The sequence below is a fragment of the Actinia tenebrosa genome, unplaced genomic scaffold (assembly GCF_029948245.1).
Source record: "Actinia tenebrosa isolate PJP-AT-01 unplaced genomic scaffold, QUT_ActTen_1.0 PGA_scaffold14__42_contigs__length_11649687, whole genome shotgun sequence".
In the NCBI taxonomy this organism is placed as follows: domain Eukaryota; kingdom Metazoa; phylum Cnidaria; class Anthozoa; order Actiniaria; family Actiniidae; genus Actinia; species Actinia tenebrosa.
The window spans coordinates 7,200,503-7,323,532 of NW_028292574.1; the positions used below are offsets into that span (position 1 = coordinate 7,200,503).

Below are 123,030 nucleotides of genomic sequence, written 5' to 3' on the forward strand. Positions count from 1 at the left end.
AAGAGGAATCCTTTATCAATCCTGGGTACCTCATTGGCGCGTTGGGAGTCATCATAGCAGCAGGCAGCCTTTACTTACAATGGCGGGCAACGAAGCCAAAAGTAGAACCCGTGCATGTGCCGCCAACATATCACGCACCCGTGCAGGAGCCCCCTAAGAGAAGCAAAATACCCGTGATGGAGTAATAACCTTCTCGCTTTGTAATATAATGTCAACCGCGTTATTGAAAACTGTTGAAGAAGCAGCTATTATTACTTCCATCGTTGCGGGTATTGGTTGGGTAGGTAAGAAAGTGCTCAAAGAAGACTTTACTGAAGACCCAAGCAAGAGCTTCGCTAACTTTGCTAAGATGACCGCTGCCGTAGGCGGGGCTATCATGGTAAAGGATTACCTACGGAAGGAAAAGTACCTGCCTACGGTGTAATATATATGGCTAGCGTGGTCGTAGGTGGAGTCATTGCAGCTTTAGCATTCACTGGAGCTAATTATGGTGGTCAATATTTGGATAGATTAGTTAGAGGCGACAAAAGCGGAGATTTGGCCGCCGAAAGGAAGAGACACGACTTAGCGCTGGAGAAATATCAGCGAGACGTGGCGGCTTGGAATGAAAAAAGACAAGCTTACAGGGATTGGTTGGATAAGAACTACCAAGACAAGATGCAGGCAGACAAGAACTTCGAAAATACAGACTACGCCTTTAAACTTTATGCGCAGGCGCACCCCGCGGCATTAACGGGGTTAAGAAAGCCTCAGTTTAAGAATTACTATCAGCCTTCTAAGAAACAAAAAGATAGTGAGCTGGTCTTCGTAGGAATCGCAGGGCTGGCAGGAGGCGTAGCTTTGGCGTATCTGCTCTGAGCTGCGCTCAGATCACTAGAAGGGGACTTGTCCCCTGTAATATATGATCGTCTTTTTGGAAAGCGACAAGAATGACTTTACCACTTATCTGAATCCCCCCATCAAAGCCCATAAGGTTAGGCTGGTTAGTTGTTCTTTGTACAATTCTTGGTATAATTTAGTCAATGCCTTGGTCACTGAGCATAAAGGCGGCGGCAATTATCAAGGCGTAATGCTACCCGATGGACATTACACGCCAATCACCCTTGCTAAGGAGCTCGCCAAGCGCGGTTATACTCTCACCACGGGATTGCCGCACGAAATGACCCTCAAACATAATATGCCAAACTATTCAGTAACTTTTGGAAAGTCTGACCCATTGGGATCTTTATTATGTGCCTCGGGCAAGACAATTACCGACACAGCCATACCCGTGAAATGGAAAGTCGCATCCTCTTACGAAGTCTATTGCGATTTAGTCCATAGTTACAACAATGGAGAAAAGTCTTCTCTTATGTCCAAGTTTCTACCCAAAGGTAATCCATTTGACCCAGTAGAATACACTCCCATTTCTTTGAGCTATGACTTGTCTCATTTGGTAGAAAGCATAACTTAAAAGGATTTACTATGGGCCCGAAGGCTATTGGAAAGGAGCGTCGGCCATCAAGAAACTCGCGACCGCGGCCAGGGTATCAGAAGAAACGGCTAAGAACTGGCTAAGAAAACAAACCCTCTGGCAGGTTTATCTTCCCGTGCCCAAGTACATTCCCAGGCCCAGCTTTACCGTAAATACCCCCAATGAAGTTCATCAGGCGGATTTGCTTTTCTTACCGCACGATAAGGTGAGAAAAAAGACCTATAGGTACGCTTTGACCGTAGTTGATATCGCAAGCAGATACAAAGACGCTGAACCCATAACCAGCAAGGATTCTGGGGAAGTCGCAGAAGCCCTAGGTAGGATTTATAAGCGCGTCTTGAAATGGCCTAAGCTGCTGCAAGTGGATGCGGGGACGGAGTTCATGGGCGTGGTTACTAAGACCCTGAAAGACCACAGCACTAAGATTAGGAGAGCCGAAGCTGAGTACCACAGGGGTCAGAGCATCGTCGAAAGATTCAATAAGACCCTGGCCGAGCGTCTCTTTGGGTACCAGTATTGGAAAGAGCTGGAAGATCCCTCCAAACGCAACAGGGAATGGACTCAGAGGCTTCCCCAGGTCGTCGCGGCTTTGAACAACGAGGCGGCCAGGGCTACGGGAATAAAACCCAGGGATGCCATAAAAAAGAAACACGTGGAACACAAGTCCTTCGTCAGAAGTTCGAGGGCGGTCTTCCCCCAGGAAAAAAGATTAGGCGATGTCACGGTTCGATATCTCTATGAGCCGGGTGAATTAGAAGGAGGATCCAAAAGAGCTACGGATCCTAATTGGTCTTTGGAAACTTACCAGATCCGAAGTGCGATAGCTAAGAAGGGTCAGCCCATCTTGTATTATCTTCATGATGGTCCCACTCGTGGGTTCGTCAAAGAAGAACTGCTTATCGTGTGATGTCCGAATGCTATCGTATGGATACCATCATCACACATCCATCGCTTACCATCAAATGCAGACAGTGACACCTTCTCCTGTGTAACGTTGTGTATTTGATGTCCGTAGCTGCGCAGGCTGTTCATTTTATGTCGCTGTTCCTTACGCGTACGCAGGACCTTTAAGTAGGAATCGTGGGTTATGTCCTTCTTAACCACGTATTTTTTTACGCCTTTAGCTTTCTTTTCTACACCGTCCAGCTTTAGCACGCTGTACATCTTTGGTTTCAGCCCCACGTATTCCACGATGGGTTTTCCTTTCATCTCATCTTTCATTTTACCGATTACTTTCTTGTTTTTAGGGGAGTAAAGAAAGTGGTCGCGTGGGTAATCGCTGGTGTCGTATTCATCGATGTCGGGAACACAGTCTTCGTAAATGTCTTCCGTCTGCACCTCTAGTATCAAGGAATCGGTGTCGGTGTATAACAGGCGGCACTTATCACCGTATTTCGGTTTTAGCTTGTCGTAGTAAAACTCATACATGAGAAGCTTTGATAGGTCTAACACTGTAAACCCCGTGTATACGGGTTTATTCAGGAATAGATTCGCTTTCTTCATGTGAATCACGTAGAAGTTTAACATTTCTACGTGTCTAACGAATCCAGGCTGTGACACGTATGCTTCTGCTTCCTCTCTGGTGCTGGCTATCTTTATGCTTACGCGCTTGCGGATGTTCTCCATTGTCTTACCAAATACGCTATTGTTCATTAGTTTAAACAGGTTCTTTTCGAAGTCATTCTTTGCCTGCGTACGCTTTTGTGTGTTAAAGTCAATGTAGGAGCGCATCCATGGTTCCTGCGTGAACTTCAAAACGCGATGGATCTTCTTCACGCGTAAGCCGTGGCGCACATAGAACTGCAGGTTGCGGTAATGCACCACGTACTTTCGCTTGTCCATCAGGTTCATCGTTAGCTTCCTGTACGGTTTGTAGCCAGGGCACATTTCCCTCTGCAGCGGACTCAGCTGCTTAAATGGTATTTCTATTGCTTCTGGTGCTAATGGGAACTCATCGTGCGCGTCGTGCAAGTGCTCTGGGTATTCCAAATCAACCTCCAGCACGTAACCTTTGTCGTCTTCTTTACCTACGTTTAGGTAAAACTCTATGGGCTTTATGTTGTCCCATTCGAAGTCGCGTACAGGTAAGTACTGCGACATTGCCCAACCGTAGAGGTTGTTTGCGTCTAAGTAGAAGATGTATGTGGTTGGTTTCTCCGGGTTGTACTCCACCGTGGGATTGTTCGCTTTTGCGTATCGTCTGCTGGGTCCGCAAATACCGCCGCGGATACCGTCTTCCATAAAGCGGTACATGTCGTATTCCGTTAGGAGATCCAGTTGCGCGTTTGTCTTCTTTAGAAGCGCACTCCAACTAAGCCCAGGAGCCGTGTAGAAGTTCGCTGGATCCAACCCGTAGTATTCCATTGCCATCTTTCGAAAGCTTTGGAAAACATCTGCGAGCAGCACTACGTCTGAACGTAGGTAGATGTCGTGGTATTCTCCCATATTCTCACAGGAGTACTTTTCCCACACATCTAACGCATGCTGGTACTCCTCGTCCTTTATACCGGACTCGTTTAGGGTGCTGTAGAATCTCTCTTTGGGTGGTAGGGGTTCTTCGAATCGCTCCCAGGAATCCATGTATTCGTATGGGTAGACTCCTTTCCTTTCCGCGCCGTATTGACTGGAAATGGGGAACTCCGTGTTGTATTTAACCAAGTTTGCTAAGGAGTCCGCCATGAACTGCTGCGAGTCTAAGAACTTCAGCTTGCCCACAGTTACGGACATGTACCTTTCTTTGTTGTTGGGTATGCACTTTACTTCGGAGCCGTCTGTTCCTTGTAAAAGTAAGTGACTGTCGTAACCCCTTAAATTGTGAAAGAATACGGGTATTTCCATTTCTGGGTCTACTTTGAAGTTTATATTGCATTTCCAATGAGCCGCTCCTCTGTATTTACCCGTGATGTGGCAGTGATCTCTAACCTTATCCACATAGAAATCCTCAACGAATGCTTTATGACAATGAGTGCAGTGGGTGGAAAGCTTGTTGGGCTTTTCCCCCTTCCTTGCATACCTGCCACATTTGAAATGAGCTTCTCCTAGATACTTTCCATCTTCGTCCCACGCTTTCTTGGCCCGTCTTCCAAACTGGAGAAGCGTATGTTGGCAAATGTGGCATTTCTTTGCCTTGGTAAAAGCCTCCTGGTTCTCTTTGGTAAATACCATCTTCTTTGGGCGTCTTAATTGTTCTCTTATCTCTTCCTCCTCTTCTCGCAATGCTTCTAGAAACTCATTAGCTGCGTTCTTACCTCGGTAAATTACAGGAGGGTCGGCCTTACCATCTGATCTGACTACTATGTAACCAAAGGAGCAGATCTCGTGTAATCCCACCTTATTCGTGGCACCACTTTTCTGCTCTTCCTTAGTTATCAACGCTTCAAAGTCTGCATATATCACGTAAGGCACCTGCATCTGCTTTTGATGGTCTGAGTACGCTAGGTTCTTATCTGTGGGCATCTGGATCCGTTGCGCCACTTCTTCGACTCCGCGACATATTTCGTCGTGATCTTTTAGAGCTTTAACGCTGGTAAAGGATAACAAACAACAGTCGCAGAAGTATTTCTTGCCTTTGTGTTTGGTGTGTCTGTAAAATAGTCTGCTAACATGTTTGACCCACGAATAATGTCCGCCGTGGTAGAAAAGGTGTATTCGTTCTCCTTTACTCTTTGACAGCACTAGTGGCACTATCGTTTGGTCTCTGACTCCGTAAACGTTAATGGCTAGGTCATTTTCCTGCTCGAATATCGGTATGTCTGTCAGCTGCATTGGGAACTCCACGCCGTCCCACTCCAAATCGTCTGTTGGGTACTTGCTTGGTCTACATGGATCCTTATCTACTGGATACAGTGCGGATCGTATTGCCCACATAAAGCAGCGGTTGTCGTCATTCTTTACGTTAACGATTGCCTTCTTCCTTTCTACCCACACCGGCAGGGGCACGTAACTTCCTCCTCGTATTGGCACGTACCTTGCCATGCTAACCTCCATACCTTCTACCTCATCCACTGTCCAACCTGATCCTTCTTTCGTGTAGTTAGACAGCGACTCCATTATTGCTTCTAAGGCTTCGCTGAGTGACCTATCCAGATTCGTGGACTCTAATATAACCAGTGACTTTGATCGCAACATTGCTGTCGTCGTTACCTCATCTTTTGATAAACTTACTTCTACCATTATACTCGCTTTCAGGGCTCCTAATTCTTCTATACCTTTTCGAAGCGTTCTCTTGACCTTCCTTTCTGACTGACGCCAAAACTGTCTAACGTCAATCTCACCGTTACCGGGTATTGACACCGTTTCGAAATTGCTTTGGGATTCCATCTATATAATAGGAAATATCTTATACCTAATTCCAGACCCTTTTCAGATCGTCGTAGTCATACTCACAATCCTGACAATGCCAAAACAATTTAACCTTAGTCTCAAACTTCTTACCACATCCACAATCATAGCTGCTCATACATTTCGTCTTCATCTTCAAATGCTTCTTCAAGTCCACTTCTTTCTTAAAAGTTCTCTTACATTCTTCGCACTCCATATATAGACTAACATATTTAACTACATAAACACGGGATGCGGGTAATCGCGGTACGAATCGAGGAATTCACTTTAGACGGGTAATCCTCCGGTGGTCGTTGCGCTGGAACCCCCATCCCCTATACTACTATTGCAATGTAAGACAAACTAACCAAGGAGAATGGCAGACGAAGACGAGAAAGCCACAAGAAAGCGAAGAAGACGAAGTAAAGGTTCTCAAACTGACGCTGACGAAGACATGTCACAATCGCCTGCATGCTGCTACCAAGAGATGTTAGAAAAGATCAACGAAAAGCTGGATTTAGCTTTAGCAGCAGCACATGAAATAGAACATCTAAAGGAAAAAATGAATGCCTTAACGACAAAGAATCAAGACCTGGAAAAAAGTCTCCAATTCGCACACGAGGAAATTGCTGACCTGAAAGTCGAATTTAAAAACATAGCCGAAATCACCTCCATGCGGGATCAAGATGTTAATCAACTAATAGAAGACGTACGAGAAGAGAAGAGTCGTGGAGTAAAGTTGGAGAGCCATTCACGAAGAAACAATTTAAGATTCTTTAACATTCCCGAGTCAGCAAGCGAAACCTATGAAGATGCTGAGAAAGCACTTAGGAAATTCAAAGAGAAAGACCTGAAAGAAGGTATCAATCTCGCAAGTCAAGTCAGTTTGGAAAGAGTCCATCGATTAGGAAAAGGAAAAGACCATTTGAAGCCAAGGCCTCTTATAGCCAAGTTCACCTTCTTTAAAGAAAAAGAAAAGGTACGAAGTATGGCCAGAAATTTGAAAGGTACAGCTTTTGGAATCTCAGAAGACTTCGCCCCTGAAATTTTAGAGGTAAGAAAGAGCCTAATGCCGCTGTTGAAGAACGCTCACAAGGAAAATAAGAAAGCTTATCTAAAGTACGACCAATTGTTCATTGACGGTAATCTGTATGATGGACATGAAGCTTACAGACCTTACATCTTAGAACGTCGATAGGTTTAATATCACATAATTAATCTTATAACCATTTGTAATGATATAATATAAGTAGTCTGTCCTACTCCAACATTTGCCTGCCACACTAGTCAGCCCTCTGTTGTCATTTCAATCAAATATTTTTGGTCTTAGAACCGTGTCTTATTTAAGCTTTTTGATGTTTATTAGTATTTTTCTTTCGATTTTCTTTTGCCGTTTTTCTTTTTGTCCTAGTAATCTTGTGCTTATTAATTTGCACTGTTTTTCTGCGAAAAGATGCTCAAAACAATTAATTTGTTCAGATCGCAAATTGTTTAACTTAAGCTTGAACTTTGCTCAAAATTTGCATTTCCAAAAAGGAGGTCCTTTTGTTAACAAAAATTTCCCTCATGAGCTCTAAAGCGAATTTAAATCCCTTTCAGGTAAAATGCATTTCTTTAAACGTAAGGGGACTAGGTAATACAATAAAAAGGAAGAACATTTTTGCTTGGTTGCGTAAACAAAATGTCCAATTAGTTCTCCTTCAGAAAACTTATAGCTCTAAGAATGAAGAACAAATTTGGAGAAACGAATGGGGAGGTCGTGTTTATTTCAGTCATGGAACAAAACATAGTAGAGGAACAATGATTCTTTTTCATCCTTCTTGTGATATTGTTGTTAAAAACAATATCGAAGATGAAAACGGTAGATTTATAATCTTAGAAACTGACATTGAAGAAAATCCAACCATTATCGCAAATATATATAGTCCCAACAACTTAAGTAAGCAAAAGCAATTCTTTGGTGAATTGCATGATCAAATAGAAAGATATTTTGGTGAAAGTATTATAATTGGCGGTGATTTCAATTGTGCATTAACATCATTAGATAAAGAAGGCGGTCTACCGGTTATACAAAAACAAGCTGCTATAGAAAGCATCCACACGTTAATAGATCACGCTCAACTGACGGACATTTGGAGAGATTTGAATGCTAGCAAGAAACAATTTACGTGGAGAGATAAATCAGCAAAAATTCAGTGTAGGCTTGATTACTTCTTGGTGTCGAAAAAAAATATACACACAATAGTTACATATCGTACGCTCCGGAATGTTACCATTGCGCAGTTTTCATTGAACTTAAAACCGAACATTTTAAAAATAAAAGAGGACCAGGTTTCTGGAAATTTAATAACTCGCTCTTAGTTGATGAAATACATACCGAGAACCTACGCAAGAATATTCCAATCTGGAAGAATAAATACAAAGATTTAGAGGATAAATGCCTGTTTTGGGATTTGATTAAAATGGAGATCAGAGCCTTTTCGTTAAGCTATTCAATTAGGAAGGCAAAAGCTAAAAAATGCCAGGAAAAAAATTATTTCGAGAAGATAAATGAGCTTACGAACACTCTATCAACAGCAAAATCAGAGGAAAAAAGGCGGAGACGATTGCAGATATTAATGATACCAAAATGAAATTAAAAGCTCTTCTGGATGAAAAAACCCAAGGATCAATTGTCAGAAGTAAAGTTCGCTGGTACGAACAGGGCGAAAAAAATAATAAGTATTTTTATGGTTTAGAGAAAGGAAATGCTTCTAGAAAGCATATTACAAAATTACACATTTCAGATGAAAAGATTACCGAAAGTCCGGAAGAAATTCTTTTGGAACAAAGGCGGTTTTACGAAAAACTTTATCAATCGTACGTATCATGTTCCGACGAATCTTTAAATAATGAATTTCTTTCACCCTCCAACCTAAAAACGCTCAATGAAAATCAGACACGTGCATGTGGAGGTCATCTGACCAAAAAGGAATGTCTTAATGCACTTTTAAAATTTTTTGAAAAACAAAACTCCCGGAAAGGATGGTTTATCTGCAGAATTTTACCGCTTTTTTTGGCAGGAGTTGGGTGAAATTAGAAGTTAACATTGTGGAATGTCCGAGATCGTTGTTGTCGACCGATATTGAATTACTTCTAGCGGGGTGAGCTCTTTAGGTACACCTCACTTTAAAAAACGTTTTCTCCAAAATTTGGATAGGACGAGCTGTAGAAATGTCCCTGCCATCTAGATAAAGCTCTGGTCTATTGATGTAGGAAGTTTAAAGAAAAAACTTGGAGCCGTTTTGAAGGAAACGGTGATAATGTGATTTTTAGCAAAACTCTAATATTTGAGGTTTACAACGACAATTAGTAAAAAAAACATTTATTCAATGAGTTTTTATGATTTGATGCTGATTTTTCGTAAGGCTCATCCGCAATACTTGGAAATAGGTATGTGAAAATTTCAAGGTAATCCATTCAATGGTAATGTTTCTACAGCGCGATGTCTTATATGCTTCAAATTTTGGATCGCATTTTCAAGCGGCGTCATAACTTTTTTTCTGCCCAAGACTTTCCATCCAAATTTATACACAGGCTGCAATAGTACTAGATGATAAGATTCTGAAAATCCTGGGGATGAGGAGAAAAAAGCCAAAAACTAAAATTAGCACTGTTTGATTTTCGGCCGTAATTGGCTAAACATTTAAAAAATCTTAAAATAAAATACACTGTTAGAATCTAGGATAATCCAAGCACATTATATGAAAAATCCAGTTAAATTGACGCATATGTTTTGCGATGCGAGCGAGAAAAAAATTGTCCAAAATTCGCTCTGAATTAGTTTGGTTCCACCTTAATCGCTTGGGTTAAAACGTTTTACAGTGACATCTCAAGTTGTGTGATAAACAACGGATATGCTTCAGATTTTTTCTCTTTAAAGCGTGGTGTTCGACAAGGTCTTCCCCTGTCCGGCCCACTTTTCGTGCTTGCTGTTGAGATGTTAGCATATGCTATTAATAATAACTCTGAAATTAAAGGTATCAACATTAGGGGCAATGAAATTAAACTTACGCAATACGCCGATGATATAACATGTTTTATGGAAAATGAAGAATCTATACAAAATCTCCTGAAGCTATTAGAAAGCTTTAAGACCATTTCGGGATTGGAAATAAATATCAATAAAACCGAAGCGATGTGGATCGGCTTGGATAAGGGCAAAACGTCTCATCTCTTCGGGTTGAATTGGACCTCGGAACCCATTCTAGCTCTCGGTATTTATTTTACGTATAACAACGAGCTAAGCAATCAATAAAATTTTTATGAAAAATTTAAAAAACTAAAGAGCTCCCTCTATGTTTGGAAAAAACGTAATCTATCCCTTTATGGTAGAATTAATATTGTTAAAACGTTAGGGTTGTCAAAACTTATTTATAACGCGTCCATTCTACCGGTCCCAAATAACTTTGCTACGGAAGTAGATAAGATCACGTTTAATTTCATTTCATAAACCATTTCTTTGATTTATGGCATGTAGCAAAAAGTAAGTAAATAAATTTATTAAGTAGGTTTTTTCACACACAGAATGGTTGGATAAACCCATATTAAGGCACTGTAATCTGGGAAAGCCAAAATAAATATAAACTGGAATGTTAAAAGTTATCCACATGCAATGCCATGTTTACAGTTAATATTTTCTTCATTTTATAGAAATTTAGAAGTTAAGCAAGGAAAAAACATGTGAGATAATTGGACGATGGTCAAAAGCATGCGTAAGGCATTTCTACTGGTCAGTTATTTCTACGAAGGAACTACTAGGTGAAGTGAAACTTGCAAAGTTTCAAGCTTTTTTCTGCCATGTGGTTAATAAACACAAGGACCTTCCAAACAAATTATTTAATGCCTGCCATCATGGTCCAGTCATTCAAGAAAAAGTTTGAATGACCAGAGGTAATGAAAATATTGCTATTCATTGTTATTCTTTAAAAGTTATCTCAAGAAATAATTTTAAGTTTATACCTATTTCAGGTTCAGAGGCATATGAAAAACTAGTTGAGGCATTAAGTAAGACTGCTCTAATTAAAGCGATCAAGAAAACATCATCAAATGGACAGACAAGTTGCCTAGAAGGCTATCATTCTGTAATAAAACCATTTTGCACCAAAAATGCTAGCCTTCTCTTATCTTGGAATGCTTAGCAGGTAGGAACAACAAATATGTGTAATACACAATAGTTAGCTTGTAATGGTGTTTTAACAAAAAAACATCCAACAAGTAAAATAATATAGTACATACATGAAACATACTGAGAAATGATACACAAGCCATAAAACATCACATAGTAAATACTTTAATTAACAAGTAGAGCTCATCCTAGTCTTCATCTGTCATGTCCTTAGAAAAAGAAAAGGAAACAATTTAGTTAGTGACAATAATAAGAAAGTAATAACTCATATCATTATCATATCATCATTATTGTATTAACTCAAGCTCTGTTTGCATAACAGAACCATTTTAGCAGCACTTCATTTCAATTATAATTTGAGTAGTGTATTAAGCATGGAATTAGCCCCTTTTCTCGGCCCCCTTTTCTCGGCCCCCACTGACGTCACCAGTGGCTAGGATCCTAAGGCGGAAGTCGATCTGATTGGTCGATACGATCAGCAGGAAATGACGCGAAAGTTTATTTGCATCGCGCCTGAACGTGACGATTCTGATTGGTGGATACGATAATCAGGAAATGACGTGAAAGTTTATTTGCACTGCGCCTGACCCGTTCGCCGTCCTGATTGGTCTCGAACTGATAGGAAATGACGTCAATGTCATAACATTTTCGTAGATTATCGAAATGGCGGGAGCGAGTGTTAAGAAAATTATCATTTTGATAGCTTCTACGCTAAAAGGCGGGAATAGAACAGTCAAGACATCGTGACTCGGCAAAAGCTATACAAATATTGGGTGTGAGATGTTTGTGCACGTGTTTTGTGTCAAATGTATAGCCTATGAAGAGGGTGGAGTAGCGATTGCCCAACCCAGCATGTCTAGGCAAGTTTTATTGTTTGTAGAATGAAAAAAGTCTATAAAATTAGACGAGCTTGTGGTGAAGGCGTCCACTTTTCATCCGAGCAAGGTCTTCAACTTGAAAATTTCGAAATGGATCAGTTTACCAATCTACAGGATTTCGAGCAATACTATTTAAACAACGAGATCCCAAGTGATCAAATTCCAGCGGTCGTGGATCGAATGATGGCTTTAATGTTTCCAGATGAGGTAGGCATTATTTTTTTTTGATGTGCTATCTTCTTTGTCGGTTTTTCCATAATATATTTGATTTTACTTCTCAAGCGAATGAGCTCAGTGCAAAAAAACCCTACATTTGAATAACTTTATAAGTCTAAAGACACATTATTTTTTATTTTTACAGAACCGATCTACGACTCAGAGTGGAGGTGGACAGCAAACTGACCAAACCAGCTCCTATCAATGTTCAAAATGCCAGAAAACGTTCACGAATAAAAAGACTTTCAAGCGCCACCAGCGGGAACACGACAAGGAGAAAAGCCACAAGTGTCCACACTGCCTTAAAGGTTTCAAGAGAAATTCAGACCTATCAAAACATCTGAAAACCGTCCACTCGAAGCACAACACGAAAAAAGAATTCAAATGTGGGAAGTGTAATAAGACCTCGGAGAAAAATACCTTCAATGCACACGTAAAAGAACACTCCAATCAAGAAAAGAAGAGAAAGCTGCCAAGCGATGATTCCACAGGTGTGTTGATAAATTTTTGCTGTTTTTAAAACACGCATAATCATTATGTTGCGTTATGTGGGAAGTATAAAAATATTTCAAAGTTGAGCGACTTTTGTAATTATTCACGTTGATAAGCGATTCATTTCTAGTGTGTAAACAATAGCACGAGAAGCTATGCCCAAGTAAAAAGTTAGATAGGAAGACTTAAAGGTGTCTTGTTGCTCCGCAGGAGATGGTTCATTTTATTGTTCAGCTAATAGGATTAGAGTCATAGGAAATAGGAACATGGTAGTCATATGTACAACATCATGTCATCAGTTGATCTGTACAAAATGTTATTGTCAATAAATCTATTGAACAACGAATTTGATATGTGGTTTATGTAAGAGCGCGCAATTCAAAGACTTGTAGTGTCGATGTGGAGCTTGTGGTGAGTATTCGTTTACTCAGCTACTCACTGGCACTCACAAAAGATGTCTTTTCGGCGGGTTGTTTCTCCGTCGTTGGATGAAAAGAAAGCGTATTACTTGCTAAGTACAAACGTATTTGGTCCGATTTCAAAATTTTCGAAATCTGTACTTGCTACAGCATTCCCCGATGAAATCAAGCGGGTTAAGTTGGACAACATCACACTAAAAGATGGCGCTCCATGTAGTCCGAAGTTGTTCGGAAATCGAGCACAAAATGAAGTCGTGGTTTCGACATCCTTCGGAATACTTGGAGGACATCTCAGATCAAGAGACTTGAGCAATCCATTTTTAAAATCGAAAGTGTTCACTGAGTTCATGGACACTATAAATTCCTTCAACTTAGAAGAACGATCAACAAAGCCCTGCACATCAACAATTGATTTAGATAGTCCATTTCCTAATGAAGACCTACTAAAGAACGCCCAAAACCTAGAGCAACGTTTGGTAGATGCGTCGAAAGAAATTACTAGGTTACTAAGAGAGTTAGAGACCTCAAATGCGGCTCTGTTAAAGCTACGCATCAAGTACGAGAAAAGCCCGCCAAAATCCGATACTCTCCCGCCAACAACACCGGCAAGCCTGACTCAACCAGTCAACAAAAAGTTCGTAGTGATCTCCCCGAATGTCGAAGACATAAAAAACAATGAAAACTTACGGCCTCTAAACAAACGCCGATCTATTGCGCAAAGAACGTCGTCTCTGAAACGCGAGATCGACGATGTCTGTGCGAGTCATCGTGAATCTTGGTCCACCATAATCGGCCAGAAGATTTTAAGTGGGGACGAATCCATGATAGGAACGATGGACGAGGTAGTCGATATAGTGACGGAGGCCAAAGGAACAAAAGAAGGTCTGGAATCGATATTTTCAACGGAGAAATGGCTCGACTATTTCAAAGCACTACGTCGTCCTGACTGGGTGCAGTTGTATTTTAAATTATAAGCAAAGCTTCCTGACGACAGTTGGCAGACTTTGCTGAACATCACTCAACTTGGTCGTACTGGGATAAGTCTATAGAGGCCTGTTACAATATTAGCTTACGCAGTTGTAATTAGATACTTAGAGAAGTGATTGTTTGATTAAAGACGCATAACTATTTCCCCACCAACACGAACACGTCTTGAAACATGGTGTCAGAAATAAATTGGAAATAACGCTTCCAAAGTAGCTGAAAAAACCGTCAAGTTCCTACTGCCGAGGCATTGAAGAAGTAATATGTCAAGTAAGGAGGAAGCTTCGACCAGCAGCGGTCCACGAGGACCAATATTCACGTCGCATTTTCCGGTACCAACGCCGATGAATACCAAAGGAGATCAAGTAAACAATTGGGACTTCTTTAAACAACAGTGGGAGGACTACGAAGTCGCAACCGGACTGTACCAGCAAGACCCAAAGATACGACTAGCAACGTTTCGCTCCGTAATGGGGAAGGAATGTCTGCAAATATTCCTTAATCTCAAGTTAAGTGACGAAGAAAAGAACGACGTAAACACATGCTTAAACGCGCTAGAAGCCTACTTCAAACCAAAGCGCAACGTGGTGTACGAACGATATCTGTTCAACAGCTGTACTCAAGGCCCAGAAGAAACCGTAGATGGCTACGTAAATCGCCTTAGAAAATGCGCTTCATCATGTCAGTTTGGTCCGTTAAAGGAAGAGCTTATCAGGGATCGACTCGTTCTTGGTATACGAGAACACGCAACAAAACTACGTCTTTTAAAAGAGGACAGTCTAGATCTCAACAAAGCCCTCAACATTTGCCGCTCAAGTGAATTAGCTAGCAGTCAGTTAAAAGCCATGAGTCTAGTGGATAAGACAAATAACGAAGAAATCAATGAAATACGAGAACGGAAGCCTAAATCTCCAAGCAAGCCAAGTGACAAGTACAACAACAGACGTTCCCACAGAACGCCAAGCGAGGACAGTAAACGAACTACAAGTCGACGAACGAGCAGTTACAAGTGCTACCGCTGTGGTGGTTCTCAGAAACACAAGTTAGAAGACTGCCCCGCCTATGGCCGTGAATGCAAAACGTGCAAGAAACAAAACCATTTCGCGTCTGTGTGTAAATCGAGGTCAAGCAATGTCAAAGCGATGACAGCTGAATCAGGAGAATCAGAAGAAGGAGAATACTCATCCGACGAATTCACGTTGAAGATTGAAGAAGTTGGTTCGGTGAAAACGAAGGGCAAGCAGCTTTTTGCAAAGCTTGAGTTTATGAACACCAATTCCAGTTATAAAACGGATTTGGACTGCCAACTAGACACAGGAGCGACCTGTAACGTAATCAGCCACAAGGATGTAGCAATCATCAACCAAGACGGTAATCCGACAGCTCAAGCAAAGCAATGTCAAACTACGATTGTTTGATGGATCAGTCATGGAAACATTAGGTGAAGTGACACTTAAGGTCAACGAAAAACATTGCTTCAAATTTCAGGTTGTCAACGGAAACCACAAACCAATTTTATCAGCCGAGACATGCCAACAATTAGATCTAATCAAGTTAAACATCGATCATCAAGTCCACGCGGTTCAAGAAACCGGAACTCTGCCCCTAACTAAAGAAAGTATCTTAAAAGATTTTCGAGACGTCTTCGAAGGATTGGGAAACATTGGTAACGCTACAATCGCAGTTGACCCAGATGTCACGCCAGTTCAACACGCGCCTAGAAGAATCGCAGTTACGCTTCGCCAGGAAGTCAAAACAAAGTTAGCTGAACTCGAGAAAAGGAAAATCATCGTCAAAGAGACAGAACCCACCGAATGGATCAGCAGCATGGTCGTTGTAGCCAAACCTGGAAAGATACGAATCTGTTTGGATCCCAAAGATCTAAACAAAGCGATCAAACGACCCAAATACCAAATGCCTACGATGGACGAGATGCTACCCAGACTCGGCAAGGCCAAAGTCTTCACAACGTTAGACGCAAAGGATGGGTTCTACCAAATCGGTTTGGACGAAGCTAGCAGTAAGCTTACAACCTTTTGGACCCCATTTGGCCGTTACAGATATCTACGCATGCCTTTTGGCGTCAGCTCAGCCCCAGAGGAATTCGAAAGCACCCTACACGAGCGACTGGGAGACCTAGAAGGCGTGGAAGTGCTCCGCGACGATATGTTAGTGGTCGGTTACGGTGACACATTAGCAGAAGCCAACAAAAACCATGACGAAAATCTGCTACGTCTGCTCAAGAGAGCAAGACAGATCAACTTAAAGCTGAACAGCAAGAAGCTCATCATGCGGAGAAAAGAAGTGAAGTTCATGGGACACATCTTGTCATCCACCGGACTCAAGCCAGATCCAGATAAGGTCAAAGCAGTGACCGAAATGCCAAAGCCTACCAACAAGCAAGAGACACTCAGCCTACTAGGCTTTGTAAATTATCTCTCCAAGTTTCTCCCTCGACTATCAGAAGTCGCACTGCCTCTTCGTGAACTAATCACAAAGAATGCAAGATTTGTGTGGTCACGCCAGCACGACAAAGCCTTCTCAGAAGTTAAACAACTCGTGATTGCGCATCCAGTACTCAAGTACTATGACATGAGCGAAGAAGTCACTATCCAATGTGATGCTAGTGAGAAAGGCCTCGGAGCAAACTTGCTTCAAAACGGCCAACCAGTAGCGTTTGCATCCCGAACTCTCACACCAGTTGAGCAACGCTACGCACAAATCGAAAAAGAATGTCTTGCAATCCAATCATCTTCGCTTGTGCAAAGTTCAGCCAGTACATCACACGGAGAGAGCTGATAACAGTAGAATCAGACCACAAACCTTTGCAAGCGATCTTCAAGAAATCCTTGTTAGCAGCACCCAGCAGGCTACAGAGGATGATATTACGCCTACAGCGATACAACCTGAACGTAACTTACAAGCCAGGACAACAAATGTACGTGGCAGATCACCTCTCACGAGCCTTCCTCGCAGACCAAGGAGAACCTGGAGACGAGTTCCAAGTGTTTGCGCTAGAACTAGAAGGAATCAACCCCCTCGACAATGTAAAGGTCACAAGTGAAAGGTTAGCGCAACTACAAAAAGCCACAGAGCAAGACCCTACAATGCAGTCACTTAAGAATACTATACTAATAGGATGGCCTGACGTACGTGACAAAGTACCAGTAGCTATCAGAGACTACTGGCATTTCCGAGAGGAACTGACACTCCACAACGGCATCTTATTCAAGAATCAACGCATCATCATACCTCGAGCCCTCAGATCTGAAGTAGTCGCGAGGTTACACTCAAGTCATCAAGGAATCGAGGCGTGTGCAAGGAAAGCACGAGATTGCGTTTACTGGCCAGCAATGAACCACGACATCGAAAATGCAGTAAAGGCTTGTCATGTGTGCTCAGAATATCAACCAAGTAACCCCAGCATGCCAATGCAGTCGCACGAAATACCCGACAGACCTTGGAGCAGACTAGGCACAGATCTTTTCACGCTGCAGAACAGAGACTATATAGTCTTGGTAAATTACTACTCAGACTACATAGAAATAAGTCCTCTGAAAGATACAACCTCAGCATCCATTACCAAGTTTCTGAAGGAACAGTTCAGTCGACATGGGATACCCGATGTGCTGGTATCCGACAACGGGCCTCAATACGTCAGCAACGAGTTTGCTGAATTTGCAAGAGACTGGGAGTTCAAGCATGTCACCTCATCGCCATACCACCCAAAGTCAAATGGAAAGGCGGAATCAGCAGTGAAAGTAGCCAAGAGCCTGCTCAAGAAAGCCATGCAAGACCGTAAAGATCCGTGGTTAGCCTTGCTAGATTATCGGAATACCCCCACTCAAGGAATGCAGAGCAGCCCAGTACAGCGCTTGATGTCTAGGAGAACAAAGACACTAGTCCCCATAGCAACTAACCTTCTGTATCCCAAAGTAGCGGAAGGTGTGACAACCAAAATCCACCTTAAGCGCCAGAAAGCCAAAAGTCACTACGACAGACATGTAAAGGTCCTACCAGACCTAGAAATAGGCCAAGAGGTAAGAGTAGCGCCAAACCAGAGAGGCAAGCCCTGGGAAGTAGGGAACTGTAAAGAGAAACTCTCAGACAGGTCATACCTAGTTGAGTCGAACGGAGAGTTACTTCGCCGAAACAGACAGCTTTTAAAGCCCGTCGACGAAGCACCGAAAGAACCAGCTAGTGACACACAAGCATCACCAGAGGCAGACAGTGCAAGGACACCTCAAGTTCTACCTGCGTCAGAACCCGCGGTCAATCCACCTGTACTGCGAAGAAGTCAGAGAGTGGTTAAGAAACCTGATCGGTTTACTTGACTACCGAACATTTATAGGACATTGATTTTGTTACAGTTGAACTTTAATATCCATATAATCATTTCGTAGTTTAGTCAGCCATTTTGTTTGGTCATTTATTTTTTTAAATCTTTAAAATCTTTCTATATCATCCCAGCCATGTATTTCAAACATTATAAAAGGGGAGATGTTACAATATTAGCTTACGCAGTTGTAATTAGATACTTAGAGAAGTGATTGTTTGATTAAAGACGCATAACTATTTCCCCACCAACACGAACACGTCTTGAAACAAGGCCGATCTTTGTTTACGTATTTTCCTCATTAGCATAAAAAATAATTTAAAGCTACAAGCAAACCGAGAAATCGAAAGAGAATGTCTTATTAATTTTGTAACTACTGAAAATTTTAGAGTAATATGTTCAATATTTTGGGAGTAAAATATTTTTGAAAGCGGTATGATTTACAAAGAAATGTATGGTTGTGTGGCAAGTGTTGCCCGTATTTTCGTTTTCAATGCTCCTTTTTTTCCTTGCACCAACCTTTTTCTGTATTTATTTATATGCCCAACTCACGTACACCATTAACTCCTCTAAGTTATGCAAGTCCCTAACTCAAATTCATAAATGCTTAAAAAACATTCTACTTTTAATTCTTCAAAAAAAAAAAAAAAAAAAAAAAGAATCAAGGACTAGGATCATGAATATTTATACTCTCATATCACTGATTAATATTAATACAATTTATTTGATAATTCATTTCTAGAATTCAAAAGATACTCCAGTTATTTTGACAAAAAGTCAAATAAAGGCAGTCAGAAGTTTGATCTTCAGTGTAATCAAAGATACAATGGGAATCAAGAGAAATGAGGAAACTGAAAAACAAGCTTATGAGGTTGACTTGAAATCAACGATTATATTGGGCCATAAGAGAGCAGCGCCTTTTAAAGCAAGACAGTGATGATATGGAGTTCAATATAAAGATTGATGGAAGATCTCTAGGAGGTAATACAATATGCTTATATGACAATTAATTATACATTATTAGTTTAAAAACATGAGTCTGATTCAATTCTGGCTCGATCAGGTCATATGTGAACTGAGTTTATTCGATGTGTTGTTCTAAATCTTGTGTTATGAGGGTTTTTCTTAAGGTCCCCCTGTTTTCTTCCCTCCATCAAAATGGTGAGTCGAATGTAGAGTGTATGTAATTAACAGGAGTGTAGTGAGAAGTGAGTGTGGACTGGGCAAAAGCCTTAGTAAGGAGGGGACTGGTTTCCTGTTGGCATCCTCCATCCTGGGCTTTGATCAAAAAGAAAAAGAAAAGATTAAACGTGCAGGTGTGTTATCATTCCCTCACTGGACAAAATTGGAGCCAGCCCAATCTCAACATTTATAGAATTTTCTCTCTAAACTACCTATGATTAATAAAGAATAACTGAATCAACAGGTAGAGATCAAGTTTTGATTGGACTAGTGCCCATAAATGAACATTCAAAAGTTCAAAGCTGCAAATCAGTTTATCCTCTAGTAATTGCGAATTGTGGTGAGACAAGGTTTGTATGAAACAGTTGTTAATAAACTACTATAATAAAAAGAAATTCAGATTCAGTATCAGTTAAAAAACAAATACTTTCATTTTACTGAATTATCAGTGTAACACTTTTATTAACCTTCAATAAATATTTTATGTCATTGTTCGTTGAAGATCACCAAATTGTTTTTATTAATGCAAATTTACATACTGCTCTGACATAATTATAACTTAAATGCATTGTGTGTAAGAACTCCTCCTGATGTCATGATGTCCTAGGTTTTAATTTTTCTTTTTTATTCTTTCTTTATTGAGCAGAGCTGAGATAAGAAAATTGTTGAGACAGATAAATGCTCAGAAAAGAGCTCTTAAAACAAGTGGAATAAATGTTGATGGTAAAGTCTACAATTTAAAATTTACAGGTAAAAGCATCATATTTAACACCAATAAAATAATTATCATATTATTCATATTTACAGACAAAACTTTGGTTTTCATTGTATTTTTTCAATTCTAACAAATGTAAATAATATAAACAATAGTGGATATTATTAATCTATACTACATACCTATCCATTTTTATGATAGCTTTACCTCACTACAACTTTTAGAATTTTCTGCAAATTTTAATCCTTGAACAAGAAGATGATCAAATTGAATTGGCTCTGTACTATATTAGCTAATGACAAAATGAAAGAAATAATTGATGTGTGAAGCATGAATTCTTCATTGGCAAGATCAGTCAGAAAGTATAATTATAAACTTAATCATACAAAATTAGGTCTACCTCTTAATTCACATACAGTAAATTTACTTTTTAGTCACAGCTGATTACAAAGCCCTTTGTCTTCTCATGGTAAGGAAGGGAAGCACAGAAGATGACAGCTTCAAATTGGCTGGAAAAGGATTGGATACTGAGTTTTGTATATATTGTATGGCTGTCAGGGTGAGTTAATATTGTAATTTATAATAAAGAATGTACAATGTAAAACCAATTAGTAAATTATAACCACTCTGAAATGAGTAGAGTAAATGCAAATCAGAAATGATTTGATATAGCATGATTAAAATTTAAATTTTTGCAAATACACATAGCTATACCACCTCTAAAGTACTCTACATATATTCATGAATCAATTAAATTACAGACATTTTTCAGTTGTGTATCAAAAAATGTGCTTCTAGTTATTTGAAATATATTGAATGTAATTAAATAAATACACGTAACTAAACATGTGATCACTGTTAACAGGGTTGTGGATGTCCTATTTCTGATGATGGTGATGCATGTGTTGGATGTTTGAAGGACTGCTTCAACAGAAGCAAAGGAAATGTTGGGAGGTACTTAAAAAGTATATCATTTAAAACTGTACATAGCAATTAATTTTTTATATGTATATTGTTTGGATATCTCAGAGTTATGCCTGAATCAGACCATGATATCAATGAAATGATACAGTCAAATCATGACTGTTTCAAATGTACAGATTTTGAAGGTCAAGTACAGATTTAAATGGTATCCTGTTTTCAATATTTTAGAATTGATGACAAATATGCAACAGTACAATACTGCTTTATTCAGATTAAATGTGAACATGCAAAACTTTGGTAACGGTAATTAGTCATTGAAAGGCACACAAAATGTTCGCAATGTTAATTACTACTTTCATCAAAGAAAAATTCACACTTCAGTAAACTGCCTCTCTGGTTTTTCATAGATTTGTGCGATTTTTTATTTATTTTTTAGCTGGACAGGTTTGAGGGATGACCTGGAATTCATATTGGATGAAGAACTCAGTAATGTTATGTTATGTGCTCTCCATTGTGAGATGCGCAATACTGAGCAGCTCCTAGGATCTGTGGGTCTTTTTGCTCATAGATGCAATGCATTAGACGATCTGAATAATGCTTTGTCGCAGTACGGACCAGAGAGCTTTAAAGAGAAGCGACTGACTGTGAAATTGAGAAAAGGTCAGGAAACAGCAGTGGAAAAAAGCAACATCAAAGTTGCAACCTTCTCAGGTAATATGAAATAAATAGCTGAAAAGCCCACCTCAATGTTTTAGCATTTGCCTGCAGTTGATGATCGTTCCTAATTGTTGTTTTTTTTGTTTTTTGTCATACATGTGTAATAAGTTACATCATCTTTTTCACAATCTGAAGTCAATGCTATTGTTGTCGCAATGACCATGACAGTATATTACTATAGTAGAGTGGTTGTAAATGAGTATGCGTAAATCTATTCCTTTTAACTACTTCATGACTTGTGAATTAAGACAACAACATTGCTTATTTGTTAACATTAACATTAACAATAATTATGAAGTAATAGAATCAACTAGTAGCATAAAATAATTTCCTACATTTCTACATTTTAGGTCCTACAGAGAGATTAATCTTGAAAAACCTGGAAGTAATAATGGAAATTGGTTTGCCGAATGAAAAGATCACTTCATACTATGATAAGACCCCTAATGCTGCAAAGCAAGTTCTTCTCGATGGATACAGCTTTTGCGAATATTTGATAGAAGAGGTACAGTACTTTACACAAACCAACAAGTTAAAATATACATTCAATTTGTAAATGATTGTTTGTTGTTATTGAGCAAAACACACCAAAAATTATATCCAATACTAGAAAAAAGTATTTTCATCTTTAACTGTGACTAAATCAAAAATTAAATAAAACCATTTTATTTACAGCTCAGCACATTTAGCTTTAAAGCTCACAAGAATTACAACATTACTGCCTACGAGACAAACTTAAGTTGGCTATTTACATAACATTTGAGAAATTATATTTGACCAAGCCGAAAGCCAGAAGTCAAATATAATCTCAGATAGTAGCCATGAGCGACTACTATAGGTTTACACCCTGACTATGCCATGCATGCATATGTGCATATTTTCTTTAGAGTATAGGTGACAGACCACTGATCTCTCCTTCTCCTCTATTTTTTGGTAATTACTTTTAGGTATTTAAAAAACAACTAAGCAATGACACATTTGTGAGAGACTACGGCACTCACCAAGAAAGTATAAAAACTGTAAATCTACCAAGTAAGTCTGAACTAAAATGTTTGCAATTCAGCTGGGGAGAGATAAATCTGCTGAGTGTTACCCTAGCTCACTTGTGTAGAGTGCAAACAATATAGCCGTGAAACTTTAGTAATACTAAATAGCACAATTTCATGCAATTTCCATTGTTTTCTATTGTATAATTAGCAATTTTCATCCTGAAATCAAGAAACAAAACATTGAATAAAACTCACTCAAATTGACACACTAATCCCCTTCCACTCTGCAGTCTACATTTTTTGTAATAAATGATATAATATGAAATTAATTGTATTCAGGACTTCGGAAACACTTGGAAAAGAGAATTGAATATTGGCAAGAGCAACAAGCTGAAATTGAAAAGAAATACCTCCAGGCTTTCCCAGATGAAAAAAAAAGACGAGGAAAAAACAAGAAAAAAGATGGAGATCAACACCTGGCATCAATCTATGCATCAGAGGTCCAAAAGAACTTCTACATGATGGTTGGTTTCCTTTTTTAGAATATAAGTGTGTTGTCTACAGTGAGTGGCATGTGACACGTTCAATATTTGTTTTTCTAATGTTCTACCTGTAGTGAAGTAACATAAGACAATTGCCGTGTTGTAAGGCTTTAATCAGCATAAACCTCATGCTTACACGAGTTAAGAGTAGGTCTCTGTAAGACTCAAGCAAAGTGGGAAATGAAATTTTTTGACCACCCTTGAAATTTGGTGTGTGAGTAGGCCTTTATATGGGATTCACAAAAACAACAACAATTTGGTCACCAAATGTATTGTTGCCATGGAAACGGCAAGTGTTTTATGAGACCTTAATTTCCAATTTTTGGAATAAATTAAACCCACTCGAAGGTAAAATTCAATGCTGTGTTTCTCATACATGTTTAACTTAATTTCCTCAAAACTTTCGTCAATTATAAAGTATCTTTTCTAGTTTAGAAAAATACCAATTATTGTTAGTTTGTTATTTTGTACATGAAATATTCGTGCCTTCAAGTAACCGATGTATCAACTGTTTTAGCAACAAGATAAAATGGTCAAAATGTTTTTTGTACGTTCTCCAAAAGTATTGCATTTCTAATATAGAGGCTTGGTGGGAAGTTTTCTGAAACATTGAAGTTACCAAATCGTGCAAAATCTCTGCGGGTACAATCATCTTTAGTCCTTGGATAGTCAAATTATAAGGCCTAAAATTCAAAATGTCCTAAATTCAACCATATCAAAGCTTCGAAAATTAGCACCAAAAAGATGCCAATAAGCTAAACAAGCATTAGAGGTTGAAGGGTAATACCTAAATAACAAAATTCTAGCAAAAAAATAATGTTCAAGTCTGCAAACACGGTAAAAAAAATTTTTTTTCAAAGTAAACAATGGGTTATTTGCAATTTTCGTCATTTTCAACCTACCTTTATCGTTTCATCGTGACTTTTGTGGCGCTCAACTTTCCACATTTTCACAAGGAAATGTTTCTTGGAGACTCAATAAGCATTTAGAGAACTAACCTTGGTCGTAAAGAGCTAAAATCCAAACAATAATTAAGTGGTTCTATAAAGGATTACAACAGAATACACAAGTCATCGAATTCTCGTTCGAAGCAATACAGCATTTATAGTTTCTTCGAGCTTCAAAATTCCTGTATTTCGTGACAGAATTACCTGTAAGCTGTTATTTAACATGAATGCTGAACTTTTGAAGGCTACAAAGTAAAAAAATATGCTTATTTTGAGAATATTTGAAAGAAAGAATTCTTGATCTAAAGTTGTTGTTCTCATTTTCAACCGCTGACCGGAAGTTTGGAAAAATGAATGAGACAGATTTTGTGGTGACCAGACATCTTCAAACATTCGGCCTTAGCAAATGTACTCCCTTAGTCAATGAATCCGATTTATTACTCTGCCGCGCAGGTAAGTATAATTACAGGTATTTCATGTTCAGCCATTTGTTAATGACTTCAATTTGTGTTATGCCATTTATCGACCTTATTCTTTTCTACAATAATTAAAGGGGGACCAGCACGAAAATCATCCAAATTTTAATTCTGCTGAAACCTTTACTGGAATAACCATTACAGGTCTAATAATCACTGGTTAAAGTTTTTTTCTGATATTTGGGTGGGAAGTATTATATTTTACCAATTTTTATAGGGGTCTGTGACGTCATACACTCAACACTAAACATTGCTCCATACATTTCTTTGTATTTTGTAATCAAAATTTCCGCTAGTTTTATACTCAGTCTAACCACAAGTTCGAAAGTTAAGTTTTCAGCGGACCTTTGTGTTTAATAGAAAAAGAGTAAAACATGAAATTATTTACAAAGAAATGTATGGAGCGATGTTTGGTGTTGAGTGTATGACGTCACAGACACCTGTGAACATGAAATACCTGTAATTATACTTACCTGCGCGGCAGAGTAATAAATCGGATTCATTGACTAAGGGAGTACATTTGCTAAGGCCGAATGTTTGAAGATGTCTGGTCACCACAAAATCTGTCTCATTCATTTTTCCAAACTTCCGGTCAGCGGTTGAAAATGAGAACAACAACTTTAGATCAAGAATTCTTTCTTTCAAATATTCTCAAAATAAGCATATTTTTTTACTTTGTAGCCTTCAAAAGTTCAGCATTCATGTTAAATAACAGCTTACAGGTAATTCTGTCACGAAATACAGGAATTTTGAAGCTCGAAGAAACTATAAATGCTGTATTGCTTCGAACGAGAATTCGATGACTTGTGTATTCTGTTGTAATCCTTTATAGAACCACTTAATTATTGTTTGGATTTTAGCTCTTTACGACCAAGGTTAGTTCTCTAAATGCTTATTGAGTCTCCAAGAAACATTTCCTTGTGAAAATGTGGAAAGTTGAGCGCCACAAAAGTCACGATGAAACGATAAAGGTAGGTTGAAAATGACGAAAATTGCAAATAACCCATTGTTTACTTTGAAAAAAATTTTTTTTTACCGTGTTTGCAGACTTGAACATTATTTTTTTGCTAGAATTTTGTTATTTAGGTATTACCCTTCAACCTCTAATGCTTGTTTAGCTTATTGGCATCTTTTTGGTGCTAATTTTCGAAGCTTTGATATGGTTGAATTTAGGACATTTTGAATTTTAGGCCTTATAATTTGACTATCCAAGGACTAAAGATGATTGTACCCGCAGAGATTTTGCACGATTTGGTAACTTCAATGTTTCAGAAAACTTCCCACCAAGCCTCTATATTAGAAATGCAATACTTTTGGAGAACGTACAAAAAACATTTTGACCATTTTATCTTGTTGCTAAAACAGTTGATACATCGGTTACTTGAAGGCACGAATATTTCATGTACAAAATAACAAACTAACAATAATTGGTATTTTTCTAAACTAGAAAAGATACTTTATAATTGACGAAAGTTTTGAGGAAATTAAGTTAAACATGTATGAGAAACACAGCATTGAATTTTACCTTCGAGTGGGTTTAATTTATTCCAAAAATTGGAAATTAAGGTCTCATAAAACACTTGCCGTTTCCATGGCAACAATACATTTGGTGACCAAATTGTTGTTGTTTTTGTGAATCCCATATAAAGGCCTACTCACACACCAAATTTCAAGGGTGGTCAAAAAATTTCATTTCCCACTTTGCTTGAGTCTTACAGAGACCTACTCTTAACTAAACATGGCGGCTTGGAGAGCAAGACCGCTGATCATAAGTGTCAGCGGCGCGACACAGGTATCCCGAAATATATATATCAATAATAACTTTTAACTAAAGTTATTCAAACAATAATTCTGAACAACAGTTGGGTGTCGATTGTCACTACATTCACCCCTTCCTATAAATTTAGTCTATCCACAGGGCGACGTTCCCTCTGTGATCTTCTCAATAGCATGGTTTCTGGTTCTGGAGTTTTATTCGCATCAGGACAACCTCTGTCTTGAGGAAGTTCACTAGGAATCTTGGGTTCAGCAATTGGATCCTGGGTTGAGTTGTGTGGTTCTACGTGTTCCACATCATGACCATAAGGAGCAAGATGTTTGGTTGAGACCGTGGTTTCTCTACCATCAGGATAACGAATGTGAGCATAGTGGGTATTGGCCTGGAGAACATCTGCCTTTTCAACCAAAGGATCAAATTTGCTGTATCGTACATGACGCTTTACATAAACCGGGCCAGGTTCAGCCAACCAAGAAGGAATCGAACTGCCTGAAGACGAACGGCGTGAAAAGTTCATGAAACGTTCGTGGGGAGTCTCATTAGTTGCTGTGCATAGAAGAGAACGGATTGAGTGCAACACATCTGGTAGGACCAGTTGCCACTGTTCTGTCGGAAGATTCTTTGATTTCAGAGACACCGTGATAGACTTCCACACAGTACCATTGTACTTCTCGACTTGACCATTGCATGTGGGATTATAACTGGTAGTACGACTGGTAGCTACACCCTTGCTAGTGAGGAATTCCCGTAGCTCTTTACTCAGAAACGAAGCCCCCCGGTCAGAATGCACATAGGCAGGCATACCAAATAGTGAAAACAATGAGGTGAGGCACTTTATGACGGTTGGAGTGGACACGTCAGGACAAGGGAAAACAAACGGAAATCGAGAATACTCGTCAACAACATTCAGGAAGTATTTGTTCTTGTTGTTGGTAGGCAGTGGTCCTTTAAAGTCAATGTTGATCCGCTCGAAGGGTTGAGTGGCCTTTATAAGATGAGCTGATTCTGGGCGGTGGAATACCGGTTTACATTCACGGCAGATTGAGCAGGTGTTAACCGCCCTCTTAACATCCTCTAGAGAATAAGGCAAGTTTTTGGCACAAATAAAGTGCCAAAATCGAGTGATCCCAGGGTGGCAGAGTGCATCATGAAGCTGGTAGAGAGAATCATTGGCACTGGAGGCACATGTTGCTCGTGAGAAGGTATCAGGTGCAACATTCTCCCTGCCAGGTCGATATACTATGTCAAAACTGTAACAACTCAGTTCCATCCTCCAGCGCATGATTTTGTCGTTTTTAATCTTCCCTTGATGACGCTGATTAAACATGTAAGAAACTGATTTTTGATCAGTTTTCAGGGTGAAGTGAGACCCAGTAAGAAAATGTCTCCAGTGTCTAACTGACTCAACTATTGCCTGCGCCTCTTTCTCTACAGCTGAGTGTTTCAGTTCACTACCTTGAAGTGTGCGTGAGAAAAAGGCTACCGGCCTGCCCTTTTGGTTGAGGGTAGCAGCTATGGCCACATCAGAAGCGTCGGTCTCCACCTCAAATGGGACACTCTCGTCTATGGCGGAGACAGCAGCTTTGGCGATGATACTCTTTATCTCTTCAAATGCTCGTTCTGCCTCAGAGGATAGGGGAAATGATTTGCAGCTTGTAATGGGTTTAATCCTGTCAGAGAAGTTAGGAACCCATTGAGAATAGTAGGAGAAGAGTCCCAGACATCTATTAAGAGACTTTGAGTTTTGTGGCAGAGGAAGCTCTAGTAGTGGCCTTAACCTTTCGGGGTCTGGACTAATACAACCATTTTCGATGACGTACCCCAGTAATGGCAATCGTTGAGTAGAGAAGACGCTTTTGCTGTCGTTGAACTTAAGGTTGGCCTTTTGAGCAGCTTCTTGGAATGCCTTTAAATTGGCATCATGGTCAACTTGGTCTCTTCCACAGATGGTTATGTTGTCGATATATGGAAAAACAGCTTTGAGGTGATTATCTTCAACAAACGTTACCATCTCTCTTTGGAAGCACGCTACGCCATTGGTTACACCGAAAGGAAGCCGAGTGAACTGATAAAGTCCTCCTTTAGCTTCAAAGGCAGTGTAAAGCTTGTCATCTTCTTTTAGGGGTATTTGATGGTATGCACTTTGGAGGTCAAGGGTACTGAAGACCTTGTACTGAGCTATTTCGTTGACTATATCGCTGATCCGTGGCAGGGGAAATGCATCAAGCTGGGTGAATCGATTGATTGTTTGCGAGTAATCAATCGCCAGGCGCTTCTTGTGGTTCTCATCTTTTGTGACAACTACTTGGGCCCGCCAAGGGGACTGGCTTGGCTCAATAATGCCTTCCTTAAGCAGCCGATCTACTTCATGGCCAATGAAGGTCAGGTCATCCTTGCTGTATCGCCGAGACCTCGTAGCGATCGGATGGCAGTCAGCCGTGAGGTTTGCAAATGGCGATGGTGGCTCAATGTTCAGTGTGGTGAGACTGCATACAGACAGCGGTGGTTTTGTCCCACCATACTTGAACGTGACACTATCATGTTGAGACTGGAAATCGAGTCCTAAAATCAGATCCGAGCATAGTCCTGGCATAATTGACAGACGAAAGTCCTTATAAGTTTGTCCTTGGTATTTAATAGTTACAGAACAAGAGCCCTGGGTCTTTGTGCTTAACGAGGACGTTGCCATGGAGACCTGGCTGATCGCAGGGTTAACAGAGATAGCTGCTACTTCAACTAGGCTTGGATGTATGTAGCTCTCACTGCTACCACTATCGAAGAGTGCTTGCACTCTCCAGTCCTTGTTGACAACAACAGTAGCAGTTGACCTTTTAAGAGCTGGAGGAGTTCCTACAGTGGCAAGAGTAGGTGACCAGAGAGCAGCTGAAACTTCGCTGGGTTTAGAGGCTTTTCCTCGACAGGCTTTAGCAAAGTGTCCCTTCTTTTGGCATTTATTGCAAGTTGCATCTCTAGCCGGACACTTAGAACGAGGGTGTCTAGAATTTCCACAGAAGAAACACGTTGGATCAGTCGCTGCGAGTGTGGAACCTGACTGAGGGGAGTCGACTTGAGTTGGATTCTGAGGGACTATTTCTGGTGCTGCTGCTACAGCAGTGACAGGTTGAGGGGCAAAGTAACTTTCTGAGCTGCGCATAGCAGAGTCAAGTGCCCTGGCTTGGTCAAACATGGTTTTCAAATCCAAGGTTTTGTTTTCTAGCAACCTTTGACGGATCTGGTTAAAATGCAATCCCGAAATGAAGGCATCCCGTATGTATTCCTCACAATACTTGGTAGCGTTGACTGGTTGGAAGTTACATTCCTTGCTGAGAGTTTTCAGAGCCTGTAGATACTCGTCCAGGCTTTCACCCGTCTGCTGACGTCTAGTAGCCAGTAGGTGTCTCGCGTAGATTTCGTTGGTCGGTTTAACATAAATATTCTGAAGAGTTTCGATCGCAGACTCGTAGTCGGTACATTCTTCCACATATTCGAACACTGTAGGCGAGATAAAATTGGTAAGAACTCTAAATTTATCGAGGCCTTCTTCAGTCAAAACAGCGAGAAAGTTTTCGAAAGTTCGACGCCAGTGAATCCACGATTTTGATGCTCCAGCCGAGCTTGGATCTGCATGGAATCTCTCAGGCCGTAGAACTTTATCCATGGTTTATGCTGATTAAATTGTAGTGAAGTAACATAAGACAATTGCCGTGTTGTAAGGCTTTAATCAGCATTAACCTCATGCTTACACGAGTCAACTAAACATGGCGGCTTGGAGAGCAAGACCGCTGATCATAAGTGTCAGCGGCGCGACACAGGTATCCCGAAATATATATATCAATAATAACTTTTAACTAAAGTTATTCAAACAATAATTCTGAACAACAGTTGGGTGTCGATTGTCACTACACTACCAATATATTATTATTAATTTTCTACCAATGAATTATTATTGAATTTGATAAATGCTATAAATTATTTTTCACTATCATTAGGTATTTCTCAAGTGGAGAGACATAATAGAAACTGTTACAATATTAGCTTACGCAGTTGTAATTAGATACTTAGAGAAGTGATTGTTTGATTAAAGACGCATAACTATTTCCCCACCAACACGAACACGTCTTGAAACATGGTGTCAGAAATAAATTGGAAATAACGCTTCCAAAGTAGCTGAAAAAACCGTCAAGTTCCTACTGCCGAGGCATTGAAGAAGTAATATGTCAAGTAAGGAGGAAGCTTCGACCAGCAGCGGTCCACGAGGACCAATATTCACGTCGCATTTTCCGGTACCAACGCCGATGAATACCAAAGGAGATCAAGTAAACAATTGGGACTTCTTTAAACAACAGTGGGAGGACTACGAAGTCGCAACCGGACTGTACCAGCAAGACCCAAAGATACGACTAGCAACGTTTCGCTCTGTAATGGGGAAGGAATGTCTGCAAATATTCCTTAATCTCAAGTTAAGTGACGAAGAAAAGAACGACGTAAACACATGCTTAAACGCGCTAGAAGCCTACTTCAAACCAAAGCGCAACGTGGTGTACGAACGATATCTGTTCAACAGCTGTACTCAAGGCCCAGAAGAAACCGTAGATGGCTACGTAAATCGCCTTAGAAAATGCGCTTCATCATGTCAGTTTGGTCCGTTAACGGAAGAGCTTATCAGGGATCGACTCGTTCTTGGTATACGAGAACACGCAACAAAACTACGTCTTTTAAAAGAGGACAGTCTAGATCTCAACAAAGCCCTCAACATTTGCCGCTCAAGTGAATTAGCTAGCAGTCAGTTAAAAGCCATGAGTCTAGTGGATAAGACAAACAACGAAGAAATCAATGAAATACGAGAACGGAAGCCTAAATCTCCAAGCAAGCCAAGTGACAAGTACAACAACAGACGTTCCCACAGAACGCCAAGCGAGGACAGTAAACGAACTACAAGTCGACGAACGAGCAGTTGCAAGTGCTACCGCTGTGGTGGTTCTCAGAAACACAAGTTAGAAGACTGCCCCGCCTATGGCCGTGAATGCAAAACGTGCAAGAAACAAAACCATTTCGCGTCTGTGTGTAAATCGAGGTCAAGCAATGTCAAAGCGATGACAGCTGAATCAGGAGAATCAGAAGAAGGAGAATACTCATCCGACGAATTCACGTTGAAGATTGAAGAAGTTGGTTCGGTGAAAACGAAGGGCAAGCAGCTTTTTGCAAAGCTTGAGTTTATGAACACCAATTCCAGTTATAAAACGGATTTGGACTGCCAACTAGACACAGGAGCGACCTGTAACGTAATCAGCCACAAGGATGTAGCAATCATCAACCAAGACGGTAATCCGACGCTCAAGCAAAGCAATGTCAAACTACGATTGTTTGATGGATCAGTCATGGAAACATTAGGTGAAGTGACACTTAAGGTCAACGAAAAACATTGCTTCAAATTTCAGGTTGTCAACGGAAACCACAAACCAATTTTATCAGCCGAGACATGCCAACAATTAGATCTAATCAAGTTAAACATCGATCATCAAGTCCACGCGGTTCAAGAAACCGGAACTCTGCCCCTAACTAAAGAAAGTATCTTAAAAGATTTTCGAGACGTCTTCGAAGGATTGGGAAACATTGGTAACGCTACAATCGCAGTTGACCCAGATGTCACGCCAGTTCAACACGCGCCTAGAAGAATCGCAGTTACGCTTCGCCAGGAAGTCAAAACAAAGTTAGCTGAACTCGAGAAAAGGAAAATCATCGTCAAAGAGACAGAACCCACCGAATGGATCAGCAGCATGGTCGTTGTAGCCAAACCTGGAAAGATACGAATCTGTTTGGATCCCAAAGATCTAAACAAAGCGATCAAACGACCCAAATACCAAATGCCTACGATGGACGAGATGCTACCCAGACTCGGCAAGGCCAAAGTCTTCACAACGTTAGACGCAAAGGATGGGTTCTACCAAATCGGTTTGGACGAAGCTAGCAGTAAGCTTACAACCTTTTGGACCCCATTTGGCCGTTACAGATATCTACGCATGCCTTTTGGCGTCAGCTCAGCCCCAGAGGAATTCGAAAGCACCCTACACGAGCGACTGGGAGACCTAGAAGGCGTGGAAGTGCTCCGCGACGATATGTTAGTGGTCGGTTACGGTGACACATTAGCAGAAGCCAACAAAAACCATGACGAAAATCTGCTACGTCTGCTCAAGAGAGCAAGACAGATCAACTTAAAGCTGAACAGCAAGAAGCTCATCATGCGGAGAAAAGAAGTGAAGTTCATGGGACACATCTTGTCATCCACCGGACTCAAGCCAGATCCAGATAAGGTCAAAGCAGTGACCGAAATGCCAAAGCCTACCAACAAGCAAGAGACACTCAGCCTACTAGGCTTTGTAAATTATCTCTCCAAGTTTCTCCCTCGACTATCAGAAGTCGCACTGCCTCTTCGTGAACTAACCACAAAGAATGCAAGATTTGTGTGGTCACGCCAGCACGACAAAGCCTTCTCAGAAGTTAAACAACTCGTGATTGCGCATCCAGTACTCAAGTACTATGACATGAGCGAAGAAGTCACTATCCAATGTGATGCTAGTGAGAAAGGCCTCGGAGCAAACTTGCTTCAAAACGGCCAACCAGTAGCGTTTGCATCCCGAACTCTCACACCAGTTGAGCAACGCTACGCACAAATCGAAAAAGAATGTCTTGCAATCCAATCATCTTCGCTTGTGCAAAGTTCAGCCAGTACATCACACGGAGAGAGCTGATAACAGTAGAATCAGACCACAAACCTTTGCAAGCGATCTTCAAGAAATCCTTGTTAGCAGCACCCAGCAGGCTACAGAGGATGATATTACGCCTACAGCGATACAACCTGAACGTAACTTACAAGCCAGGACAACAAATGTACGTGGCAGATCACCTCTCACGAGCCTTCCTCGCAGACCAAGGAGAACCTGGAGACGAGTTCCAAGTGTTTGCGCTAGAACTAGAAGGAATCAACCCCCTCGACAATGTAAAGGTCACAAGTGAAAGGTTAGCGCAACTACAAAAAGCCACAGAGCAAGACCCTACAATGCAGTCACTTAAGAATACTATACTAATAGGATGGCCTGACGTACGTGACAAAGTACCAGTAGCTATCAGAGACTACTGGCATTTCCGAGAGGAACTGACACTCCACAACGGCATCTTATTCAAGAATCAACGCATCATCATACCTCGAGCCCTCAGATCTGAAGTAGTCGCGAGGTTACACTCAAGTCATCAAGGAATCGAGGCGTGTGCAAGGAAAGCACGAGATTGCGTTTACTGGCCAGCAATGAACCACGACATCGAAAATGCAGTAAAGGCTTGTCATGTGTGCTCAGAATATCAACCAAGTAACCCCAGCATGCCAATGCAGTCGCACGAAATACCCGACAGACCTTGGAGCAGACTAGGCACAGATCTTTTCACGCTGCAGAACAGAGACTATATAGTCTTGGTAAATTACTACTCAGACTACATAGAAATAAGTCCTCTGAAAGATACAACCTCAGCATCCATTACCAAGTTTCTGAAGGAACAGTTCAGTCGACATGGGATACCCGATGTGCTGGTATCCGACAACGGGCCTCAATACGTCAGCAACGAGTTTGCTGAATTTGCAAGAGACTGGGAGTTCAAGCATGTCACCTCATCGCCATACCACCCAAAGTCAAATGGAAAGGCGGAATCAGCAGTGAAAGTAGCCAAGAGCCTGCTCAAGAAAGCCATGCAAGACCGTAAAGATCCGTGGTTAGCCTTGCTAGATTATCGGAATACCCCCACTCAAGGAATGCAGAGCAGCCCAGTACAGCGCTTGATGTCTAGGAGAACAAAGGACACTAGTCCCCATAGCAACTAACCTTCTGTATCCCAAAGTAGCGGAAGGTGTGACAACCAAAATCCACCTTAAGCGCCAGAAAGCCAAAAGTCACTACGACAGACATGTAAAGGTCCTACCAGACCTAGAAATAGGCCAAGAGGTAAGAGTAGCGCCAAACCAGAGAGGCAAGCCCTGGGAAGTAGGGAACTGTAAAGAGAAACTCTCAGACAGGTCATACCTAGTTGAGTCGAACGGAGAGTTACTTCGCCGAAACAGACAGCTTTTAAAGCCCGTCGACGAAGCACCGAAAGAACCAGCTAGTGACACACAAGCATCACCAGAGGCAGACAGTGCAAGGACACCTCAAGTTCTACCTGCGTCAGAACCCGCGGTCAATCCACCTGTACTGCGAAGAAGTCAGAGAGTGGTTAAGAAACCTGATCGGTTTACTTGACTACCGAACATTTATAGGACACTGATTTTGTTACAGTTGAACTTTAATATCCACACAATCATTTCGTAGTTTAGTCAGCCATTTTGTTTGGTCATTTATTTTTTAAATCTTTAAAATCTTTCTATATCATCCCAGCCATGTATTTCAAACATTATAAAAGGGGAGATGTTACAATATTAGCTTACGCAGTTGTAATTAGATACTTAGAGAAGTGATTGTTTGATTAAAGACGCATAACTATTTCCCCACCAACACGAACACGTCTTGAAACAGAAACAATAAGGGATCGCGTGTTTAAAGTAGAAGAAGGAGAAGAAGAAGAAATTGATATATATGACATGGAGGTAAGGACAATGAAATATTGTATCATTGACTCTTTTTCCTTAGCTCATTAGTATATCATCTTTGCAGCTATCACATTACATATGCAAAGCAAAATGAGTCCTAATCTAATAAGTATGCACTTGAGAAAGCTTGATTTCTGTTAAACACGAAGGGTGTGAATGCACTTTAATTGGCCCTGGATTGTGTTCTCATTTGTACATCATTCTGTGCCTACACACACATTATAACTAAACAAAAAAATCCAACTTTAACATTGTAAAACCAATATTGCCATGCAAAAAAGAAAAAGAAAAATTCCACATAAAACAGATATGACTTATAATTTTTTCAGGCAAAAGAATGGGGTTTTCTATTAAGAGAGATGTTTGGAGACAGACTGGGCACTGGAGACTATGGACATCTGACCATAGAGCACACTGGCATGCTGTTTAGACGTTTTCGCTCCTTTTCTAAGTACTCCAACCAAGGTTTTGAGGCTTTACACAGACTTCAAAGACAAGTCTATACCCGTGCGACTAACCATGATGCAAAGCTTCCAGGAAAATCATGTAAGTATATATATTAGTAATGTATGTTTTCAATGTTGGTGTCATGACAATAGAGTTAAGTTCAGACTCTAATGACTAAGCCTCTGTCTATGTGTAACAATGAACAAACCTTATTATGTATCTCTGTCCAGTGCACAAAGACATGGCCCAAGAATCATTTTCCACAAAAACATATACAGCTTTGTGAAATTGTAGGGTTTCTGAACATGTTATCATTATTTTATCATTGCTGTTTCTTTGTTAAGATATTTCAAAAAAGGCTCATACTGGGAAATCCCAGTTACCTTATGTAGATATCACATGATATATTAATGTTGACAATATTGCATCATTTAAGTGCCCTAATTCTATTGCATCTTTCAAGTATTGTGAGACATTATTATGGAGTGAACAGGTTGTAAAAAATATATAGAACTTTTCACTGTACAAAATAGCCCTACATTTTATATGTTGTAGTATAATGAATATCTTGCATTTTTTTTCTTTTTACAGTGGAAGATATCCTTATTCACCACTATGCCGAAAAGCTATTGTTCTTCAGGCTGTGTGTCACCAATGCTATTGAATGTCACAATGAAGGTTAGTATTACAAAATCTTAATTATAGAGAGGTGATCATTAATTTGTTTCTCATGAATATATCTCATGTCACCTGCATGATTAAGCCCCTACATAGTATCCTTCTCAAAATTCTATTTGACACAAGATGATGCTTATTCTAGATGGTTGTTACAAAATCCATTCTTGTGATTTATGGATACCAGTATTTCATGTATATAGGAAATAAATAAATAATAGAAACAAGAACGTCAAATATCAGAGGTTCATACAGTAGATACTTAAACCCATCTAAAAACGAAAACATTATACTGGTTTATTTATAGTTTACTTATATGTTAAGCAACCCCTAAAACCTTTTTTTGTGTTTGTTTGCTCCAAACAGGAAAACCTTTTCACTTTCGAGGTTGTGGCTGGAAAAAGAACATATGTCCTATGCTAAATGATGATATTAGATGGTTACACCTAATGAAAGATCTTTCAGCTAGCATTATGGGGGATGATTATCTTCAATATTATTTTGATAAAAATAGTGGTGTTAAAATTGTTGAAGATATGATACCACACGCCATTTACAACCATGAAGAATGGGAAGCAGAATATGGTCTCAAAATGAAAAAACATCACTGCATGACAATTGGCAATGAAAGTAAAGAACCTCCAGTCAAAAAAAGGAAATCAAAGAAATGTTTATTCAGCAGTGACAACGATGGCACACAAGATACCAAGACAGACACCAGCCCTAAAGTGATTCCATCAAAACCTAATGGTTTCCAACTTGATTCTCCAGTTAACTCCTTATCATCCAATAGAAACCTGAAGCTATGTCAGTCCAATATGATGGCAACCCGGTGTCAGCTAGCTAATATTATTTTACCCCCTTCAAAACGTATTGGTAACAATGACATTGAAATCATACTTTGTCCTGCTACTGTTCCATATTCTGATCCATATTCTATAACATGTATTCCATCCAAGACATCACTTGAATACAGTGAGAAGTTAATAGCAGATCTCCACAAATCAAACACAGCCAATATCCAAGGAATATCATTTAGAACCATTGGCACTTTTCATCCTGACCATCTTTCAGTCTTTCACAAGTTTCACCAAGTGCAAGAGATTTCAAATGATGTGTCATTTGAAGTGCAGTGGCTAAATATTGATGATGGGCTAGATAAAGAAGACATCATCAAGTTATCTTCAGCACTATGGGATAATAAGCCTTCAAAAGTCATCATAGCAATTACTCTGGCATATACTCTGGCAATTGACACGACTTCATTTGCAAGTCTTGTCGGAGAGAGATACCTGGACAACATGACAATTGATGTTTGTCTCAATAAGTACATGTGGGAATTGAAAGGCCAGAACTCAGCACTAGCTACACTAGTAGTTCCAACTCTAGTATGGACATGGGAATCTGCTAATAACCATCAACATCTCAAAACTCAGATTGAATCTTGCATCACTCATTGTCAAATTTCCACAACACACAATCTTCAGATAATCATACCTGTATACATGGCATCATTAAAACACTGGGGGATAGTCTATGTGGATTTTAGTCAAAGGCAAATGCACTTTGATGATGGCTTGAGAAAGAATATTCCCAGAGGTTTACAAAGGTCATTACAACACATACTAGATGCTTTCCACGAGGTGATTCCTGGAACAAATGCAAAATGGTGGAATAACTCAGCTACATTCAATCGACTAGGAATGCCCAGACAGGATTCAAGGGATGCACTTCAAAACAACCAGGGATCTGGAAGTTGTGGCATAGGTGTAATTTTAGCTGGAAGAGACCTAATGGCAAAGGGTAACAGTGCTATTCACAATTTCACATGGAATTTTGGCCAGAGTAGACTTCTAAGAAAAAACCTTATGCTCAAAATTTTACAATGGTCATGAAAGTCATCTTATTACTGAACTGATTGCATAATATTATGTACTGACAAATGTATTTTTGATCATAAAATATTTCAGTCTATTCCCATCCTAATAAGATTCAAAATTTGAAAATATGTATTGCTGTGCTGTCAATAATTCCATCTGTTCTTAAGGTGGCACGCCCGAGAGCAGTTTAACAGAAGTTACTAGGTGGCACGCCCGTAAATCTGTTAATGGAATTTATTGAGAGCTGGTGAACAAGTCTGAATTGATGAAATCCCATATTAATCAAATCCTTTCGTTTTTCTTTTTCTAACCTATATTTGAAAAGATATAATCGCAAAAACTCCAGTAATAATAATAGTGTGATTAGGCAATCTAAAAACAAGAAGGTTTTTCTTGTGAATGACATTCATGATGTTTGTTATCTTGTATTCATATATGTATGTAAACAATTGAAGTTGCATATATGTAAATATGCAAATAAATAAACTGTTCTCAGATAGACAGACATACAACCAGACAGATAGATAGTACCATATTCTCTAAAATTATTGTTATAAAAATTTTATCACTAATTAATCCATTTATTTTTAACATAAACTTAACAATAATATTAGAGAAAAAGAGAAAAATACGATATCAATTGAAATATAGATTGACCTTAAACACAGGGAAGATAGATAGTATTAGATGGATTGCAAATAAGAGCAAACAGTTTTGTAGTATAATATTAAAGCCTATACAAAATTTAATGGTCAATTTACTTAATTACATATGAACCTTATTGACAAAGAAACGTAAGGTGAGTTTACCAAAAGCAGTTTTGTAAATGGCAGGCCACCACTGCAGCTCAAATTCTCTAGTCGCCCTGCCTTCGCCTTGACATATTGTAAGTGAGCTGCGGACATTTGGTTGTGCTTTTTTAGACTTCATCTCACCGGCCCTTCTCTTGGCCGCCCTTAGTGCCTCACGGGGATCGTCGAGGTCGTAAGGGTCGTTCGTTACCAGTTCTCCAGCATTTGTGTATGCTGCTTTCAGCTGTAGAACCACATCACTTTGTTCATGAAACAGTTCGATGATTGGCTGTTCGTCGAAGAATTTGTATGAGAATCGAAGCGATCGATTGACTATCATAGGCTGTTTTAAATGGCTCATCTTTCTCACAGCATCTGTATAAGGTCCATTTAGCTTCCACAACATGCGATGGAAAAATTCTTCAGGCACTTGGAAGACCTCGACTCGGAACCAGCGGCCTAAAACAATAATAATAAAAAATTGTCTTATTAGTTTTTCAATAGTTTTTCAACGTTTTTTAGGGTGGTCAGGGGAGGGTCGGCATCACTTTTCGCTCCAAACGTTTAGAAATTTACGAAACACAACATTTTGAGTGACGTAAAAGTGACGTATAAGATCACTTACGAGATTCTACATATACAGCGAAAAACTGTTGATAACACAATCAAACATTAGACTGGCTAAAACTCAAGCTGCTATTCTGTTTTTCTTGTTTATGTGTGTGTGCTTACCTCTAGATTTTGGATGGTGTGCACCGTTTACTCTTTCAACTAGGCAAGCTAGCCATCGTAAATAATTCGCCCGTACAACGGCATCGGCAATCTCACAAGCCACCGGGACAGTAACGTCTTTCTTTGAAGAATCAAAGAATCTTGGCGTGTTGCGCAAGCCTTGATTATGTCGCAGATAACAATGTTTCTCCAGAGTTCTAGTTGAGAGAAAATATCTTTCACAGTAGACACATTGACATTGAATTTTAAAAGACATTGTTGTGTTTGCTGTGTCAGCTGTTGAAACCACGAGCAGCTACACGTGCATGCACAGTACTTTAACATCGAAGCTGTCAATCTGTATTACATCGGAAGCTGTCATTTAGAAATTAGGTAATGTGAGACAAGGCTTTGTTTCGATTGACTATTATTCACATAACTGTGCTTTAAAATGGACGAGATTACAAAGACTCAAAAGCGTTACAGTCGCAAACATACAAAGGAAGAGCGCAAAGCGGAAAAACGAAGATACAAAGAAAGACAGAAGCTACTAAAAAAGGCTACTAAACCTGCAAAAATAAACCAAGGTGTACAGACAGAAGCAGTCCAAACTTCAACTTTCACCGCCAGAGGTCATCACATGGTAAACCTGGCCAAGCAAGCCACTATTAGAAAAAACGACCAAGTTCCTAGCACTGCTCAATCTAATAATATTTCGTCAATAACTCGAATAAACAGAGACGATCTCACAACACAAAAACAAGAAGACATCATCGGAAGTGGAAGCTACGGGACATGCTATAAGGCATACTACCGAGGAAACATTCCTGTGGTTATAAAGGAGTTCAAACCATTATTGAGCAAAGCTGAAGTGATTCGTGAAGCTACTGCAATACTAAATATTCAGAAAATAGAACACCACCCATGCCTTCCTCTACTACTTGGTATTAATCTGAACAAAAGCCCCCCTCTTTTAGTGACTCAATTTCATGGGGCTGAAAACGATACTTCACATACTCTCTCTAAAGCCATACGAAGTAAACTACTTAAGTCAAATGAACAGTGGCTCGACATTTTAATACAGCTCGTAAAAGCTGTAGGATTTATCCACACCCGCGGATGGATTCACAACGATCTTAAAGAAAATAACATTGTTTTGCACAAAATAACCGAAATGGAATGGAGACCAATCGTGATTGATTTTGGCAAGAGTGTTAAGGTATTGGAAGCTAAATGTTGCAAGCCTAAAGAGAAGAATTACTACTGGATTGCACCAGAAGTCCTAGAGGGACGCAGTCCACCGTTGCAATTAAGTGACATTTTTTCGTTAGGCTTTATTATTAAATTCGTTTTTAGGAAACTTTTCACTCATAAATTGGCCGACTTCGTATTCGAATCATGCTTGATAAAAGCTCCTCATTTACGTATGACAAGTGCTCAGAAACTAGCTGCAACACTAATAAGTTACAAAAAGGCAAGCAAGTAACTTATTTTAAAAACCGACTATAGACCGACACTAGAGAAAAACGGTTCCGCATGCGTGCATTTTAGCACGTTTTCTAAGAATTTTGAAGAGTTTGAGTGAGAAAATAAATGTTTAGTTTTCTCCAAGTATACTTGTCAGACCAAGTTACGTTATTGACAAACACAATATGAAAGAATTACCCTTAAATTTCAAACATGGACACTAGATTTTGGCACTTTGTGAAGTCCAATTTATCAGGCACGTTTGAAAGTTAAATTTACTGTTTTGACTAATTTGCATACGGATTCAGAGCATATGCTCGTGTAATCTTCCGATCAAATTACAGAAGTTTACAGTGATTTACAAAAATGTATAAACAGCCTATTTATAAATGTCAGTGTGAATACTTGAAAGAGATATAAAACAAATATAAAATTAATATTACGATACGGCGGACGGTTCAATTGTTGTATTAGGCAGAGATAACGGTCAAGATACGAAAAACGGTTCAGTTTACTATCATACGAAATCTACTCGTATGTAAACTATTCTAAATAATCGTGAGTCTGTATATGTTGATATATCTATATTTCAAGTGTGTGTATATTTAAATCCTTAATTTTGATATTAGCAATATTTTCCTTAGTATTAATTGTACGTGGATACGAATAAACACTTATCTATCTTCTGTCTATCCGATCTTTAATTGCATGAAATTTTTTTTTCTTACACTTTTAACGATTTTACGTGAGCACATTCCAAGCACGAATTCTTGGTAGAGCGGTCACACTACAAGCACTTTGTAGTCATGGCGATAATCCTCTTAGCGCAGACCTGCAGCGCAAATGTGACCTCGGCCATATTATCAAACATCTTAATCTCCACGGGATTATAACACCCTTAAGATACGGTTTGACAACTCAATGACAGAAAAGCTGGTCCCCTGGGTGGATTTTTTTCCTTAGCCATAGCTCCTCGTGTCTCGTGTGTAAACATATGATGGATTAGCTGTCTCAAAAAGGAATCAAGTTAAATTAATTTTTGGTCCAGTGAACTCGTGAATAATACACTGAATTTTTTTTTTCGTTTGCTAGGTCCCCAACGCAAGAAAACAAGAACGGCAAGCGAACCTAATCGGCCCAGAACGTTTCCTGTGGCTGAAGATCCTGTGAAAATATCCGATCTTTTACCAGACCAACAAACTACCAACACCGAATACCATCGACACTGGAACAGAATAAGAACGCGATTCTCGCGAGATAACAGATTGACCAACTGGTATAACTATCGCCTTCCTTCACTTAACCCAGACCATCTTATCAGTTATATTCACCAAGTTTTCAGAGATCAGTCCACCGTCTTCAAGCTCAATATATCCTTTGGATATATACTACGAAACACTGTTACCGATGAAGTACAATATCACTATGCATCCAGAAACAATAATAATGTATTTGAAACACCTTTCCAAGTGGTCAACGAAAGCGACCTACAGCCGATTGAAAACGAATTACGAAATCTAGATATCTTAGAATGGGCTCGTCAACAACAACCATCATCCAAGTGGACAGTTGATAGTATCACTAACATCACTTTTTTCCCTACAAACATCCCTCGTCATCCCATTGGCTGTGGTAAATGCCTTCCACATTATATCGTCGAAAACCGCGGTATCGTGCCTCTAGACTGTGAGAAAAAGACTGGTCAGCCCTATTCAGACAACCTATGCTTCTTCCGTGCACTTTCACTTCACAATGGGTGCCATCCAAGAAATTTGGAAAGAGAAGCAAAATGGTATTATCGAAGGTAAGTGAACTTTCTTTACTTTAAACAGCTGTATGAAAAGTTTGCTTAGAATATATGGATGTTTACCTATGTTTTGTATTCAATGTTTAGTCATTTCGACGTTTGTTGTAGTCATATTTGGTTCAATATGCTGTATTTATTTGTATGCAATGTTCTTCATCTAGTCTGTGTCATTTTGTATGTAATAAATTGTACGAGTGTAAAAGACTATTAAGATTATTCTTTTTGATTATTTTCAGGTATCAACAAACCAATCCAGACGATGAGTTCAACGGTGTGACACTGGAAAGCCTGCCTGATCTCGAAACCCTTTTTCAAGTTAATATTAATGTTTATTCCCTGGTAAAGTCCACCTCTCATGATGATGACGAAAACGACGAAAATGAACAAAGAGAGGTCACCGCACAACTCATTCAAAGATCACATCGAAAGCATCCCTCCACGCTCTATCTCAATCTCCACGGGAATCACTTTTCATATATAACAAGTTTTGACACGCGAAAACGTGTCAAATGTGCTGGGCACATTGGATACTTTGAATAGATTAGAAGACTATTTGGGATTTAGTCATTGTAAGACAGAAGAAAGTCCGTGAATTCGGTTTGAATATTTTTTATTACGGTCAAATCGAACCAGCATAAACGAGTCTTGGTCGCAAACCCCAAAGCAAGCCTCCGTCTCTCTGAGAACCAGTGTTATGGTGGCTCCATCGGCTCAAAACCACCTCACAAAACATTATTGAACAGAAGATTCTCCATCTACAGAAAAAGTTTGGTCTCCAAAAAAATTTACCTCAGAATACCCTGCGAGCAGAGTCTCCTTTACCTTCCCCCGAGTGAGAGAAAGGAAAGAAGACCCTTTCCTTTCTCTCACTCGGGGGAAAGGTAAAGGAGACTTTGCTCGCAGGGTAACCTCAGAATGGAAATATTACGAAAAACGTATCTCTTTCCCTACGCTTCTTAGTAAATTTGCCCCCCAAACAATATGGCGTCCGAAACCGTTGAGCAGTTGATCATAGCTAGGAATAGGTAATCATAGCAAGGGAGAGGTGAGGTATAAGTGTGGAATACTTCTATGGGAGACTATACGTATGAGCGACTATATGACATTCTACCATGAAGTACATCCCTTCCAAGGAAAACAAACACTCGATCGATCGATAAAAGTCAATAAAATACAGAAACTGGACGACAAACTCGATGGAGATTCAATGTTTTGGCTGGTTTCAGGTGGTATCAAGATGGTTTCAGGTCGTTTTAGGTGGTTTCAGGTGATTTTAGGTCGTTCCTTGTTTTAGTAAATACCAATAGTACTATTTTAGATCAATGACGCAGTAGAAATTCCTGGCCCGCTCCCATTCAAGCTTACGGCATAAAATACGTTTTTGTCATAAAAATATTCGACTAGAAATAAATATGTTTTGCTAATCAAACCAAATATCATTTTTCTTGTTAATAAAATAATATAAAACTCGTGCGAGTACTATTTTACATCAATGACGTAGTAGAAATTCCTGGCCTGTCCATTTACAATCTTTTGTTTACGTAACTAATTCGAGTTGTATCAAAGAACAAAAATCGCACTTAAAGTTTCTAATTTAGCTCCAGTTTCTAATTATCTGCTTAGAATACTACCAAATTAAGTTTAAAGTAAGTTGGATTAAGGCACTCTTACCACGAAAACCACATATGTTCAACCTCTTTCGCCTCCTCCGTGTCCTGATCTTACAGATCTCAACGTGCATTTTCACCTCGTGTTTCACTAATGTCAATCATGACGAGGTCCACCAATGGCATTCGTAACACTAAATTCCGATCATACCTAACTCACCAAAAACAAATGTACTGTGCCCATAGGCCCAGCACAAAAAATATGAAAGTTTATTCCAAATAGTACTTATGCTCCTGATGTGGCAAGTTTTGGAAAGATGGCTTTATGCTTAACCGACATGAAATCACCTGTAAAGGAAAAGTAAAACACGTCTTTCCCGGCAGCACCTACAAGACAGCCAAGACTGTCTTCGAGCAACTAGAAGATGTTGGAGTTGTTGTACCTGAGAATCTACGTTACTTTCCCTACCGAGCCGCCTTTGACCTGGAGTGTTACTTTCAAGATAACCACGAGCTTAACAATACACATAAATTAACATGGGAGAAAAAACACGAACTGTTAAGTGCTTCTATTTATTCTAACGTTCCAGGATATGATCATCCGTACTGCATTGTTACGGATGGTGACTCTGAAGCCTTAGTTAAACGATTGATGGAGTATCTAAGTGAAATCAGTAATACCAGCTATCATCTATTATTACAAAGTTATGAATCCATATTTGAAGCACTTGATGAAGTAGTGAACGAGTTGACAAATGAAAACTTTTCAGACTCTGGCATGAATGAAGATGATGATGATGATGACAACGGTAACGAGGAATCTAGCCATGGTCATTATATAATAGCCAATTTAAGAGTGAGTGTCTGAGAAAACCGGGCAGGTCGAACGGATGGGGGTCGGCCGATTCTTTTCATACTTCGGCTGCTTTATACATTTGACTAGCTATGTTGAAAATGAATATTATTAGATTTGAAATCCCTTTCGTTCTTGAGATCGACCACCCCCCCTTAAAATGCGACCGGCGGCGACATTAAATTTTTATCTGTCACGGCATCCGAAGATAAACATCACAGTTTCACATTAAACGTGTTGGAAACCGATCCAAACTTCGTATTCTTTTTAATAAAGGACTAAGTTATACCTCCAAGGCCAAAACGAATTAAAAGAAGTCTTTTCAGGAAAATTATGAAGTCAAAAATTTGCATAAAGCAAAATTCGATGATTCTCGCTTCGCTGAAAAAGCCTTTTTTAAAAATCGAGTTTCTCCGGTCGGCGGCGTTTGTTTAAAACAAAACAAAGTTCCCCGTTCTCAGCGTTATTTCTTCTTTCACCCCATGTTTTTAATTTTTTGGGATCTTTAAATGCCTTTGAAATATGAACTATTTTCAGGACCATATTCATCGCTAATTACTCTAAATGAGCATTCGCGTCACGCAATGTCACCTGTTGACAAACTACATTTTAGAAGATTTTTTAGACTTTTTAACTTCCTTTTTTAAGCATTAAATACCTTTTCTAATTCAATCATGTTATAACTTTTGTGTATACAATCATATTTTGAAGTTAAACTCAGTGCGAGTGAATTATTTTGAAAACTTTGATCATTACGCGTGTTAAAAAGCATGCAGTTTGTTGGTTACACCGTCAATTAAAAAGTGTCGCAAGTCTGAATTCGTGTAGTAAATAAATCTAGAGTTCTACATGATGAGTTGCTCTTTCTTAAGCGACGCTTCACTATGTGGTGCTTCTCGTGAAAACAATGAATACACAACAGTTATACCAGTAACATCTTGTACCAATGACTTGAGCAGTCATTTATCGGCACTGGGGATAAGCAAATGGATCGGGCGAAAGAAAGAAACAAATTTAGTTAAAGAAGTCGATGTCCTGTTGAATCGTGCCGGATTGATATTTTGCAGTGAAGAAGAAGTTCTAAAATTAACAGTTTGTCCTAGACATCGTCATCAATTTACTGTCGGATGGGATGGAAGAAAACGGCATTCTTGCTTTCATAGCAAACACGTTGGTAAGCGAAAGAAAGAGGTGAATCCACGTCGCATTAATTTAGAAATGTCGCGAAGTCTTCTAAAGTTCGAAAATCAAATCATTCCTATTGGAGCAGGTAAGTCTTCACTACAAAAATGAAATATTTAGAGACACCGAATTGATGAGAAGGATGCATGCAAGCTGTCACAAAACATATCAATCTGTTTTGGCAATTTGTACGCGTGTGCTTCGGTGGTCTTAAGGCTGAAATATTGAAGAAATAGAAAACGCGCGCGCGTGCTGTGTGCTGTCATAAAGCACGCGGGGTTGACAGAACACGAGAGAAGTGTTAGGAGAAGCACGACGCGCAGCGGAGTGCTTCTCGACACTTCTCGAGTGTTCTGCCAACCCCCAAGTACTTTATGACTGCACACAGCACAGCAAGCAAGTTTTTTATTTCTTTTATAAAATACAAATTACAGTGATAGATTGGAATGACGCAACGGAAAGTGGCTGCCTACTTTTGAACGTTCAAATTGAGCCCACGATGAGCGCGCGCTCGAAAACCGCTGAAAAATCTACAAGATTTTATTGAAGAACCATACGCGTTTTGAGATTCAACAGGGCAAAACCCTCAAATATTGCACGGGACTCTATTTTTTAATAGCTCATTCGAAAAAAACTCCTATAAAACTAGGTTATATCAACATTTTAGAAAAAGTTTAAATCAGTAACACATGAAAAAATAGATTTTTGTAGGGATTTGTGTTCGACTTTATGAGATTTTTTAAGAGCACCGAAACTACAAAATATGACAAATCAATGTATCCCTTTGTTTTTTTTTTGTCGAAACTATCCACGTATTATTGTAAAATGATTGACTAGCCTTCATTCGTGCAATCATTTAGTCTGCAAATAACTATCATCTTATGAATCTTAATTTTTTTCTAATCACTTCCGGTGGCGCAATTTTTACTCCAAAAGCTCGTGCGTAGGCTTCCATTAAATGCTGATTATCTCGAAAACGTGCTCGGGACACCCTATTTTTCTTTCCAGATTTGGAATCAGCATTAAATTTTAATTCGGAAAATCGAAGTTTAAAAAAAAGTTTAAATAAGATTCCAAAAGTAGGCAGTCACCTTAAAGCACGCGCTCCAAATCAATCATAACAGTTATTTTATAAACATAATTAAACATAATTGAATGCTTGTATGTTGATAATGCGTATGTTATCGTTATCGTTATTGTTATTATTGATATTTTATAATGCAAAGACAGCGACCGCGGAGACGATGGGGCTTGGGGGGCGGGGAAGGGTGGGTACTTTATAGCATAATCTACTTCGACATTCAAAATGAAGAACATATCTAATGTAATGATGAGGTATAAAGCTTCTACACTAGGCAAAAAGACGGCAATATATATCATTTCTTTGTACACCGGAGTAAACTTATAATGCAAAAGTATTGTGATTTGTAAACAAAAAATCAAATTTCAATCTTAAATAGATGAGTCAGGCCGTAAAATAAAAACATACCTAACCTATCATGACCATGAATTGTAATGTTAATACATAGAACAAACAGTGGCTGTTATCAAACAACGTTGATGCTATATATATACAAATAATTAACAGCGTTCTTTCTGGCATTCAAGTTATCGTCTAAGCTGCAACAGATTATATCTTCATCTCTTCCAGTTCTTTGTTCAAGCTGTAGAAAGCGTCACTACCAGTTGAAAAGAACTGGAGAACACGAAATGAAAGTAAGTTTAACTATTTATTTATCTGCTTGAAGGATCTCTCATTCCCCGCACGCATGTTTTGATTCAGTCAAATAATTTTCCAATCTCTTACCCAGAGTCCGCGTCACTTACTTTCTGTCTGCGGCGAACGTAACGCAGGCTCTGAGTACAAGATTCGTCAATTTCTCGCAAATGTTCGTGTAAAAGGTATAGACTCTTTTGCTCTAAGGACTCATATAATATCTGATGTCTATAGACTTCAGAAGATCACGAAGAGTCAGTACCTGTTGTAAGCACGAAAGAGGGAGATGAGCACACGAAAGAACCAAGCGATATGCTTGTGGACAGCACCATTCAAGACCTATCAATGCTTTCAATTGAAGATGAAGATCAGGAAGAAGCAAGTATATGGATGGACGAGAAAGAAATTCAGCATCAGAAGAGGGAGCTTTTAAATAATACCTTTGTCCAACTGTCAGACGGTCGCAAAAGTCCGTTGTCATCGATTCTAAACACTTCATGGGAAGAGGTTTCAAATACCCAGAAAAACTATTACGTACGAAAGGCTAAAGAGCTTGTGGAAACTGCATTGTCTGTAATTGCACCTGGACAAGAAGAGCAACTTTGGAATTGTCTGCGGTATACAGACGTAGTTCCAGACAAAGGAAGTCCTAACAACAAAACTACTAACCTTGAAAGAGGTGTAGTTGATACTCTGATTTCAGCTTATGAAGAGGCAGACAACTGGCAAACCAAACGACTGTTTTTATCGCTGTTTGCTAACGATTTTAGTAAAGCAGAACTTGCGCAAATGATACCGGGCATTTCCAAGTGGAGAATCGACAGTGCGCGAAGACATACGCAAGATGTAGGTGTGGGAAAACCTGTAGATAAGAAACCAATTTATCGTACCCGTCTTGATCCCGTGAAAACCGACCACTTTATTGACTTTATATCTAGACCATGCTTCCTCCAAGATGTTGCATACGGGACTCGAAATCTTAAAATGGATTCCGGTGGGCACGCTGTTATTCCTGCAGTTATTAGAACACTGATACCATCAAGGATTATCGCTCAATATAAGTCATATTGTAGTGATATACAATTTGAACCGGCAAGTGAACGAACACTGTTCAGAATCTTAGAAGTATGCTCGGCTTCTATGCAAACTTCGCTGCACGGCCTCGACTACTTGGTAACCGAAGGCGTCCAAGCATTTGAATCACTTGAGTGTATCGTGGAAACTCTTTGGTCATTAGGAAATGTAAGTGAAAGTTGGTACAAAAGGTGCAAGCAACAGTTAAAAGATGGAAGAAGGTACTTAAAATCAGATTTCAAAGTTCATGTTGGCGACAAGGAAAGGAGCGCTGATCACTGCATTGTGTTTTCATTGAGCGATGCCACTGATTCTTCATTTAAGAAAGCATGCAGCCATTATGAACATGAAATCACATGCCACGTCTGTCAAGAAATAGATGATGTTATTGAGGAAATCAATCAGAAGATAACCGAAAATGGCTCATGCACGAATGATGATTCAAATGCACGACTAAAGTTTGAGCATAAACACGCAAAGGAGGCAATTTATTCTTGGAAAGCCCACAATCTACGAACAGTTAATCAAGCGATTGCAAAGCAAGATATTCTTTCTAAGCTGAGTTCTAATAGCTGCCTGATTATTATGGATTGGGCAATGAAATGTTTACCCATGTACTTTAGAGAAACAATGAAGGATTTTTTCGGTAAGAGAGGAATTAGCTGGCACGTAAGTGCAGCGATCCTAAAGCAAGATGGCGATTTCATTGTACAATGCTTTGTTCACATCGTTCAACATAGTTGCACCCAGGACTGGTTTGCAGTCGCTTCTATTATTGAGCATTTATTGGAAACGATTAAGATTGAACAACCACAAATCACGGAAGCTTATCTTCGAACTGACAATGGGGCTTGTTATCATAATGCCCCTTTGATTTTCGCTCTGTCATCTATTGGCACAAGAACAGGAATTGGAATTAGAAGATATGATTTTTCCGCGCCCCAGTCGGGTAAAGATATGTGCGATCGTAAGATTGCGCCGATGAAAGCTCATATTAGGAGATACGTTAATGAAAAGAACAACGTCACCACAGCAAGCGACATGAAGAAGGCGCTGGAATCACATGGTGGGATCAAAGGCTGCAAAGCTGCTGTTGTAGCTATTAACACCGCTAATGAACGTGGCACTGAGCATAAACTTAAAGGAATCAGTAAGCTCAACAACTTCGAGTTTAAAAAGGAAGAAATCCAAATGTGGCGTGCATATGATATTGGCTGCGGCAAGACTGAATCACTTGAAGGAAAACAGACTCAAGGAAGGACTGGTTTGACAGTTATAGAGCCGTTCGGATCTACACCACCTTCATATTTGACATCCAAACGAGTTGCTTCTAAACATACGCCGAAATCTGAAGTTTTTTCTGTCATGTCCCAGGGTGTGTGCTTACCTTTGCTAGCGAGGACGACGCTGAAGCTCATATGGATACAGGAGTTCATAATCTTGTTCCAGAAATAGAAAGTTTTTATGATTCCGTAAGACGAAAATGGGCTCAGAATGTTGGAGAAATGGTTTCCACCACAGGAGAAGTAAATTTTGCAACCACAGACAAAACCGCTACCAATCCATCAACTGCAAACAAATCAGGTCCCAAAGAGAGAGTATCACAAGGATGGGCACTGAAAAGCCAGAAGGCCGGTGCAAAATTCGCAGCTCATGTCAGAGCATATTTGATAGCGAAATTCAATGAAGGCTTGGGGAATGGCCAGGAAGCAAGTCCAGCAAACGTTTCTAGAGAGATGCAGAGGGCAACAGACTCTGAGGGGAAACTACTCTTTACTCCAGAAGATTGGAAAACACAAAGACAAATAGCCAGCTTTTTTTCACGCTTATCAGCACTGCAAAGAAAAAGCGAACATCCGGTGACCGTCGATGAAGAGGAAAACTTAACTGAAGGAGATTACAGAGAATTGGAGGCTAACATCGCCAATGAGGATCTCAGGAATGCCGTCTACAATGCGGTTGATATAGAACACCCAATTACTTTTGAGGGACGCAACATCTGTGAAATGACAAAGAACAACAAGCTTACAAGTTTCAAGACTGCCCAACTTGAAAGTATTTGCAACCTTTATGGTCTGGATGTCGAGAGGTCAAGTCAATCAAGAAATTTAAAACGCCCTTATGTCAACAGCATTACCGTGTTTGTCTCAAGTTGTTCGTGTTTCAAGCGATGACCAGGTACACTTATGTCAATTTTTAATTAAAAGTCTAACGTGCATATCATATCTAAAATGCATAATTCGAATATTTGCCCTCCTTTCTTTACAATTAAAATGGCATTTGAATCGCCAAAAAACGCCACTTCTTTTTCCACTTTGACTTCACTTATAGGTTGCAAATCAGCTTCAAGAAAATAGGAGTCGATCGATGACCAGCGCACAAGTAGCAAGAAGAGAAGGAAGTGATACTGCGTCGTTCGAACTTGCCATTTTCCTTGCTTGTTGTTGTTGTTTTCAACTGAAAGTTTTGGAACCAAAGTGACGCGACAATTGTAAAAAGTCGCCCCACTCTTCAGGACAGAAGTAAGCTATTTTTAAGTAGGCTATTTTAACGACGTTCGTGGGCATTGCTCGCCCGCATCTTTCTGCGCATCGATTTTCAGTCGGTTTTGTGCGCCTGCGCACTTCGTGATGACGTCATTCGAATGTTTGGATGAGCAATTCAAAATAGCGAACAAAGTGAAATATCTCGAAAATTACTTCAGATGCTTCAGATGGACATTTTTCATATTTTTGACTTCCATTTTCTCGCGGTACACATAGAGCGTATCCCGCTCGCTTTAATTTTCTTTCGCAATTCCGTCAAAGTTGTACGGCTTATAAAAACGAAGACGGTCACTCCTCGTTTTTTCTTTTTGTATATTTAAAGTGTATATCTTAAAGTATATTCATACAAAGTTTCATTAAAATGACACCTCAAATTCAATTGCCCGTGAAGCCTAAATTCGGATGTGAATTTTTTCATTTTATCTACTGATAAGCTTATCATTCTTTTTAAGGAAATATTAATCTACCACATTCTGAAGAACAATAAACATTTCGCCGTGTGCACTTTAATTTAGTCACAAAGCTAAATGAATGGATGGATGGATGGATGGATGGATGGATGGATGGATAGATGGATAGATATGGATAGATGGATGAATGGATGGATGAATGAATGTTTTAATGTTGGGCTTTTAGAGAGGCCTTCAGCCGTGCGTGACTGTGTTTACATACGGCTTTGTTTGTTGACAATACGGTCCGCTCGTTCCTTGATTATCGCTAATAAAAAGGAATAAACACTTATACACCCTCATAAAATCGAGAAAAGTTGTACACTTTGTTCAGAATTAAGTTAAAAAGTCTAAAAATCTTCTAAAATGTAGTTTGTCAACAGGTGACATTGCGTGACGCGAATGCTCATTTAGAGTAATTAGCGATGAATATGGTCCTGAAAATAGTTCATATTTCAAAGGCATTTAAAGATCCCAAAAAATTAAAAACATGGGGTGAAAGAAGAAATAACGCTGAGAACGGGGAACTTTGTTTTGTTTTAAACAAACGCCGCCGACCGGAGAAACTCGATTTTTAAAAAAGGCTTTTTCAGCGAAGCGAGAATCATCGAATTTTGCTTTATGCAAATTTTTGACTTCATAATTTTCCTGAAAAGACTTCTTTTAATTCGTTTTGGCCTTGGAGGTATAACTTAGTCCTTTATTAAAAAGAATACGAAGTTTGGATCGGTTTCCAACACGTTTAATGTGAAACTGTGATGTTTATCTTCGGATGCCGTGACAGATAAAAATTTAATGTCGCCGCCGGTCGCATTTTAAGGGGGGGTGGTCGATCTCAAGAACGAAAGGGATTTCAAATCTAATAATATTCATTTTCAACATAGCTAGTCAAATGTATAAAGCAGCCGAAGTATGAAAAGAATCGGCCGACCCCCATCCGTTCGACCTGCCCGGTTTTCTCAGACACTCACTCTTAAAGTCATTATTGGAGGATTACTTGAAAGAACTTCCTGTTCTGGGTTTCAACTCAGGCAGGTACGATATCAACGCTATCAAGAAATACATTTTTACCTACTTGGTCAAAAACAATCCCATTAAGTTCACCGTAAAAAAGAACAATAACTTTATGTGTTTAAAAACAGAAGATTTCAAGCTCCTTGACATTACTAATTATTTAGCTCCTGGATTTAGCTACTCTCAGTTTCTTAGTAAAGCCTACGAGTTCAAGCAAAAGAAAGGATTCTTTCCCTATGAATGGATGACTTCACTTGATAAACTTGATCAACCTCATCTTCCATCTCATCAAGATTTCTATTCGTCATTAACCAGCTCCAATATATCTGAACAAGATTATGATTATTGTCAAAGAGTGTGGGAGGAAGAGCGTATGGAAACATTTAAGGACTTTTTAATCTGGTATAATAATTTAGACGTAGAGCCCTTCCTTGAAGCTGTAGACAAGATGTGCGACTTTTGGAAAGATCGTCATATCGACATGTTTAAAGACGGACTCAGTGTACCTGGCTTAACCATGAAATATCTGTTCTCTACGCTTCCTAATCAGACCTACTTTACGTTGTTTAACCAGAAAGACTGTGATCTATTCTATCTCATGAGAGATAACAATGTCGGGGGACCATCTATCATCTTTCATCGCTACCACGAGAAAGGGAAAACGTTTATCCGTGAACAAGAGATGAAAAGCCGAAGTGAAAGTCCCAAAGTTTGTCAAAATGTAGTTGGCTATGACGCCAACGCACTCTACCTATGGGCCATCATGCAACCCATGCCTACAGGCTGCTACTCAAGACGACTAGCCTCTGATGATTTCAAACCTCAATTTTCTTTAAAGCTGGCAGTAGAGTGGTTAGAGTGGGAATCATACACACGAGGAATGCCCATTCGTCATCAATACAACAACACTGAAAAAAGGCTTGGACAACGAGCACTACCCGTTGATGGTTTCCACGGCCCATCTCAAACTGTGTTTCAATTTCAAGGTAAGTTAATTTCGCTCTATTTTTTAATTATATTTTAAATTTTTAATTTTTAATTTTTTAATTTTTAATTTTTTGTTTTTGTTTTGTACTTGTGCAAAATATGATTTAATCACGTTTTATTCACTCATCCATCCATTCATTTCTTCATCCATTTATCGATTGATTCGTGTATTTATTTCCATATTTGCTCAATAGTTTAGCTATTCACTTTTTATCCATACATTCATTCATTGATTTATTGATTCATTCATTCATCTGGCATTCATTCGTTTACTCATTCATTCATTTACACATCCATTACTTGATTTTTAATTTATGTATTAATTTTATACACTTTATTCACAGGATGTTATTACCACGGTCACAATTGTTACTTTACCAAAGGCAAAACTGAAAACGAACGATGTGGAAAGTCCATGGCTGAGCTTTATGAAACAACAAGAAAGAACAAACAATACCTAGAGGATCTGGGGTACACTGTAGTCGAGAAATGGGAGTGTGACTGGTATCGAGAAAAGAAGAACAACCCAGCAATTCAACAGTTTATTCAAGACAATCTTAGCCGTCCACTAGACAAAAAGTACAGCATGACTGAAGATGAGGTACTCAAACATGTGCGTGATGGAAAGTTGTTTGGTTGCGTGGAGTGCGATATTCACGTTCCAGACCATCTTAGTGAAAAGTTTTCTGAAATGTGCCCCATATTTAAAAACGCTGAAATCAATCGTGATGATATAGGTGATTTCATGAAACAGTTCGCTGAAGAGAGAAATATCATGAACCAACCAAGAAAAAGTTTGATCGGTAGTAATCATGGTACCAAGATACTCCTTGCCACTCCTCTTCTTAAATGGTACCTTGAACATGGACTGGTGGTCACCAAAGTATATCAAGTTATCGAATACACCCCTGAAGCATGCTTCAAGTCATTTGGTGATGCTGTTTCGAACGCTAGAAGGGCAGGTGACGTTGATCCAAGTAAAGCCATCATAGCAGAAACTATGAAATTGGTGAGTAACACTATGCATAATTTATAAAATAATAAAGAAATAAAAAAATAGAGAGAGAGAGAGAGAGAAAAGAAAGGGAAGGGAAAGAGAAAGTAATTCGGTATCACTGAAACTCAATTGTTCTTGTCCATCTCAACAGATTGGTAATTCCAGTTATGGGAAGACAATAACCAACAAAGAGAAGCACAGGGATATACAGTTTTATAGTGAAGAAGAAGCTCCACCTTTGGTGAACACAATGTATTTTAGAGGAATAGAGCAAATAGATGAACAAACATATGAAATACAGTCTTGTAAAAAGAAAATTAAGTTTGATTTGGGTCCACGTAACACTCCACAAAGAGCTTTTCAATTTAGTTGGCGTGAATTGGACATATGAAATTTGGCTGATTTTTGAATTTTCATTTTTTATGATCATGTCAAAATTCGAAAATTATCTCATCAATGTCAATTTTCAATTTTCGAATTCAAAAATTAAAAATCAAAATATATATTTGAAATGACTTTTCGATATTTTGATTTTGTCCTCTGAAAACGAACTTTGGAAAAATATCCTGTAGACAGGGGGGGATGAAGATTAGGCGGACTGAGGGTAGGTGGGTCCACTAACAACAACAACAATAATAAAAAACATAGAGGGAGGGGAGGCACCAAGAACCCACCTACTGACCGGACTTTTACGGCACGAGGTTTCTAGTTCGTAATCGTATCATCCCGGCTTCCACTTTGTAAAAAAAGGCGCGAGATTGAAGTATTGTTACTTGTGTTGATTTGAACGACATGGCTTCAAACAGAAGTGTTTTAGATCCTTATGAACACGAAATCAAACAGCTTATAGAAGATTTTGGATATACGCTTCGTGAAGTTGGAGTGTTTTTAACCGAGAATTATGGATTACAACGACGATGTTCTGAAAGGAATCTACAAGTCTTCTGTTCTTTGAGAGACATTCATCGGCACGACTACGGTAGGATTTCCCGAACTAGCATTGATACCATTGCGAGAGAACTTATTCAGGAAGTAGTAGTATACAAATGAGAGTTCTGCGCCACGGCGCCTATTGTTCTTTTTGCGCCGCCTATTGTTCTCTGGCGCCGGTCTAATTTTCAGGCAAGGGGAGGGGTGGTCTACGATCAACCATCACGGGAAGACCGGTCGATGGTCCGACCAAAGGTTACTACCGGAATCGGGGTGGGATATAAAGATTTCAGGAGTTTTTAGATAAAATTCAAAATCCTTTGTTTCAGCAAGAGGTGATTTTATGAATTAATGAGTGATAGCTTTTGAATCAGTGAGCTCAAGTTTATGGTCTAATTTTCAGGGAAGAGGAGGGGTGGTCTACATTCAACCATCACGGGAAGACCGGTCTATGATCCGGCCAGAAGTTCCTACCGAAATTGGGCGGGATATAATGATTTCGGTTTTTTTTTTTTAGATAAGATTTGAAATCCTTTGTTTCAGCAAGAGATGATTTTATGAATTAATGAGCTATAGTTTTTGAATTAATGAGCCCAAGTTTATGGTGAGGATGATGACATGTTTAATAAGCAGACAAATACGGTCTTTGTCTTGGAAAGGTTTGTTTGAATGAAATCAAATAAACCAGGAAGAAATCTTTTGTTTGAGCAACTGGTGGTTAGGAGTTTATGAATTAATGAGTCTAGTCCTATAGTCTTCTGTTTGGGCCTACTTTTGAAGCCTTTTTGTTAGCATGATGTGTTTAATTAGCAAAGACGTTTAATAAGGGCTGTGATTGGTTTACTTTGAATCTGCGAGTGTTTGGATGACATGTAAGAAGAATTAACTGGTAAATACTTAATTGAAAAGATCTTTTGTTTTGGCAGCAAGTGTGTTTGACATTGGTTTTATGAATAATGAGCTGCGGTTTTGTTGTTGTTTTATCTCCTTTAGTAGGATCTTTGACTGAAATTCACTACATGTAACTGGTAAAGAAAAGTCGCACATATGCTGCCCTTTTTTTTTTTTTTTTACTTAATTTTCTAAGATGGGAAAGCTTTTTCCCGCCAAAAGTTACATCACTCTCTATTCTAAATCGAAATACGTCATCAGGCGTATAAAAGTGGTTGAAGTAGCGAATGAGGTTCATTGAACTCGAGACCACGAACCGCGAAGATGACTTGTTGGATATTCCTGAAGACGAATGGCTGAGGACCGATGCCGAATTCGCCTCTCTTATTTCAAATATAAGCACGGAGAACTTACAACGGGAACAAGAGAACATTCAACTAGAAGCAGCGGGAACGAAAGAATCTTTACAGGACAACCTCCATTGCTGCCCTTTGTGTCCTAAAAAATATAAACACAGAAAAGATCTCAACCGCCATCGAAGACAGAAACACAATTTCATCTGTGGTAGTTGTTCACAGCAGTTCTCGTGTCCAGAAACGTTCGCTGACCACCATAGACTTTGCCAGGGTTGTGCTTCAAGAAGGCCAAACGATGAAGAAGATTCTCCGATGCCTAAAAAGCGTAAAATTCAAAGCGGAGAAGGAAATGTCGAAGAGAATGACCAAGAACCCGTTGAGTCCGCTATTGACGACCACCTAAAAGCATACACAATGAAACCGAACAAAACTGAAAGATATGATCTCTCTCTCACCCTACAAGGAAAACGGAAAACTATTCTTAGAAAACTACAGAAAGAGCTAGAAAAGAAGCAAGGTGTAAAGTGGTTTTTATGCAGTCAAGTTCAAATGACAAAAACCTCCTCGGATTTAGAAGAAGTCACCGCGAGCCCCCACTTTCGAAGCGCCACCATGACCATTCTTAGACCAGACCAGATTGAAAAGCAGTTCGATCAGGCCATAGAAAAAATCAAGAAAAGCTTCTTAGAGTATCAGAGAGAGGGAAGCGGGTGGCGTTTTGATCAAGTATTAAACATAACCTTGAATGTGGCGAGCTACAAACCGTTAAGCGGCTCCAGCTACCTCGAACTGCCCAAGAAACTAAGGGACAAGAAGGCGGTTCTGAACATCAAAAACGACGATCAAAAGTGCTTTCTTTGGTCCATCCTAGCCGCCAAACACCCTGTTGATCGGCGAAACCATCCTCATCGACTACAACACTATCAGCAGTATGAAGAAGAGTTTAAAATGTTGGGGATAGAGTTTCCAGTAAAAGTCAGTCAAGTGGCTAAATTTGAAAAACAGAACCCAAGCACCAGCATTAATGTTGTTGGGTATGGAGACGGAGAACTGTTCCCGCTTCACATCACAGAAGATAAGAAGGTATTTCATGTTAATTTGTTATTATTTTCTGAAGGAGAACAGAGGCATTATTGCCTAGTTAGAAATTTAAGTCGGCTACTAGGTGACTTGACAAAGCACAACGGTCAAGCATATTATTGTAGTTATTGTTTACACGGGTTTGTAAGGGAAGATTTATTACAAGAGCATGAGCTTTTATGCTCAAAACTCGGACCTCAAAAAATCAAATTGCCTTGTGAGGATAATAAGATTTTGAAGTTTAAGGATATACAAAAACAGTTAAGAGCTCCATTTTGTATTTACGCTGATTTCGAGACGTTACTGGCGCCTTGTGATAAAGGTCAGGTAGACTCGAATTCTAGTTATACTTTAAAAACCCAGCATCACCAACCCAGTGGTTTTTGCTATTGTATTGTTTCGGATCTAGAAGAGTACTGTAAACCCCCAGTTCTTTATCGGGGTGAGAATTGTGTGGATAAGTTTTTAGAGTATCTTGTAGAAGAAGAAAAGCGTATTTCAGAAATACTGAAGCATATCGTGCCCATGAATATTACCCCAGAAGAAGAACAGGCTTTTCAAGAGGCGACAACATGTCACATATGTAAGGGAGAACTGGGTGCAGATAAAGTCCGTGACCATGATCATTTAACGGGGGATTTTCGGGGGGCCGCTCACAACGAGTGTAACATAAATTATAAATTTACGGGTAAAATCCCAGTGATTTTTCACAACTCTCGCGGATTTGATTCTCACCTTATTATGCAAGGACTCGGTAAACTCAAGGAACACAAAATCAATTGTATTCCCAATAACACGGAAAAATACATTGCATTCTCTATAGGAAACCTGGAGTTTATCGATTCCCTGCAGTTTATGAATTCGTCTCTTGAAGGGCTTGTTTCTAATCTTGCAAAAGAGGGTCATGACAAGTTTCAAGTGTTAAAGAGATACATTACGAACGATAAAGTTCCGTATTTGCTTAGAAAGGGAGTATACCCTTACGAATATATTGATAGCTTTAGTAGATTCAATGAAAGGGCACTCCCAGCCAAGGAGGCATTTTTTAGTAGTTTAAAAGGAGAGGGAATTAGTGATGAAGATTACACTCACGCGCAGCAAGTTTACCAGGTCTTTCAATGTCAAAGTTTGGGTGACTATCATGATGTATACTTGAAGTCAGATGTGTTACTGCTTGCTGACGTATTTGAAAACTTTAGGAACATCTGCATGCAGTACTATGAGTTAGATCCCTGTCATTTTTACACCAGCCCCGGTCTCTCTTGGCAAGCCTGTTTGAAAATGACAGGGGTAGAGCTCGAACTTCTGACAGACCCAGACATGTTACTTTTCATAGAGAAGGGGATGAGGGGAGGGATAAGTGTCATCTCCAATCGATATGCAAGGGCAAACAACCCTTACATTGAGGGCTATGACTCTCGACAAGATACAAATTATCTTATTTATGTAGATGCTAATGTAACCGGCGGCAAGGCGCTCAGCTATGGATCAGATTGCAAGTGGTTTTGACAAAAGAATTTATTGAAAAATTCACACAACTTTACAATACACAAAATAAAAACGGGAACGAGATTACAGGATATCTCTAATGAAAACAAGAAAAATATTTACAATGAGATAAAATAAATTTGTAGCTTATCTAAATAGCTAAAAAGTTATGAATAAAATACAGTTTTGCTAGATATAACTAGAAACGGAAATACGTAAATTACGTCACAGGTAATTTGAATATTGCATACTGATTAGCAGTGTTTACAATACGCGAGTGAAAATTACTAGGTTGCAAAGTTTAATGTACAAGTCGGTAAACCGTTTAAAATGAACTAAACCAATGGAAAAAGCAATAGGAAAAATTGACTAGAGGTTAACTATGGCTTTAGGTAAGTATTTTAACCTTTGTTTATGACAAACTAAGAATTACACGGTTTACTGAACACGCGGTCGCGACAATGACCTTGAGTGTAGAGTTTAAGTAGCGAACAAATTAAAGGTTGGAAAGAAAAGGTCTTTTATCCCGCAGTTAAGGCTATTTATCGTAGTAAAAAGGTTAAACAAGCGAGTAAGGCGGTAGCGATCCTATAGTAAACGTTTTAAAGAGTTTAAAAGACAAGATACACTCAGCGTGATTACTAAATTACTACTGCGTGAATAACTTTGTACTAAATTACGCGCTAATGCGACTAGCATTACAACAACATGAAACGAATGCTTAACAAATATATAAATAATCTAAGCTATAAAATATAACGACTAGTTAACGATATTAACATAGATTTGTCCTAAATCTATCCTAGGTATAAGTGTAAAAGGCTTCAAAGATTCATACCTTTACATCGTAGAGAATTCCTTGTCTTGATATGTGCAACGTCTTCAAGAACTTTTACTACACTGATTTAAGCTTAGTTTGGGCCTACTTTTATGGGAAAACCTGCATTCTTAAGACCTTACACATCCTACGCAATGTTGCACGCCCTAGGCGCAAACAGGATGTCCCAAACACGAACTTACGTAAACAAGCGCCAAACCTAGGCATGACTCACTGTAATGTAATTACGTACGGAAATTATTTCTTGCTTACGCATTTTCCACGCAAACAGTTAACTAAAGAATTACATTCCTATGTGTACACGAGGCATTCCTAATTAAAAATATAGATTTATGACTAAATAATTACTGTCCGAAATAGTGTCTTTTGACTCTGTCACACTTGCCCCTCCTTTTTGTTTGCTTCGTCCTCGAGCAAATTCAGGAACAATGATGCGCAGGTGGACTCGTCAGTGCTGAAGTGCGGATCTTGGAAGATTATAGAGGTTGCTGTGTTGGCCTGCCGTTGTCCTTGTGGAACGTCGGAGTACAGGTGCAGCCAGTTCTTCCTCAGACGCATCATCACTATCATCATCATCATCAGGTTCAGCTGGTTCTGTCATTGGTTGAAAGGCGATTGTCATTCCTCCAATGTCATCTTCTTCATCTGATGATTCTGGCGATGCAGTACATGTTTGTCTAGACCTGTCAGCTTGCTTGTGTCGTCCTCGTATCTCCAGCATTGGTCTTGGACACACTTGCATTTCTCCTTGACTAACAACTTTATCTCCTCCATGTCCATCAGCTCTTTCAACGACATATGTATTGTTGTCTCTTCGTTCGACGATTTTGTACACTTGGTTGTCCCATTTATCTTGAATCTTGTTTCTTCCTCTGACTTTACGGTTGCGAAGGAGTACTCGCTCTCCAACTTGTAGTGGTTCGGCCAGTGCTCTGCCCTTCTGGTCATGGATCTTCTTTCTGATGGTAGCAGCTTCCTTCAAGTTTTGTGTCACAGTGGTATAAGCTTCTCGTAGACGAGTCTGGTGCTTGGTAATCCATTGCTGGTTGTCTACTGTCACTTGTCTGTCATCATCAGGAAGTAGAATGTCCAAAGGTAGCTTGGCATCTCGACCAAACATCAGGTAAAAGGGTGAGTATCCAGTCGTTGCATGTGGCGTAGCATTATAGGCGTAACATAACTCTTTCAGGTGTTCAGGCCACCTTCTTTTCTTTTCTGCTGGTAGAGTTCTTAGAAGCTCATGTAGTGTACGGTTGAATCTTTCGCACTGCCCATTTCCTTGAGGATGATAGGGGGTTGTCCTTGACTTCTTAATTCCATACACTGCACACAACTCCTTGACTAGTTCTGCCTCAAATGACTTGCCTTGGTCAGAGTGTATTCTTTGGGGGATTCCATACACAAGGAACCATTCTTTAATCAGGGTCTTGACTACGGTTGTAGCTTTCTGATCACGGGTAGGTACAGCAATTGTAAACTTTGTGAACACATCTGTTAACACGAGGACATTTTCTCTTCCATCTGTTGCAGGCTCAAGCAAGGTAAAATCCATCGCTAGCACTTCCAATGGCCTAGTAGCTAGTAGGCTGCCCATCGGCGTCTTGACTGGAAGGTAGGATCCTTTGGCAATGACACATCTTTCACAATTTGAGATCCATTGCTTCACATCTCCTTGCATACCGGGCCACCAACATCTTTTCCTCAAGAGCTGTTCTGTCCTGTCTTGTCCTTGATGTCCACATTGATCGTGCGCACCCTTCAGTACTTGTGATTTCATTGATGTGGGGAGTAGCAGTAACCGAAGCTCACTTCCCTGTCCGACTCCTGTACGGCGGTAGAGAACTCCATGGCTTTCCTCAATCCTGTTCCAGTGACTAAGCAACTTCCTTGTATCCCTTGTCTCTTGTTGGCTTTGCCTTTTACTTGGCCGACGTCCAAGGTTTCGGCAGTGGAGGAGACGACTGATACATGGGTCCTCCTGCTGTAGTCGTTGGATCTCTGTGAGAGGTGTGGTTGGGAATGAGGTTGTTTGCTCCTCCAGCGCACTTGTCTCTGTGTTGCTTATGAACGCTGCTGATACCATCAAATGTTGACGTACCTCTTCTGGTAGGTCTGTAGTATTGGTAGAATAGGCTAGTGTACTTCTTACTTCAACTGTGGTTGGTTCTTCATCTCGGTTGATGCGACTTAGAGCATCTGCATTCTGGTTGTGACGTCCAGGGCGGTACTTGATGGTGAAGTTGAAGTTTGCTAACTCTGCAGCCCACCTCTGCTCCACAGCTTTCAGCTTACTCTTTGACTGTAGGTATGTCAGCGGGTTGTTGTCTGTGTAGACGACAAACTTCGATCCCAGCAGGTACTCCCTGAACTTCTCACATACAGCCCACTTCAAGGCTAGTAGTTCCAGCTTCCTCGATGAGTAGTTCTCCATGTTTCGCTCTCCACCTCTCAGGCCTCGGCTGGCATAAGCGATCACTTTGACTCTTCCGTCCTGTTCTTGGGACAGCACGGCTCCCAATCCTTCGTTGGACGCATCCGTCTCTAGGATGAAGGGCTTGGTGTAGTCCGGGTATGCCAGTACTGGTGCTGAGGTTAGTAGATTCTTTAACTTGTTGAAGCTCTTGTGGCACTCTTCTGTCCACAGTACTCCAATCTGCTTCCGGGTGGTCTTGTTACTTCCTCCGCTCCCGAGCTCAGCAACTAACTTGTGCAGCGGACCTGCCACTTGAGCGAACTTGGGGACAAATCTTCTGTAGTAAGACGCGAAACCAAGGAATGATCGCACATCGCGCACTGTCTGGGGAACTGGCCACTCGTTAACTGCCTTTGTCTTTTCAGGGTCTGTCCCGACACCGTCAGCAGAGACCACGTGCCCCAGGTAGGACACCCCATCTCTGAAGAGTTGACACTTGGCTGGTTCAACCTTTAATCCATGATGCTTCAGCTTACTGAATACCGTTTCCAACCGCTCAAGATGTTCTTCAATGGTGGATGAGAAGACTATGATGTCGTCCAGATAGACCATCAGGGTGCGAAGTATGTCCTCTCGGAAGACTCCTTGCATCAACCTTTGGAAGGTCGCTGGGGCATTCTGTAGTCCAAACGGCATCCGAGTGTACTGAAACAAACCCATGGGCGTTGTGAACGCAGTCTTGTGCTGATCATCAGGATGGACTTCAACTTGATTGTAGGCTGATGCCAGATCTACGGTGGAAAAGTACTTTGCGCCACGCAGTGCCTCCAGTGATTCCTCTATCCTTGGAAGGGGGTACTGATCACGCTTGGTTTTCTGGTTCAGCTTCCGGTAGTCGACGCACATCCTCAAGGCTCCAGACTTCTTTCGTACAAGCACTATTGGGGAGGCATAGTTACTCTCACTTGGACATATCACTCCTTTTTCTAGCAAGTCTTGTAGATGCTGTTGCACCTCCTGGTATTGGTTTGGAGGAATCCTTCTGTAACGCTCTGTGACAGGCACATCATCGTCTGTGTAGATGCGATGATATGTTGTCTTTGTACAGCCAAGGTCCTCCTTACATGAAGCAAACACCTCTTCATTTCTTTCGAACATCTGGAGAGCTTTCTCCCTCTGAAGTTCCGTCCCGGGGAAATGTTCCAGGGTAATCCCGTGAGGGGGTGTCTGTATCCTTTGCCAACGTACTTTGCCCACAGCTTCCCGTTGGGGTGGCATCTGAGGGTCAGCACTAAGGTTACAGCACACTGTCACCATGTTATTCTCGTGTAGGAACTCCAACTGCTCTCCTCTCTTGACCATCTCTCCCTCTCGCACAATTCCAATCCGCGTCCTCGGCTTTAGCCATATGTCCTTTGCCGTCTGGTTGGCAACTCTGACATAGTAACACGTCTTGGTACTATCCACGAGAGTACTGGCCACGGTGAGGTTTCCTTCTACTGGTACACCAAGGGGTTCGATCACAGCATCAGTGCCCCATGATGGGCCTGTGACCAAGATATCAGATTCTGTGAAAGCAGGGACCCAGACTTTGTCTGAGCCGGCTACTTTCACGAACCCAGTTTTACGTTTACTCTTCTTCTCTTCATCTTGCAGGATCTGTTGGTATTGGGGCACCTGCCCAAGAACGTTGGTTCCCAGTAGGCCAGGTACCCTCCTCTGCATTACTGTAGTGGCTGCTGTGTTCTTCGTGATGAAGATGCCGCACCCAGGGACCACCACTCCTCCGATCTCTACTGTAGCGACGATATATCCAATGTAAGGGATGTCCAAACCGTTAGCTCCTCGCAGCTGCAGTAATCTTGTTTCAGGGTGTAGGTCTCCAAGGGTTGGCTGTAGCTTTTCCCTGTAGAACGACTCGGTGATGAGGGTAACCATGGAGCCCGTATCCACTAAGCTTTTCACAGGTACTCCGCCAATCCTCGCCACCACTGTGGGACTTGTCCCGACAAACTTTTCGTTCTGAAAAAGAGAATTAGAGCCACTACAGTTCCTCTCCACGGCGTGGCTCACTGCCGTGGAGAGCTGGAGTTTGACTCCTTCTGTGGTGCTGCTGGTGCCTTGTCTTTCAGGGGCTTTGGGCAGTTCGGCCGAAGATGTCCAAGCTCGTGGCAGTTGTAACATCTCCTCGGACCACGTGGGGGACCTCGTGGTGGTGATGGGCTTGCTAACTTCATGGTAAGTTGGGTTAGCAGCTTCTGCTGCTCATCCAGCAATTTTTGTTGCTGCATGAGCCTCTCCACCAGGGCCTTCTGTCCTGCTGTAAGCTCTTGGATGGCATTTACTTGGTTGCTCTCCACCAACACCTCCTTGGCCGCTGCATGGCGATGTGCTCCTCTATCTGTGTCTTCCGAGCTACGATAGGCCTCTTGCCTCACCTCGTTGAAGGTCTTCTCGGGATGTTCTCTGATATAGCGCTTGAGATCCCTGCGCAACAGGTTGTCACGCAAGTTCTCAACGAATGTGTCTCTGAGGTTCTGGTCCTTGTTTTCCAGGGCTCCTACGTGTACTCTGGTTATGTGCTCCGCCATTGACATCAGGGCATGGGCAAAGTCCTGGATGGGCTCCCTGTCACCTTGTTTTCTGGCGAAAAACCTCTGGAGAAGCTGGGTCTTGGTGAGCTTCTCCCCGAAGACGTCTCTTAGAATCCTGAAGAAGCCATCCGGGTCTGTCCAGTCATCCACAGGCCTTAGTCGAACTTCATCTCGAGCCGCACCTTCTAAGCTATGGTACAGGAAATCCACCGCCTCTTGACCAGTTAACTTCTGGGCAGCCACAGACCTCTGTGCATCCGCTATCCAGTCTTCAAGCACTTTGTCGTCTCTGCCACCAGCATACTTTCTCAGCTTCTTCTCCCTTGGCACTGTCACTTTTACCACTGGTGCAGGAACAGGTTGGGCAGGGGGTCCTCCTTCAGCCTGCATGCCATCCAGCTGTGCCTTGAGTGCAGCCAATTGCTCTGTGAGTGCAGCCACAGCTTCTTCTGCCATGATTTCAGTCTCGTTCCCGTTGGTAAATAATCAGTAACTACTAATGTCAACTTTCTTGCAATCCCGCTTCTGACACCAAAAATGTAACCGGCGGCAAGGCGCTCAGCTATGGATCAGATTGCAAGTGGTTTTGACAAAAGAATTTATTGAAAAATTCACACAACTTTACAATACACAAAAAAAAAAACGGGAACGAGATTACAGGATATCTCTAATGAAAACAAGAAAAATATTTACAATGAGATAAAATAAATTTGTAGCTTATCTAAATAGCTAAAAAGTTATGAATAAAATACAGTTTTGCTAGATATAACTAGAAACGGAAATACGTAAATTACGTCACAGGTAATTTGAATATTGCATACTGATTAGCAGTGTTTACAATACGCGAGTGAAAATTACTAGGTTGCAAAGTTTAATGTACAAGTCGGTAAACCGTTTAAAATGAACTAAACCAATGGAAAAAGCAATAGGAAAAATTGACTAGAGGTTAACTATGGCTTTAGGTAAGTATTTTAACCTTTGTTTATGACAAACTAAGAATTACACGGTTTACTGAACACGCGGTCGCGACAATGACCTTGAGTGTAGAGTTTAAGTAGCGAACAAATTAAAGGTTGGAAAGAAAAGGTCTTTTATCCCGCAGTTAAGGCTATTTATCGTAGTAAAAAGGTTAAACAAGCGAGTAAGGCGGTAGCGATCCTATAGTAAACGTTTTAAAGAGTTTAAAAGACAAGATACACTCAGCGTGATTACTAAATTACTACTGCGTGAATAACTTTGTACTAAATTACGCGCTAATGCGACTAGCATTACAACAACATGAAACGAATGCTTAACAAATATATAAATAATCTAAGCTATAAAATATAACGACCAGTTAACGATATTAACATAGATTTGTCCTAAATCTATCCTAGGTATTCTCGGTTTTCACCCACGTGACTTGGTGCATGACAACGGTTGCTAACCGCCATATTGGTGCACAACATAGTGTAAACAAAAGAGATTCATCACAATCGAGCGACTAAAAGTCAATATTTTCAGCACATTTTCTATAATGGTTCTTTGTTTAATGGTAAATTGTCATACCAGGAGTGTTCGTGATAAGGGAATTTCCCTCTTTCGTGTTCCATCGGTTAGAAAAAGTCAAGGAGAGGAGGCAGAAGAGCTGTCGATTGAACGACGTAGAAAGTGGTTGGCCGCCATTAGTAGGGTTGGGTTATCCGAAGAAATCATCAACAGTGGGAGAATTTGCAGCCGTCACTTCGTTTCTGGAAAACCTGCTGCCAATTGGGATAAGTTTAACGTCGATTGGGTGCCTACATTAAATTTGGGACACAACAAAACAGTAGTAAGTGAGAAAAACTCTGATCTTCAAGCCGCGCGAAGTGAACGTGCAAAAGTGAGAAGGAAGAGACAACAGGAAAGAGCATTGTTCGAGTCAGCTGCAAAGGTAGCGAAACTGGATGAAGAAGGCGCTACAATCGACAATATTTCTTTTGACTCTCCTTCTTTAACTGAGGAAATCAGCCAGATCGCAAATGACCTTCAATCAGCGAGTGATAAATCAAAGTTGCACTGCCAAGATGGCGATTTATTGGACGGGATTACTTCGAAGCTGGAGGAACTTTGTAAGATCACTGACTCTAGCACACAAACAAACGAAGTTAATCCAGAAATGACCGAGTCAAGCACACAAACTGAGGAGTTAGATTATATGTTTTCTCAGCCAAAGAAAGCCCCTTTCGATCGCGAAGATATGCTGGAAGATGGGAAGGTACTATTTTACACTGGATTGCCTTCAGCTACTATTTTACAAGCTGTATATGAACATGTAGCCCCTCATGTGGCAAGAAAGTCGTTGAGCTTAACGAAGTTCCAGGAACTTGTCATGGTCTTGATGAAACTCCGACTTAATGTGCCATACTTGGATCTTGCATACCGTTTTGAAGTGTCTGCACCAACTGTCTCCAGGATATTTTTTACCTGGATAACAATCATGGACATACGACTCTCTCAACTAATATATTGGCCTGAGCGGGATGAACTATGGAGAACAATGCCTCAATGCTTCGAGTTTTCGTTTGGAAAGAAGACAACAGTGATTATTGATTGTTTTGAGGTCTTCATAGAAAGGCCTACCAACCTGCTGGCAAGAGCCCAGACCTTCAGCTCCTACAAACACCACAACACTGTAAAGGTATTAATTGGAATCACTCCACAAGGCACCATTTCCTTTGTATCAAAGGCCTGGGGTGGCAGAACATCTGATAAGCTCCTCACTGAAAACTGTGGTATTTTAAATAAACTTGTGCCTGGTGATCTAGTAATGGCCGACAGGGGATTTACAGTTCATGAAAGTGTGGCATTCAAGAGAGCAGAGCTTGTTATACCAGCGTTTACTAAGGGGAAGAGCCAGCTGGACCCCATCGATGTTGAGAACACCCGAGGAATTGCAAATGTCAGAATTCATGTGGAGAGGGTAATCGGTTTGCTGAGGTGCAAGTACACAATTCTGAAAGGGACACTGAGCACTGACTTTCTCATGAGCAATAAGGAACAGGTACCAGTCATTGATATCATTTTAAGGGTGTGTTCTGGTCTTGTTAACCTTTGTCCACCAATCATTCCATTTGACTAGATTATAAACATACTAATTATTACCAAAATTTAAGAATTTGAATTTATTTATAAAGATAAAAATGAAATACCAGGATATTCTTGTATTCAAAATGTCATAATGTATTGGTGACACAAGAAATATTTTTCTGCTTTGTTCCTGTCAGAGTAGCTATTTTATTTTTGGACATTGCTGATGAAAACTAGTGTATCTTAATTGTTTATTATTAATTCTCAAATTTACTACTATTTTGTTGCATTTAAAGCACAATAGAATATAGTGGTCTTTTGTATCACCTATTTCAAAAAAACAGTTGTCACTGCCAAAGGCAATAGTCGATTCGAAGGTGTAATATATGAAAATAAACGCAAATAATCAAAGCCTTTAAAGTTCTTTCAGGCTACAAACAACACTGGATATCTCAAAACTCATTAAAAAAAAACAAAAAAAAAACAAGTGATTGTTGGAACTATGAATAACCTATCACCTTTCTCCTTTAGCGATGACAACCTTTCTTAAATGAAATAGGTGTATAGATATGTTTTTGTGTAATGAATATTCTAGTGGATCGAAACCAACTGTTATTTGCTAAATAGCTACTATGATTATTAACAACTTTGTATTTCTTTCATGGTATTAATGCATTTGCTCTTCTAAAACAACATTACTGTTTCAAATAAAGAGTAGATGATGGCTAGTGAACACTAGCGTGTTCTAAACACATATTCTAAACTGATGGAAACATTGTAATTTTACCAATTTCCAAACACTGAGCCAGATGTGGGCGCATTTTGGGTATGTCAAATGTAAAGTCTCGTGGGCTGAAACCATAAACCAGACACGTAGCAAATGCTATGGCAAAGATTCCACAGTCACTCCCATTCAGTTGTTGCTGGACTGTTACATTTTCTATGCCTACATAGCTGTCTGCCATTAAACTCTCTACCTGTTCTTCAACCTCTTTGGCAATGATATCATGGTAGAGACTATCATAAAGGTTGACCATGCCTGGTCTACATCCAATAGAGCTTATACAGACCCAGTGCATATGTCCTGTATGTAATATTTGAACAAATTCTGAAGTGACAACATCAAAGTTCCTAATGGGGCCAAGGGTTGTTTTTTGAAAGCTCTCTATCAGAGGATTGACTTTCTGTAGATGTACTTGTGCTTTCTGAATTATTGTACAGTCCAGCCATCCAGTAGGTGAATTAATGATGTCAAAATGACTGTCATTGAGGCTACCAAGGGAAGCCCTCTTGTCTAAAACCCCTTTAGTCACTTGTGTTATTTTGACATCCGATTCATCATCACTGGAATCAATAATTGATGAATAACTAGTAGATACAGCACTAGCATTATTACCAATGATTGTACTTTCCTTTTTGTCCAATTTAGCTGCTTGCATTTGTGGAATACTGTTTTCACATTTTAATTGGCTTGTTGATGCAGCACTAACAGTGTTGGCTTTTGAAGAAGAAGAACAAGTGGTAGGACCAATAGAACTAGATGCAGTTACTTTGGCTGCTTGAGACACCTTGCAATTGCTGCACACCCACGTAGTTTGACTATTGTTAGGCATTCTTTTATAGTCCAGACACTGGAGATGGAAAAACTTTCCATTTTGGCAATTTTCACTGTGACATTTGAGAAGCCTTTCATTCATCATTGGTGATGAGCCACATACACAAATACTGTCCAGTTTCAAAGCTTGATCATTATGTGTGCACTTAGTAGAACTTGGCTTTGATGCTTTTCTTGGCTTTTTGCATTGAAATTCTGCTAGCAAGCGGCAGTTAGGACAGTACCAAACATCAGGGACTGAATCTGATAAATGCAAACATGTCTGGTGAAATTCCTTTATTAGGCACTTTGGGTTACTGCAGTGAATAGTTCTTCCTTGAGAAGGCATTCCACAGTAACAAATACCAGAGGACTTGTTTGCTGGTTTTATTTCAGGTAAGTGCTGTTTTCTTGTATACCATCGAGCAAGAATCTCAGGTAGTATGCATGTCTGCCATACTTTTGTAACTTTGGGAACGATAGCTTCCCAGTGACTTGTTTCTGGGAGAATTCTTTCAATGAAGACTTGAGGTTTGTTTTCGCTGAATGCACACACGACAAAGTCACAAAATTGGCGACCAGTTATAGACAATTGTTGCTGCACTTGGTAATAATACTGGTGCTTTCTCTTTAGTCGAAATATTCCATTCACTTTCTCTAGGCAAGAACTTTTCTTAAGCACATAACTTTCAAAGTCCCAGTTTTCAATAATGTAAGGGCACTTTACTTCTCCACACCCATCACCACAACAGGAGCAGGAACAGAGGAAATCAGGTGTTGCATGCATCCAGGGATGTTGCTTATCAATGAAAACTCCACACTTTATCAGTACAAAATCTTTGTGGTTTGCAGACATGAGATGGTTGTAAGTCTCTATGGCTTTGCCTTCATTTTTGATTCCATGATTGATTGCTTTAGATTGCACACTAAACAACTGTGGATAGCAAATGTTTTTAATAAGTGAGATAGATGGTTGGTCAGGATTTGTATTGGCAACAGAATAACTCATTGAAGCCCCAACACGACCAGCTCTATGTTTAAAAAACGCAGTTCCTTTTGATTGATCCCTTGTTTCCTGTTCTATTAATTCTATCTCGGAATCAGAAAGAGATAGTTCGACTTTGCAGCACTTTTGTAACAGCTCTGGGTAGTTCAGCTTCAGATTCTCATGATTGTAAAGGGATGGTATCGTTAGAACACGCCGACTTTTTAGTACAAATTGATCAGCATAAGGAGCCACTAGAGAAAGAATGACAGGCTTTTTTTGGCTCTCATTTAGTTTTGCAAAGAAGGTTTTCATATCCGTTTCTGTAGGGGTGACATTTGGGACGGACTTCGTTTTCCCTACCGGAGTGCTAGTCGAAGGTTGTACACCATCAATTTTAACGTCTAATTCATCTTTCAACTTTCGAGCTGATTTAAAATTGATGTCTTCAACTTGAGCGTACGGTACTTCGTTTACGTAAGTTGGGAGTAGCCACGTACATTTCACTTCTGTGCAGGCCAACTTTCCATGTATACGATTCCACGCCTCAATATAGAACAGTACGCTCCCTACATGAGAGCAGCACTCTGCTAGACCTGCTTTGCAACCAAGGCAGTGGGCAGATATTATCGTTCCTTCTCCATTAGCGATAATCCAAATTGGTATTGGCGGTTCATTCATTCGCTGCGAATGACGAACTTTTCCTAACACCACGAACTTATTTCCAATGGCTTTTCCTTGAACGCTCGTTATGAAGCCCGATACCATTTGGTTGTAACTCTCTAGACTCTTGAAAGCCTTGAACTGCCTTAAAGTATAGAAGCTGGTTTCCAGCACAAGATAAGAGAGAAGATCGGTGGCTTCGATCGGTGGCAGACATTCTGCATCTAACTTCTCGCCTTGTAAACACGCGGGGTCGACTCCAATACCTTCGATTTCTTTTAAATATCTCGTTCGAATGTGATTTTCAAGCTTTTTGGCGTATTCAGATAAGACAATTGAAGAGGTATCTTCAATTCTTTTCTGTTCTTGGGTTTCGTTTTTTGAAATATCGACGAGTAAATCCTCGGACATCGCATAATTCGAATCAAAACATAAGCGCACGTGTGTGATTTGACATATGCTAATGAGCTTCCTGTGCACCAATATGGCGGACACTAAGTTTTAATCCGCTCGTGACGTCACGTGAAAACCGAGAATAAGTGTAAAAGGCTTCAAAGATTCATACCTTTACATCGTAGAGAATTCCTTGTCTTGATATGTGCAACGTCTTCAAGAACTTTTACTACACTGATTTAAGCTTAGTTTGGGCCTACTTTTATGGGAAAACCTGCATTCTTAAGACCTTACACATCCTACGCAATGTTGCACGCCCTAGGCGCAAACAGGATGTCCCAAACACGAACTTACGTAAACAAGCGCCAAACCTAGGCATGACTCACTGTAATGTAATTACGTACGGAAATTATTTCTTGCTTACGCATTTTCCACGCAAACAGTTAACTAAAGAATTACATTCCTATGTGTACACGAGGCATTCCTAATTAAAAATATAGATTTATGACTAAATAATTACTGTCCGAAATAGTGTCTTTTGACTCTGTCACACTAATAATTTATATGGGTGGGGGATGTCTCAAAGTTTGCCTCGTGAACACTTTGGGTGGCTATCAGAGCAGGAAATTGAGCATTTAGATGTAAGAAATATTAGTGATGATGGAGAGGAAGGATACATTTTAGAAGTGGACCTCGAATACCCCAGTGAGCTTCATGACCTTCATAACGACTATCCTCTTGCCCCCGAGCAAATGAAAGTGTCAACCGATATGCTTTCCCCATATTCACAACAACTTTTCCATGAACTAAAAATGAAGTGTCACACCTCCGTCAACAAACTAGTTCCTAACCTGAATAACAAATCACAATATGTTTTACACTATAGAAATTTGAAGCAGTACCTTTCTCTGGGGATGAAATTAGTGAATGTTCACAAGGTTTTAGGATTTCGCCAAACGCCTTGGTTGAAACCATACATCGACTTCAATACGACAAAGAGGAAGCATGCCATCAATGAATTTGAAAAAGATTTTTTTAAGCTTATGAATAATTCAATTTTTGGCAAAACAATGGAAAATTTACGCAAAAGGGTCAATGTGAAGCTGGTGAATTCCCCCAAGAAATTACAGAAGCTCACAGCCTCGCCCCTGTTTGATTCCTTTCGCATTTTTAATAACGACCTGGCGGCTGTGAATATGAAAAAACCCTCCCTCTTTTTAAATCGTCCCATCTATGTGGGATTCAGTATTTTGGATCTATCTAAGGTGTTAATGTATGACTTTCACTACGATTTTATCAAGAGAAAGTATGGAAACAAAGCAACCCTTTGTTTCACAGACACGGACAGTTTACTGTATGACATTAAGACGGAGGATGTTTATGCGGATATGGGGAAGGCTATCGATTTGTTCGACACTTCAGAATACGCTCCAGACCACCCCTTGCACACCACACGAAATAAAAAAGTGCTTGGTAAGATGAAGGACGAAACTCACGGGGTTCCCATCAAAGAATTTGTGGGTCTACGGTCTAAAATGTATTCTTTTCTCTATAACAAGGCCAGACAAACCGTTGAAAAGAAAACCGCCAAAGGTATTTCTAAAAATGTAACGAAACGAGATATAAGACATGCGCATTACAGAGAATGCTTGTTTACTAGAAAACGCTTTATGGCAAACATGAATAGAATACAGAGCTTTAAACACGAGCTCTATACTGTCAATTTGAACAAAATTGGGTTAAGCCCCTACGATGATAAACGATATATCTTGGACAATGGTATAAGTACATTAGCATATGGTCACGCAAGCATAGCATTGAATAAAATAGAATGAGCTTATGTACAAGCATACGTAGAAGTAAATGTGCGAATTTATGATTAATATATTTATTTATAAATATTTGGGATATTTTAAAATAATAATCAAAAAAAATATGATTAAGAGGAGTAAAAAAAAAATAAGTTGAATAATTAAATCAAAAACATTTAAATAAAAAAATAAAAAAAAGAAAGAAAGAAAAGCATTGTATTATGTATGACCTTGTAAATTCTATGGTTTTATGATAATAAAAACTTTGAATGTACAAAAAGGATCTTATGTATATCTGACTGTTTTCATTCCCAAAGTGCTAAGTGTGAAAAGAGTGCCCCTACTGCCCCTCCCCAGACTTCCAAGAAGTGTTAGATGTGCTTTTCCCCCTTGATTCCGTAAAGTGCCCCTACTGCCCCTTCTGCCCCTCCCTTCTGTTCTAACTTGTATTCTTTATTGTAAGCGATTGATTTAAAGAGGGACGTTTTCGTGAAGTAATCATTTACCATGGTGAAGCGAAAACGAAAAGATTGTCCCATTCCTGGGTGTAGTAAAACCAATTTACTTCAACTCTCTAACCATTTAGCTAGTGTACATTTATTAAATTCTGATGAGCGAAAACCTTGGTTAGAACAAGCGAGAGTGATGAACATAAATCCCATACCACCAAAAGACGATTTAGTCGTCGACCAACTATCGCACAGCATGGATGTTCGATTTAAAAGTCCAACTTCATTAATCGTTTATGGTGCAACGTCTAGTGGGAAAACGAGTTGGACGGAAAAGCTGTTGCGCTGTGTAAATGACGTTTTTAACCAACCTATTCAAAAGATTGTTTATTGCTATGGAGAATTTCAACCTCGTTTTCTCAAAATGGATAACGAGATTCCCAACATTCAGTTTGTAGAGGGATTTCCAGAGGACATCTACAGCCTCTTTGATCAAACCCCAGGTTTGCTGGTCTTAGATGATTTAATGAACGAGAGCATGAAAAACGACGCCATGGTGGAGTTAATCACGCGCGGTTCACACCATCGACATATCAACACCATCACTTTGGTACAAAACCTGTTTCCTCGGGGAAATTTTCAAGGACTATTTCTCTCAATACTCACTACATTGTTGCTTTTAAAAATCCTCGTGACTCTCTTGGAGTTTCCACATTGGCAAAGCAAGCTTTTCCTGGCGAGGTTTCCCGAGTGATGGAGGCTTATGAGGATGCAACCAAACAGCCTTATGGGTATGTGTTGTTTGACCTCCATCCCACCACAGACAATGCATATCGACTTCGAACGTCTATTTTCCCAGGAGAGCAACAAGTGGCTTATGTCAAGCGTATATAATCCACCGCTATCCCAATGGTTATTCATTTGAGGATGTCTCGTCGACTAAGCGAGAACGCAGACTTGTTACGAGTACTGGCTAAATCCAACCCCAAACTAAGACGTGCTATTCTCAAGTGTTGTAATAAAGAATTGATCAAAGCTATCTGCGAAGTGACGCTGAACGTGTTGAAAGGCGTGGTTCCCATTAACGAACAACAGAAAAAGAAACTTAGACGTTACAAGAGAGTATTGCGCACCTTGGTGGATAAAAAAGTACCAGTCAAGGAAAAAAGAGAGCATTTGAATCAGACGGGAGGCAACTTTCTTCCATTCCTCGTACCGCCCGTGTTGTCTGTTCTGGCCAGTTTCCTATCGAAAAAACCATGAAACACAACAGGAAAATGTATTTAGTTCCCGAAGAAGTCATGGCTCTGGTGCAGCAGCGAAACATTATTCAGACGTCACCACTGGTGAAATCCATGAGTTCTCTCAACCAGCAAATGAACCAGTCGCTCACCGATGCAAAGCAGCCCGATGAAATAAAAATCAAGAACCACGAGCAGTTATTTCAACGCTACTTGGGTTTACAAGAGCAGAGAGAAAATCATATCCCTACAGTGAAACTGCAGTCAGAGACGACAGTACCACAGGGCAGTCCACCACCACAGGAATCCCAGCTACCACAAGAACCACAAGAACCCCAAGACCAACCACAACCAACACCCATCTCGGATTCCGAGATATTAGAAACCGTTCCGAAAAAGTTCAAAAGTCAAGCTGAAGGTTTGTTGCGTTGGATCAAAAAAACACCGGAAGCGGTTCAATGGAATGACAAAGGCGAGGTCTCATTGGAGGGTCAACCTCTGCAAGGATCCAGCATTTCAGATCTCATCAACAATTCCCTTAGAAAACGAAAAGGTTTTCAACCCCAAGGAAGAGATGCGTTTACAAAGATACTGGCAAACCTCAACACGCCCGAAGATTTTATAAGAAACGAAGACCGCCGACGACTGATGGGTCTCTTCAAGACTGGAGGAAGACTGCCCCCTAACACACCAGAGGATAGAATGGGCACTTTTCTACCTACCCCACCCTCTACACCCAGAAAAGAACCAATATCCCCCCTTACTAGAAAACGAGGTGCGAGACCGACTTCCTCACGGGGAAGGAGGAACATTGGATGGTTGCCTTATTAAATTTGTATATTGTCCCTGAATAAAGTCAAACAAATAAAGACAGAAAAAGAAAAGATAATTTGTTGTAACAATCTTTTTTTCCTACAAACACCATACATTATCATATATACTTAGAGATTAAAAAAATACACGTTTTCATCATTCCAGAGTTTATTAGAACCAAACAGGTTCACGATGGAATTCATGCTTACACCACGTGCTCGATGCATCAAATAAAAAATAGAATATTCTCCACAAACAGCGGTGTTGAGACTTTGCAGGTCTTTCTTATTACAAATCCAGTTTTGACTATTTCGATTAAGAAAGTTCAAAAAGCGTCTACTATAAAAATGAGGTGGATGTCCATAGCTATCAAAAAACTCTCCTTGTTCTGACGTGGTGAAATAAAAAGCTATCCAATGTTTTCCAGGCTTGGAATCAGGATCGGTGTTGGCGATGAAACCACAGGGGTAGTTGTCAACTTGACGGGGTAAACGGTTTTCAGCAAATACTCCACCAAATTTAGTACTGGTCACACGATCTTTCTCGATAACCTCTTTTATCTGCTTGGTGTTCATCCCGAGTAGTCGAAAGTCACGTGACGAGCGAAGTCAATCTCCACCGTGGATTCAAACTCTCCGTAAACAATCAGGTTCACTGCGTTGGGTAAGCCTGTGCTGAACTGAACCTCCAGAGATACGTTTCCTTTCTGTTTCTGATTCAAATGAGTGGAAGAGCTGCAAAGATCAGGAGTTAAATCAAAGACGAGAATAGCGTAGCCTTGGTTGTAATCCTCTCGCGCGATATCGATTCCAGAATCTGTATAGAGTCGACCTGTCCCTGAGAATAAGGTCTGATAGGCTTCCATAAAATTCCTTTCCCTGGCTTGTGCTAGTTTCAGAGCAATGGGTTTGAAGGGGCGCTGTTCCCCATCAATAGTAAGGCTGATGGACGTGGCTCCATACAATTGAAAATTGTATGGGTTTTTTGTGTAACTTCCATTAAATGCGTCTGAATCGACCATGGCTAGCACCACCCGTTTAGGGACTTGTCCATTGAATAAATCCCCTCTATGAATGGATGGATTTCCTGAGGGTATGGTGTAGGTCTTGCAGTCGGTTCTCTTGACAGGGTAAATGGCATTCACACCTTTCTTCAGCTCGGTCAAGTGTTGCAGTTGGAGGGTGGGGCTTATTTTCACTGCCCGTACCTTTAAATTAGCACTTTGAATGGCAATCTTGTAATTGGGGGAGGTTTCCCCTGACATCAACGCAAAGGCTGCATTATTTGGGTTTAATTTGATGGTGACGTCCACGTGATTTAGAAGAAGACGGTCACTGAACAGCATGTCACAGTGTAGGGGGCCCCACAAGTCCACGATATAACTTTCCTTGGTGAAGGAATAGCGGGTCTGAAGTCCTTTATTCTCTCCCTCGTTGGTGCAATCAGTTTCATCCATGGCTCCTGCCGTGTCTTTGTAATAAAGCCCCGCTGTGAGGTGTGACTTTTTGGCTGAGAAACCATAGTTCAGAAGTGTCTCCAGCATGCTTTTGTAACTATAGGTGCCGGTGGATTGCGTCACTTGGATTCCGTTGAGGAATACATCTATTTGCTTGAACAGACTTTGTAAAAAGTTGTTGACAGGGGCTATTTTTTCATCCGCGGTCAGGTTCCCGCCATTGGCTTTGGTGATTTTCAGCTTGATAAATAGCATAGTTTTTGTTAAGTCCAGATAATTTTCCGACCCCGTTATTTGAAATTCTATAGGTGCTGTAGAAGAAATGGTAGAAATGGGCTGATATTCAATCCACTGACTGTTGTCGATCACAACTTGGGTGGGTGGTATGGTAAATAAATCCAGTTCACTTTTCATGCATGGAGTGGAATGAGGGTGTACAAAGGCCATCTTAACGTCCAAAAATATCCTTATCTTTAAGAGTAATCCTAGCTCTTTTCGCTTTGCCCGTCTGTGGTAGACTGATCTTATTCTGTGAAGCCTTTCTTTTTGAACCTTTTTTACGTCTCGAGCTTCCACTTCCCACTTGAGAGGTGATGTGGTTAAAAGTCTGGTCCTTCATATTCTTTGCCGTCTGTCGTAATCTAGCTTGAGCTGAGTCTTTTAGGTTGTTTCCAGCTAAAACGTCTTTTGCAATATTCACACCTGTATCAAGGGTTGCTTTGCCCAAGGATTGAGCTCCTTTTTGCAAAAAAGGCATAGCACTTCTAGCTAGAGATTGGAAAAACGAACCCAGCCCATAGCCCACTTGTCCATATCCTTTTTGAAAACGCCCACCGTGAAAGACCATCATGTGTCCAGCTCCTCGTTGGTTTTTCATCTTATCGAAAATACGGGGATTGACGAAGTCTAAAGTGTAACGTTATCACCACACGTCCACGTTGAAATGGTACTTTATTTCCCGAGTCGTCGGTTATAAGGACTTCTAAAGTTTCAAATTCTCGCGTAGCTAGCGGCATATATTGGGGGTGCTCATAATCCTTGGTAACGACTTCCCCATCCTTACCGCCTGCAGGGACGATGCGCAAAAGAGGAGCTCTCGCATCTCCCACGACTTGCATATCCAGTACGTCCAAGTAGACAAACAGAGACTGGAGGCCGATATTCAGATCAGACACGTAGGGCGCAGTCGTAGTTTTGGTGAGGATAATTTTATTGCCGAATCCAAGCATCACTCCCAGGTCGTTCTCGAAACTGAGTCTTCTCCCCGCATTCAAAGTCACGGTTACTTTCTGCGATAAATCATCCACAGTAAAAGAAATATCCTTTATTCCATCGTTGGAGAGGACAGTGTCTATTGCGTCGGTGACTTCTTGGATTGACTTATAGTACCCCATTGGAATGATTCCTACTGTCCATACTCCGTCTCCACCATCGTAGTAGAACTTCCGGTTTTCCATCCTAATGTGGAACCACGTGCGAGGGAAGGCAATGGAAGCCAGACCCACTTCCCAATCCCCCACCAAATTCAGACGTTCAGGGAGTTTGACTTTGTATTCCGCAAGAGTGTTATTAGGAAATATAGCCATAGAGCTATTACTGGGCAGAGTAATGTAAAACTGACTAGCCGTCATGGTGGTCCAAGAGAAAATGGACACACAACAGTCGTTTAATAAACTTTATTCAAAATCAGTGCTTGAAACCCAACTGTTATATTTATCTGGGTATCCAAGCCATTTCACAAAGTATTCCTTTTGTTTTCCTTTTTTACGTGTTCTCAAGATCTTTTCTATCTTGTACACTTCTTCATCCCCTCTAGTCTGCACTCTCTGCAATTCCTGTTCATAAAAGGTTCCTTCTAACTTATCTCCATCAAACTCCTTCACCTTATAAACAGGTGGGTTTCGAGGGATTCGCTTAAAAATGGTAAAAATCTCTTCACTCCATTTGGGTAAATACCCCTTTTCAAACAGTTTCTTTGACTTGGAAATTCGTACATGATCTCCCACCTGGAACTTATAGGCCGGTCTCCGCATCACTGTGTCACCATAAAGAGTTCGCCACACTTCACTTTCATTACTCTTACTAACTGACCTTGGAGTTCTCTGGATACTTCGGTGATATGAATTATTGTATGCATTAACAATCTCAGGTAGGACATCTAAGTATTTTAGAGTTCCTCTCCATGTAAAATACCGATACATTCGTTGTTTTAGAGTTCTGTTAAAACGCTCGATGATGCTGGCTTTTGTCTCATTAAACGTATGATAAAATCCAATGTTCCTTTCTTTCAGAAAGGTCTGGAAATTCTTGTTCGTAAACTCACTTCCACGATCGGAGTGAATCCTTTTGGGTTTTCGGCCAGACTCATCTAAGACTTGTTTGAACGCCTTTACTAGAGTTGGGCCAGATTTGTCTTTGATTGGAACCACCCATGCATACTTGGACAAGACATCAATGCAAGTGAGCATAAATCTGTAATGACTATTGTACATCTTAAGCGATTGCATGTCAATCAAATCTATTTCCCATACATCATCAATCGATCCAACGATAACACGATTTCTGCGAAAGTGTTTTTGAACCGGTCGATGGAGGGAATACACACGCTGTCCTTTCAACCATTCTCGAACTTGTTTCTTAGTGATCTTCTTGTTCTTCTTTTTGGCAGCACGGAATAAGGCATCTACGCTTCCGAGACTTCCTCCTTGCTTCAGGTTGTAATACGACTTTTCCAGCAGTTCGTGTTTGTCCATCAATTTGAGAGTTTTCAATCACCACCTTACCACCACAGCAGGCAAGAACACAACGAACTTTTCGGAAAATATCTCGAAAGGTTAAGTTGGGAATAGAGCTCAAGCACCCACAACCCATGTCTTCACCCCTCGAAGTGGAATAATCACTGAATCTTAATAAAAAGAAACTCTGAATTTATTCAATTTGAAATGGCAATTACAAACTCATTAAATATTTCTGACGATAATCCTCGACTATTCTGCCTAACATCACACATATCGTTGACAAAATTTACAATTGGTCTCTCGTATCTATCGGGGAAGGACATATCACTTGCTATCATCATTGCCACGCTAGAGGTCATGCTTGGTAAATTAAAAACAAAAGCCTCCCATTCTGAGGACATTGGCATCTCTACCAGTTTAACAAGATTTGCACAAACATCTCGTATCATGTTTAAATCAATCGTATTCTTGAGGTCTTCAAAGTAAAATGACCATAGCTCATCATCACTGGTCATCATACAGACGTGGTCACGCTGACTGGGCCAGTGTTTTTCACATCCCTCACAGCCTTTGAGTAAAAGTTTCATCATCTCTCTTTGACAAAGTTCTACATAAAGGAACTCGAGAACTTGTTGAATCTTAACTCTTGCAACCGTCTCCACTTCATCACTGACAATCATAACCACCGCATCGTCTACACATGAAATGCTTTGAGCTATGGAACTGCACATCTTGATCTTGTTCGTGGATAAACCAAAGCGGACAGCGATAAGAGTCTCGTACCCAGCAGTAGATCAAAGGGATGATAGAAAGTAGCATGAGCTCCCACCACATGTGAACTGAATGAAGGATTTGAGTGTAGCTGAGGTTTTTATATATTTCTAAACAAAACATGATAGTTGATGAAGTATCAATCAACACTGATCAAACAAGATTTTCAAAGAGACCACCTCATTAATTCATAAACGCGACTTTTCATCTTGATCAAACCACCCGTTGCTCGAACAAAGGATTTTGAATCTTATCTAAAAAACTCCTGAAATCATTATATCCCACCCAATTTCGGTAGAAACCTTTGGCCGGATCATAGACCGGTCTTCCCGTGATGGTTGAATGTAGACCACCCCTCCTCTTCCCTGAAAATTAGACCATAAACTTGAGCTCACTGATTCAAAAGCTATCACTCATTAATTCATAAAATCACCTCTTGCTGAAACAAAGGATTTTGAATTTTATCTAAAAACTCCTGAAATCTTTATATCCCACCCCGATTCCGGTAGTAACCTTTGGTCGGACCATCGACCGGTCTTCCCGTGATGGTTGATCGTAGACCACCCCTCCCCTTGCCTGAAAATTAGACCGGCGCCAGAGAACAATAGGCGGCGCAAAAAGAACAATAGGCGCCGTGGCGCAGAACTCTCATTTGTATACTACTGGAAGTAAGTATAGCATTAAGTAGCTTATTGGATAGGATGTGTGACCTCTGCTATATTTAAAAGGCCTTAATTTACCTCGTTAATGTTGGTCCAACGTATAGAAGGCGAATGTTTACAGGACTTCTTAGAAGTAGAGGTTTTCGAATCGGCGAAAGAGCCGCACGTGGGGCGTTGACTAGAGTAGCACGCGTACTACATAGCGTGGGTTACCTTTATTTATTAATAGGAACGCCTGGGAGCTTTGAATCTGAGTTTGACTTTTCGCTGTTTTGCTTTTGGTCGTTTGACAAATCGCCTGAAAACAAAATGTCGGAGGCCAAACGGAGAAATGTCAAAAGCGAAAGTCTTTCATGACAAAATGCTGGACGATAAAATGTGAACAGCGAAAGACTTGCATGACAAAATGCTGGACGATAAAGTCGCTTGAGACGAAATGTCAAAATGTCTTGTGACAAAATAACAATAGGAAATTGATTTAAAAGACAAACTCACTTTGTAATATGGTCCTAAATCACTTTGACTTTTGAACTTTTGACATTTTTGATTTTGACTTTTTTATGTCCGTTCTCGGCTACCGTAGGTAAAGACTATAAATGTTCGATAAACATTTTAAAAGGAATTTGTCTTGGAGCCTTTTCAATCATTCAGTTGATTGTCAGGCCTTTTTCACATAGTACTTCATGTATATACGAAAAAGTGTATCACTGTATTGATAACAGATCTTTTGGAGTTTGAAGGCAATTTTGATATGTTATCGCATTGGTATTTTTGCTTGAATTTTAATATATCCAGCGTGGCTAGTTATGCGAGAAGAAAATATAAAAAGAGAGCGCAGAAAAAAACTGATATCCAGAATTTTCTGATTTTGATATTCCATCACCTCATGTCTGTTTTTCTAAACTCAGATCAGCATGTTTACAGTATGGTCTGTGGGATCAAGTTAGGGTAGACTGTGGTCGAGAATTCTACCTCGTGTTGTATCAACAGAATACATTAAGTGATCTTAGAACAAACACTACGAGGCAACCATTTCTCCAGACACAATCAAAACAGGTAGGTAAGAAAAGTGAGGGATTATTTCTCATCGAACGGAAAAAATAGAAATAAAAACAAAAACAAAAAAACCACACGCCCCCCCCCCCCCCCCCAAAACCCCGCGGTGAATAACAACTACCCTCCTGTGCCAACACGATAATGGGCTACATATTTTTTCAGAATCATACTGTAGAGAGACTATGGGTCGAAATCAATCACAGGAGCACCTACCCTATAAAAAGGGTACTCGTCGCCATGAAAAATAGAGACATGATAGACATGGAGGACGAATACATTAAGTATTGCATTTCTGAATTTCTATTAGCAACGTGCAGAATTTCAGTACAAAATGCCATTGACGCCTGGAACACGAGGACAATACCAGGTAATCAGATATTTGTTTCACTTGATAAGGGATAAAGTTTTTCTTAATTGCACCGGCACTTTAAAATTTCTAAATTTTTTCATATTAGGTAAAGGGGTTCCTGAAATCCGTTTTCGAGATAATTTCCGTTGCCGCTCACTGTTGCCCAGTCAAGTACCATCTGCAGCTGAAGTAGTAGAGGAATACAGACAAAAGGGAGGTCAAATCAATGAAGAATCTTCCTTTGGTATCGACCCACTCCACGGGGATTGCAACGCAAAATATGCTCGTGACCAACAATTCTTTTTGCGCTATAATTCATACGCAACAGGTGCGCACGCTATCGCTAATCACCGTGAAGATTTTTTTGAAGAATCTACTTTGCATTTTATTGACGTCACTCTTAACGCAACTTGAAAATATCCAACTGGTTGTTATTTCTTATTGCATAATGTAACAGTATGCTAGTTTATAGTATTCTGTGATTCGTATATTCACATAAATAGTATCAGTTTTGTTCTCGCAGTATGCCCTACAATGGACTACATTTCAAAATCTAACCAATGTTTTACGAAAATTAAGATATTTGCTACCAAAAATAACTCAACTGGCTGCATTGATTTAACATATTTGTTTAAGAGGCTGTCTCTGTAAGAACCTCATAACCATTTTGGGTGAAAAAATAGATTTCTTTCAAACTTTGTGTGTGAGTGTGCCCTTCCAAGGTTATTTCCAAAACACATTTTGTTTTTTGTCTCGGCGCTTTTTAGCAAAGTTTCAGGGGGGGTCCCCTTGGGGGCCAAATTAGTGATTTTGACTACTTCTCATTCATGAAATTTGGGCGATGTTTAAAAATTCGTAAATCCATAACAAATCATCACAACACTAAATCCTTCCATATTATAGTAGATATATATCTTATGCAAAGATGAGTAGCCTTAAAGTTAAATATGAACTTATTTATATCTAGATATTTTAATTTTACCGACCATCGATAATCGACTTTGGCCAGTTGGCTAAAATATGGCTTAGGAAAAAAAATCAAAACTCAAAAGTTAGACTTCGTAGGACTATAATATTTGAGTACTGCAGAGATAAAAGGTAGTTTTACAGAAATTAAAATAACATTTTGCGGCCAGCAAGTTTTGAGAAGTGAACAGGTCGACAAACTTTCAGTATTTTTGAGATTTAATGTATTACGTCAAAAAGGTGCAAATAGTTTTGAATGCGATTTATCTTTAAATGTTTATAAATTCACTGTTTAAAGTGGCCTAATATATTTTAAAAACATTTTAACCACACAAATTGTAAAAAATCGGTTTTAGAAAACAGTACTGGAATCGAAAGACTGATATCACAACATGCCTTAACTGTAAGGTAAAATGCTGTATACTGTCATAAAATACAACGATAAGTTCACTCGAAATAGATAATTGTAAATTATTTGCACGATGCACAAACATCAATCGATGAACAAATCACGAGATTATTTGTTCATATTTTGCCTACAACCAAAAAGAAATCCAAATAATCCAGATAAACATGCCTTTGAAAACGAGTCATCATCTCAGATGATGCAGTGCAGTTCGATACAACTGTCATGTTGATACATTCAGGCCCAGAAGTATCCACTTTTAGTCTTCAATTTCGTCCTCAGAGAAGTCTTTGAATATAGTAACATACTAAAACATTATTCTTGTAACTTTATCGAGGATAATAGTTCAAAAAAACTGCCTCGTTATTTTCCTGAGTTCATCTTGTAGTTACTCTTTTCTAGTAATCTAGTAGTGAAAGCCGCTGATCAGCAAAATAGATTCAGCTGTCACACGTGGACCACAGGAAGCCCATTCCTTGTTTATTTATTTTTATCTCGAAGCCAGAACTGCCCAATACCATGTCTATGTTTTGGACAGATCCACCAACCAGTGACATTATTGTCATTAACTTAAAATTTTCCTGACCTGGCCAAGATAAGTTAATACTCTGTCAAGTCTTCTCGTGAAAGATGGTACTTTATAAAATAACTGTTATGAATGTCGCGTTCTGATTGGTTTGGAGCGCGTGCTCCTAACACTTCTCTCGTGTACTGCCAACCCCCGCGTGCTTTATGACAGCACACAGCACGCGCGCACGTTTTCTATTCCTTCATTAGAATATGACCTTGAATATCATCTGTACATTCCCGTAGTTTTACAAAATTTACCTTCCCTCTAAACTCTCCACAATTTTTATCAGCATAAAAACAAACGCTCGCCATATTAAAACTTTTACTATTTTATAGAGCACAGGTCACACGTGGACCACAGGAAGCCCATTCTTTGTTTATTTAATTATATCTCGAAGCCAGAACTGCCCAATACTGTATTTATGTTTTGGACAGATCTAACAACCAGAGACATCATTATTATTAACTTAAAATTTTCCTGACCTGGCCAAGATAAGTTGACACTACTACTCTTCCTGGTAGACCGAGGCAGTTGTGATTTTTTAATCGCCTTCGTAGCGTCTGTTATGTTATCCAGAAGTTAAATTTCAAATCCACCACGTGATGCCAATGTTGTACGACGTGGACAAGTTTTTTACACCACGTGATCAAAATTCAGTCAAGTTTCAATCACGTGGTGTAAAAAACTTGTCCTCGTGGTACAACATTGGCATCACGTGGTCGATTTGAAATGTACTTGCGGATAACATAACCGGCGCTACGAAGGCGATTAAAAAATCACAACTACCTCGGCCTACTGGGAAGAGTAGTATGTCAAGTCTTCTCGTGAAAGATGGTACTTTATAAAATAACTGTTATGAATGTCGCGTTCTGATTGGTTTGGAGCGCGTGCTTTATGAGAGCATATTGCACGCGCGCGCACTTTCCGTTGCGTCATTCCTGTCTATTATTGTAATTTGTTTTTTATAAAAGAAATAAAAAACTTGCTTGTTGTGCTGTTTGCAGTCAAAAAAGCACTAGGTGATTGGCAGAACACGAGAGAAGTATCCAGAAGCACTCCGCTTCGCGTCGTGCTTCTCCTAACACTTCTCTCGTGTTCCGCCAACCCCCGCGTGCTTTATGACAGCACACAGCACGCGCGCACGTTTTCTATTTCTTCATTAGAATATGACCTTGAGTATCATCTGTCCATTCCAGTAGTTTTACAAGATTTACCTTCCCTCTAGACTCTCCAAAATTTTTATCTGCATGAAAACAAACACTCAACATATTCAAACTTTTACTCTTCCGCATTGGTTTGACAGCTGAATCTATTTTGCTGGTCAGCGGCTTTCACTACTAGATTACTAGAAAAGAGTAACTACAAGATGAACTCAGGAAAATAACGAGGCAGTTTTTTTGAACTATTATCCTCGATAAAGTTACAAGAATAATGTTTTAGTATGTTACTATATTCAAAGACTTCTCTGAGGACGAAATTGAAGACTAAAAGTGGATACTTCTGGGCCTGAATGTATCAACATGACAGTTGTATCGAACTGCACTGCATCATCTGAGATGATGACTCGTTTTCAAAGGCATGTTTATCTGGATTATTTGGATTTCTTTTTGGTTGTAGGCAAAATATGAACAAATAATCTCGTGATTTGTTCATCGATTGATGTTTGTGCATCGTGCAAATAATTTACAATTATCTATTTCGAGTGAACTTATCGTTGTATTTTATGACAGTATACAGCATTTTACCTTACAGTTAAGGCATGTTGTGATATCAGTCTTTCGATTCCAGTACTGTTTTCTAAAACCGATTTTTTACAATTTGTGTGGTTAAAATGTTTTTAAAATATATTAGGCCACTTTAAACAGTGAATTTATAAACATTTAAAGATAAATCGCATTCAAAACTATTTGCACCTTTTTGACGTAATACATTAAATCTCAAAAATACTGAAAGTTTGTCGACCTGTTCACTTCTCAAAACTTGCTGGCCGCAAAATGTTATTTTAATTTCTGTAAAACTACCTTTTATCTCTGCAGTACTCAAATATTATAGTCCTACGAAGTCTAACTTTTGAGTTTTGATTTTTTTTCCTAAGCCATATTTTAGCCAACTGGCCAAAGTCGATTATCGATGGTCGGTAAAATTAAAATATCTAGATATAAATAAGTTCATATTTAACTTTAAGGCTACTCATCTTTGCATAAGATATATATCTACTATAATATGGAAGGATTTAGTGTTGTGATGATTTGTTATGGATTTACGAATTTTTAAACATCGCCCAAATTTCATGAATGAGAAGTAGTCAAAATCACTAATTTGGCCCCCAAGGGGACCCCCCCTGAAACTTTGCTAAAAAGCGCCGAGACAAAAAACAAAATGTGTTTTGGAAATAACCTTGGAAGGGCACACTCACACACAAAGTTTGAAAGAAATCTATTTTTTCACCCAAAATGGTTATGAGGTTCTTACAGAGACAGCCTCTTAAGTCTGGAAAAAATGTACATGCAGAAACAATATACATTAACTCAAAGCTAAGCTTAAGTTTGATACTGACTCTTGACTGTGGACGTTTGTATGTACTATAACATTAACGCAACTTTTAGATCACTCTCATGCAACCTGGTCACTGCATTTTCTCAATTACTTCATCGAGCCCGCGGAAAGGGATCACTTTGCTAACCCCTTCGACATTTCTACAAAGGGGACAAGTGTCCTCCTACTCAAACCACCTATTCATGCATTCACAGCAACCGACTATTTGCCCACAGCATTGTGCGAACGCAATTTCCTTCTTTGAGATTCTCTGGCATATTTTACATGTTAGTGTTTTTTTTAGTGACTGCAATAGATCACTCTGATCCCTATTTGTATCATTAGATAACAATGACTTAATATCACAGAGATCTTTCTGAATACTACTCTGACTTTCTTTCACTCCTTCATCAAAATGAAATTCAAAATCCATAAACTTTGCTTCTATCAAACTGTTTGTCTTCGATATGGAGGTCATTAGATCTTTGCACTTCTCATCAACTCCTGTTGTTGCTTCAAGAACATTCTGTACGGTCTCTTCCATTTCTTCACTTGTTAAAGTGGAAGACCTAGTTGTTAAAATAAATCAGAGAGACGACTTAAAATTATATATCTAAATTCACTTATATTTTGTTGTTTTAATCAAGTGTAACTTAAACCCCACCCCAGGGCACCCTAAAATGTGTGTTCGTGTGTCGGGGATGGGGTGGGGCAAAGAATGAAAAATATTGGAAAAAGTGGGAGGGGGGGGGGGGGCTAAGATTGCAAAATATACGAGACTATTATGGAAAAAAGGAAAAACTGGGGACTATAGACCCCCCAGCCCCTCCCTTTGCACGGCCCCTGCACCCTTCTAATAGCTCGTGTTATTTCTTCAAATAAATTACCTCTTTCTCTTTTTTCCGTAACGAGGCGCTTCTCTTTCTTTAGACACGCTGAAATAGCGTGCCGCAGGCACAGCCAAAAACTTCTTTGATGGTATTTTCCAGAAGTCAATACCTATGCAGAAAAGAGATAAGTTTAAATTGTTCAGCAAGGATTATTTAAAAAATTGGGACGCTTTTTACGGCGCTTCTTGTTTTTACAGGCGCGAAATCGTAGAAAGTTTTCTATTAAGACTATCGCGCGTGTGATTGAGAAGCACTAAAACATTGAAATTATATATATTTAATAATTACCTGTTGTGCCTGGACTTGAGACGATTTCAAAACCATTTGCGTCGCAAATAGTATAATCTTCACTAGTATTGTTGTATTCTTTTACTAAATTAGCAATCGCCTCGGGGTTTGCCTAATTGTCGTCGATTTGGATATGCACTGTTCCAGTAACAAATGGCTTTAATGCATCATCAAAGTCTGCTAGCAAATTGCCTTCCTTATTTCATGATTCTTTTTCTCATTTTTTTGACGTAGGGGCGCCGGTATGTGCCGATTTTGGGTTGGTCGTGGGAAGGTAACATAGGCACTGAAAAAGAAAGTGAATTAAAATACACTTTGTAAATTAATTTACGAATTAGTCTGCTTTTACTAGCTTTAATATGAATGAACATCAACGTCTTCACCAAAAACACTTAGACAATGCATTATCGAGTCCTCGAGCGAACCCAACGCTAAGCTACTACAGATCGGGCAGACGTCATTGTAGCGCTGTCGAGTTATCGGTCACGAATAAGAGGGGTGGGGCCACGGGTTGGGATTTGAAGCTGTACCATTTACCCGTCATCAACACAGGAATTCCGAATGAATTGAATAACATTTCGGTGCTAAGAGTACGAACGTTTGCCCGGTCTCTTTCCTCTTCTTACTGTGCACTGGTTTTGGGTGAAATGTTTGAATAATTCTGAAATCTACAACAAAGGCGTCGCCGATCAGTGACGTAAAAACGAAATCATTGGACATTTATTCTCAGATAAGCGGTCTAGGAATTTTAAAGCTGCCAAGTTAACTAGTTCTCGTAAAACTCACATGTTTTAGGTAAATAAGAATGAAGTAGTAATGCCAAGGAGATGTCAGTGTGGCTGATCGGTAAAACAAGGTCACTGGCACGTGCCGCCCTTGAAAATGTCTGTGTTTTCCGATGTCTTGATATTTCACACATCCAACAGCTTTTCCACAAGGGAATGTTACAAATGTTTTAAAATGTGCGATAAAATTTCGAGGAAAATATATCCTCAATGTGATCGTAACTCGTACTCAGGTTAATCTTCAAAATCCTAACAGTCTGTTCATTTCCAGACTACTCGGGTATTAGCATAAAAAGTAAACGTACAGACTTGCAAATTTTAAAAATATCTAGCATACGGCTGATATTTTCGACCTCGATTGCATTCACGAAACTAAATAGATACAGAAAACATTTGCATATAGCTGCTATATCAAAGGTTGCAGATAAGTATAAGACATATGACTACCCACCTGGTGCTCGAAGTCGGTCTGCACTGAGGATTATCAACAGGTGCTTGCATTGAATCTCCATCCACTTTAAAGACTGCGAATTGGTTCATTCGCGCTGTGTCAAAGCCCCCGTTCTCATAAGGAAAGAATACGTTATCGTCGTCATCCATTACATAAATAGTCTCTGGTACGATCTAAATGGGAATACGAGGTGATTACGATGTAGTAAGATATTGTTATGTGATAAGTATCAACATACAAAAGTAGTTACAAAATTACATGTAAGTAGGACAAAAGTAGTTACCTTAAAAAGACTCGACAAACGCGTTCTGTTTACATCACTGTCGCTAATAAGCATATGCCTTTCCTTAAAAAGAAATGTGAATTTTGCACCCGACATCTTTCCAACCAACTTGCACAAGAATGAGAGACTGAAGAATTATTTTTCGATTGCGTTTAGTCTACTAAACTTATGGCAGCGCCACTTGCAACAAAAATCACCAATCACCAAGATAACAGTAAAGCTAGACGGAGATGAACTGATAACAGCATTAGCCAATGAGGTTATCGCGTTCTCACGCTCCATACTAGTCTTCCAAAGTGGCCTAGGTAGTATAGTCGAAGCCGGGATGATACGATTACGAACTAGAAACCCCGTGCCGTAAAAGTCCGGTCAGTAGGTGGGTTCTTGGTGCCTCCCCTCCCTCTATGTTTTTTATTATTGTTGCTGTTGTTAGTGGACCCACCTACCCTCAGTCCGCTTAATCTTCACCCCCCCCCCCCCTGTCTACAGGATATTTTTCCAAAGTTCGTTTTCAGAGGACAAAATCAAAATATCGAAAAGTCATTTCAAATATATATTTTGATTTTTAATTTTTGAATTCGAAAATTGAAAATTGACATTGATGAGATAATTTTCGAATTTTGACATGATCGTAAAAAATGAAAATTCAAAAATCAGGCAAATTTCATATGTCCAATTCACACTAACTAAATTGAAAAGCTCTTTGTGGAGTGTTACACGGACCGATTTGCCAATACAAATTGGTTTCTTTGTATATCAATATGCCAAACTCAGGATGCTACAATTTTATTATGATTGTTTGGATAAATATATTGATAGATGTAATTTTCAATACGCAGAAATGGATACCGATTCAGCTTATATAGCTTTAGCAGGAGAAAGCATAGACCAACTTGTAAAGCCTGAGTTAAAAGTGGATTATTTGAATGATAAATCAAACTGGTTTCCACGAACAGATACCCAGGAACATAGAGCTTACGATAAACGAACTCCAGGTCTCTTCAAAGTAGAATGGGAGGGGGACGGGATTATTGGGTTGTGTTCAAAAACCTTGTATTGCTTTGGTCATAAGGATAAGTTTTCATGTAAAGGTGTCACTAAAAATAATAATTGCATCGATAAAGAGAAATATTTGAATGTTTTGCTCAACAAAGACAGTGATTCAGGTATCAATAGAGGCTTTAGAGTTGTGAGCAATAGTGTCTACACGTATACACAAGTAAGAGATGGTTTCTCGTATTTCTATCCTAAGCGCAAGGTTTTGAGTGATGGTATATCAACCATCCCTTTAGATATTTAATCAACACTTTATCGGATAAGACATTTAATATTGCTTGATCTTTTATATTAGGTGCTTATCAAGAACATATAGACCAAACATGTAGCTGTAAGTATAACACCTTTAGTTACTCATTCAATAAAATATTTTATGAGTGAACACGCGTCTCTATTAAATGTAATAAGAATATATATATATATATATATATATATATATATATATATATATATATATATATATAAGAATATAATAAGACGAAATGCGACTGGCTCATTCCATCGGAGAAAAAGTTATATAAAGCAGTCGATAAATAATTTGGTTCATTTACAACTGAGATGGACACCAGATTGAAACATCCTTTTGGAGCCATTGTCGCTGGACCCACCTGCTGTGAAAAAACGCAGTTCGTTAAACGACTCTTAGAAAATGCTGATGTTATGTTCGATGGGGTTCCTCAGAATATTATATGGTGCTATGGTATGCCCCAACCCGCATATGAAGAAATGATGGTTACCGTGCCAAACATTTCTTTCGTGGAAGGACTACCTCATGATTTGGAAGAGAGCATTGACCCGTGTGTCCGAAATCTCGTAATTATTGACGATTTGATGAATGAAGTGAGCAATGACAAACGACTAACGAATATCTTTACCAAAGGATGTCACCACAAGAACCTTTCGTGCATTTTTATTTTGCAAAATATTTTCCACCAAGGCAAAGAGCTGCGAAACATCAGCCTCAACGCTCATTACATGATCCTCTTCAAGTCTCCAAGAGATAGCAGTCAAATCAACCACTTGGCTAAACAAATGTTTCCTGGTTATGTGAAGTACATGCAAGAAGCCTTTAACGACGCCACAGCCAAGCCCCACGGATACCTGCTTTGTGACCTCAAACCAGAGACTGTGGAAGACTTTCGTCTACGTACGAATATCTTTCCCGAGGAAACACAATATGCGTACGTGAAAAAACTATAAAGCTTCTCGCTTCCTACTCGATAATTTAGTTGATCATGAGTCGACGAGTGAGAAACAACTTCATCATCTAAAGGTGTTGTCTACAAGCAAACCCCATCAAGCTAAAGCCTTGCTCAAAGTTGCTGACTACGATCTCATCAAGAGCGTTTGTGAATGTGTGTATAATATCCTCAAGTCCACTGTACCAGTCACACCAAGTCAGAAGAAGCAACTTCATAGATATAAAAGGCCTTTGTTGTCGTTGGTGGATAAACAAGTTCCTTTGTCACAAAAGAGAAAGGTGTTGGTTCAGAAAGGAGGAAATTTTCTATCTCTTCTCTTACCTCCCTTGCTAAGTGTGCTAGAACATTTTTTTAAATGAATTACTCCAAGAAGATGGTTCTGGTCCCTGAAAAAACTTTGGAAAGGCTCAAACAGCGAGAAAAGATCCAAACCGCACCATTGACGTCAAGACTGAGTAGACTTGATCATGATATGGAGGATGTATTGAAAAGCACAGAGTTATCGGACGAGGAAAAAGTCAAACACTACAGTCAATCACTTCAAAACTACCTCACTTATTACAACCAGAGAAGAGATGAACCCATGAAAATTAAATTTGAAGCTAGTCCAGAACATCAGAAGGAACCACAAGAGGGGGAGGAGAAACTGCCACCACCACCAGCAGCAGCAACGAGATCGGAAGTACAGGATAAAATTGAGCGGGACATTATCAGTGCCTTACCCAAGTCTCTTAAAAACCGCGGCAGGCTGCTCATTGAAAAAATAAGAGAAAACCCAGAAATCATGAAATGGGATAGTCGTGGGCAGCTAGTGTTTGAAGACCGACCTCTTCCAGGCTCCCATGTAGTTGATTTGATAGGAGATTTTATGAGAGAGCGCAAAGGTGTAGATCCAATAGGATGGCAAGTCTTTGCAAGGGGTCTCGCTAAGATGAACGCTCCTGAAGATTTGGTCAGAAATGAACGAAGAAGGGGAGCACTGAGAGAATTCAAATCTCGAATGGGTGATCAAGAAGATCCAAATGTGTGGTTTCCTACCCCTCCGCCTACGAATCCTCCAAGACACCCAAGTCCAAAGCGTAGTCTCTACCGTGAGCTGCCATATCTACCCCTTTCAGATAAAACACCAGGAACTATTAGAAGTGTAAGACCTAGACAGCCCCCGAGACGTTGGCTAACGTTTCGATCTTGATTCGCTGTATGCAAGTGTTGTTTGAAAATGAATAAATAAACGAGTATACTTCATTCACATGCTGTTTATTACTTTTTTCTTTGAAGTTTGATGGGATACATGTTTCTTAAGATGATTATAAGTTCGACTAAAATGCCTAACAATAAATCGATATAAAAAATTGTCGTTTAACCTCTTATTGTTGCTAAAACGACTTACAATAGCTTTCATGCTGACATTTCTGCAGCGGTTGAGTAAATAATACAAACAGTAGTGTCCACACACGTTAGAATCTAGGCTTTGCAAGCATTTCTGGTTGTATCTCCAGTCTATACTGTTGTTCCTCAAGAAATCTTGAAATGTCGGAACGTATTCTTGAGGTCCGAGTCCATAAGAATCAAAAAATTCGCCTTTTTGATCCTTTGTAAAATAAAAGGCACACCAGTGTGACCCAGGCTGGCCTTTCGGGTCGACGTTAGCCACAAAGGCTGCTGGGTATCTCGTATCTGGCTGGGCAATAAGTCTGATGGAAAAACACCTTGAAACTGTGGTCTCGTAAACGGATCCTTTTTCAAAACAGCAGCAATTTGTCTGGTATTCATCTAGCCGCTCCAGTTGTAAGTTACCATTCTATTCGAATCGATCTCAATCATAGAATCGAACTCGGCGTAGATGATGCAGTTGACGGTGCTTGGAAGACCCTCAGCAAACTGAAAACCAATGCGTAGATTTCCTTGCTTTATAGCAGAGATGTGAGGACCGGATGAAAGATCTGGACTCAAGTCAAAAGCATAGATCGTGTAGCCCTTTGGGTACTCTTGCCTGGTGATTTCATTTCCTTGGTCGTGATACAAGGTGTTGGTACCAGAGAACAGACTCATGTACCCCATGAGATACTGTTCTTGTTCGAAATTCAGCTGCAGTGCCTTGAGTGGTTGAGCTTCTCCGTCGACATAGATCCCGACTTGCGTGGCTTTGAAATGTTGGAAATTGAACGGATTCTTGTTATAAGCTCCATTGAAGGCAGCATTTTCGACAAGATACAAAACAATCCGTTTGGGGATTTGTCCTAGAAATACATCATCTGGGGTGAAAGACATGTTGCCGCTGGGAATGGAAAGTACTTTACATTCTACCCTTCGTATGGGATAGAGGGCTGGCGAATGCTGTAAGGCAGCTGCGTGACCAAGGAACGTGTCTGACGTCACTTTCACTTTTCTGATAAACAAACTGGCATGGGAAATAACCACTTTGTAATCAGCTCCAACGACAGCAGACAACAGACAGAAGGCATTTTTACTTCGATTCAATCGTATGCGTATGGTGACTCCGTTCAGTAGTAAGCGATCTTGATAAAATAAATCTGAATGAAGAGGTCCTATCAATTCCACCGTTGAACTGTCTTTGATAAACTTGTATCGGGTATTCAGTCCGGTGTTGTGGCTAGTGGCAACGGGATCCGCGACATCCATCTTTCCAGCAGTGTCTTTGTAAAACAGTTCCGCAGAAAGTTGCGATTTCTTAGCATCAGCACCATAAGTCAATAAAGTGCTGATCATAGCTCGATAGGGGTTGGTGTTGGTGGAATCGGAGATGACTTTTTCGTTTAGACTGACATCGACTTGACTGAACAGGGATTGAAGAAATAGGTTGACCGGTCCAACTTTATCGCTAGCAGAATCTAAATCTCCACCGTTGGCCTTGGTAACCTTAGCTTTAACGTAGATCCATGCTTGTCTCAAATCTGTGTATTCCTCTCCACTTCCTGATACACTGAATTCAATAGGGCCAGAATCGGTAACGTCAGACACAGGAAAGTACTCAACCCATTGTCCCTTTTCAATATTGGTTTGAACATGTGGTACAGCAAAGAGGTCAAGTTCGGACTTGCTGCATTCGTGAAATTTTGACTGTGCGATTAGAAGAAATTGAAGTCTCGCTTCTTAGCTGATGATGTTCTCTGTTTCTTAGCTGGACGTGAAATGGCAGGCTTCCTTTGATTCTTCCTTTTTGTAGTCTTTCTTCCTCCTCCTGTTTGTCCTGGTTTCTGAGTTATCATATCCTTCATCACTGCACGGCCAACTTCTCCTGCTCTTGTTTTTAAGGAATCACTTACATTTTGACCACTCATAACATCGCGAGCCACCCCCAAGCCCCCTTTCAGGGCCTGACGACCAAGAGATTGAGCGCCAGCGCTCACGTGAGGCATAGCCCAACGAAAAAGACCTATAAGCATAGAGCCCAATCCATATCCTCGTTGCACGGGTGCTCCGTGGAAGGCAGCCAGACTCCCTCCTCGTTGTTGGGCCTGGTTAACATAGTAATGTTTGTAATACTCAGCGTTCGAATGTGGCATGGTTAGTTGAAATAAGGAGATGCTCTCTTGAAATGCAACGTCACCAACACTTTTCCGGTTTCAAATGGGACATTATCGCCTGTATCTTGCCTTATATTCACTTCGATGGTCTCGAACTGTTTCCTGCTGACTGGTAGATACTGTGGGGTTAGAAAGGACCTACTAACCCGTTCGCCATCTTTTCCTTCGACAGGGACTATTCGTATCAGAGGAACTTGAGAGTCTCCAACTACCTGTAGTTGCACCACATCACAATAGACGTACAGGTTGTGGAATCCAAGATCCAAGTCTGCTTATCGTTTAGCCGTAGTGGTTTTTGAAATCACATGATCTTCGGAAAATCCCAACATCTTTCCAAAATCCGAGAAGAATACAGAATAGTCATCCCTCACATGGACTGTGACCTTGCGATTGAGCGTTTCATAAGAGAACCATACCTGATCTTTGTACTTAGTCGCCTTGACCAAATTGTTCATCTTGTCGATGATGCTCTTTAAAGAAGAGTAATGACCTTGGGGCACAATAAACACTTCCACATCCAGTGACTTTCCCTTTCGGAAAAAAAATCGATTCCAAAACTCCCCGCGAACGTTATTCCAACTATGGGGGTACTGAATCTCCGTCAAAGCCACTTCCCAATCACCCATCAACGGTATGGGTTGAGGGAGATGAACTCGAAACTCTGCTAGCGTGTTGGATGGGAATACATCCATACTGCTGTTAGAAGGAAGCCATACATAGAATTGTGTGTTCTCCATGACGGTAATAATCTTAGTGAGTGCTTTAGCATTTGGAACAGGTATTTATACTGAGACACACAACAGCGAATTTTGGACAATTACAACTTTATTAGATATTCAGAAAGTTATAGATCTTTTACATCACTAGCTGGGACCCAAGAATTAAACTTATCTGGATACCCTTTCCACTTCTGTAACTGTTCTGTAACGGGTTTTTCCATACAAGGTGTGCCAAACCACCGATTCATTCTTCTTGTTGACCTCCACGGGTTTCATTCGAATACTGCGGTGAAAGCTATTATTGTAAGATTCGAGAAGGTCTGGAAGTACGTCAATGTATCTCCAAGTGTTTTTGAAGGTAAAGTATTTCCACATTTTAGTCTTTAATGTACGGTTCCAGCGCTCTATCACCGAAGCTTTCTTATCACTATGTGTGACAAAAAAGTGGACATCATTTTTCTTGAAATAGTTTTGAACAAGACGATTAAGAAACTCTGTTCCTTTGTCGGTCTGAAACTTCTTGGGAATCCTTCCAGCCTTGAAGATCTTAACTAGACAATCCAATATATCTTTCCCCGACTTGGTCTTTAGAGGAATAGCCCAGGCGTACTTGCTAAATATATCGATGCATGTCAGCAGGTACTTGTATCCATCGTTGTATTTACTTAGAGAACTCAAGTCCACTAAATCAGCTTGGAATTGGGAGTCTATTCCAGATACGATCACTCTATTGGTAGGAAATCTTCGACGAGCAGGTTTATGTAACGTGTACACTTCTTGTCTCTTTAGCCAGTCTCTGATTTGCTTACGATTGATCTTTTTGTATCCCTTTTCTCTTGCGGCACGGAAAACAGCATCCACCCCCGAAAAACTTCCCGCGCTTCGAAGATCGTAGTAGATCTGGTTGAGTGCTTTGTCCATCGCAAAACTCTGAGTTTTTGACTACAATCGTCCCTCCACAACACGCTAAGATGCAGTGTATGCGATTAAATAACCGTTCAATACCGATTTGATAGGATGGCGGAAAACAACCTATGTCTTTACCCCTTGGAGTCAGACACAACAATGATTCTCGATATGAAAACTATAACATTTATTTAATTCTTCATAGCATTTATAAACTCACTGAATAGTTCTGAAGATAGTTCACCAGTATTCTCTTTTGCATCACACATGTCATTTACAAAGTTCACAATCGGTCTGTTATATCTATCGGGAAATGACATATCACTTGCTATCATCATTGCTACACTAGAGTTCATGCTTGGTAGGTTGGAAACAAAGGCTTCCCATTCTGAGGACATATACACATCTACCAGCTTGACAAGATCTACACACACATCTTGCATCATGTTTAAATCGATCACATTTTTAACATCATCAAAGTAAAAAGTCCACAAATCATGATCACTGGTCATCAAACATATATGATCGCGCTGACTTGGCCAATCGTTTTCGCATCCTTCACACTCTTTTGTCAGCTTCTTTATCATTTCTCTCCGGCAGAGTTCGACATAAAAGAACTCAAGGACGTGTCGAATCTTGGCTCTGGCAACCATCTCCACTTTTTCACTAACAATCATAACCACGGCATTGTCGACACAAGAGATACTTTGAGCTATCGTACTGGACATCTTGATGTCGATATTCACCATCAACTTGTTCGTGGATATTCCAAAGTGGACAGCGATAAGAATCCCGCACCAAGCAAAAGATCAGAGGAATAATCGTAAGCAGCATGAGCAGCCACCACATGAGAAATGATTGTTGTAGTCGAGTGCTGGGGTTCTTATATAGTTCTAAACAATTGCTGATGTCATCGGAGAACGCCATTTAATATATGCCTATGATCTTGACGGTGCCTTTGACTTTCTTCTGTAAATCAGGACGTGAGGAGATTGGGTCGCTCCGCAACCATGATTCGAGTCCAATTTTTGTGGTATAGGATAATCTAAATGGTGACATGTTCGCCATAATTTTATCATTTACTACTTTAAGGATCACATTCTTTAGGGCCAAGTCAAAATTGACTTCTATCTTTTCATCTTCCGTTAGCATCAGACACTCGCTGTTACTTGTTTTATCTTTACAGCCACAACACTGATTTTCATCAATTTGGTAGAGCTGTTTACACACTTCAGATGCGTAAGTCAAAATAAGTTGCTTTTCGGCAAATGTGAAGGGGTCCATGATTTTGAGCAAATGATCGAGTGCTCGAATGGATCACGCTTTTTATATCTAATGCCTGTCATTAGTTAGCGCGCAAGGTTTCTGGGGGAGTGTGGAACTCTTTTCAATAGTCAATTAATGAAGAAACAATTTTGTTTGAGGTTTCAAAGAATTTTATTACATAATAAGACAATCACAGTACACAACATAAGGGCTCAAATGTTCAGAGTTCTCAATTTTTTTCAGTCAATTTTTGGTGAAGCAGGAACGCTCTGCGGATATGCTTTTCAGGACTAGTGAAAGTTTCTCCAGTCTTGAGAATCCTGTAGTGGTAGCTGGGGCTTGAAAACATGGAAAAATTGCATGTCGCGAGAAGCAGTTTTCTCACAGTACGCCCACCATCGACTTCAGGGATATAGCAAATTCTTGATTTGGAGTTTTGGAAAAAATCATCCCAAGATATGATATTGGGGTGATTGGTGAACCAAGGGTTGACGATTTGTGATGCCAAGTCACTAGCAAGCTCTTGGAGGTAGATTTTCTTGTCAGATACTGAAAAGGCATGGCTTTTGCCTTGGTTTATTTCCTCCATCAGTTGAATCATTTTTTCACTGTCGTTATTATTGTAAAGTTCGTTGAGGTAGTTTCTCAGGACTGGTCTTAGGCACTCGGGATCTTCTGAACCATGTTTATACTTCATAAAAACATCAAAAGCTTCTAAAAATATTGGCAAGGGAAGTCTGAATCGCATACGACGCAGGGCTTCCTGGAAGGTCGTTAGCCAAAAGAACTTATCTGCTTTCCAGTTTATCAATTCGTAAAAGTTTGGCTTTCGTCCTTGGACTCTTTCTATGTCCATCAACCTGACTTTGTTGCCAAGGTCTTCACAGCATTGATAGAATAAAAATCTGAAAAATGTCTTTAGGTCCCCCATAACCTCAGTTTCAACTCTCTGGTCTTTTTCATCAATGCTTAAGTTTCTCATCTGCTTCACGAGATTCGTAATTGCTTTCCTATCTGTCTTATGCTTGAAGGCTACTGGTTGAAGAACACGACCACTTCTTAGCTTCATGGTTTAGAACTCTTGATCGGTCTAACTTGTGATATCGCAGGGATAAGGAGTAGAGTAGGAATGATGAAGATCGCTTGTTACAACATATAAACACTTGCGCTTCTGACGCAAATCGAAAAAATCGTGACATAATTTCCTATCAGTTCGAGACCAATCAGGACGGCGAACGGGTCAGGCGCAGTGCAAATAAACTTTCACGTCATTTCCTGATTATCGTATCCACCAATCAGAATCGTCACGTTCAGGCGCGATGCAAATAAACTTTCGCGTCAATTCCTGCTGATCGTATCGACCAATCAGATCGACTTCCGCCTTAGGATCCTAGCCACTGGTGACGTCAGTGGGGGCCGAGAAAAGGGGGCCGAGAAAAGGGGTTAATTCCGTGCTTAATACACTACTAATTTGAATCGAGAGTCAAAAATTGATGACCATGGGGAACCTCGCCTACGAGTGCATTATGCAAAGCATTAGTATGGGGAAGCCACAGTAAAGGAAGCGAAAACACCACAGAATTATGGTATGTTCAATTCCATCAGTCATATTTGAACTATTTCTTATGGAAATAATTGCCTATATATCCTGCACCTTTTTCACTGCTAAGGCTGTATTCATTATGTATGCCAGCGGTGGGAGGTGAATTGTTTCCCAATATAGTGTAAAATCCCATGCTTCACTACATCACTATCAGACAGAGAAGAATGTGAGGTCTATCCAGTGTACAAACAAAACATAATTCAGATCCCAATTCACATATTTAATTGATATTCAGCCAAATAAAGCAAATATCACTTGATTTTACAGATTATGTCTGTGACATTTATAAAACGCTAGTGGAAACACCACGAAATGACCTGAAGCAGGTTGAAATAGAGCTTAAAGAAAGTATTCCTGAACCAGTGTGCTCTGCCTTGGATAAAGAGTCACATTCGGATGCTATCACCAAGCATAAGAAGAGAAAGTCAATGGAAATTACAATAGTACCACCTACATGTACAGGTATTTATAGCTACTCTAGGCACTAGTTTCTTATTGAGGGAACAAAATTGATAGAATCACAACAATTTTGTTTTTCTTTAGAACAAGAATTACGGCAAGGATCAGCCAGGGGATCAAATAAAAGAAAAGCACCTACGTGCCTAACATGTGGAGCCCCCAGAAAGGGACATAAGAGAGGACAGTGCCAAACTGACTAGTAGTTTACTCTCTGAAGTTTATTCTTAGTTTTTACTATGTTGTAAGCAATAGTTATCATACTATACCTCTGAATCGTTCTGTTCCTCTTCATCTTGTTCTTCTTCTTGGAAGCCTTTATATTCTCCATCTTCAAAGGGAAATCGAGCTCTAATAGCGTTGTACGCACAGCATGGTAGGGGAAGCTGCTTTGAATTTCCAAGATATTCCCAAACCAGTCGGGTGAACTGCCGATATGATACGGATCTCAGAAACCTATGTGAATCTTATATTTTTTTAAGCATTTAAGAGTAAATCAATCGATTACCGGAGACGTGTACGAAATCATAAATAAATAAACACAAAATTGACTTGATTAGCACTTACTGAGACTTAGTAGCACGTCCTTGTTCATAAAAGGAAGCATAACCCTGATTCTTGCGCGTTCTCAACCCTACAGCAGCGATTTCCAGTACCCACTCATCGAGGCAGCCAGAACTAAAACCAGGGTGAGCGGTGATACACGAAGGAGGCTCTCCAGGACCTTCTTCGACCAACTGATTCAGTTTTTCCTGGCATCGGTCAATATCGGCGCAGCAAAAACACTCCTCCGGCTTCGTGACGAGGTCCAAGGAACAACGAGTACACTTGCACCTACAATGGCAATAGAAACTAAGTTAGTAAGTTTTGAGAATGTAGAATACTATAAATTGCTATCTACAATATGGAAACTTTCTGACATACCATGAGCGAACTTCCACCTCTTCTTCAAAGCGTTTGTTCAACATAGTAAGTTGCTCTTCTTCTTCGGCTACTTCACGTTGATATTGCAGGCTTTCTTCTTGAGTAGCCACCGGCTCAAAGTCTTCAGCACCAGTGGAAGTAAATAATTCTTCTAGGTCTGAGCCAGAACTCTCAGAAACGTTGGAAGAACTCGAAGAATAGCTCTCATCCGCCATGTTATCTACTAAATTTTACTAGTTTACAAGACGCTTGTTGAGTAAGTGGCGTCACAAGAAGAAACCGCTGACGCAAACTTGCGGGCTCGGCAGGCGACAACGAAGCAATGGCGACCAGCGATTTTTCATGAGTTTTAAGTCGAAAATTTAACCGTTTTCTTTCTAAATCGACGAAATTTCCGTGAAATAAGAAAAATCAGGTTATATATCACCACCTGGGTTGAAGAAATTGGCTTTTAAAATTGACCAATTTTCGTACTAGTCCCCCTTTAATCATATGGATAAAGCCCTCAAGCTTGCTTGGGTCAAACGGTTATTAGATGGAAGAGAAGCGGAATGGAAAGTAATACCACATGAAACTCTAATTAGATATGGAGGACTTTTCTTGTTCACGTGCGATTTTGATGTAAAGATGCTAAACATAACCGGTATACCGTTATCGTGGATTGATAAGTTATACACCGTAGTGAAAATAGGAACTGACGTTTCGGACGTTAGTCCTTCGTCGGAGTCAATAGAAAGCCAATGTAGTTTAACTTTCAAATATCAAAACCAAATTCAAAGTTGACATGACCAAATTTAATTATCACGGTAAACGACAAGTAAACTATGATGTATTACAAGTTACCTAAACAACCCTCTTTCCTTTCATTTCAATAGAAACATCTGGTCAAGGTTTAGTTCTGATCTTTCTTTTGCATAGGTCAGGGACAACTGCTTTTTAAGAGTTTATTAATTCAAGATCCTTTCAGAACTCAATTGAGACTACTTGTATTCATAGTTTATGGGATTTTATCCATCGTTTTGAGTGTTTATCACAGCAGTTCACGTCTTTATTTACTTAAAAGCGTTCGTTACTGAATATATCTTATCTATCATGTATTCTGTGAACAATTTTCTAACCGCTTAGTTTAAAAGTTTGAAAAATAAAAGCAAATACATATGTTCATATATTTTTTTTCTGCAGAGAAACCCAAACATCATTCATTTACAAACATATGTTGGCTTCCTGTGTGATTTTCGCGTGATATGAATCGCAGGCAGGTGGTGTCTGAGGAACACAGAGAAGTTAAGTATTTTGCAAATGACTGAATATCGGCGAATATCATCCATTAGCAGATATTCCAAGCCATGTCTACATAATAAATAACCTTGAATTCACAGTATGAATTTTAACTGTAATAGCCTAATATATGAATAATTCAAATTCTTTTTTTTTTTGTTATTGGCCAGACGAAATATGAAAAATCTCCTTGGATAAGGAATTCGGTTCTATCTCGCTGAAAAAAATAAAAATAAAAAAATTTAAAAAAATTAAAAAAAGCAACAGATTTCAGTGAATAATCTTTTGCAAGACTCGAGATAAAGTTGAAGTTTCTTCTCAAAATGAAAAAGGTAAACTTATCTATCTGATCTATCGCTTAGTTTTTATAATATATACCCACAATTACTTATAAACCCAATAGTGTCTAAAGAACAGTTTTAAGGCAGTACAATACATTATTACGATCCCGATCCCTTCAAAAGTGTGTCTCTAACCGGTTTTTCTATAGTCATACTAAACGTTTTTGATTGGCATTTTTACAAACTATGTGAAGTTGGTTGAAGTTAAATAATTCTCACTAGAAATTAGTCTTTGTTGAAGTTGATGCTGCTGTACGAGTATTTCAGATGAATTAATGTTTCTATGGCAACGATACGCAAGAAACATTAAAATCAGCCGGAGCTTGAATATCGAATTGTACACGAATCCGATGAGACCAAGAAAAGCAAATACCAACATGCTAGACTTCTACATTGGGCAAACGAAATTTAAAAGGATCAACAAATAACAAATTCTGTATGTCCAATCATTAGTAACTCGCAAAAATTTTGATTGTGTATCAGTCCAGTTCGGGTGTTTAAATGATTCACTCACTTTTCGCTTGAAACCCAACTTTATAAACGTTTTTATAGGTGTTAAAAATAAATGAATGAAAAAAATGAAAATGAAAACCAAAATCTATTTTAATGTTGAATGAAATTTAAAAAGGATTGCATATTTCGCCAAATATATTTGCCATTTATTTAGCTTTTCCGGCTTGTACGATTAGAGGAAAAAGAGTGCATATTTGTGTTGTTGAGAGACGTGTTCTTATAGAACTCGTAATATAGCGGTGCTCCACAATCCCTGTTGTTTTTAGCTTGGCTTTTCTCCTAAGAAAACATCTTAATTTAGTACAAAGTTTCGCTGCCCTCAAAAGGGTAAAAGGTTGTGCTGTGGGAAATACTGGGTTTTTGCGTTTTAAAGTTTTCGCAACCAATTTTAATGGTGAAAACTCACATCTGTGAACTACTTGTCCTGGTTAGCTTGAAAAACTTTTAATTATTGGAAATTAGTAAACATTTTGACCATGTCGGCCTTCGTCCGGCGCGGCAGTACGATAAATAAAGAGTAATAAATGGAGAGTGCTAAAGAAATCGGCTAGTAAGTCCTAGTATATGAAATATGACAAAGGCTAAGAGGCAATGTCTGTAATAATCAAACTTATATAATCGAAAATCGGTGGCCACGTTGAAAAAATCAATTTTGTTCATAGTTGGTCCGAAGATGTGGAATGCCACCTAGATAAACGTACTGATGTCCACTTTGGATAATTTCATTTTTATTTTGACGAAAACGTGAAAATCGATTTAAGCCGTTGGCGCCCTCATATAAGTCTAAATCGAAGGTGAAAATGGTAGGTCTGAGAAAGGCGCTCGCGTAGAAATGAGGCAAAATTGAGAAGATCTGTTTTTGGAATATGGTAAGCGAAAGATTAATGATTTATTTAAGCTAAGATATAAATAGTGAAACGCGTTCTAATAAGTGGACAGGAACTATTTACAATCTACATTTTTCGACTTCTCAGATATTTAAATTTCACCCTTACAGTTTGCAAAGCGCATTTTCATGTGCACTGGATTTTGGATTTATCCGAAATTCCAGCCATAATACCTTCAAATGTTAAAGTGCCTATCACCCTTCTGACGATATTCTCAGTATTGACTCTACATGGGGTAAGACGTTGAATAACCCGAAAAAATTACATAGTTTGAGTACGGCTTCTTGAAGTTATGAAGGTTTTTCCATGCCATATGCTAATGCTGTGACGTATGAGGAGTAATCATTTAATATACAAAACATTACTGGCACACATATATAAAATTTGGAATGCGTCATTGTTTTTCCCATTGCTCTCATAGAAATTATTGCAAGTTAGTTTTCACATAGAAGCCGGTATTTCGAATTACGAGGAACAACAAATAACAATAAATGACTCCTCATACGTCACAGTATTAGCATATGACAAGGAAAAACCTTTATATCTTCAAGAAGCCGCACTCAAACTATGAATTTTTTTCGGGTTATTTAACTTCTTACCCCATGTAGAATCAATACTGTGAATATTGTCATAAGGGTGATAGGCACTTTAAGCTAAATCAAATGTGAAAATCAGCTTGGGTTTTTCAATGAGCGCTTTTATACGAAACTCTCGAATTCCGAGCGAAATTTGGGTTGTTTGGGCTCGGCATCCGATAAAACCTGTCAGAGGCAGAAATAACTATATCCTTAATATATTATTTCTTGGTGTTCAGTTCTTTTATAAATTGTATTTATTTGCTCTTTTTCGACATAAGTTTAAAATACTGTTACTTATAAATTACTTAAAACAACCATGTAAACACACGCATCGACACGATCTATATGATACTTTACAAGCCCATATATATAATCTTTTGAAACTTTTAAGTCCAATCCTAAGACATTTTTGTTTGAAAAGTATTATAGTTGTCCTTGATAATTTTAAGATTCTATTTTGCTTTGATTACTCTTTTTATAGTTCATATTCATTGTTATAGTTAGGTCTATGCATATTGATATACATATTGATATGTATACATGCTGATATCATTACACATTACAAATTATTATCCTTGTTCTCCTTACCTCGTGTGCGTCACAGCCCGCTGAACTTTAAATGTAAAATTCAAATCCAGAATGCCCCGATACGACCATTTAGTGAAGATTTAAGATGGAGAATGCATTTCAGCGTTTGCTTCATGCCAGAACGTTCGAGGAAACACGTGATATTTCTTTTAGTCTAAATGTCTAAATGCCTTTTTTCGGTGGATAACGTTAATGACATTGACTGTATGTATATTTTTTCATTTATAATTTAACAACAACACCCATTGTAAAAAAAAACACCAAACATTAAGATAGTATGGTATTGCGTTAAGATATATGTATATGAAACACTGTCCACATTTTCGCTTTGACACGAAAAAGTCTGTACGGGCCAAGATTAGGGTTTTTAACACAGTTATAAAAGGAAAAATTATTTTGGTCTCAAATAACATAGCGCATCATAGGTGTTTTCTGCTCTTGAAATCCGGGTATATTTTCCTGTTCTCTCAGACACTGCTCATTATAAGTTTTGAAAGTCGTTTTCCCCAATTGATTTTTAGTGTTTTGAAATAATGAAATGATGCTTTAATACTAGGCCAATATATGATACTGAATTACGTTGATAAAAGTGAAGGAGAAGACTCAACAAAAACAACAATTAATTTATCAACGAAACGTCATCATCAGTGATTGTGACAAATCTCTCTGGATTATAAATCCCTATTTGTACTACTTGTGATGATAAAATATTACAATACAAATAAGGACACAGGTCGAAGTTATCATCAAAATTCTCGTTTGTCGACAATGCCGGAGCTGACATTTTTATCTGAGGAATGAAAGAAACCGCGAAGGCCTAAATTTGATTGGTTGATAAGAACGTAGTCATGGCAACGGTGATATGTTCACATGTGACGGATATGATATCTTCACTAGGAACTTGTAGATGAATTGGATCACCGTAAAAAGCTTTGTGAAACTGACGTTTCGGACGTTAGTCCTTCGTCGGAGTAAGTGATATCTTCACTGAGTAGAATGTACGGGATTTTAGACACCGGATAAATCCTGATATTTCATCTATATCTATATGATAAAGTGCATTGTCATATAATTATTAATAAAATACCTATATTTCTCCTTTTCGAAAAACTGATAATTTCACACGTGAAAATATCGTTACCATGTGTATTTAAGCTATTAGTTTATAAATAAAACAATTTTCACCTTGATCTGGGTTCATTATAATTAGCCTTCATTCACCTTCAACTTGGTTAGCCTAATTCATCACATTTGTCTAGGACTTTCATATTCACCTTGTTCTAGTTTCAATTACCTTCATCTATGTTTATTGGGCTCCACCTGGGTTTATTAGTATTTTTTTCATTCACCTTCATCTGGGTTCAAAAGCCTTCAACCGCCTTCTCCTGTGTTCATTTGCCTTTATTTGGGTTTATTAGCCTTCATCTGGGTTCCATATTAGCCTGCATCCACCTCATCTGGGTTCATTGGCATTCATCTCATGGGTTTATTAGCCCTCATCTGGTCTCATTACCCTTCATCTAGGCTCATTTGCCTTCATCTGGGTTCATCTGGCTTCATTAGCCTTCATCTGAATTCATTAGCCTTCATCTGGCTTCATTAGCCTTCATCTGGCTTCATTTGCCTTCATCTGAATTCATTAGCCTTCATCTGGTTTCATTATCCTTCATCTGGCTTCATTAGCCTTCATCTGGCTTCATTACCTTCATCTGGATTCATTAGCCTTCATCTGGCTTCCTTAGCCTTCATCTGGATTCATTAGCCTTCATCTGGATTCATTAGCCTTCATCTGGATTCATTAGCCTTCATCTGGATTCATTAGCCTTCATCTGGATTCATTAGCCTTCATCTGGTTTCACTCACAGTCACCTTCATCTGGATTGTTTGCCTTCATCAGCTGGGTTCATTTGTTTCCTTCTGTGTTCCTTTGCCTTTATCGGAGGGTTTATTCACCTTAATCTTTGTTCATTTGCCTTCCTTTACCTTCAGTATACTTTTTAATATATGACTTCATTCACATTTATCTGGCTTTATTTTTCCTCCAGCCCCCCCCCCCTAAGGCATAATTAATGTGCATAATGTGCACTAAATGTGCATTAAATATATGTGCACACTTAATTTTTTACAGAGGGAAGCTAAACCATTCTATATCCAAATGAAACCCTAAAAAAACATAGATATTCAAAAAAAAAAACACTTACCATTGTACATCATGAAGGAATATATTTGCATTCAATATAAAACCCAGATTGATTGCAAAACGTGAGTAAGTACTTGGGTGAATGAAACATGCCAGTATAAGGTACAGTAAGCAGAAAAAGGGCTAATGAACCCAGATGAAAGCTAATGAACTCAAATAAACTCAGATGAAGGTGGTTTGAAAGCAGATGAAGATTAATAAAGCCAGATCATAAGGTGGTTTGAACACAGATGAAGATTAATAAAGTCAGATGAAGGTGGTTTGAACACAGATGAAGATTAATAAAGCCAGATGAAGGTGTTTTGAAAGCAGATGAAGATTGATAAAGCCAGATGAAGGTGGTTTGAACACAGATGAAGATTAATAAAGCCAGATGAAGGTGGTTTGAAAGCACATCGGGCAGAATCCTATTGTTCTATGCGACATGTACTTACAGTTGAATGATTTTCAAAGATCGGTATAATTTCACGAATACATTATAGGATATGCATCATTAACTTATTTTCGCTAACACTGATTGGCTAGACCAAACACAAAGACCTGTCAAACGCAAATGATTGACACAGCATTGAACTCCCTTGAGTCATATCAGGGAAAACATTTTGAGTGACATCACTTGAACAGGGAGACTCGTGTTTATATCGCGATCGGCTATAGAAGTCATCACCTCAGTTTGATACAGAAGTCATCATGTCAAACAACAAACAGCAATACTAGAAATCCCAATAACATTCCCAAGAAACGACACAAAAAAGCAATGCTTCTCCGAATAGAGCATTCGAAGAGCAAATCCCACAGCTTGTTCGGCAGAATGCTTTATTCGGGGAAGCATTGAGAAGAGCTATACTCGGACCTTCAGATCGTGCGACCGCCAAGGAAGGATAACTCGTCAAGTTTAAAACTAAACAACGGCTCTTTTAGGAGCCACCACATTATTAAAAGTGATGATCTATGCTGCTGTTATTTAAAACATTGATTTTGAACTAAAAAGGCCATGTAACAAAAGAAATAGAGTATAGAGTTTAATTCTTAGTGACTCTGCTACACCGTCCCGGCAAAGTAAAAACACTTTCTCTTCGTAAGGAGGATTGTCGAATGATTCAAATCCAAACGCTTCAAAATTACCTCTATTGATTTACAGGAGAAAAGTCATCTTATTCGTGTGGTAATGACACACCCCCAGTCTTTATGTTTTGATAAAGAAAGGCTTTACGAATAAGCAACGATAATATCGGCTTTCAAAAATCGAAAGTTATCTTTAAAAAAAAAAGTTATCCAACGGTTTCAGTTGTGTAACTGAGACATGCAATTTGGTTTCTGAGAGTTAAAGTTTCAATGAATGATCAAAGGAATCACTTGTGTTTTTCTTGACAACCGAAATCGAGAAGTAAACTTAAGCGACTTTATTTGGGTGAGAGTTAAAGTTTCAATGAATAATCAAAGGAATCACTTGTTGTGTTTTTTCTTGACAACCGAAGCCTAGAAATAAACATAAACAACCTTATTCGAGTGACGCTTAAAGTTTCAATGAATGATCAAAGGAATCACTTGTTGTGTTTTTCTTGACAACCGAAATCTAGAAGTAAGCTTAAGCGACTTTATTTGTGTGGGAGTTAAAGTTTCAATGAACGATCACTTGTTGTGTTTTTGGACAAACGTAGTGATCAAATGGAAACCAGGCTTCTTCTATCATGTCGTGTGTTTATGTTAATCTGTGTTGTTGTCCTAAGGGGCGGAGCTTTCGGTAGTTCTGATCTTTCTACTGTGAAGCCGCAGAGGCACTAAATATGCAAAAGTCAAGGCTTTCAACATGGGTTATAAAAATGTCATTTTTACCAAAGATGTATTAATCAAATGATAGTAAAATGTATCTACGAAACAAAGTTCAATAATCAAACAAACATTTTCCAATGAAACCTAATTGATATTTTCGAAATTCGAAGAGAATTTAAATCCTGAATATGAACAACCATGTTTCACATACAAATCTTTTCTTAAAAAAGCTTACTAAAAAGCGTATTTTTACATGGAAAAAATTTACAGAAATACTCTTGCTGAAAGCTAGAATTGTTGTTTGGTATTTCAGCAACAAAATCCCGATGAAACCTAATCGATGTATGTTTTAGATTCTTCAAATTAGGGTTTTATTAAGTTGGATTTTGAGTTTTTCCAAGGAAAGTTCTTTGTAGACCCTAATTTGCATCTCATTACACGGTTTGAATTTGGCGCGTATGGTATAGTAATATCCCGGATGATGTCGCCTCATTCTGCCCGATGAGATGAAGATTAATCCAGCGAGGTCGGAAATTAATTTTTCCGAATTTAATTCCAAGGGCTTTCGCCCGGAATAACCTCGTTCCCAAGCACTACAACTTACCTATATTATCTTCTACTGTTTCATTAGTGCCACGCGGTCCACATACTCTCACCAGATGAAGGTGGTTTGAAAGCAGATGAAGATTAATAAAGCCAGATGAAGGTGTTTTGAAAGCAGATGAAGATTAATAAAGCAAGATGAAGGTGGTTTGAACACCGATGAAGATTAATAAAGTCAGATGAAGGTGGTTTGAACACCGATGAAGAATAATAAAGCCAGATGAAGGTGTTTTGAACACAGATGAAGATTAATAAAGCCAGATGAAGGTGGTTTGAAAGCAGATGAAGATTAATAAAGCCAGATGAAGGTGGTTTGAACTGAGATGAAGATTAATAAAGCCAGATGAAGGTGGTTTGAACACAGATGAAGATTAATAAAGCCAGATGAAACGAAGTTGGTTTGAAAGCAGATGTAGATTAATAAAGCCAGATGCAGGCAAATTATCCCGAGATAAAGGTGAATAGAGGCTAATGAACATAGATGAAGGCCAATGAAGCCAGACCAACACAGGTGAAGGTGGATGGAGGTGAATGAAGGCTGATGAGCCCAGGTGAAGGTGAATGAAGGCTGAGGAGACCAGGTGAAGGTGCCGGATGAAGGGCAATTAAACATCATTCGAAAAGAATATGTGAAACCTAGCAGTACTTGGGAAACTGAATATTTGTACTCTGGCTATTGCAAAAAAAAAAACTAAATTTGTCCATAGTTAAAGCCGAAAATGGCGATATCAGTTTGCTGCGAGCAAGGGCACTAGGACACCGAATGTGGTTGGATTTCTATAGGTTTTTTTTTCTTTCGATTATTTGAATTAAATTAACGTTATGCTTGTTTACTTATCTTGTGTCCGTGTTCCTTCTAGTCAGGTCTCTTATGGCAAAATATAGGTCCCATCGTTACAGAAGTGACAAAAGCGCCAAATTTGGCAGAGATGTTCCTTAGGATCCACTAAATAATGTTAGAGGGGGAGCCCAACGCAATTCTCACAATTAAGGGGGATTAAGGGTTTTTTTAAATTTACCTTAATTACGAATTGGGCTACCTGTGGTGGTTTGCAGTTTTCAAGTAAAACAGCTCACAAGAAATGCAGTAGTGACATTTATTGACTGAAACTATTATGCTTACTCATTTCTTCGCATATACATTACATAAGGCTTTTGGATATTTCTTCGCATATACATTACATAAGGCTTTTGGATATATACTAGTTCCCAGTCCCTTCTCGCCAAAGCTTATTGCAATTCACGTTCCCTTTCTCAAATTCGCATTTTGAACCTAAATTACTGCTGTTAGATCGATATATGTTCGCGAAACAAATGTACTTTTAAATAGCGCTAATAGAAATGCCAAGAGATAACTATATTATTTGAATTAAGTTAGGGCTACATAACGGAAACAATGTTCGATCGCTGAAACTCTTCAGATTGTCCCTTAAGCTTGATGCAATTACTTTGTTAGCATTGGCATTTACAAAGGGGGGTACATCCCAAGGAAGCCTTGGCACACTTGCATCTTGTACAGGCACGTTTGCAAGAGCACTTAATCAGTTCACTGCAAGCCTTGGATACTTCGGGAATAGTGATCCATTTCGGAACCCATTTGCCATCAACTTCAAACCACGAGAACTGCCCTGGTGATGGCACACGTGGCTGTGGCTGATTGCTAACTGTCCAGATACCGGCCTGGTAAACGGTGCGCCGGACATGCTGCAAAAGGGCATGGCCTGCAAATAACAACATTGTCGATGTTATTAAGGATTATTTAGAAAGAGATTGATCCTAGTTTCATGGAAAGAGGGTGCAGCGGGTTAGTTCAAACTTGTCATTGCGAGTATGTGTCCTGTTAGCGTCCTGGCCCCCTGACTCTTCCTCTCATAAGTGAATTGGAGACAAATTGTGATAAAGAAAAAAGTAATATTTACCTGTGTAGGCGGGAGCTTGTCCATTGCTCTGCTGTTCTTGCAGAATAGCTCCATCCGGGTTAGGTTGATGTCGGATAAGGGACTGAGCTTATTGTACAGGATTACCGTGTATCTCTCGATCTGTTTGAAGAGGGGCGAGTCTGTCGTAAGCTGCATAAATGGTGTTTTGGCAAGCATTTCGAATGTGGGCGTGACTTTTGGAAATATCTCCCATGCCTGCCAGGCTGACTTCTTCCCTTTCCCAAAGAAGCAGGAGGTGGTATCGCATCCAGTTAATGCGTGGAATACAGGCAGGGAAGTAGATCATGGTTTACCAAGTACAGCACAAATAGAGTTGACGCTGACGAAGCGAAAGTTTCGACCCATACCAAAGGCAAGCCACAGATCAAGTTCCGGCTGGACTTCTCTCAGGTCATGAAATTTTCCCACCAAGATGACTAGGACATCGGTATCCACGGTTCGGACGAGGACAGTTTTCACCTCTTCAACTTGGATGGCGTGAAGGATATGGACCACAACCCTCGTATCTGCCTCCTCGTGAGTACAATCTGTCATAGCGGTTACAGAGCCAATGGAAATCACAGAAGTACCTGGAGAAAAATCATTTCGGTAGTTAACATTTTTTGTGTGATTCCAACATAGGTTATACACATTAGCATGATTGTTACCACTTTTCAATATGTCTTAGTAGAACACTGAGGGGGGGTCGCTTAGCCGAAAGATTTGTTAGTTAATTTCCTTTGTTGTATTACACATACAGCATATTTCGTTTGAGTATCATAGCTGACATATGTGTTGCATGTTACCTGATGTAACGTGGATTGTCTTCGTTTCTGGCCAGTTATGTCCAGCAACCTTCAACGATAGGAACTGAAACAACTCTTGTTTGTTTAACGGGTCACGCAGGAATGAAAACCAGTTGGATGGTAGTTTAGTACCCCCAGCTACTTTCCGTCGAACGCCTTTGCCTCTCTTCTCCCTGGTGGACTCCTTGAGACTATTAGGTACTGTATGTATTTGTCCCAGACAACGTCCACTCTTCTACTTCTCTGGCTGCTTAGGTGGGGGATGAAGACTTTATGGGCGTAATCATCAAAGGTGATCGAACCAGTTACGGGAAGGCAGTGGACCATGACAGCTCCGTCTAGAACGCTGCAGTGAAATTGCGTGGGAGGCTCGGCTGAGTCGATGGAATAATGCACTTGAGGAGTTCCGATTTAGCGCTTGGTAGACGAAGGTTGCCAAATTCTGATAAGGAGGGAGGGAATGGTTGAGCTTCATGGCTGAAGAACTCCTCGAGGTCAGCATTACGGCTCTGCATGGCGATGTACAGTTGTGCAAATAGTGCAACATTATTTTGCAGTGTAGCTATTCTCTTTGTCTGTTTAGATTTGTCTCGCAGGGGTTATTTCTTGAAAAGGGGAATCTTGTTCTTCTTAATGGTGTCGTGAATGGAGGTCTTTCGGTCCTCTATAACTGCCTTGACATATTCCTTATACTTGGTCTGACCAAGGCTGTCGAGGTTCATCACGGCCTTATCTACGTTATCATGTGCACAATCACGGCTATCCAGTGTAACCAACTCGGGGAAGCCATCCAGGAAAGGGTTTCCCATCTTTTTCATGACATCTACTAAATTATTCACCTGCTGCTTGAACGTCTTTTGCGCACTGAGGCCCATTTTTTCGAATTAATTCGAAAAACAACTTAAAATTCAAAGAAAACCTGTTAAACCAAACTTTTATATATATTGCAATATGAAAATAGCAAGATTACGGCCTTTTAAGAGCAAAATACTTACAGGTTTTGTAGGTAAGTCTGGGGCCGCCATCTTGGATTTAGCCAATGGCCGAGTGGGACTGGCCACTAGTGTTTGAAAGAGATGCCGAAAAGTAGCTTGTTTGTTAAGATTTGGGGTTGTAATCGATAGCCATGACAGATAATGCATTCTAATGGGTAGATAGCTGTTTTAAAATTTATTCAAAACGTTTTTACATATTTAATGAATGTATTTAAAATAAGAACAACAGGGAGCCCAATTTGTGAGATTTGAAAAAGTAAATCCTCCGTAATTCCCCTTAAAGGACAATTTACGTTGGGCTCCCCCTCTAACATTGATAGTACTACCATAAGCTACAACTATGCCAAGTTTGGTGCTTTTGTAAGCTCTGTAACGATCAAGACCATAAGAGACCTGACTATTCGCTGTTGTAATGCAGACGTTTTCATTCCAAAGGTCAAACGGTTTGAATAGCCTATGAGCGTTACTTCTTTAACGGCCGTTCCATACTTGACTCCCGTTGCGTGACGACCGACACTAAAAACGGTTGCGAGGGAGACTAGCAACACTAATCTAGATTTGCTCCATTGGGATCCCTGTGTAATAAATGCCTGAGCATGCCATACTTGTGTTCAGCGGGGATCCCCAATCAAGTACTTGTTCAAGAAAGATGGCGCCAGGAACTGTGAAAGGGACTATTCTTGTACTGAATAACTATGACGTTATATTCCCGACAAAATTCAACCTCAGGTTTTCAACATTCTAATAAAGAATTCAGTGTTTCACTTGCAATGCAATATTGTTAGTTGCTTTTCCGACATTGAAGATTTCGATTTCAACTTAGCTGTAATCTCGTCCAACATTCGAGTTCCACGATTGAACATTCGTTAATAGCTTTCCGTGTCTGGACAAAATTTAACACTGATTGTTCTTTTGACATACATCAAGTTCAACATTCAACTTTGAGAACGTTATTTTCTAAACAGTATATTAAAATGAACCATTAGAGTTTCTCGTTCAAGGACTAAGGTTTTAAAGTTTTTAGATACAAACACATAATCTTTTCGTCATTGTTGAATTACAATCCAACATTCAAGTTCTACCATTGAACTTCACGCACGAGTGCGTTTGACCTATGCACAGGCAGCCCAAACAAGGTTACTGTGTATGGTTTATAAGGGAATGTATGGGAGTTATGATAAAGTTACGAAAATAAAACGTTTCACTCAACAGTTTGCCTCAAAACCTGCTTCAGTTGTTGCTTTTACTTTGTTCAGTCTTCTGGCGAAGTTTCAGCGCGATTTGAGGCCGTTTAGTGGGTTTTTTCAAAATCCGCTCTTCTCTACCTAAATAATGGGAAGGCTGAAGACTTAGCACCCGATATCGACTACATCACGCTAGAAAATCCAAAAAAAAAAATCTCTCTCTCCTTGAACCGCAATAAAAATGCAACATCTCAAAGGAACGATAATTTCTCTATTATAACATGTATTCTGAATGCCACCACGCCAAATATGTCCAGAAAAATCCTGGCTTGAAGTCGAATATTTGATTTCTTCTACAGCGTGTGATCGATGGTGTTCAAACAGCCGTTGTAAAGCGTGAGCGGGTCACGTTACATACTGCATTCCCATTATTTAGGTAGAGAAGAGCGGATTTTGAAAAAACCCACTAAACGGCCTCAAATCGCGCTGAAACTTCGCCAGAAGACTGAACAAAGTAAAAGCAACAACTGAAGCAGGTTTTGAGGCAAACTGTTGAGTGAAACGTTTTATTTTCGTAACTTTATCATAACTCCCATACATTCCCTTATAAACCATACACAGTAACCTTGTTTGGGCTGCCTGTGCATAGGTCAAACGCACTCGTGCGTGAAGTTCAATGGTAGAACTTGAATGTTGGATCGTAATCCAACAATGACGAAAAGATTATGTGTTTGTATCTAAAAACTTTAAAACCTTAGTCCTTGAACGAGAAACTCTAATGGTTCATTTTAATATACTGTTTAGAAAATAACGTTCTCAAAGTTGAATGTTGAACTTGATGTATGTCAAAAGAACAATCAGTGTTAAATTTTGTCCAGACACGGAAAGCTATTAACGAATGTTCAATCGCGGAACTCGAATGTTGGACGAGATTACAGCTAAGTTGAAATCGAAATCTTCAATGTCGGAAAAGCAACTAACAATATTGCATTGCAAGTGAAACACTGAATTCTTTATTAGAATGTTGAAAACCTGAGGTTGAATTTTGTCGGGAATATAACGCCATCAGAAATTTAAGGCTACACTTATGTATCTAGGTATGATGAAGGTTAGAACTACAGTATACTCTTAGGAGATCGCAAAATTGTAATGAAAAGCATCAGGGGATTGTCCAGGTTTTTGTGATGAATGTTACCTAACATGTACAAATTTTGTACAAGACCCAAGGGAGCACGTTAAAATTTTGATTGTGTTGGTTTATCTTCGATTTTATCGCACGTATTCTAAGATATAGCAGGCGTTCCTTGTAGTGCTTGTTTACGTGCGCGCGCGCTAGCTGTCCGCGCGCTACACTTCATGGCAGGCGTTCCTTGCTTTAGTCGGACTAGCGAATTTACTCCGAAAACCGACGAATATCTTGCGAGGAGCGGAGCGACGTTTAAAAAAGGAGGGGAGGGAAACTGTAAACCACGTGACCCTTTTCAGCCAATCAAACAATCCAAAATGAAAATATTTTTCGCTCTATGCTGGTAGCAGTATCTACAGAAACGGATTACGTGACAAATTCAAAAAAATGACGTGTAACGTCAAACAGATGAAAACAAACAAAATGGCGTCCTTGAGCGAAGAGCAAAACAAAGTTTTTAATATCGTAGAAAAAGGTTTTAGTGTGTTTTAGTGGAATAGCTGCAAGCGGAAAATAATTTTTAATTAGATATATTTTAAAGGAATTGAGAAAGGGAGCAAGCGGTGTTTTTATCACCGTATCAACGGGCATTGCGGCTCAAAATATAGGAGGATCGACAATACATTCATTCGCCGGCGTCGGAACAGGAAAAAATTGGCTCACGAACTGGTGAACATAATCAAGAATAATCCTACTGTTGAAAAGTTTGCCTGATCACATGGCTTTAGCCCTTTTTCGTTACACTCGGCCTTGTAAACTAAATATGCCTCCGTAGTTTTGATAGCTTCCCCATTAGATACGGAAAATAAACTAGTGATTATTCTGTAGAAAAATTCAATTTCCTTTTACATTAGATGCATGACGGGACTGGGGAAGTGGGACTGAGTGAAGACACCAAGATTCAAAACTGGCACCCTTGGTCTCGTTTAGTCATTAAAACATTTGTATCATTAGTTTATGCACACAAATATTTATTATAGCTAAATCTATGCTACTGTAAGGGTATAAATACTTGGTTAATGGCATGAGTTGCATTAAATTGTGTATAATTAATTGTCTGTTATTTTTCAGATGCCAAGTAGTATACAGAATAGGGGTTCTGGGACGGGCGGATCAGGTCTCTTTTATCATTAAAGATCTCCCCGAGCCAGTTTTGTTTCTCTATGTCTTCAAATCTCGTTTTGATAGTAACAAAGACGTTTGGCTGGCGAGAGGTATTGGAATTTATTTCTAGCCATATATCACCCAGCCCATTTTTTAATAATGACTCTTTTACTTTTTGGCTCCAGCAAATTTTACGGCTGGAGCTTATCATTTCTTTATATGCTAAGAATGTAATTTTATGGCTCGATGTATGTGTAACTAGATTGAGCCAGTACCTTATGCATCTTAAGTTTGCAGCTACATGCAGACGGAGTCGACCTAGTTCTGCATAACAGGCAGAATTGGTTGCATATTTTCCCACTCCGAGTAACATTTTGCAAAATTTGGTATGAACAAGTTCTATAGGATCATTTTTAGAAACCTCAGAACCCCAGACTTCACTGCCGTATAACAGAATAGGTTTTACTAGTGTGTCAAAAAGTTTCATGGTGAGATGAGGGTCATAGTGAAAAGAGTGACCCATCTCCTTTTTCAGCTTAAATAAGGCTTTCAGAGCAGATTTCTTGAGTTCCTGTTTTGCGATTGTGAAATTTCCGAAAGCACTAAATGTGAGGCCGAGGTATTTGTAAAGTTTAACATTTTCCAAAATTTTGTTTTGATAATAAAAAACATAATTACTTAACCGCCTCCCTGAATTATTGAAAATGAGAATTTTAGTTTTCTCAATATTTACGTCTAGACCATTTGCGTTATAGAATAGTTCAAGTTTATTCAAAAGGGCTTGAAGATCTGTATAGTTTTTACTGAATAAAATTAGATCATCAGCATAAAGAATACAATTTAATAGTGCATTATCGAAACAGATCGGATCATTTATATTTGTTTGTTTAAGAAAGTCTGGAAGATCACTTAGGAAGAGATTGAATAGAGTAGGACTTAACATACAACCTTGCTTCACTCCTTTAAAACATTGAAAGGACTCAGTTATGATACCGTCTGTTTTAATAACAGAGCAGTCATTCTCATACATCGATTTTATCAAGGATAGAAAACGGCCTTTAATACCAGCGTTTTCGATTTTAGAAAAAAGGAGCTGTCTCGGTATGCAATCAAATGCCTTCTTGAAATCTATGAAACAAGAAAAAAGCATATTTGTCCCCTTATTTGGTTTGCTCTTTACAAAACGATCTATAAGAGCTTTTAATGTGAATATTCCATCGACAGTGTTTCGTGTTTCAACGTTTGTTTAATCAAGACCAACTCAAACTCTGTCAAACTGACCTCTTTACATAAGGTCACGTGATTACAAATACATTACGTAACATCCCCCTTTTCCTAGTTAAGGAAAACAATAAAAGCAATTACACTATTATGATACTATGATAATCCAATAAAGTAAATGTTAACAAATGGGTAATCCAAGTTCAATGTCTCTAAGCAATATACTGTCTTTAAAGATTGAAGTTCACGGACTATTTGTGCATAACAAAGTCTCTAAACCTTGAGAGTAATTTCACTTCCCTTGTCCTGGTGCGTGTAACTTGGGGCTCAGTTGGCTTCTCTGGCTGTGATGGGTTGACCGCTGGTGCTGCATCATCGCTGCTGCTTATCTCTGGAGTGTTGACTTTTTTTTTTTTTTTTTTTCTTTCTTTTTTCTTTTGGAGTGTTGACTTGATTTCTTTCTGGATTTGATATCTTAAGTGCCTGTCTATTCCTCCTGACAACATGATTGTCAACAGCAACTAAGTATGATCGGTCAGAAAGAACCTGTGTACAAGTTCCTGGTCGCCATCTCTGATTGGTCCTTGTCGGCGCAACTCTTACCTCTTGACCGACCTCTAACTGTGGAAGGATCTTTGTCTTGTGGTCATAGTAAAACTTTGCCTGCTGTCTCTTCTTCTCTATCTTCCCTTTAACATCTGTTTGTACCTCTGGATGAAGTAGACTAGAGGCTGTAGGTAGCAAGGTTCTGGTCCTCCTTGACATAAGGCGTTGTGTTGGACTGGTATCCAGACCTTCAGACGGGGTATTTCTATAATTGAGCAGTGCCATAAGTGGGTCTTCTTTGGCCTTCAGAAATAACTGTTTCACAACCTTAACTGCTGATTCGGCTTTCCCATTACTGATAGGATGATGTGGTGAGGAAGATAAATGTTTAAATTCTCACTCTGTAGCAAACTGTCTGAACTCTCTACAATTAAATTGTGGGCCATTATCTGTAACAGTATCAGGTATGCCGTGGCGACTGAATTGTTGTTTCAAAGCTTTGATTACTTCAGCTGACACTGTGCTGTCAACCAGTTCATCGACTTCGATGAAGTCTGAATAATAATCAACAGTTACTAAATAACTCTGACCTTTTATAGTGACGAGGTCTGCTGCTACTTTGCTCCAGGGACGTTCTGGGATTTTGTGCGTCTGCATGGGTTCTTTGCTGTTTTGTGTTTGATGTTCAGCACAAATTGGACATTTCTCCACTGTTTCTTTGATGTCAGTAGCCATGCCAGGCCAAAATACAACATCTCTGGCTTTCCTGATACACGAGGTTATGCCTTGGTGACTAGAATGTATCCTTGATAAAACTTCCGATCTAAGTGCCTTTGGGTTGATCACTCGTTGATTCTTTAGCAAAATACCATTGTAGGGTGTAATCTCCTCGCGGTAGTTCCAATACTCTCTGATATTCAGTGGTACTTGGTCTTTAGTCTCTGGCCATCCTTGTAGGACTGTGGACTTCAAGGTTTCTAGGATTGAATCTTGTCCTGTTGCCTTCTGTATCTGGTCCTGTCTCTCTGGGCTGACTTTGATAGATTCCAAGGGGTTGATTGACTCTACCTCTACAGCAAATACTTCAAACTTACATGAATTCTGGCCCTCCTCTATGACTGCTAATGGGGCTCTAGACAAATGATCAGCAATATACATTTGTGTGCCTTGTTTGTAGGATACCTTGAGGTTGTACCGCTGCAACCTTAGCAACATCCTCTGTAGTCTTGAGGGTGCTCTGTGAATGGATTTCTTGAATATAAACTCCAGTGGTTTATGATCTGTTTCTACAGCAATCTCTTCCTTTCCTGCAATATACTGGTTAAACTTGTCACATGCAAATACTATTGAGAGACATTCCTTCTCTATTTGTGCATAATGTCTTTCTGTTTTCGAGAGTGTTCTAGATGCAAAAGCTATGGGCTGACCATCATGTTGTGGGGCCCAGATAAACTTTGCATCTTTAGCTGTTAGCTCTCTAAGAGACTGGGTGATCTCTGAAAGCTTTGGTAAGAACTTTGATAAGTAATTGACAAATCCTAACAGTGTTAGAAGCTCCTTCTTGCTTGTTGGCTTGGGCATTTCTTCAATGGGCTTGACCTTATCTGGGTCTGGTTTTAATCCATCTTTGGATATTATGTGGCCCATAAATTTAACTTCTGCCTTCTTAAGACACATCTTGCTGCTGTTCAGCTTCAGGTTTATCTTTCTGGCCCTGTCTAGTAGACCTTTGAGATTCTTGTCGTGATTCTTTCCTGCGTCCTCTTGCGTCTCTCCATTTCCTACGACTAATATGTCGTCTCTCAGTACTACTACCCCAGGGAGGTCATCTAAGTGTTCATGTAATTTGCTTTCAAATTCTTCTGGTGCAAGATTTACCCCGAATGGCATTCTCAGATAACGGTATCGACCATGAGGGGTCCAGAAGGTAGTCAGTCGACTGCTTTCTTCATCCAGTTTGACCTGATAGAAGCCATCCTTCGCATCTAGCGTGCTGAACACTTTTGCATTGCTGATTCTGGGTAAGATTTCTTCTAGGGTAGGCATCTGATATCTTGGGCGGAGAATCGCCTTGTTTAGGTCTTTAGGGTCTAATCAGATTCTAATCTTCTTTGGCGTTGTCACTACCACCATACTGCTTATCCATTCTGTAGGTTCAATTACCTTTGTAATGATCCCTTTACTCTCCATGTCATCGAGTTTTCCCTTAACTCTATCTTTAATTGCTACTGGAATTCGACGTGGTGTGTGTTGAACAGGTTTAGAATCTGGCTTGAGTACAAATTTTGAGTCACCAATATGACCCAGTCCTTCAAAGACATCTTTGTAGTGCTCAAGAATGAACTCTTGTGTTAGGTTAGAACTATCTTCAGGTTGAACCTGCTGGACGGCATGTACTGGCTCTATGTTGATTGATATAAGCTCTAGCTTCTTACATGTCTCA

At 39.6% G+C, this 123,030-nt stretch overlaps 10 protein-coding genes, 2 long non-coding RNA genes and 1 pseudogene across 15 annotated transcripts; 6 read left to right on the forward strand and 7 right to left on the reverse strand.

Annotated features, from left to right (window-relative positions):
- Positions 1 to 11,110: 11,110 nt before the first annotated feature.
- LOC148911372 (uncharacterized) lies at positions 11,111 to 24,673 on the reverse strand. Of its 2 annotated transcripts, XR_016119730.1 has the most exons (3): positions 24,507 to 24,671; positions 24,258 to 24,368; positions 11,111 to 11,170 (listed from the first exon to the last, which is right to left on the reverse strand). It is a non-coding gene; the product is annotated as an uncharacterized LOC148911372 (long non-coding RNA). The 2 variants fall into 2 exon arrangements; XR_016119729.1 differs by having other exon boundaries at positions 24,258 to 24,673.
- Positions 20,731 to 23,356, forward strand: LOC116291030 (uncharacterized). The gene is made up of 6 exons (XM_031698153.2): positions 20,731 to 20,742; positions 21,049 to 21,137; positions 21,544 to 21,818; positions 22,175 to 22,329; positions 22,772 to 22,856; positions 23,153 to 23,356. The coding sequence occupies exons 1-6, from the start codon at positions 20,731 to 20,733 to the stop codon at positions 23,353 to 23,355; spliced, it is 819 nt and encodes a 272-aa protein (XP_031554013.2). The 3' UTR covers position 23,356.
- A 3,310-nt stretch (positions 24,674 to 27,983) lies between the features above and the next one.
- Positions 27,984 to 30,213, reverse strand: LOC116290587 (uncharacterized). The gene is made up of 2 exons (XM_089029358.1): positions 28,039 to 30,213; positions 27,984 to 27,989 (listed from the first exon to the last, which is right to left on the reverse strand). The coding sequence occupies exons 1-2, from the start codon at positions 30,211 to 30,213 to the stop codon at positions 27,984 to 27,986; spliced, it is 2,181 nt and encodes a 726-aa protein (XP_088885484.1).
- Positions 30,214 to 34,406: 4,193 nt separating this feature from the next.
- On the forward strand, positions 34,407 to 38,779 carry LOC116290589 (uncharacterized). Its single transcript, XM_031697659.2, has 4 exons — positions 34,407 to 35,184; positions 35,517 to 35,733; positions 36,226 to 36,312; positions 36,676 to 38,779. Exons 1-4 carry the CDS (start codon positions 35,179 to 35,181, stop codon positions 38,202 to 38,204), a joined length of 1,839 nt encoding a protein of 612 aa, XP_031553519.2. The 5' UTR covers positions 34,407 to 35,178; the 3' UTR covers positions 38,205 to 38,779.
- A 7-nt stretch (positions 38,780 to 38,786) lies between these two features.
- On the reverse strand, positions 38,787 to 44,835 carry LOC116290588 (uncharacterized). Of its 2 annotated transcripts, XM_031697657.2 has the most exons (3): positions 44,637 to 44,835; positions 39,713 to 40,066; positions 38,863 to 39,439 (listed from the first exon to the last, which is right to left on the reverse strand). In XM_031697657.2, the coding sequence occupies exons 2-3, from the start codon at positions 39,966 to 39,968 to the stop codon at positions 38,955 to 38,957; spliced, it is 741 nt and encodes a 246-aa protein (XP_031553517.1). In that variant the 5' UTR covers positions 39,969 to 40,066; positions 44,637 to 44,835; the 3' UTR covers positions 38,863 to 38,954. The 2 variants fall into 2 exon arrangements, with proteins under 2 accessions (XP_088885731.1, XP_031553517.1); XM_089029605.1 differs by lacking the exon at positions 39,713 to 40,066 and having other exon boundaries at positions 38,787 to 39,439.
- Positions 44,836 to 44,849: 14 nt separating this feature from the next.
- On the forward strand, positions 44,850 to 45,475 carry LOC148911373 (uncharacterized). Its single transcript, XM_089029610.1, has one exon. It carries the CDS (start codon positions 44,898 to 44,900, stop codon positions 45,438 to 45,440), a length of 543 nt encoding a protein of 180 aa, XP_088885736.1. The 5' UTR covers positions 44,850 to 44,897; the 3' UTR covers positions 45,441 to 45,475.
- Positions 45,476 to 52,883: 7,408 nt separating this feature from the next.
- On the forward strand, positions 52,884 to 55,782 carry LOC148911374 (uncharacterized). Its single transcript, XM_089029359.1, has 4 exons — positions 52,884 to 52,888; positions 53,357 to 54,393; positions 54,739 to 55,403; positions 55,543 to 55,782. The coding sequence occupies exons 1-4, from the start codon at positions 52,884 to 52,886 to the stop codon at positions 55,780 to 55,782; spliced, it is 1,947 nt and encodes a 648-aa protein (XP_088885485.1).
- Positions 55,783 to 57,437: 1,655 nt separating this feature from the next.
- Positions 57,438 to 61,301, forward strand: LOC148911375 (uncharacterized). The gene is made up of 2 exons (XM_089029591.1): positions 57,438 to 60,528; positions 60,943 to 61,301. The coding sequence occupies exon 1, from the start codon at positions 57,500 to 57,502 to the stop codon at positions 60,155 to 60,157; it is 2,658 nt and encodes an 885-aa protein (XP_088885717.1). The 5' UTR covers positions 57,438 to 57,499; the 3' UTR covers positions 60,158 to 60,528; positions 60,943 to 61,301.
- Positions 61,302 to 67,357: 6,056 nt separating this feature from the next.
- On the forward strand, positions 67,358 to 69,792 carry LOC148911376 (uncharacterized). Its single transcript, XM_089029595.1, has one exon. It carries the CDS (start codon positions 67,498 to 67,500, stop codon positions 69,079 to 69,081), a length of 1,584 nt encoding a protein of 527 aa, XP_088885721.1. The 5' UTR covers positions 67,358 to 67,497; the 3' UTR covers positions 69,082 to 69,792.
- Positions 69,793 to 77,549: 7,757 nt separating this feature from the next.
- On the reverse strand, positions 77,550 to 78,881 carry LOC148911377 (uncharacterized protein F54H12.2-like). Its single transcript, XM_089029360.1, has one exon. The coding sequence runs from the start codon at positions 78,879 to 78,881 to the stop codon at positions 77,550 to 77,552; it is 1,332 nt and encodes a 443-aa protein (XP_088885486.1).
- Positions 78,882 to 87,858: 8,977 nt separating this feature from the next.
- On the reverse strand, positions 87,859 to 91,580 carry LOC116287684 (uncharacterized). Its single transcript, XR_016119728.1, has 4 exons — positions 90,903 to 91,580; positions 89,667 to 89,952; positions 89,376 to 89,487; positions 87,859 to 89,057 (listed from the first exon to the last, which is right to left on the reverse strand). It is a non-coding gene; the product is annotated as an uncharacterized LOC116287684 (long non-coding RNA).
- Positions 91,581 to 101,684: 10,104 nt separating this feature from the next.
- On the reverse strand, positions 101,685 to 103,088 carry LOC148911378 (uncharacterized). The gene is made up of 4 exons (XM_089029606.1): positions 102,866 to 103,088; positions 102,509 to 102,775; positions 102,211 to 102,397; positions 101,685 to 101,884 (listed from the first exon to the last, which is right to left on the reverse strand). The coding sequence occupies exons 1-4, from the start codon at positions 103,078 to 103,080 to the stop codon at positions 101,825 to 101,827; spliced, it is 729 nt and encodes a 242-aa protein (XP_088885732.1). The 5' UTR covers positions 103,081 to 103,088; the 3' UTR covers positions 101,685 to 101,824.
- Positions 103,089 to 113,374: 10,286 nt separating this feature from the next.
- LOC148911379 (uncharacterized) lies at positions 113,375 to 114,581 on the reverse strand (annotated as a pseudogene). The gene is made up of 2 exons (XR_016119727.1): positions 114,352 to 114,581; positions 113,375 to 114,135 (listed from the first exon to the last, which is right to left on the reverse strand). The product of XR_016119727.1 is annotated as an uncharacterized LOC148911379 (transcript).
- Between the last annotated feature and the right edge of the window lie 8,449 nt (positions 114,582 to 123,030).

Excerpts from the sequence above, each read along its gene's own strand:
- LOC116291030 (XM_031698153.2), top strand. Across the intron at positions 21,138-21,543 it reads AGCAAAGGAAATGTTGGGAG|CTGGACAGGTTTGAGGGATG; the intron begins GTACTTAAAAAG and ends TTTATTTTTTAG. Across the intron at positions 21,819-22,174 it reads CAAAGTTGCAACCTTCTCAG|GTCCTACAGAGAGATTAATC; the intron begins GTAATATGAAAT and ends TCTACATTTTAG.
- LOC116290587 (XM_089029358.1), bottom strand. The coding sequence starts at position 30,213 with ATGGATAAAGTTCTACGGCCTGAGAGATTCCATGCAGATCCAAGCTCG.
- LOC116290589 (XM_031697659.2), top strand. Across the intron at positions 35,734-36,225 it reads AAAGCTTCCAGGAAAATCAT|TGGAAGATATCCTTATTCAC; the intron begins GTAAGTATATAT and ends TTCTTTTTACAG. Across the intron at positions 36,313-36,675 it reads TATTGAATGTCACAATGAAG|GAAAACCTTTTCACTTTCGA; the intron begins GTTAGTATTACA and ends TGCTCCAAACAG.
- LOC116290588 (XM_031697657.2), bottom strand. The coding sequence starts at position 39,968 with ATGTCTTTTAAAATTCAATGTCAATGTGTCTACTGTGAAAGATATTTT. Across the intron at positions 39,440-39,712 it reads ACACCATCCAAAATCTAGAG|GCCGCTGGTTCCGAGTCGAG; the intron begins GTAAGCACACAC and ends TTATTGTTTTAG.
- LOC148911373 (XM_089029610.1), top strand. The coding sequence starts at position 44,898 with ATGCTTAACCGACATGAAATCACCTGTAAAGGAAAAGTAAAACACGTC.
- LOC148911374 (XM_089029359.1), top strand. Across the intron at positions 54,394-54,738 it reads AACTGTGTTTCAATTTCAAG|GATGTTATTACCACGGTCAC; the intron begins GTAAGTTAATTT and ends CTTTATTCACAG. Across the intron at positions 55,404-55,542 it reads TAGCAGAAACTATGAAATTG|ATTGGTAATTCCAGTTATGG; the intron begins GTGAGTAACACT and ends CCATCTCAACAG.
- LOC148911375 (XM_089029591.1), top strand. The coding sequence starts at position 57,500 with ATGAGGTTCATTGAACTCGAGACCACGAACCGCGAAGATGACTTGTTG.
- LOC148911376 (XM_089029595.1), top strand. The coding sequence starts at position 67,498 with ATGGTTCTTTGTTTAATGGTAAATTGTCATACCAGGAGTGTTCGTGAT.
- LOC148911377 (XM_089029360.1), bottom strand. The coding sequence starts at position 78,881 with ATGGCCTTTGTACACCCTCATTCCACTCCATGCATGAAAAGTGAACTG.
- LOC148911378 (XM_089029606.1), bottom strand. The coding sequence starts at position 103,080 with ATGGCGGATGAGAGCTATTCTTCGAGTTCTTCCAACGTTTCTGAGAGT. Across the intron at positions 102,776-102,865 it reads GAGGTGGAAGTTCGCTCATG|GTGCAAGTGTACTCGTTGTT; the intron begins GTATGTCAGAAA and ends TTGCCATTGTAG. Across the intron at positions 101,885-102,210 it reads AGGAACAGAACGATTCAGAG|CATCCGAATGTGACTCTTTA; the intron begins GTATAGTATGAT and ends GCTTGGTGATAG.